The following is a 110,108-nucleotide window of genomic DNA, read 5'->3' as shown; positions in this document are numbered from 1 at the left end:
GTTCCATTGGACAGGTGAGGTCCGAATTCCCAGATGTCAGGGGACTGAGGAATAATTTGGAGGGAGGAAGTGGAAGCAGTGGAGAAAAGGATATAATTTTCAAGAAGTTTGGTTGTGTTTGCAATGAGAGATAAACGGAGAGAGCAGAGTATATAAAATCGAGGAAAACAGTTTTTTAAGTTTTGAACATTTTCACAGGCTGTTTAGAAGGGTCAAGTGGAGGAGGAAAGGTTGAAAATGCAGGAAAGTGGGGATTAGTGATGGAACAAGCCCTGGGGAGCAGGCGGGGGTGGCACTGACAGTCCCGGTGCAGGGATTACCCTCCCGCAGGAGCCTGGTGGCTTCTGTCGTAATAGGAGGAAACAGCGCTGACATTCAGCCGGTTTGCACTGGTACTGCTCAACCAGTTGTTAAAACACTTCTGTACCAGTTAGTAAGTAGTATAAGAGTAACTGCAATAAGCAGTAAAAATAATTAATAAAACAAATTATAATATGAACTCATCAGTTCAAGTAATTAAGAGATTGCGACAGCCATTGGTAAATGGGTTTCCCGCTGCACCTGAGACGCTTTGCAGCGCCATCTGCCGGTGGAGCAGCATCACTGCAGGCTGAGCGGCTGCTTTGAGCCTTATTAAATAAATTCTTTAAAATTACCTGTCTAAATTATCTTTGAATTATGGAGTTGCTATTGCTTCTAAGTAGTTTAGCTTCTACTTTGATTTTATTGCTAGTTCATTGTCACTCTTGTGTCCGTAGTAAACTGCAGTGTTTTAATATTTACAAATTCAAGGATTTTTAATAAAATATTAAAGCCAAACTTGAATAAAGAGATAACAAAGTTTGAACATGTTTCTTAATGTGCCTTTAGAAATATCATAAATGAGAATCTTTTGGTTCCACGGGAGAACAAAGAAGAAATAATTTAATGAGCTGCTGCCTGGAATGTCTTCTGTTACTATGTTAAAAAAAAAAAAGAATATGGAAATTCTTTCCAACGTTTTGTTTTGAAAATTGTCTAACACACAAACTGAAAAAAAGGACAGTAAACACCCAAACATTCATACAAGGTTTCAACAAATCCTATCATTTTGCCACATTTGTTTTACTAGTCTCTATCTTGTTATCCATCTATTTGTCTGTCTACTTATCCTTTTTTTTTTCCTGAACCAGTTGGAAGCAAGTTGCAGACATCATGCTCATTCATCCCTAAGTCATCAGTATATATCTTACACAACCACAATAGAATTATCATGTCTAATGAGTTAATAATTCCTAATATAATCTAATATCATATTCAAGCTTTCCCAATTTAAATGTCTTTTATAGCATTAAAGAAACAAACCAGGAATCAAGTTCTACACATTGCCTTTTGTTGTGATTATGTCCTCCTCTTTGCCCTTTTTAAAAAAAAATATTTATTTATTTATTTATTTGGCTGTGCTGGGTCTTAGTTGCCGCGTGTGGGATCTTCGTTGCGGCATGCAGGATCTTAGTTGTGGCATGTGGGATCTAGTTCCCTGACCAGGGATCGAACCCCAGCCCCCTTTATTGGGAGCGCGGAGTCTTAGCCTCTGGACCACCAGGGAAGTCCCTCCCCTTTTCTTTTTCTTTTTCTTTTTCCCTCTTTCTTTTTCTTCATAGAATTGACTCTTTGAAGAGACTAGGCCAGTCTCTTCTATAGAATGTCCTACATTCTGGATTTGTCTTATTGTTTCTATGTTGTCATTTAACTTGTTCCTCTAGCTCATATTTTTTTAATTAAAAAAATTAGATTCTAGTTACCCAATTTTGGGACTAATTCTTCAAAAGTGCTGCGTTCTTCACATTGCCTCACATTGGAATGCATGTAATAAGAGGTCATGCCACAGCTAACGATGCTAAGTGTAATCACTTGGTTAAGGTGGATACTGTCCGATCTGTCCTATGAAGGTAAAGTGTTCCCCTTTGCAATTAGCAAGTCATCTGCATGGTTCTTTGACACTGTGGGGTTTTTTTTTATTGTTGTTGTTTTGTTTTTTTGTTTTTGGCTGCACTACATACGTTGCAGGATCTTAGTTCCCCAACCAGGGATCAAACCCAGGCCCCTGGCAGTGAGAACATGGAGTCCTAACCACTGGACCACCAGGGAATTCCTGACACTGAATATTCTAAAAAAGCTTCCACCCAATAATTGGCATCCATAGTGATCCTTGCCTAAATGAGTTATTTCATCAGGAATTACAAAATGGTGCTTTTCGACTTCTCCCACTCCCCCATTTATAAGGGGATATTAATCTAGAGAGGAGCTTTCCCTCATCAACTGGAAAAGTAGGGTTCCTTCTAAAAAGCCACAACAAATGCTTAATTATTTCCATTTAATTACCAATTTTCAGAGTAAGGTGGTGGTATATTAATCTACAAGGGTAGAAAGTTATAGTCTTTTTTTTAAAACTATAGATCCAGGGTTTTTAATCCATTTAGTATTTTATAATCAGTTACAGTCATTATTCCTTTTGTGCTCAAACTGTATCAAATGTGTCCAGTAGGAGCCCCTTTTTAAGCTGACTCCTGTGTCCTTTTGGCATGCCCCAAAGTTGTCTTGACCACTTTCTTGCTTCTGGCATGATGATGTCCCAGGCTCAGTTTTTACTTTCCCAAGCTTCAGACATGGAATCGGCCATTTCTCCAAGGAGCACTGGTTCTTTTAACGAAGAATGGTATATAAAAACCACTGTTTAGGTTCTGGGAGAGCTCATTGCTATAGAGGTATCACTGCTTTAAGACACTTTTAGTATTTAGAAAAATCATGAATCCATATTGATATTTCCAATTCAAATTTTACATTGTAGTTTTCTCTCAACTTCTTTAATTTTGTATTTTATATCCTTTATCAGGATAATTGAAAATCTTAATTACTTTATGTATTTATCTATTTGCTTTATCCTAAAATATACATAAAATAATTTCAAAATTGCAATATTTAATACTACTAACAATAAAATTATTGAGTGAAATTTAATATTTACTAGCTGTTCTTTTAGTCTTTAGAATATTTACCATGAAGGATGTACAGAGTACTGTATTCAAAAGTCACCTGAAATAATTATTTTCTCTTAATGGTTACCTCAAAATATGCAAATAAATAGGTTCATATGTTTTAGTTTTCAATTTTAGACTGATTTTTTATATTAAGTTCATTTAAAATATGTAAAATACTTTCAAAGTTCAAAAGAAGAAATAAGATTTTTAAACTGTACTCATGGGACTTCCTGGTGGCGCAGTGGTTAAGAATTCTCCTGACAGTTCAAGGGACATGGGTTCGATTCCTGGTCAGGGAAGATCGCACATGCCATGGAGCAACTAAGCCCGTGCGCCACAACTACTGAGACTGCGCTCTAGAGCTTGCGAGCCACAACTACTGAAGCCCGCACGCCTAGAGCCCGCGCTCAGCAACCAGAGAAGCCACCGCAACGAGAAGCCCGCGCACCGCATGGAAGAGTAGCCCCGACTCGCCGCAACTAGAGAAAGCCCGCGCGCAACTAGAGAAAGCCCGCGCAGCAATGAAGACCCAATGCAGCCAGAAATAAATAAATTTGCATAAATAAAAAACTCAGCAGCAAAGATAGAGTAGCACAACCTCAAAAAAAATTCTCTGTGCAAATTCCCCCCCTCCCAGACTGTCATTCCTGCCAGCCTCAAAGTTATTTATTAGGAGAGTATGTTTCTGCGTGAACAGAATACTCTTTCGTCTATGGGAAAATCTAGAGGTCGGACGTCCCCCTCTGCGGAATGTCCAGGGGTTTTGCAGGGCACTGCTCCAAGCCTGGACTCTGAGAGGGCAAGCAGGGTCTGGAGTCCCAGCCACTAGCAGAGGGCGCGATCAGTGCTCCCCAGAATATAAAGGTCTGATTCTCTAGAGCGCCTAGATACAATGCCTAGGAGGACCCTTAGTCACTTGCCTCGGAGGCATCCGGGCCTGGGACGCCTCCGGAAGAGCCCACAGTTGACAACTGGCTGGCCTCACTGGGGGTGCCTATGGCTCGAATCCCCTCTCCAGCTTTTTTTTTTTCTTCACTCCCTTGCTTTGCTTGTCTAGACTGCCAAAGCCTCGAGTTGCAAACGCACCCGTTCCCTTACCCCACCGTAGTCTAGGTTTCCTTGCCAGGGTCACTGTTCCTCACCTCTCACCTCCCTGCCCTGTTATACAGCAAAGTCCAGGCGACCTCAAACTCGCCTTTGCCCTCTCCTGTCCTCCTAGGGCGGTCCTTTCTGCTCTGGAATAGGCCCCATGAGGAGTTGCAGGGCAGTCTGCGTCAGACAACTGCGTCCCGGGTGCCAAACAGTTGCCTGTACCCTTCTGCGCTCACCGCCTCCCGCAACGCAGTTCAGTGATTTTTAGACTACAATCCCCGCTGGGTGTGATTCTCCATTCATGGGCGGTGCGGGGCGTGCGGGCCACGCCACTGGGATTCCCGTGTCGGGGGTTTGGGGGTGCGGTCACTTTTTTTCCCAGAGGAAGAGGGGAGACCCGGCTTTATGGGGAGGCGCTGGATGGAAACCCAGAAGATAAATTTTAGTCCGGGCACCGTCTCCTTTGGGACCAGTTAAGAGGTAAGCTGTACTCAGTAAGGCAAAGCAAAAATGAATTTGATTTTTTTCTTCGTGTAACTATTTTTAAAGGCTTCCTTGCCTGGACACAGAGCGGTCTGCCTCGAGCGTTGTTCTCCCGGAGAAATAAAGTTATCTCGGGCTCAGTTCTCCCCTGAAGGAGCCAGAATCCGCAGCGGACAGAACTGCCGACGCTCGGACGGTCAGATACGAAATAAAACCACCGCTAAGGCTCCAACTGGGCGCCCGCGTTTCTGTGCTCGTGACGCCCGTAGCCTAGTCACCCTCGGTGGAGTCGGGGGAGGCTTCCCATCCTTTCCAGGAGCCCAAACCTGCAGCCCCGTCTCCCCATTCTTCACGTATAATCTCACTCGCCCTCAGGACTTTTTTGGACTACCGTTCAAAGGACTCATTCCAGGTCCCCTGGCCAGGCCCCTATTTGAAAGCCAGCCAGGAGGTGGAGGAAGGGTGGAAAGGGGGCTCTTGCTGGTGAACTAAACACTTTTTTTTTTTCCGAACCAAGCTTTGAGGAATCTAAATTGAGCTTATGCAGTCCAAATTGACTACAATGGTCGAGGGTACTTATTTCCTGTCTCTGGGGACAATCCCCAGCTCCGAGCTTCCGCCCACACCCTGAACTCCCCGCCCTGCCTCGCCCCAAGTGATGCCCTCACGCTCAGGTAAAGGGGAAAGAGGCCTAGACAGAAGCGGCAGAATCCCAGTCCTTTCAAGTTCACTATTTTGAAACGCCGGGAGACCAGAAAGAGAGTGGCCGGGACGCGCGGCCAGAGGCCACCCGCCCCACCCCCCAACCCCCGCGTCACAGCACTGACTCTCCCGAGGCCCTACAAGAGATTTCTCCTATGGAGATGAAAAATCTCACTGTGCACCTCAAGCAGGGGTCCTCGGAGCTGCCTCCCTCTGGTTGTGCTGGGTGGACTTCCCTTCTATCCTTTCTCCAGCAGGCAAAAACAAACCTATGAGGCTTCCCGGGCTTCCCTGGTGGCGCAGTGGTTGAGAGTCCGCCTGCCGATGCAGGGGACACGGGTTCGTGCCCCGGTCCGGGAAGATCCCACATGCCGCAGAGCGGCTAGGACCGTGAGCCATGGTCGCTGAGCCTGCGCGTCCGGAGCCTGTGCTCTGCAAAGGGAGAGGCCACAACAGTGAGAGGCCCGCATACCGCAAAAACAAAACAAAAACAAAAAACCAAAAAAAACCAAATCGGTGAACAGCATGCAGAACAACCTTTCTAGGAAATGGTGGTGGTGAGGGGTACAGGAAGTGGGGGGAGGAATTCCATCCAAGTGGATGAATTTAGAGGCAATTTGTCATATTAACTCCAGGAATGGAGACACCAGGGAGACTAGAGTATGCCGACCCACTCAGGTCAAAAGGTTGGAGTCTCCTCTTGCCTCTCTCCATATTACAGCAGCTTCAGTGCCCTTGCTAGCCCTGGGTGCTGGTGGCCTCAGCCCCAAGGGCAGTCCTGCTCGGGCTCAGGAGAAGAGGTTTCAGGAACCCACAGACCCGTCACCACTCCTTGGAACCCTATTCTCTGAGTGAGGCTGGCTGCCTGAACTGTCCACTTCCCCCTTCATTAAGTTACACAATGCCTCAGGAATTCCCTGGTGGTCCAGTGGTTAGGACTCCACGCTTTCACTGCCGAGTGACTGGTTCCATCCCTGGTCAGGGAGATCCCACAAGTGGCTCGGCAAAAAAGAAAAAGTTACATACACAGTGCCTTGCCAGTGGAAAAATACCATCTCTCCTCCACTTTCTCCCAACCATTCCCTTCTACCCCTTTTCTGGAAAAAAACTATTTTCAAGCCTTTTGGCTTATGTTTTGTTTGTTATCTCCATGTCTCTTGATAGCATACGTTCGTGCTTCGTTTGATTTTTCAGTTTTATTGATAGAAATTATCTTTGACATGCCAACATCCCTTCCTCCCACACTTCCAACTCCCCCAACCCCCAATAACTATAATTTCTTCCTCTTAGGGTAGGTAGTCCAGCTGACTGGACTGAGAGTCTGAGAATTACAATTGACTGGACTGAGAGTTACAATTATTTACTTATGGGAATTCTACTCATGCCTGAGCCACATGTAAAACTCTCTTAATTGTCCTTTCCATACATACTGGTGTTTGTCAGGGATTTAATAATTGCCTGATGTTTTCATTTTCTTACTTTCCATGGTGTTTTAATTTTATAAATGTATCCCCCCAACTCTCCCCCAGTTAAGTGAATCCCTTCTCAATCCCTTCAAAACCATGATGGTTGCTGCCTAGGTAATTTTCTTGGTTAAGGCTCCCCTCTGCCTTCCTGCTGACTCCCTTTCCCTTCTCATAGGTTGATGCCCTGGTTTCCCAGATCCCACATCTTCCTCTTTTTTGGTATATGCCCTCCTTTTCCTGGAGCACATCCCACTACTTCCCAAAAAGGGGTTCACAGGGAAATTTTAGATGCTCTCATGTCTGATTTTTTTTACTATTTTACAGGGATGGAATTGGGAGTCATGGTCACCCCCCAGCAGGAACAAATGGGTCACAGGAAGATCCCCATCAAGGAGCACAGGTGGCCCCTCTCCTGATGCATAAAGAGTCTGAATTTTTCCTATACTGATTTCCCAAGCAGGCAGCAGAATAATACCACAGCCTAAGTTTTAACCACAGGTGTTCTCTCTTATGGATTTACAACCCAAGTTCACATTACATGGATGTTCTGAATATTAGCATGCCATGAATTCAGGATTAAGAAGGCCATACTCCAAGGAGTCTGGTGAAAGGAAACACAAGAGGGGTCTGGAGGAATCTACTATCGTCCATGCTTTGAAAATTCCAAAAATCATTTCATAAGCAAAATGAATACTTAACACTAAAAAAGAAAATACATGTTCACAAGAAACAAGATACCTTGAAAGAAGAAACAGAAAAAACAAACAACAGAATCCTATAACTTTGAAATTAGAGTAATAAAAATAGGTTATAAAATAGCTTACTCTTACTGTGAATAAAAGACAAAATTTTAAACATTTTCAGTTAATAAGAAATTGTAAAGAATATCCAAGAAAATTTGAAAAGAATTATATACAACATTTTATAAATGAAAATACAGGGACTTCCCTAGTGGCGCAGTGGTTAAGAATCCACCTGCTAATGCAGGGGACATGGGTTTGAGCCCTTTGAGCCCTGGTCCAGGAAGATCCCACATGCCACAGAGCAACTAAGCCCGCGAGCCATGACTACCAAAGGCTGCACGCCTAGAGCCCGTGCTCCTCAACGAAGAGCAGCCACCCCTCTCTGCAACTAGAGAAAGCCTGCACGCAGCAACGAAGACCCAACACAGCCAAAATTAATTAATTAATTAATTTAAAAAACCACAATAATTAAAACTAAAATTTCAATGGGATTTTCCAAAGGCAGACAATTTGACACAAACAGACCATTACTAAAGGAACTCTGAAGAATGTACTTCAGGCAAAAGGAGAGGTCTCAGGAGGAGGGTGTGAGTTTAAATAAAAAATAAACAAGAAATAAGGGTAAGTGCGTGCATAACACTGAATGAAGATAAACTATGGAAAAAATTGAAATGTCTTGTGAGGTTAAAAAGGATAATAAATTGGGAGGGGATAATCAAAGTTAATTGAAATCTGAATTCTTTCTCTTTCCTCCACAATAATACTGAATTTATTTATATCCTGATAAAAAAACATAAACTTCTCACTCATTATGTGGTCTATTTTTGTTTTGTTCTGTACATTTCAGTATAGGGCATAAGAGAATATTTTGTGGATCTTTCTGTATGTTATCTTCCCAACTTATTGCTGGATTGTTCAGTAACTCAGATGCTCTAAACTTATAAATAACGAATGTACAAATTCAATTGTAGAGCAATTTTCCACAATAAGAAGGCCATTCATGGAGTTGGTGGAATCTGCCAATTTAAGACTTTCAGCACTGTGGACAGATCTACATGTCCTAGTGTACAGGGAGCTGGAGTTCTCTCTCAACTGGATACAATGGGATACCAGAGAGGAAAGTTTAAGATAAACCCTAATGGTCATGAAATTGTGATTTTAAACACAGTCATTAATCACAATCTCAAATTCTGAATCTACCTCACTTCCAATACATCATTAACCGTGACGTCACTATAATAGAAGAGCCAATTTGGGCAGAAGAGGAAGTGACTCACAGAGGCAGTAAGTCACCTGAGCCTCTGTTCTGCCAGGCAGCCCATCTACAGTGAACCTACAGTGTAACAGCATTTAGACCAAAGTAAGCACTTCAAGAGAAATAAAAACACATGTCCACACAAAAACATTGTACACAAATGTTTATAACAACATTATATATAATAGCAAAAAAATGGAAACAACTCAAACGTTTGTCAAATAATAAATGAATAAACAAATTGTAGTATGTCTATACAATGGAATATTATTCAGCAAAGAAGGAGGAGGAGAGGAGAAGAAGAGGAAGAGGAAGAAGAAGGGGGGAGGGGAGGAGGAGGAGAAAAAGAAGAGGAAGAAGAAAGGGAAGAAAGGAAGTACTAATAATGCTACAAAAAGGATAAACCTTGAAAACATTATCCTAAGTGAAAGAAGCCAGACCCAAAAGGCCACATATTGTATGATTTAATTTATATGAAATATTCAAAGTAGGAAGTCTGTAGAAATAAAACATATGTTGGTAATTGCCTAAGACTGGGGTCTTGGGGGAAATGGAGAGTGACAGCTAATGAGTATGGTGTTTCTTTCGGGGGTGATAAGTGTTCTAGAATTGATTGTGGTAATGGTGGCACAAGTCTGTGAATATATTAAAACCACCGAATTGTACACTTTGCGTGAATTGTATGGTATGTGATTTATATCTCAAGTTGTTAAAAATGATTGTGTCAAGTAAAATTAGCATGTTTCTTTGCTTTAAAAAAGAAGCTATGAGAGAAAAACACCTAATATAGTTTTTTTGTTGTTGTTGCTTTCTGTTTTTTGTTTTTTTGGCCACGCCATGCGGCATGCGGGATCTTAGTTCCCAGGCCAGGGATTGAACCTGTGACCCCTGCAGTGGAAGCACAGAATTTTAACCACTGGACCGCCAGGGAAGTCCCTCAATACAAGTGTTTATGAAAATGGAGAAATCGAAAATATAGGGAGTAGAGTGATAATATTAATTACCTCAATAAAGTGGGTGTGGGTTTAGTGATGGAAGAGATTTAAAAATATACTTATACAAATCTGATTGTTTCATTTCCTGTGTGAGTATGCATTATTTTTATAGTCAATTTTTAAAAAATAATTAATTTTATTTATTTAGTTTTGGCTGCATTGGGTCTTCGTTGCTGCACGCAGGCTTCCTCTAGCTGTGGCGAGCCAGGGGCTACTCTTTGTTACAGTACGCAGGCTTTTCTTGTTGCGGAGCACGGGCTGTAGAGCGCAGGCTCAGTAGTTGTGGCACTCGGGCTCAGTTGCTCCGCGGCATGTGGGATCTTCCCCGACTAGGGCTTGAACCCGTGTCCGCTGCATTGGTAGGCAGATTCTTAACCACTGTGCCACCAGGGAAGCCCTATAGTCAGTTTTGTAATATAGAAAGTTAAGAAACTTGAGAGCTTGCCCCATAAACTCTGCAGCCAAATAAAAACTGTAACTGGGCCTCCCTGGTGGCGCAGTGGTTGGGAGTCCGCCTGCCGATGCAGGGGACGCGGGTTCGTGCCCCGATCCCGGAGGATCCCACGTGCCGCGGAGCGGCTGGGCCCGCGAGCCATGGCCGCGGGGCCTGTGTGTCCGGAGCCTGTGCTCCGCAACGGGAGAGGCCGCAGCAGTGAGAGGCCCGCGTACAGCAAAAAAAAAAAAAAAAAAAAAAAAAAAAAAAAAAAAAAACTGTAACTAACAAATAATGAAGAGGTGTCTGGAATTTCTTCTTGGAGAATTGGCTTACTTGTGTGCAAGCCAGGAAGAGTACAATGATAAGAATCGAGGCAGGACTACAGTGCTGGAAGAGAAGAAAAACACAAACATGAAGATACATTAGAGGACAGAGAGAAGATGACAAATCCAAGAACTGAACACAAATCATGTTAAAAGCCCTTTCAGTCAGGAATTGGCTGGGGTCAATGTGAGAGGAAAGTTGCAGCCCAGAGCCCAAGAGGACCAGACACCATGGACAAAGGACAGGGGCTTTCTGATGATTCCTTTTTTTCCTCCTTCCATTGCCCCGGCAAGATCATTGCTTAATTTATACCTATTGCATATTAAGAAATCAGCACCATTTGGAGACTTCGGGATAATAGGAGCACAATTTTTCAGCTCTTCTTGTATCAGTGTAGGCTTTTTCAGAAAAACAGCCCTACTCTGGTATTCCAGGAATAAAAAAATTAATACAGGAATAACAGTTTCTACCACAGTTGAAAATCTGGAGGGCAAACATCAGTGAAGTCATGTGGTAGGCGTGACAATGGTCTCCTAAAGAAGCCCATGTCTTAATCCCTGGAACATGTGAAAATGTCACCTGATATGACAAAAGGGACTTTTTGGCTCTTGAGATGGGAGTATTATCCTGGATTATACAGGCAGGTCCAATGTAACACAGGGTTCTTTACAAGTGAAAAAGGCAGGCAGGAGAGTCAGAGTTAGAGAATGAGATTCGACGACAGAATCAGAGGTCACAGTGATTTGATTGTTGACTCAGAAGATGGAGGAAGGGGCCACAAGCTGAGAAATGCGGGCAGCCTCTGGAGACTGGAGAAGGCAAGGAAACAGATTCTCTCCTAGAGGCTGCAGAAGGAACACAGCCTCGCCGACATCTTGATTTTAGCCTCGTGAAAACTATTTCAGACTTTGACATCCAGAACTGCAAGATAACAAATTCATGTTGTTTTTAAGTTTTATTTTTATTTATTTTATTTGTTTATTATTTTTGGCTGCGTTGGGTCTTCGTTGCTGCCCGCGGGCTTTCTCCAGTTGCAGCGAGCGGGGGCTACTCTTCATTGTGGTGCGCCGGCTTCTCACTGCAGTGGCTTCTCTTGTTGTGGAGCACGGGCTCTAGGCATGCGGGCTTCAGTAGCTGTGGCTCACAGGCTCAGTAGTTGTGGCTCGCGGGCTCTAGAGTGCAGACTCAGTAGCTGTGGTGCACGGGCTTAGTTGCTCACGGCATATGGGGTCTTCCCGGACCAGGGCTCAAACCCGTGTCCCCTGCACTGGCAGGCAGATTCCTAACCACTGTGCCACCAGGGAAGCCCCGAAGCTCAGGTTCTTGATGTCTGATCGCAGAAAGAATTCAGTGAGAGACAAAGTGATAGGTAAGAAGTGGATTTATTTAGAGAGAAACACACTCCACAGAGTGTGGGCCATCTCAGAAGGTGAGAAAGGCCTCATGTTGTTTTAAGCCACTAAGTTTGTGGTAATTTGCTATGGCAGATATAGGAAAATAATACCAGTCACCACCAAAATTCTGAGGAGCTGAAGTTGGAAGGTTAGGGAAGCAAATGCTGGAGACCTCAGCTCAAAGCACTGGTGGGTGGTTCTCACAAGCTTTCCGGGAGATTGCTGTAATTCTCTAGAACCTGTGAGAAAACTCCCATCCTGTGTCTCAGTCTGCAAGGCAAAGCAGGTGGGTGTCAAACCTAGTACAGTAGCTGCTGAGAATTTCACATGTGCCTGCTCACTCATGTGCCTGATGGATAGCGAGATCTCCCTCTTCTGGGCCCCATATCTCATGCAAGTCTCTCCCACTGGAAAACTTGAACTTGAGCTATGGGGATTCTGGGACATACATTCCCTGGGTTCTCTTCTGCAGACGTGCTAGAAGTGGGGCTGCTGATTTGGTAGGATACAATTCTGCACATTGGTTAATAATGGCAAGTGCAGGAGGGTGGGCTGGCCCCTGGTGGACAAGCAAAGGTTCTGCAAGCTGATGTAAACCAGTGATGTATTTAAGAGATCCATTTAAATTCAGCAAACACTTTTTTTCTTTTTCTTTTCTTTTTGGCTGCACTGTGTGGCATGTGGGATCTTAGTTCCCTGACCAGGGATCCAGCCCGTGCCCCCTGTGGTGGAAGCGCAGAGTCTTAACCACTGGACCGCCAGGGAAGTCCCCATAAATTCAGTAAACATTTTTGGTAGGTATGATGTGTCAAGGTAACTCATGGTTTTCTTGATTTTCCCCAGTATGACTCAAGAATGATCCTGAAAGACCATTGTTCTAGCCAGATCAGAACCATAGATTTGAATTGGAAAAGTTGTGTTGGATCCTCCAAGTCTTAGGGGTTCATCTGAGGGGCAAAAAAATTTATTCTCTTACAGGTCTTGAGGTCAGAAGTCCAAAATTAGTTTCAGTGGACTAAAGTCAGGGTGTCAGCTGGGCTGGTTCCTGCTGGAGGCTCTAAGGAAAAACTCATTCTCTTACACTTTCCAGCTTCTAGAGTCTGCCTATGTTGCTTGGTTTGTAGCTCCTTCCTCCACCGTTAAAAGTACATCACTTCAATCTCTGCTTCCATCATCACATCACCCTCTCTTCTGACTCTGACTCCTCCTTCCTTCTCTGATAAGGACCGTTGTGATTACGTCTGGGCCCACCCTGCAAGTTCAGGATAACCTCCCTTTTTCAAGATCTTCAGTTTCATCATATCTGCAAAGCCCCTTTTGCCATCTAAGGCAATATTCACAGTTTTCAGGCATTAGGATGTGATTAGGGGCCATTAGTCAGCCTACGGCCAGTAGTAATTTGTAAGTAAAATGATTAAAGGGAAGCAAATTATTGACATCCTATAGTTTGTAGTGCAATGTTATTTACTGTGACTTTGGCATACATTTTCTGCAATTAAAATGCTTTACAGATGTATACTACATATTGATAGCTTTTGCTTTATATGTATTCAAGACTATATGCAATTTTGGGCTATGTTTCCTAGAAATGATTGTGTGGGCCACTGAAGATTTTTAAGTAGGGGAAGGATCAAATGACATTTTGCTCTACAAATATCTCTCTGGTGGCTGGCAGAGTCTTTGGAGGAGAGTAAGACTGGAAGAAAAGAAATGTGTTAGGAAAACTTGGCAGAAATCTCAGGGACAGATAATGACGATCTCAGCTAGGCCAGTGGCCACGCACTGCGACTGGCATCCCAGCCAAGGGCAAATGCCTGAGATGAAGCAGCCACAAAGGGTGGAAGGGAAGGCAGAACAGACCAGGGCAGCGGTCTCTGGTTCTGCTAGAGTAGAAGCCCGAGCTGTCAGAGGTCCCGAGGCGAAAGGGACATGGATCTCTTGGGTTGGGGCACTGTTAGGTAAATCAGGTTTGAGTGCTATTTGTGTACTTGGAATGAGCTGGGGTAGCTGAGGGGCCCAGTGTGAGGGCAGGGACGCGCAATCAGCGGAGAACAAGAGCCGCAACTCAGGCCGGGTGGAGCTGCCACAAGGTGGCGCCAAAGGAGCGGACTCTGGGCGAGGGAAACTGACAATCTGTGACCAATGCAACTGCAGAGGGACTTCGGCAAAGCCACTTTTCCTCCGGGTTTTAGACTGCATTAGGTTTCTCGTGAACTATTTTCTAGCACCGGAGTCCATCATCTTCTCTTCTTCCTCTCGGCTCTTTCTCCAATTTGACTTTTTCCCTCATATTGAGGAAAAATCCTCCTATTGAGATTATTGCAAATTTCCAATAAGGGACAATAAGGACCATGAACTCTGTCCCTTGAGTCTCCTCTGGTTTCTCACTAACCCACAGCGTCCCACGCTTCCCAGACACAACAAGAAGCTCAAAGGACAAAGTCGAACTGCTTCTTCCCTACACCTCTGGGAAGCAAAAGGCATGTCCAAGCTTGGGGAACACATCTGAGCTGGGAGAACCGTGAAACTCCCAAGACAAGTCCCATATCTGTGTGTGTGTGTGGCGGGGATGGAGCGGTGTCTGAGAAGCGTGACAATAGGAAGAGACCAGCGGAAGCTCTCAGGTGGGAGTCAGAGCAGGACCTCCCAGCGAAGTCGAGAAGTGAAAGTGAAAGGGAAAGGAAGAATCTCATCAGCTGGAAAAGAAAGCCAGTCCCAGAAGTGGCCCGGGAGTGTTTGCGGCTTCCCGGCTGTGTAGCTCAGACGCATCGCTGCGTCGCTCATTCCTTAAATCAACCAACGGTTATTTAACGTTCTCTTTCCGCCAGCCACGATGCTGGACTGTGCGGGTACAAAACTCCAGGGACTCGTGCAGAGACACCGATCTGGTGTCGCGGAGTTGGCACCGCGGCCAGCCGCAGGCGGATCCGCGCACCCCGGGCCTCAGTCCCTGCTCGCCTGGGGCAGGGCCTGTCCCAGCCGCCGCTCCCAGCCCGCAGCTCTGTCCTGCTTTGGCAAGGCTCTGCCAAGCGGAAGACTCAACAACGCTGTGAAGCCCCGAGGAAGACAGAAATTGATGAAAAAAACCTCTAAATGCCTGAATCATAGATAGCTCCCGGTGATTTTTAGTGGGAGAATGTTACGAGATCAGGATTCCTGGAGTCAGTATCCACTTTGGCTATGTACTTATCAGAACCCAAAACACTTCAGGATCACTCACTTCAGCAAAAACACATCTCTGGAATGGATGTTATGAAATCATTGGCTCCCCAGGGTAACTGCACACTGGAGGAAGATCAACAGTGTGGTTTAGATGACCTTGGAGAGCTTGCAAGTTTAAGAGGCTTGGTTGTACAACACCCACCTTCTCTAAATATAAATTCAGATGTTAATAGCAATTCATATTCAACCCCAAGATGGTGGAAAATTCTTTTGTTCAGGGAATGCTTCCTAATCCTTGTGTAATAAGACAGAGAGAAAGGGCAGAACCCAAATGCAGCAGCTGAGACAGAAATTCAAGGATCAGTCACATGCTTAATAATCTAGATGTAATGAGATAAGTGCTGAAACACATCAGGAAAACAGCAATGATGCAAGAAATGACAAACAAAAATCAAGGCAGAATTTCAAGAAAATCTTGAGTGCTTATTACATGAGCAATTGTTTTAAGAGGCCAGAACACTGATGGTCTGTGAGGAACTGAAACCGTGCAACTCAGATTGGGACTTGAACCCATGGTCTTTTAGCTGAGATCACACACCTGGTCTCAGGACTTAATGAAGCTCAGGTTCTTGATGTCTCATTGCAGAAAGAATTCAGTGAGAGACAAAGTGATAGATAAGAAGTGGATTTATTTAGAGAGAAACACACGCCACAGACAGAGTGTGGGCCATCTCAGAAGGCGAGAGGCCTTGGGAGAAACAAGTGGAAATGAAACAGGAGGGAAGGGGGCAGGGCACAACCTTTAAAAGAATGACAAAGCCATAGGACATGACAAAAACTGGTTAGAACCAACTAGGTCCAAGATGGCAGACAAGTTGACTTCCAGTAGACCTTGAGACTCAGTATACCCTCATTGTAATACATTAGCAGACTAAATGACACACCCACCAGCGCTATGACAGATCCTGCAAGCCGTGCAGAGTGACAAAAAAAGAGGGGGGCAAAGGTCTTGAATAGATATTTTTCCAAAGATATACAAATGGTCAACAAGTATAGGAAAAGATGCTCCACATCATTAGTCTTAGGGAAATGCAAATCAAAACCATAAGGAGATAGCACTTCACACCCACTAGGATGGCTATAATAAACCAACAAAAGAACAAGTGCAAGAATGGAGAGAAATTAGAATGCTTGTATATTGCTAGTGGGAATGTAAAATGGTGCAGCAGCTGTGGAAGAGAGTTTGGTGGTTCCCCCAAAAACAGAACTACCATATGATCCAGCAATTCCACTCCTAAGTATAGACCCCAAAGAACTGAAAACAGGTGTTCAAACAGAAACTTGTATATAAATCTGGTCACAGCCTACAGATTCTGAGGACAGAATCCTCCTCTGGACTCCTGTCTCCCCCATCCTAAGGCTCCTTCTCTGACCCTCCTACCTACTTACTCAGTTTCAGGAAAAAAAGGTCCCAGTCTTTACCCCTTATGAGGAGAAAACATCCTGTGAGATGCCAGGGTGAACACTCTTAAGGAGCTGTTAGTCTTCGGCCCCAGTGAAGTTTCCAGAACTATCTCAGTCCAGACTAGGGCAGGATCAGGAAGCAATACGGGAAAGGGAAGTGTTGGTGAAACCGTGCACCTCAGATTGGGACTTGAACCCACATGCCAGGCCACGAACCTAGCCTAAACCCAGATTGGGACTTGAACCTGACCAAAACCCACGGTCTTTTTTTTTAAAAATAAATTTATTTATTTGTTTTTTAAAATTTTCGGCTGTGTTGGGTCTTTGTTGCTGTGCATGGACTTTCTCTAGTTGCGGCGAGTGGGGGCTACTCTTCATTGCGGTGTGCCAGCTTCTCATTGTGGTGGCTTCTCTTGTTGCGGAGCATGGGCTCCAGGTGTGCGGGCTTCAGTAGTTGCCACATGCGGGCTCAGTAGTTGTGGTGCATGGGCTTAGTTGCTCCACAGCATGTGGGATCTCCCCGGACCAGGGCTCAGAACCCACGTCCCCTCTATTGGCAGGCGGATTCTTAACCACTGCGCCACCAGGGAAGCCCCCATGGTCTTTTATCTGAGATCAGGTAAAAGGCCTGATCTTATGTTAACACCTGGTTTCAGGACTTAATGAAGCTCAGGTTTTGATGTCTCATGGCAGAAAGTATTCAGTGAGAGATAAAGTGATAGGTAAGAAGTGGATTTATTTAGAGAGAAACGCACTCCACAGAGTGTGGGCCATCTCAGAAGGTGAGAGTGGCACCACGGTATGGGGTTGTCAGTTTTTATAGGAGTGGGTAATTTCATAGGCTAATGAGTGAGAGGAGTATTCCAGCTGTTGTGGGGATTTCCAGAAATCGGGCCACCACCCACTTTTTTGGTCTTTTGATGGTCAGCGTTGGAACTGCCATGGCGCCTGTGAGTATGTCATTTAGCTTGCTGATGTGTTACAATGAGCATATACTGAGGCTCAAGGTCTAATGGAAGTCAACTTGTCTGCCATCCTGGACCTATTTGGTTCTAATCAGTTTATGTCATGTCCTCGGGCTCTATCACTCTTTTAAAGATTGTGCCCTGCCCCCTTCCTTGTTTCATTGGGACTAGTCAGTTGCTCTCCCGAACCCTATCCTGCGGCAGAGACCCTAGGCCTCTGACCTGTAACTTCTGGGTGTGAGTATGTTAACCATATTTTCTAGTTTCTGAAGTTTTTGACCTGTTGGGCCTTGCAGGTTAGGGAGGGACTGCCCCTCCCGGGGTTAGCCTACTCTTAGAGATAGCAATCAACTCTCCCAGGAGCTCACCCTTTGACATGCAAACTAACCAATCTCGAGTCCGCACCCCCCCCCACCCACCTGCTTTATTCCCTCTTAAGCTTGTGAGACATTAACCCTAGGCCCTAACCGCCCCAGCACCAGGTTTCAGACAACAAGGGCTACACCTTGGAGCTCACTAAGATTATTCAAACTAGCAATGCCAAACCTGGTCGGCCCGCTGTTGCCCTGCCCCACCAGTTCCTTCCCACAGAAACCACAATACGGCTTTCCTGCTGTTCTGCTTGCTCTCTATCCGCAACTGACCTCGACCTCAGCGTTCTGCCTGTGGCCCTGCTCAGTGTGGTATGCAACGCTCCCTCCTCACTTCTTGGGAACCAGAGTAGAAGTATCTTTTCAATGGTAATCATCTCCTGATCTGTTGGCGTCACCATACATACCAGAGTAGAAGCAAAATCCCAGGTACCTTTTAAAACAGGGAGGACACCCAATTCTGGTGGCCTGAGCTCTGTTCCTCTGTCCTCACCTGTGTTGGCTACAGTTAACCTGCCGTCCTCACCTAATGCTTAAGCTTGCGAGGCATCTATGTACACATGTTCACCAAATTTTCTCACTTATTCACGTATCTGTTATGCTAACATTTAACTTCATATAAAAATTTATAAAAACCAAGGACAGAATTTATAGGAGGGTGAACTGTATTATGGAAATCTGATTTCCACGCATCCTGGGTGCCTCTCAGGTACACCCCAGACTTACTGAGCAGAGACCTCAAGGGGATAGCAGGGGAAATCTGGCTTCAAACAGATCTCTGTGGCCTGTAAATACCACGAAGCGGCCCGCTCTGCTGAAGCAGCCGTCTGACCCCAGAAAGTCCTGGGATGCAGGGACTGTGGTTCAACAGGCAGCAGCCTCCCTGCTCTGCTTCTAGCCTAAATTTTCTCACTCTGCCCACCTGACAATCAAGCTTCTAATGCAGAAAACTCCTACCCCAAGTACCCAGTCCCAGCGAGCCTGGCTCCCTGCAGATTTCGGCCCCCCAGGCAGTGGCTGCTCAACTAGGCTAAGGCCTTGCCCACCTGAGAGCCAGTCTCCTTCCCACAGCCTGCTGCATATCTAGGTGTAGTCATTTCTAGCCCAGCGGTAACGGGGGCAGAAAATGGGGCAATTCCGCCACTTAGGGTGGGGAAGCCATAAGGAAATGGGGGCTCTCTTTCCTACCTGGACTCTTTCTCTTCCCTATAAAAAGCATCAAGGTAACAGCAAGAAGATAAAGGCAAGTCCCATAGGTGGGAGGAGAATGACTCGCACAGGGAATATGATGGTCTTGGATATGATAGGCCAGGAAAGCAGCTCTTAGAAGGGAAGGTGAAAGGTGCTGATCTTCAGGTTTAACCCTTGAAGATCTGTGGTCTTTGGATTTCAATACTCCAGCCCTCCCTGCTTCACCCTGCGCTCAAGGCTCCATCCTGACTCTGTAGAAATACCTCCTGGAGGTAGGGAGGAGCTGATACCTTGCTCCTTCCTGGGGTCCAAGGTTGATGGGGCAGGGAAGGGGTAGGGGGTGAAGGGGCTCCTGAGACAGAAAAGGGGCAGCAAGATAGAGAAAGGTAGTGACTAGGAGACGGGTGAGAGGAGGGCTGAGGAGACCAGTGGATTGAAGTTACCTTTTTTTTGCATATCGATAAGCAATTGTTTCAGCATCATTTGTTGTAAAGAAATGTCATTTCTTTACCAAATTGCCTTTTTGCCTTTGCCCAAAATAAGTTATCCATATATGTGTTGATCTATTTCTGGACTTTATTCTGCTCCATTGATCTATTTGTCTATCTTTACACCAAGACTATATTGTCTACTATTGCTTTATAAGTCCTGAACTCGTCTTTAATTCCTCCAATTTGTTATTCTTTTTCAGAGTTGTTTTGGCTATTAATATATGACTTTCAGAGTAAAAAAAAAGGGGGGGCTTGAGATTGCTTTAAATCTAGGGAGACATGTTTTGGGAGAACTGACATCTCAATAATATTGAGTCTTCCAATTCATGAACACGCTGTATCTCTCCATTTATTTGGGTCTTGGAACAATATTTTGTAGTTTTCAGTACATAGGCCTTTCATAATTTTTGTCATATTTACCCCTAAGTATTTAATATCTAGATGCTATTGTAAATGGTATTGGTTTTTAATATTAATTTCTAATTGTGTATAGAAATACAATTTCTAGTATATAGAAATACAGTTTTTTTAATATCCTGCATTCTTGCTACACTCACTTATTAGGTGTAGGAGCTTTTTATTTTTAATTTTTATTTATTTATTTTTTGGCTGCATTGCACAGCATTCAGGGATCAAACCCACGTGGACCAGGGATCAAACCCTCGCTCCCTGCAGTGGAAGTGCAGAGTCTTAACCATTGGATCACCAGGGAAGTCCCTGTAGGAGCTTTTCCAGTGATGTCTTAAGACTTCCTGTAGAGATGATCATGTCTTCTGCAAACTAGAACAATTTTACTCCTTCCTTTCCAATCTGGATGCCTTTTGTTTCTTTTTCTTGCCTTGTTGCACTGGCTAGAGCCACTAGTTCAATGAGGAGAAGAGGTGACAGTAGCCAACCTTGTCTTTTTCCTGACTTTAGGGGGAAAGCATTTATTTCTTCACCATTCAATGTGATGCTAGTTGTAGCTTTTTCATAGATGTCCTTCTAAGGTTGAGGAACTTTTCATCTATTCCTCATTTGCTGAGAGATCTTATTAGGAATGTTAGATTCTGTCAAGTGCTTTTTCTACATTTACTGAAATTATATGATTTTTTTTCTCTTTTAGTTCATTAACATAGTGAATTATTGTTCTGTTTCATTCTTCTTTGAAATCGGAAAATATTCCCCGATTTATACAACAGATCCTCAAAAGGCTCAATGGACAGCATCAGGTACTTTGATTATCTTTATAATGAGAGGATATATGCTAAGAACCTTATAGCATTAACGTTACAGAGAGAAAAGTTCATAGAGAGTTACAGAAGTGATGGCATGTCTCTCCATTCTACATACAGTATACTTTCCAGAAGCCCTGGGAATGATTAGATTGAATTCCAAACCCAACTTCCACCCTGCACTGAGATGAATAATGTCCCCCACCAAATTTTTGTCCACCTAGAACATGTGAATGTGACCTTATTTGGAAATAGGGTCTTTGCAGATATAATCAAGTTAAGATGACATCATACTGGATTAGGGTGGGCCCTACTCCAATGACTGATGTCCTTTTAAGAGGGAAGCGTGGACAGAGACGGAGACAAACAGGGAGAATGCCATACAATGTTGGAGGCAGAGACTGGAGTGACGTATCTACAAGCCAAGGATCACCAAGGGTTGCTGATAAACATCAGAAGTTAGGAACAAGCAAGGAAGACTCCTTCTACAGAGCCTTTGGAGAAAGCGCTGTCCTGTGGATGGCTTGACTTCTAGCCTCCAGCACTGTGAGAGAATAAACTTCTGTTGTTGTAAGCCACCCATTTTGTGACACTTTGTTATGGCAGCCCTAGGAAACGAATACACACATCAGGGCTGGAGATATACTGGACTCTGTACATTTGGATCAAATAGGAATTCATAAAATATCCTTTTCAGAGAATATTTTCAAAGTACAGACCAATATCTTGTTCTGAATATATCACGAGACCATTTAAACTTTAGTTCTGTGGAATTGTTTGTCCTTTTTCTTACATCCCTCTGCTAGTCCATCAGGAAATCTATGGGTTCTACCTTCAAACTAGATCTAAAATCTGAACACTGCTCTCCCTCTGTTAAGACCCTGGTCCAAGCCACTATCACCTCTCACATGGGTGACCACAACAGCTTCCTGTTTTCCTTTCTTCCAATCTTGCTCTCCTAGTCAACTGTTAGATCAGAGTGATCCTTTTAAAATGTTAAGCCAGATCATGTCATTTCTTGCTAAAAATCTCCAATGGCCTCCCAATGAACAAGTCAATTTCCTTATGATGGCCTAGAGATCCTTGGCCTCCCATTATCTCCTGGCCACATTTACTACTCTCCACCTGGCTCACTCTGTTCACTCACACCGGCCTCTTGCGAACTATGAATACTCTGCGCAGGCTCCCTCTTCAGGACACTTGCCCTAGCTGTTCCCTCTGCCTGCAAGTTTCTCCCAGATATCTGCATGACTGTTGAAGGAGGTAATCATGAGGACATGACTGCTGGTTGACCCTCGAACTGGAGGCTGGTTGTCCAGCCGGGCAATCAGGGGCTCCTCACCCACTCCCCTGTCCTTGGAGTGTGAGTTCTGCCCACTGTTCCCACAGTGGGAGCTGTTCCAAGGGCATAGCTTTGAGAGAGCAAGGTGTTGTTGAGACCATCTGGACTGAAGGCATGACTGAACCCTATTAAGGCCTCTATATAAGCTTTTTAAGATTATGGTGGGTGAGTGTGGAGGTCTAACTCATCTTGCTGCTGCCCAAGACAAAGCTTCGTATGTAAGTTTCCTTGCTTATTTTAAACCTGCCACCTACCAATCTGGAGTGGTCTGCCGCTTTCTTTGATCTCTCCTTGCTCTCCATGTACAGGGGCTGGTTTCAGATTTTACCTAGGAAGCTCCTGAGGTTTTGAACCAACAATGACTAGATCCCTTACCTTCCTCAAATCTTTTTTTCTTCCTTTTTTTTGGCGACACCATGCGGTCTGCCAGATCTTAGTTCCCCAACCAGAGATGGAACCCGAGCCCTCTGCAGTGGAAGCGCAGAGTCCTAACCACTGGACTGCCAGGGGATTCCCAGACCTTGTTTTTTTGATTCAATTGGGATGACATAAGTTTCTTCTCTCTCCTCTATTTAATTTTATCTAACAGGTCCTAAAAGAACACAGATTTTGAATTATTGAATTGTTTAGAAACATTAAAGAAAACTGACTATTGAATAACAGGGCTTTGATTTCCTCTTTGTTATAGGAAATCCATTTTTGCACATACTGACAACTATTCTATCATAATAAGTAAACATGAAAAAGGACAGAGTTTTGGGAGGAGGAAGAGGGCTATGATCTCTAGTTAGAGGAACCCCAGTGCTATCCCACTGTGGACATGTTCAGTCATGTGCAATCATAAACACACTCAAAACAACTTGGCCAAGAATCAGATTTAGTGCATAAGAACCAACCAGCTCAGAAATGACACTCAAGGAGGGAACCAAGGAAGGTGAGCTGAGGACACAAAGGGTCCAGGCCTGCATGGGGTGCACCTTCAGGCTACATGTTTGTGTTGGCTGCTACAGTTGACCCGTTGAGTACTATCTCCAGAAAAAAACGTCAAAGAATAACTCAGAAACATTTAGTTACTTGCACACTGATAAGTATTTTCCATGCAAACAGTGTACTGGCATGTGAAGGAATCAGTGAAGAGAATGAGTCAGGGACAAAGGCAAAACAAGGATGTGGTAGACTGCTACACTGGTGGTCCTCAAGGAACCAATGAACCTCCAAGTATCCACGCCCCAGTGTAGCCCCTTCCACACTGAACGTGGGCTTGGCCACATGACTTACTCTGGTCAAGGTGACGTTAGCAAGCATAACGAGGACAGAGGCTTGATAAGCACTTGCACTGTGGAGCCTGTCTTCTTGGAATACTCTCTGTGGAAGCCAGGCTCTTTGTAAGGAAGTCCAACCACCCAGAGGCAGCCATGCTGTGAGGACGTCAAGGCCAGTTACAGAGCAAGGCCACATGGAGAAGCAATGAGGTGCATACGTGCAAATGAAGCTTCTTGAGTCTTCCAGACCAGGTACCAGCCTCCAGCTAAATGCAGCTCAGTGATTCCAGTTGATGCCATACGGAACAGAAGAACCACCCAGACAGGCCCTCAATCAGTCTAGCCCACAGAATCAGGGGAAATAACACATCATTGTTGTTTTAAGCTACAACGTTATGCAGTGATTTTTATGCAGCAATGAATAAGTGCAACCAGGATTTACAAGAGAAAGGGAAGAGAGGAAACTGCATTCTGGGAATAGTGAAGTTTGTTTGTCTACTTTTGGGGTAAACTGATTAGCTGGCACCTAGCAAAGAGGTCAGTCTGAAATTCTGACTTCGAGTAAATTGTCCAGGGATATCAAATAAAACAATTTTTGTTGTTTACTGATTCTCAAGAAAACCTTGAAGGTTTACCTACAGAACTTACTTGTGTAATATCTGACAGTGTCCGTTTGTTAGTACCTTTGACTTTATTAGTTCAGGTTGTACAACTTCTCTTATTAGAATTTTATAGAAGAAAACACAGAGATTGGGAAAAGACCCAAAAGGAAGTGGGCCTGGAGAATCTAAACCCTCCCTCCACCAACCCCACCGAAACCTTTTTTTCCCTTCTTTAAAAACAGCATCAGTGGCATCAGCAGTCTGTCTGTCCAGTCCTTTAGTCAACAGTCAGGGCTACCTAAAAATGGACTGCCTTAAGGAGGATCAGGGCCTCGCAGACAACCCCGGAGCCTGAGTTCCAATCGTGGCACTGCACTGAGGAAGCAGGGGTGGAGGGGCACTGGAGGCAGGGTCCTGGAAATGGGAGCTGCTTCATGGGGCCAAGTGGTAATTGGGATCTCCCTGAATGGTGGGAGTATGAGGATGATAAAGACAAAGGAATAAAAGGACAAAGAAGAGGTTAGCTGGTGACAGAGAAATACAGACAGAAACAGAGGAAAATGGAGTTAAGAGCTGAAATACAGAACAGAATCATGCAAAGTTAAAGAGAATTAAAATTTATTTGGAAGATGGGGTGAATCCATCACTGGCGATTGGAACTCTGAGGCTGCACTTTCTCCTCAGGAAGGTGGGCTGGAATGCGGTGGGCTGTTTTTGGCAGGGGTTGTGGTGGTTTGGGATCTGAGTAGATGAGCAGAATTAGTTTTTTTTAAAAACTGTGGCACCTTTCACACCAACCCAGAACCCACCCATGTGTCCCCTGCAGCTCTATGTTACCCACTGTCCCTACCCCCCTGGGGTACCCCCCATTTTCTCAACCACCACTCACCTGCCTGGCTCCCCAGCTGGGCCTCAGGCCGATCTCCCCAGAGCAGATGCCTAGGATCGTTGAGGAACCGTTGGCTGCGCTGGCATGTCAGGCAGGTCTGTACAGTCCAGCGCTGAGCCTTGCAGCCTGGGGTGCATGTGGGGAAAAGAGAGTGCCCAGGTTTAGGAGAAGAAAAGGTCTCCTGCACCCAGTTTTGCCTCCACCGTTTTCCAGTAGGGATTCTACTCCCTCCCCACCTTGATTTGATGGTGTCAGGTCTCTGCATAAAGTCTGTCGTTTTCTTGGTACCCTTTATTTATTTATTTGGTTGTGCCGGGTCTTAGTGGCAGCACGTGAGATCTTTGTTGCCGCGTGCGGGTCGTGCGGGTCATGCGGGATCTTCGTTGCTGCATGCGGGATCTAGCTCCCTGACTAGGGATTGAACCTGGGCTCCCTGAATTGAGAGCGTGGAGTCTTAACCACTAGACCACCAGGGAAGTCCCTCTTGGTACCCTTTAAGATAAAGTCCAAACTCCTTAACAAGGCTCTTCAAGATCTGCCCTGTTTCCCTCTCTGGCCTCCTGTCTTGCCCTTGCCCACCTCAAAGCCAGCCTCCTGGGCTCTCAGTTCCTTGATAGCACCACAAGCTCTCTTGTCTGAGGCCTCACAAATGCCTAGGATTTCCATCTCCCACTCCCTTCCCTTATAATGAACCTCACCATCACTGGTTTAAGTAACTTAGTATTCTACTTCCCTAATTAAAGCATTTTTCTACGCTATTCTAATTGTTTCTGTCTCAGTCTGTCCCATTAGACTATAATTTCAATGAGAATAATGACTCTAGAACAATACTTGACACATCTCAGAAAAATAATTGTTGAATGAATGAATGAATATGGGAATCATGTCCTCCATGATGTCGAATAACATCTATTATCATGCACGGGCGAGGTTGCTTCTCATGGCAACATCATTTCTCTACTGCCCAGACCTAGTTTGTCCAAGTGGAGTTAAGTTGTTAACTCAGAGTTGGAGAAAGCCGACGCCTCCATATCCCACACCTGGCACCCATCTACATCGAGGAAGGGATCATTGCCCGTGCCCTCCCCCAGCCCACAGGTGTTCCTCAAACATCCCACCTCGGCAGGAGGGAGCACTCACGTCTCTGGCGCTGGGTGCAGGTCAGGCCCGGGATGAGGAGGGAACAGCAGCCACGACAGAGGGTCCTCTTCACCGAAGGGTCCCTGGGGGCGGAGGTGGGTGGTGGTCTGGGCGCCCGCTCTCCCTCTCCCCTCCTTCCCCCGTCCAGCCCGCCGCCGGGCTCCGCACCCCTCTCACCGCCGCAATACGAGCCGCTTCGCTATGGTCCTCTCCGTGTGGCAGTAAAACCTCGCCAGTGCCTGGTTCTCGGGGTCCTGAGCGAGGACGCAGTGGGCAGCCTGAGGGAAGGAGCCGTCACTGGGGGCCCTCCGCACTGGGCCGCCTCCCTGTGCGTGCGCCGCACCGCGGACTCACCTGGTACAGGAAGCTGAGCCTCTGGAAGGCCTCGCGGTCCTTCACCTGCCCGGCCATCCGAGCCGCTCTGGGTCCCCACACGCCTCAGTCCACAGGCCCCACCCCGGGGTAGCCCCGCTTCCGGGCGTCCGCGCAAGGCCTCCTGGGAACTGTAGTTCCTGGGGCCGTGCGCGCTCCTGTGCCGTCCTTACTCTGGCGACAGATACCCTGCGGCCTCACAGACCCATCTATTTGCAAACCCACACCACCCCCTGCAATCCAAGCCAGGGGTTCCTTTATGAGTTTTGGCTTCCTTTTAGTCTTCCTCAAGCCCATGATTATATTAGGTAGAGACTGGAGAGGATAGTGGAGCAGGAGAGAATCTTAAACTGCTAAACATCTTCAGGACAGAAGACTCGTCTCTATGCAGATAGGTTGGGGAGATGGTTATGTGCAATATATACCCAGCTAGACCTCCTGCCCTATGCTCCTGAAGCCAAAGGCAGATGCCTGGAAGACCTACAGACTGAAGGAGCAGTTGATACATTCAACAAAACCCACTAGTGCCAGTGCCCGTGAAATTGGAAAGGATCTTGAGGGCAGTGGAGGGAGGGAAGAGGGCTCCTGGCCCTTAGAAAGCACAGCTTACTCCCAATCTTTTCCACTTACCAAAATGCAGTGCTGGACACACAGCAAGTAGGTGATCCTCACTAACTCCTGGTCTTAGGTACTGGAGGAAACCTGTCAACAGCATCCCCAGCTCCTGAAAAAATATCCCCTGTAGTGTTTCACACGCTTTCCTCACATCCCTCCCTTAGACCTCTGCCTCTCCTTTGCTCTGTTTGACATCCTGTGTTTACTTCTGCTTCACAGTTAATAACCACTCATTCCTGAGGTTAAGTAGAGGGATAGAACATGAATAAATCCTGAGATGGGGAGAGGGCAGAATAAGTCAGGAGAGAATGAGGGTTCTCTCCTCTCTCAGACCCCCTCCTCCTCACCCCCATCAGGCTGGACAGGGAACCAGGCCTCCAGTTTGAAGGAAATGGCTGAAATTTCCTCTCAGATTAGTTTCACAAGTGTCTCCAGGCTCAAATGAGGAGTGTTTAAAAGGCAGATGCCCAGGCCCACTCCAGACCTCGATCAATCACTGAAGGTGAGCCCCAGGAACATAATTTTTTTTTTTTTTTTGGCCACACCGTGCAGCTTGTGGGATGTTAGTTCCCCGACCAGGGATCAAACCTGGGCCCCTGACAGTGAGAGCGTGGAATCCTGCCCACTGGACCGCCAGGGAATTCCAAGGAACATGCATTTTTAACACCCGTTTCTTACACATCAACAGAGAGTATCATCAAATTAACACAGGACACATAGATCACTTCAGTGGATCCTTTGTTCCATATTATGTTTTACCAACCAAAGCATCTTGCCGCAAAGAACCACAGTCAAGGCACAAAGGTAAGAGGAGAGTCTGGACAAAGTCCTGTTGAGGTGGTAGGAGGAGCTGAAATGCCCTCAATAAACTGCAGTTTCTTGTCCTAATCTTCTGTGAACCCCTGATTACCCAAGTAGCAGATAATCCAGTCATTTTAGTTTGGTTTGGCATGCATTGCTTTACCTTTTTTGACAACGTATGTACCCTACAGGTTGTTTATTTTGGCCTAACATTAAAATGATTTACATTCTCTGATATGAGAAATGGCAAAAGGTGAAGGATGGCAACAAACAAAATCCGGCTCTTGTGAACACTAGTTCCAGGCCAGATGCACACAGGCCAAAGGAAGTTGCCTGTCTGGCCCTTCCCTATACATACCACCCTCTTCTACCCTGTCCCCAGGGTGAGGAAGACTCCGTTTCCTTTTTCCCTGTCTGGCTTGGACACCTTAGCCAGGTAACAAGGCTGACAACTTGGGAGTAGCTACTTCGTAGCATTCTTTAAGGCCAGGGCTTTGGATAGGAATACTTTTCTCTTTCCTCTAATACCTGACTCTCTCCTTTCCAAGTTCCCTTGGGAAAGCAGTGAAAGGGTAGATGTGTCTTGCAGGATCTCTTGCATCTTGCCTCTCCAGATGAGCAAGGTAACAGCTCTTGGAGATGAGCAACTACAAGGAGGTGGGCGATGAGCCATCTCTGCTGAAGGCTAAGGCAGGGACCTGGGTTCTCTTTCTTCCTACCCACCTCCTCCCCACACTCCTACCCCCCTCCTCCCCACACTCCTACCTCTGGCCAATCCTACTCATAATGGCAACCAAAGAAACCCTTCTCCCCTTCATTGGTCTTTAGGAATCTGTTCATTTAGCCCCCTTTCCTGACCTTCTTTCTAACCTTCTTGATGCCCAATCTCTGCCCTGAAAATAACTCCTCAACTTCTACACCCACGAGAGCAACTGTCATTCATCTTTATTTCAATTTAGAGGTACAAAGACCCCTGTGATCTTCCTAAAAAAACAAGACTATTTTGGGTCAAAGAACCCCCTAAAAGGATGTACAGGGGTTTCTGTTTCCTCCTCTGGTTTGAGCAAGTCAGACCCTCCCACAGACTTGTTGTTTCTGGAAAAGCCTCTCCTTCCTTCCAACCCATCCTTGTGCGATAGAAAACCTGATGGACTTCAGAGGAGACTACCCTCTGGGAACCAGCTCTCCACCCTAACAGTGAGGAGGGAGACACTGCAGTGCTCTCGTCCCAGCCCAGTCCTAACTACTCCTCCCCATAAACCATTCTAGAAACCAAGGTGTTCTCCCAGATGGTTCAGGACTGGAACCAGGCAGACACGAAGACGTTCCAGCAGGTCACAGGAAGGAAGGCCCGTAGCTCTTGACCCTGCCTCACCCTGATTATTCCCATGTCCCCACCTGTCACTCCCAATCTGTTGGGGGCCTGATGGTAAGTGGTGCAGCATTCTTCCGACCAGCCCGGATGCCTGGGTAGAAGAGGGGCCAAAGTTTCTCAGTAAAAGTATCAGTGAAGGTGTAGATATGAGAGCGGTCTGTGACGTTGTAAAAAGACAGTGTACCGGCCTCATAGTCTAGGAATATGCCTACCCGCTTGGGTTTCACCTTGATGTGCAAAGGGGTAAAAGGTGTGGTGGTGGCTGCATACTTGTCCCCGTTCCACAGCCGCACCCGCCAGTAGCCAGTCTCAGGCAGTGGGGTCAGTTCGCCCTTTCGGCTCACAGAGTCCCGGCACACACCCACTGCCCAGTGGGTCTTGTCACCCACCTCCACCTCCCAGTAGTGTCGACCTGAGGTGAAACCCTCAGTAGCCAGGACACAAGGGTAGAAGGTGAAACGCTGTGGTGTATCAGGGAGATCCCGGAGTCTTGTCTCCACGAACTTGACGCTCTTACGATCTTCCGACAGGACTAGGTTAGGATGAGCAGTCTCAGGGTCCAGGGTCACATCCGCTGGCGGGAGAAGCCAGAGTGGGGAGCTAGATGAGGACGGGAATAGCTAAACGCCCCTGCCTCACTCTTCCAGCCTGCCTTTGTAGAGCCTGCTCCCTGAAAGCCCCCAGAACCCTGTGGTTTGCTTAACTTTCTCAATCCTTGGTGTCACCTAAGGGAGGGGAGGGGAGGGAACAATGGCTTCGCTTCTCATCCTGGCCCTAAAATAAACAGGTAATGATCTCTTGACTCTGCAAGGGCTGGTGGTTTAGGCTCCTGCCTGGTCCTCCCTCCATCCCCCCTGACATCAACATCCATCTCACTGTGTGGAGAAGCACAAGGCACAGTCCAGTGGTCAGAAAAAATAAAAATGTTAAGAAGGGTACAGAGCCAGATAGCATTATAGTCTAGCGATACAGTGACCATGTGTCTGTTTTCCTGGAACAGTCTGGCTTATGACTATTTTCCAAGTAAGTATTAATAAGACTCCCTTTCACTCTCGAGGGGACCAGTTTCAGCAAATTATTTAACCTCTCTGGGTGCCTATTTAGAAAAGTATGGGACTAAGAGTAGATGACACCTGAGGCTTCTCACTTTGAGCTGTGACTCAGAGTGAGATTGAAAACCAGGTAAAGGAGCGGGTGTGGATATGGACATGAAAAGTGACAGAAGGGATAACTGAAGTCCAGATAAAGTAGGACCTAAAGACTTTCTTCTCTCTGTCGATTCCCTCTGCTAGTTTCCTTTTGGGAACAACTCACCAATTAGCTGTTTAAGGATTTTCCTTAGTGCAAAATACTGTCGGGGGAAATTGCTGAAGTTCTTTTCCAGCTCTATGGATACTGAAGTCACCTCCATGGTCTTCACCTTCTCACATCTAGGAGGGATGGGAAGATAGGGGAAGAAAGGGCAGGGTCAGGGGAAGCTCCAGCTTAGTGAGTATTCAGAGGTTGTCATCTCTAGGGAGAAACTAAAATTCTCCATCCTCACACTTTCTCCTCCCTCAAGACAAGTTCTTGCTTATTGCTTTCTTTTGCCTATCTATGGAAAGACATATGGTCCCCTAGACAAACCCTTATCTTAATAATCAGTCTTAGAACTTTCTGGAGGTACATGCAAATAGATAACCACCTCCCCCCCGCCCCCAACCAGTTCCTCCTCCCATCTTGTTTGGACACAATTTCACCCATAGGCCCAGGTAGAATCTGGTTCTATTTCATTATCTTTGTATCTAGGAAATCCTGATGCTCAAAGGGGAAAAGGTAAGGGACTAGTACTCCCAGTGATTTGCTCTCTAACTGGCTTCATGGATGCAATAAACCTTCTCCCTTTTTCTACCCAGACACTGCATGACTTTCCCATCCTTATTCCCCCAACTCCTTATTGTAGCCCTACTCCTTAAGCCAAGACCTAACTCACTCAAAGAGATACAAGAATCACTTACTTTTCCAGGGTACTTTTGACATCCTAGAGGAAGGAGAAAAGAAAGCAATATTGGTCCTGGTAGTCAAGGGTCCTAAGGGCAAAAGGTTTCCCTCCTCCCAAAAGTTCTAGATCTATTAATAGGCATAAGGCAAACTATGGGTCACAGTGCAAGGGGACGAGCTCCAGAGGGATCTGAGTACATCTCTCCCAACCTAACCCCCACTTTCAACTCTCAGTCATCATGAAGCTTGGTAACTGATATCACTTCCAAATAGTTTCTTGTGTGCTTGTCTTTGTTCCTCAAGAACACTGGGACTCAATGCCAGGGACAGGGATTGTGTCTGCTCTTTACTCTGTCCCCCAAGTACCAACCACACACCTGTCTCCTTGAGGATCAGTACAGATAGTTCCAGACTGCTGGCATAGGAACGAATCACACTCTCCCATTGTGGTTTGGTATCCCTTGTCTAGTATTGGTTAATAAATATTAGTAACTGTGTGCCAATCCTGATTTGTGAATACTTGGGGTCCAGAAGACAAAGAAGACAAATCTCTGCCCCCCAAGGATTTCCCAGTTTAATGTGGAAGGCAGAACACACATACATGAAAGGACATGAGAGTAAATACCAAGCAATATATAACATGCAGATAAATGTACAACGAAGCCTCACTGATTCAAATGCTGGTAATGTGATCTCTAAGATAAGAAATATGTTTCCTACAGCCTTGCTAACACCATTCATTTGCTTAAGAAAACAGATTATTTCAAACATTTTAGAGGCACCATTTACATATCAAAAGCAGTATATTACTTATACATTATTTCAAGTGTCCTTCAAACTATGCTTCTATTCTTTCTGTGCACTAGGTAAATCAAGTTCCAGGACTTAAAAGTAGCGGTTACTGCATTTACACAATTTTTAATGCATAGTTTTTTCACTAATTCAGACTAGACTGCCCTCCTCTCAAAAGAGTGAATTTTTTCTTTGGTACAAGTTAAGCACATAATTGTTGACAAGACATAAGAACACAGAAATGATCAGAAGGGGATGGGAGAAATCAGAGAAGGCTTTCTGTAGAGAAAGATCCTTTGAGCATGTCTGGAAGAAAGAACTGGATTTAGAGAGGCAGGGCGGAGGAGTGAGCACTGCAGGCTGACAGAACGGCCTGTGCAAAGCTAGACTGCGCTTGGCCTGAGGGGCTATGCAGGGGCAAAGGTCGAACCTTAAGCATCTCGAAGCCCGACTGTAAGCACTTGCCCTCCACCTCAGCAGCCAAGTGGGCCAGGTCCCGGCGCTTGTCTCCAAGGTGAGCAGCATTTTCTCGGAGGCGCTGTAGAATGTCCTGTTCCTCCTCCTCTAGTCGTGAAAGTAACACCTGCTGCTCTTCATCCAGCCGCCGATGAAGCTCTTCAAATTCCTTTAGGATCTGCTGTCGACGACTCTCCACTAGTCTCTGAGAACAGAGGGTGGGTATTATGTTTAACAGGGCCAGTGGGGCATAAAGTGCCTTTCCCCACCCACCATGTGTATGAATTCACACAGACTTCCAGTGTCATTGGAAAGAGCTTAACAGGACACTCATGTTTCTCTCCACTGGAATTTCCTTTTGTAAAGAATGGCTCCATCCCTAACTAATAAGAACCTACTGTAGAGCACAGGGAATTCTACTCAGTGCTCTGTAGTGACCTAAATGGGAAGGAAATCCAAAAAAGAGGGGATAAATATATACGTATAGCTGATTCACTTTGCTGTACAGTAGAAATGAACAAAATATTCTACACTATACTCCAATAAAAATTTAAAAAAAAAGAAAAGAATGGCTCCATCCTCATTGTCACCCCTACTGATGATGGGATGAAGACCACTGGGGAGATAAAAAAATAAACCAACGTTAAAAAATTTATCTTCTTTATTAAATTAGCTTCTAAAAAAGCTACACTTCTATGTTTTAGTAAAAATATTCAAGACATAAGAAACCCAATAATATGACAGGTACTATTACAGATATCAGAGATACCTCTGCTATCGCCTACTCTAAAGTTCTAGTTAATGCAATCTGTTAAGAAAAGGAAAGTACAAACACTGGCAAGTCAGAGATTGTTATCATTTGTACATTGCAAGACATTTACTTGATAAAACCCAGAGAAGCAACTGGAAAAATATCAGAATCAACAAGATTTTAGTAACGGGTTGTTACAAAATATAAATGTAGATTTCAAGGCTGAACCTGTTCAACAGTTTCAAGTCACTTCAGAGACTGACAGTTTACACCCCAGGAACAGGTTATAGAAGTTTGTGAGTAAAGTATTTGCTTGAAATTTGAAACATGCTTTCTTTCAGTTAAACCTCTAACATTTCTGAAATTGGATAATATATGACTCAAACTCCAGCCATAACCCATTCTGAGAGTTATCAGCAGGCATATCCTCCCTTTTGCACCTCAACTGCAACAAGAAGTGATCTCCCCAAAGGATTCCCTAAGCATCACGTGTCTGATGGGTAGGAATCAGCCAAGAGGAAGGCAAAGTTAGAAGCAGAGACTGGGACTCTGGAAGGAGGACGTGGATAGGGCCTGGAAGGCAGGGTTGAGGGTGAATAGAGTGGGGCTGCAAAGCCAGGTGGGCCTTACAAGCCCTGTGTTTCTGGATTTCAAGCTAGTTCCCAGCAGAGGCTGACTAGCTCCAGTTCTAGAGCTGCTTGCTGCTTCCCATTCCACTGCTGCCTCCTCAGGAGCATATTGGAACAAAATCTATTCTCACAACATTTACCACTAAGTAAAACACAGCCTTTTCTCCTGTGTGTCTGTGTGTTTAGGGGTGATGTATGGGTAGAATTTAGGTTCGTAACTGTGGTAAAAAGAAAGCAAAGGGCTCTCGTATAATCTCATAATCCCTTCTCTTTTTTTCCCTCTATTTTGTAGGGCAGTGGTTCTTAATCAGGGTGTTACCTCCCTCTAGGGATGTTTTGGAAACGGGGGGTATTTTTGTTTGCATGATTGGGGGAGCTCCTGGGAAGGATGCTAACACTCCTCCAATGTGTGAAGACAACCCAGTAAGATGAACTGCCCCATTTTCTAATGTTCTGCTGGATATTAAAAAAATGGAGTCCTGGACTTGAATGCCACTTTATATACAAACACAGAGTAATTCTTATATGGTTTTAATATACCTTTATTTTTCAGGAATGGCTGAAAACTCATTAAGACTGTATTTTGTTTTTCTTAGAACTTTACTCTAAGTTATTTATCATTTTGAAAAATTATGGCACCAACAGCTAAACTGCTAGTGGCATTTGAGTCAACATTACTACACAATTCCGTCAGTCTGAATTTGTATTTGTTGCATTGTTGATATAGGTGCAAGGATAAAACTACACTCTAGTGTCTTTCAGAGTAGTTATATCTAAATGTTTACATACCAGATTTTATTATAAATTACTTTTATGTTGTATTATATTATACTATATTTGGGCATGATAGTCTCTTTTAAAAATTATGTGGATAGATCATTTTATCCATAATTTTCATTTCAGCATGATTAATTACAAATTATTTATTTCTAAAAGGGGCATTGGGTCTGGAGGTGGGGATGAGGGAGAGAATTCAAAAGGTCACTGAAGGGCTTCCCTGGTGGTGCAGTGGTTGAGAGTCCGCCTGCCGATGCAGGGGACACGGGTTCGTGCCCCGGTCCGGGAAGATCCCACGTGCCGCGGAGAGGCTGGGCCCGTGAACCATGGCCGCTGAGCATGCACGTCCGGAGCCTGTGCTCCGCAACGGGAGAGGCCACAACAGTGAGAGGCCCGCGTACCGAGAAAAAAAAAAGGTCACTGAAGGAATGCTGGTGGTTGGTGACAGTTTCCGAGACCATTAAAATGATAATATACATTAAAAAAATAAACACACCACAGTTCTGTTCAAGCATTTAGCGGGTTTTTAAAATTTTTATTCCCCTCTCCATCCTTTACCTTTAAGAAGGTGATCAACAGGAAGAGGAAAGCTAATGACTGGGAATAAGATTCATCTTCACATATTTTAAGTACTTCAGGAGCCCTCCAAAAGGACAAATAACTTTTTTTTTTAACGTTCACCTTTGCAATCAAAATTGGTTCAAATTAAAAAAAAATTCAAATGTTTGTTAAAATGTATAAAGGACTAAGGTAATAATACTTGCTTCCTGTTGAAATGTCATTGTTAAAAAAAATTAAGTGTTTCTACTGATTTCAAACCTGTGTTTAATTTCTGGTGATCCCTAAATCTCAACTCCAAAAACTCATTATTTCTTCTGGAAGCCTTTAATGACATCAAGTTTCTCTGCCGTCTTCTTAGGAATATGCAACTGTGCTTTTTGTGCCACGTCGTTTATATTTTCTCTACTTGACTGTAAGCTCAAGGAGGGCAGGGACTGTGCTTTTGCTCATCATTGTTCCCCAGTGTCAAAGACAGGGTTTGGCATATACTGGAAGCTTAGTAAATAGTTACTGATTTCTGCAGAATTAGTATCTCTGATTTTGCACATACTGGCTATATGATCTTGGACTAGACACTTATCCAAGTTCTGTTTCCTACTGTGTAAACTGGGGATAACAATACTTACCTTACAGGGTATCTAAGTTCACTCTTGTCAAATATGACTTCCTGGACTCCCTTCTCCTTGTCTTGTACCTCCTATATGTCCCACTTGGGCCAAGTATAGCTTGTACTCTTAGAACTTAAAACTGGGCAGAACCCTAAGACCTAATACAATCTTCTAAGTTTGGAATGTCATGGACACCTAAGGAATTAATGCACAGGATTCAATAAATACTAGGTATTATTACCACTATAATTAATACGTGTTTCACTGTCCAACAGAAGAAATAAGGCAGATACCAAACTACCATGCTACAAATATGGTAATGCTATGGAAGAGATGTGAAACTGTATGAAAATTAAGAAAGCTAATTTCTAAAGGGTCAGGAAAGGCTACATAGGAAGTGGTTTTCATCTTAGGATGGACAGGATCCTATAGGTAGAGGATGAGGAGGGTAAGAACATTCTAGGAACCATTATCATCCAGCATACCTGAGCTTACTTGAATTAAGAGAATGTGGTCCTAATGTCGCTGGGAGGTTCTTCCGGGCGCTGTTGGGCAGCTCCTTCATCCTTCCTCCCCAGTGCACCTTCCACATTCTCCTTTCCTCAATCCCTCTAAGGATCTCTCAGCAGAGAGCCTCCTTCCCTGCTTTACAAAGAAAAGGAGGCCAAGGGGCATGAACTCCCTCAACTCGCCAGATATAAGATGTTCTGTCCTTTACCTCTTACATCCTTCTCCTCAATTCTTAATCCATGACAATTTAAGTACAATGTTTAATCACAGTCAAGCTTAATAAAATATCATTGTTTTTGAGAGAACAGCATTTTTTTAATAAACCAGAACTGGTGGATTAAATAATGTGTGGTTAATGTTCAGTTAATTGCCTGCAGAGCAGCCCAAATGGGATTGCCTGCCTTTACCTTGAGTTCCCCAGGCTTCTTCTCCTCAGAGGACTTGCAGCGGGTGATCTCCTGCAGCTTCCGCTCCAGGGGCTCCAGGCACTTCTGCAGTTTTTCCTGAGGGGTGAGAAGTGGGAGAATGGCATTTGGGGTTGGCTAGTACATCCTACGTTCAGAGACTAACCCATTTGTTTTAAACCATTTGTTTGCTTCCTATCCATCTGTCTCTTGATCCAGCTCCCTTCCTGGCCTGTCATTTGAGGTGTCAGCTTCCTACAGGTCCCTCCTCCTGCCACCAGCCTGCCTCCATCACCTTCCTTGCTCACCAAACCTTCCTTTCACTGAATCTCACTGTTCCACTGTCACCAACTCTCAGTCCTTCCCCAGCCCTATTAATTTTCTAACTCAAGGAACTGCTTGTTACTGTCAAAGTGACCTCCTGTACCCTGATATCCTTCTTTAAACTTGTTTTCCTATCCAATTCTAACCACTTGCAAATATAATAAAATCTTGATTACTTATTCCACAAACTACCATAAAGTCTTATTTCCAAGATTTTATTAACATTAACATTTATTAATTAAGCAAAGTACTTGATAAAGTGCTAAGACATTAAAATCTCTAGTTCCTTTTACTCAAACATTTACCCTGTGTCCCAGCAGTAAGTTAAACCAGATGCCATATTATCCTTTATTGGGGGAAGATGCAAACAGACTGGTTCAGCTTAGCCTGGTGGGGATCATTCTAAAGTGATGTTACCTGTTCCCAATACCAGTGGGTAAACAAGGGGTGTGCTGAGCAGGGGGACAGAGTGAAGAAACCAGACCATTTTTCAGTTCTTAAGTTTGATCTTCTCCACGTGGTTTCATTCATTTATGAAAAATATGATACATTCCAAGACCACACATACTCAAATGTGTCAAAAGTCAGGCAGAAATTTTGGGGGTACTCCTTACTGCTCTTCTTCATGCCTGAGGATAACTGATCAAACATACTGCATGGCCCCGTGTACGTAGCTCTGAGGGGACTATAGAGTGAGGATCAGATAACGTCTTGCCCTCAGGAACTTACAGTCCTCTACCCAGGGAGTCTCCCATCCTCTGTGCTCCTCGCTCTTGCCCTGCACTGGCATCATGTGTCTGGTTCCCTACCTTGTACTCCTGTGTGGCATCGTCCAGTGGCACGACGGTGTGGGCCCGGTGGGTGTGGGAAATTGCACATATCAAACACACAGCCTCCTGGTCCTCATAGCAGAAGAGGCTGAGGGCTTCATGGTGCTGGGGGCAGAGGCTCTCATCTCGGATCTTCCGCTTGACGGCCTGGAGCTGCTTGGCAATTTCCACCATGCTGCCCAGCTGTCGATTAGGTCGGAGACTGCGGTAGCGGGACGTCTTTCGACATACAGGACAAGGGAAATCCCTCTCTAGGTCCTCCCACCAGCGAGTGATGCAAGCTTTGCAGAAGTTGTGCCCACACTCAATGATGACAGGCTCCTTCAGATACTCCAGGCACACAGAGCAACTTGCCTCCACCTGTAAGTTCTCCAGAGCTGCAGCTGTGGAGGCTGCAGAGGCCCCGGCCTCTAACAGGCTTGTCTCTGCCATTATTTAACTTGAGGTTAGGATGGGAGAAGAGAAAAAAAAAAAGTTAGTTGGAGGTTTAGTTTTTTTTGCATCCCTGGCCTGAAAGTTACCCCCATGTTAAATCCTAACTCCAGATTTAGCCCCATCATAGTATTATACATCTTCTCTTCCACTACATCAACCTCTTTTGTTTCTCCATTTCCAAAACTTGTGACTCCCAGCCATCAATTTTTTTTCTCTTCAGCAAAATGACACACAACACTCAATCTCTTATCTTTTACCACTGTTTTCTCTTGCTAGAAAGAGGCTTCCTTCAACTCTAGCTGAGTACTTTTCCTGATCCAGGTTCATTCCACTTGTATCTTAGAACCAACAGTTTCAGACCAATGTATTCCTAGTGTGACATCTTCTTCTAATAGATGAGAAAAGAGTATGGGAAAGCGAAGAGTGCCAAAGCATTAATTAAGATTTCTTAAATTAAGTATATTTTAAAGTTTAATATTACAGAAGAGTTTTACTACAATAGCCCATTGGAGCCTAAGCTTGATTCTCTGTCACTGTTCTCTCAGTCTTTCAAAGGGTAATAAATAGAATGAGTTAGGCAAGGGTGACAACCTCTTCTTTTCAGAAAGTTTCAAATTATTCTTCCTTTTATCAGGCTAGCCTAGAGGAAGTGTGCCCTTTTCTTGGAATGAAATGATTCATACAACAACTCATTTCTATTTGTGTGCATTTGGACACCTGGAACTGCTGAAAAGTGATAAATTCATGGCAACTAAAGAGTCTTATTACTGAGCCCAGGGCAATAATCTTTTGAAGAGAGAGCTGACAAGTCTATTTTAAGTATTCAGCAGTGACTGGAGTCTTTTGAAATAGTTATCGATAACTAATTCCTTGGATGTACTGTACCTCCAACTAATAGGTTCTGGAGTGGCTGGGAATTAAGAGAGAGAAAAGTATAGAGGCAATCAAAAACTTCTAATGAAGCCTCAAAAGAATTGGAAATGCATCTAAGAGATTTATAAAGCAGAAGGCTGGTCCTCTATTCCATCCTTAAAACATCACCACTTTTATCCATGAAGTAGTTGATTTCCCTATCCCCTTAACCCTCCTCCCTAAGGGACCCAACAGAAGGAAATTTAGTAAGTCTATGTGTTGAGAGAGAAGTGGCCATGTAGTGAGTTGGGTTAACAATGAGTATTCCTGTATATGTTGATGGCACACGTGAAAAGTGTTTAATTTGGAGTAGGAACTGATAACTTATTTGGACCCGAATTTCCTCCCTCAACCAGGAGAGAAGTTCAGTCAGATGATTTTTCTCTACCTACGGGAATCCAACTTTGACGAGTAACCCTTCCCTTTCCCCAATCTTCTAGAAATTAGGTGGTCTCTTCACCTGGGGTGAGTTGAACTGTATGCAGAGTTAGGGAGCAGAATGGATCTAGACTAGCAAAGTAGTGTGGAAGAGAGTTGGGGAAAGGTTAGGGAGGTATGGGGAGACGACTTGGAGCTACAACACTAGTGAAGACTTCGGTGTCTCTGGATTGGTCATTTTTTCCCCTCTATTCCTCATGTCTCAGTAGAAGGGCAAACTTCAAAGCCGTCCTCATTTTGTTTCTACCACTGTCGGGGGTCCCACCTTGCGACCCTTTTCTGAGCGTGGTCCACAACTCGGTCCCACCCCCGTCTCCATCTTCTCCCGCCAGATCTGGCGCAGGGGGACTGGAGTGGGGGGAGAGGAAACGTCGTTGTTGGCAGGGAGGGAGGGATGCGTGTCCAGGTGAGGAGGAGATGTGACGTGAAGGTGGGATGCCCGCCGCTAGTGACGCAGCCGAGAGCCGCGGTGACGGCGTAAGAGTTTCACCCGGGGAGGCGAGCGGCAGCGGGACGGGGGAACGGCGGGGTAGCCAAGCAACGCCGGACGCGCTGACGTCGCCGGGGCGGCAAAACGTCCGCCCGGGCCCGAGGCGGGCGGAGGCAGCTGTGGTTACGTGGGGGGGGCCGGTGACGCAGTCGCAGGGCGCTAGGACGCGGCGTGCGGAGCCGGTCAGTGGGGGCAGGCCCCAAGGCCCCGGCGCGGCGGCGGGACAGCACCTACCTTCCCGGCTTCGGGTCCGGGAGTGCGGGGCGCAGGGCCGCCGGAGCGCTGCCTCCCTCCTTCCTCCTCCCCCCGCCCCCGCCCCACAGCGCGACACACAATACTCGCCGGAAGCGGAAGCCGCGCCGAGAGGCTCGTGTCAGTGGAAGCCCGGGTGTCGGCGGGCGACCGCGGGAGGGCCTAGCGGCGCCTGCGGAACAAGGAGAAGGCGGGGGGCCGGAGGGGAGGATCAGCAGGAGGAGTGAAGGGCGAGAAGAGACCCGGAGGGGCAGGTGGCTGAAATGCGGTCGTCCAGGTGACCCGAGGAAGCCTCTGGAGACAGAGGGCCGCGCATGCGCCTGGCGAAGCGCTGAAGCCCATTGCCAACAGGGCGCCTACGGGCGCCGGGGCAGGCGGGACCGTCCCGCCCAGGGTGTGGGCCCGGGCTCTGACCCGGCTCGGGCTGGTCCCGGTTGGGGCTGGGAGCCGCCGGGGGCGGGGCAAGGGCGGGTTGCGGACATTGAGCTACACTGCTCCTCTCTCCAGGCCAGTCCCGGGAGAAGGTGGCTCGCCGAGTCGGCGGCCAATTACGTGGTGGACCTGCGGGTCTCAGCTGGCACGTCACTTCCGACAAGTTGAGTTTAGCCTTTTAACATTCAAGGATTAGCTCAGTCTTCCCTCCCGTGGGCTTCGGATGCTTGGTCACCTTGTCCTTGCTAGGCGAGCTTTACGGAAATGATCTACCTCCTCCGATGGAGTGGGAACCCCGAAAGAGCTGGTACTGTGACTCTGCTGCTCACCTTTGTGTCCTCAGCTCCTCGCTCGATGCCCGACCGCAGCGAGCGCGCCGTTAGCACCCGTTCTGTGTGCGAGCCAATCCCGTCTTTTTCCAGTTTTGTGGCTTTGGCTTGAGTGCCTCCGCAAGAGCAGATGGTGGTTGTGCGGGGACTCCGGACTCCTGCGTTATAGCCTCCTTACTTTCCTCTCCTGTTGCTGGAAGCTTCGCAGCCCTTTGACTTTGGAGGACGAGGGCGAGATGATGAGGCTGGGGAAGAGTCGGCGGACAGAGGTGTGATGAGACTGGGAGGAGGTGCTGAGTTGAGTTGATGGAGCTGGGGAGGAGTGGATGCTGGGTAAGGGGGTGATGGGACTGGGGAGAAGTTGGGGCTGGGGAAAGGTGTGCTGTGGCTGGGCAGGAGTTAGTGCTAAGAGTAGACACTGCGGGTAGAAAACGCAGCTCGCCCCGCCTTCCCTCTGCCAACACTTGGCATACAGAATGCTAACCGAAAGAAATGAACAAATTTTTGGTGTACCCTTCGAGGTGAAATGGCCCAATGGCCCAACTTGTTCCTGTGTAAGTTGTGATGCTGTTTACAAACACTGTGCAGTATTTAACTTCTCATCCTGGGAGCCAGGAACTATTTATTTGCAGAAAATATCTCATGTGGGAGGTATAAAGTTTTAGGGTCAGGCATGCTAAATAAAGCTGGTCTGCTTTTTCTTCACTGTTCTTTGCTTTTTGTTCACTTTTTTTCAGTAGCAGTGATTTGAAGAGTATTAAACTTGATAAAATTACGTTTATTAACTTTTTTCCCTCATTGTTATTTGACCATTGGGAATTTTAGCAGCAGTACTCTTTCTAGTTCACGGACTGCCTCATTCTAAGGTAGGGTAGTTTGAAAGCCACAAACTGGGCGGTCAGCCTCTTTATCCTTACTTTATAGGGAACGTGGTGAGGTTTGGTTCTGGTTATGATTTGTAACTTTTAAGATGTTGGCTAGCACTTCATTCTGGCTTTCTGTTTGTAGGTGGCCAGGGGTGTGGTAATATTAAGCAAATTTCCAGGAGGAAGTGCATTTCTGAGGAGTATGAAGAATGTGGTGGCCTGGAGACTAATAGATTATTAAGATGACTTTACGCTCAATATGGAAGGAAAGGGGGGAGAATGTCTAGGTAAAACTATAAAATTATGAAGGGCATGTACTATGTCATAGAACAGGGTTTGGCAAACCTTTCCTGTAAGGAGCCAAATAGGACATCTTTTTGGCTTTGTTGCCCATACTCAATTCTGTCTTTGTAGTATGAAAATAGCGTTAGACTATACTAAATGAGTGAGCGTTGCTGAAATTTGAATTTCATATAAATTCTTCACTTGCCTTGAAATTTTATTCTTCTTTTGATTTTACCCCCAATCATTTAAAAATGTAAACACATATCTTAGGTTGTGGGCTGTACAAGCACAGGTAGCAGACCATAGTTTGCTGACCCCTGACATAGAACAGTAATGAAGTACCCAGTATTTTTCAAGAGAGAATGCCTGGCAAAGTGGGTGAACACAATGCTATGATCTCTTATTTCCATCTGTCTATATGATAACACAAAATAATAATAAAGGAAATTTGAAATCTTAACACAAATTTGTTATGACCTGTGAAACTTGGTCGGCTGAGATTTATGAATATACTAAGATACAAGTACATTCTTTAAACAAGGAAAGGTATTCGTTGTCTAAAATTAAACGGGATTGTAGTTCAGGAGAGGTGGAATAACACTGAATTGTGACGTTGATTTATATCAACAAGGGATTTCCAACATAGGAATATGCAAAAATGAGTAATAGTAATATGAAGGATAATTAAAACAATTTAAATATACACTTCAATATTGTTTTTATATCAGTAAAAGATATATCTGATATATCTTTTATATCAGAAGATATCTTGGAACCACTGAGTCATATAGAGGAAAAGGATGTATTAGCAGTGCAGGTAGAAAACTGGTTGAGGTCAGATATGAGATATGGTAGGCTGGGGAGGGAGAGGGTTCAACTGTCCAGACTTCTGAAATTCTTCCTCAGAAAAAGGCAAAGCATCTAATTTTCCCCCATCATTTTTTTAAATTATAAAAAATTTAAACTGCCGAAAGACGGTCGTCAGTCTTTTTATACTTTACACTGTGCTTCTTATGCTTTACACACTGTGGTTTTTATACTTTATACTGGCTGTCTTTTATCTTTCCAATTCAGTAACATTGGAACTACCTTGTTCTTTTTCAAGTCTATATCACTGCTTCATTGTGTAGATATATAATTTATTCAGCCATTTTGTTTAGAGAAGACATTTAGGGTTTTTCCAAGTCTTATTAAATAAAGGCTGTAGTGAACATTCTTGTACATATATCTTTTTCCCTCAGTTTTATTGTGATATAACTAACGTATAACACTGTTAGTTCAGGGTGTACAACGTAATGATTTGATATATTTGCCTATATGTCTTTTTTTTTTAACTTCTCAATAAGGAATGTATCTTTTTTTTGAATTTTATTTAATTAATTTTTTTAAACAGCAGGTTCTTATTAGTTATCCATTTTATACATATTAGTGTATACATGTTAATCCCAATCTCCCAGTTGATCCCACCACCACCACCCCGCCCCCCGCCACTCTCCCTCCTTGGTGTCCATACCTTTGTTCTCTACATCTGTGTCTCTATTTCTGCCCTGCAAACTGGTTCATCTGTACCATTTTTCTAGGTTCCACATATATGCGTTAATATACAGTACTTGTTTTTCTCTTTCTGACTTACTTCAGTCTGTAACAGTCTCTACATCCATCTACTTCACTGCAAATGACCCAATTTCGTTCCTTTTAATGGCTGAGTAATATTCCATTGTATATATGTACCACATCTTCTTTATCCATGTGACTGTAGATGGGCATTTAGGTTGCTTCCATGACCTGGCTATTGTAAATAGTGCTGCAATGAACATTGGGGTGCATGTGTCTTTTTTTTTTTTTTTTTTTCTTTTTGCGGTATGCGGGCCTCTCACTGTTGTGGCCTCTCCCGTTGCGGAGCACAGGCTCCGGATGCGCAGGCCCAGCGGCCATGGCTCACGGGCCCAGCCGCTCCGCGGCATATGGGATCCTCCCAGACCGGGGCACGAACCCGTATCCCCTGCATCGGCAGGCGGACTCTTAACCACTGCGCCACCAGGGAGGCCCGCATGTGTCTTTTTGAGTTATGGTTTTCTCTGAGTATATGCCCAGTAGTGGGATTGCTGGGTCATATGGTAGTTCTATTTTTAGTTTTTTAAGGAACCTCCATACTGTTCTCCACAGTGGCTGTATCAATTTACATTCCCACCAACAGTGCAAGGGGGTTCCCTTTTCTCCACACCCTCTCCAGCATTTGTTGTTTGTAGATTTTCTGATGATGCCAGTTCTCACTGGTGTGAGGTGATACCTCATTGTAGTTTTGACTTGCATTTCTCTAATAATTAGTGATGTTGAGCAGCTTTTCATGTGCTTCTTGGCCATCTGCATGTCTTCTTTGGAGAAATGTCTATTTAGGTCTTCTGCCCATTTTTTGATTGGGTTGTTTGGTTTTTTTTTACATTGAGCTGAATGAGCTGTTTATATATTTTGGAGATTAATCCTTTGTCCGTTGACTCGTTTGCAAATATTTTCTCCCATTCTGAGGGTTGTCTTTTCGTCTTGTTTGTAGTTTCCTTTGCTTTGCAAAAGCTTTTAAGTTTCATTAGGTCCCATTTGTTTATTTTTGTTTTTATTTCCATTACTCTAGGAGGTGGATCAAAAAAGATCTTGCTGTGATTTATGTCAAAGAGTGTTCTTCCGATGTTTTCCTCTAAGAGTTTTACAGTGTCCGGTCTTACATTTAGGTCTCTACTCCATTTTGAGTTTATTTTTGTGTATGGTGTTAGGGAGTATTCTAATTTCATTCTTTTACATGTAGCTGTCCAGTTTTCCCAGAACCACTTATTGAAGAGACTGTCTTTTCTCCATTATATATCCTTGCCTCCTTTGTCATAGGTTAGTTGACTACAGGTGCATGGGTTTATCTCTGGGCTTTCTATCCTGTTCCATTGATCTATATTTCTGTTTTTGTGCCAGTACCATTTTGTCTTTTTTTTCTTTTTCATTTTATTTTTATTTATTTATTATTTTTGGCTTCATTGGGTCTTCATTGCTGCATGCAGGCTTTCTCTAGTTGTGGCGAGCGGGGGCTACTCTTCATTGCGGTGTGTGGGATTCTCATTGCAGTGGCTTCTCTTATTGTGGAGCACAGGCTCTAGGTGTGCGGGCTTCAGTAGTTGTGGCTCACGGGCTCTAGAGCACAGGCTCAGTAGTTGTGGCGCATGGGCTTAGTTGCTCTGCGGTATGTGGGATCTTCCCGGACCAGACCTCGAGCCCCTGTCCCCTGCATTGGCAGGCGGATTCTCAACCACTGTGCCACCAGTGAAGCCCTATCATATTGCCTTGATTACTGTAGCTTTGTTGTATCAGTCAGGGAGTCTGATTCCTCCAGCTCCGTTTTTTCCCCTCAAGACTGCTTTGGCTATTCGGGGTCTTTTCTGTCTCCATACAAATTTTAAGATTTTTTTGTTCTAGTTCTGTAAGAAATGCCACTGGTGATTTGATAGGGATTGCACTGAATCTGTAGATTGCTTTGGGTAGTATAGTCATTTTCACGATATTGATTCTTCCAATCCAAGAACATGGTATATCTCTCTATCTGTTGCTATCATCTTTAATTACTTTCATCAGTGTCTTATAGTTTTCTGCATACAGGTCTTTTGTTTCCCTAGGTAGGTTTATTCCTAGGTATTTTATTCTTTTTGTTGCAATGGTAAATGGGAGTGTTTCCTTAATTTCTCTTTCAGATTTTTCATCATTAGTGTATAGGAATGCAAGAGATTTCTGTGCATTAATTTTGTATCCTGCAACTTTACCAAATTCATTGATTAGCTCTAGTAGTTTTCTGGTGGCATCATTAGGATTATCTATGTATAGTATCATGTCATCTGCAAACAGTGACAGTTTTACTTTTTCTTTTCCAATTTATATTCCTTTTATTTCTTTTTCTTCTCTGATTGCTGTGGCTAGGACTTCCAAAATATGTTGAATAATAGTGGCAAGAGTGGACATCCTCATCTTGTTCCTGATCTTAGAGGAAATGCCTTCAGTTTTTCACCATTGAGAATGATGTTTGCTATGGGTTTATCGTATAGGCCTTTATTACGTTGAGGTAGGTTCCCTGTATGCCCACTTTCTGGAGAGTTTTTATCATAAATGGGTGTTGTGTTGAATTTTGTCAAAAGCATTTTCTGCATCTATTGAGATCATATGGTTTTTATTCTTCAGTTTGTTAATATGGTGTATCACATTGATTAATTTGCATATATTGAAGAATCCTTGCATCCCTGGGATAAATCCCACTTGTTCATGGTGTATGATCCTTTTAATGTGTTGTTGGATTCTGTTTGCTAGTATTTTGTTGAGGATTTTTGCATCTATATTCATCAGTGATATTGGTCTGTAATTTTCTTTTTTTGTAGTATCTTTGTCTGGTTTTGGTATCAGGGTGATGGTGGCCTCTTAGAATGAGTTTGGGAGTCTTCCTTCCTCTGCAGTTTTTTGGAAGAGTTTCAGAAGGATGGGTGTTAGCTCTTCTCTAAATGTTTGATAGAATTCACATATGAAGCCATCTGGTCCTGGACTTTTGTTTGTTGGAAGATTTTTTTTTTTTTTTGCGGTACGCGGGCCTCTCACTGTTGTGGCCTCTCCCGTTGTGGAGCACAGGCTCCAGACGCACAGGCTCAGCGGCCATGGCTCACGGGCCCAGCCACTCCATGGCATGTGGGATCTTCCCGGAACGGGGCACGTACCTGTGTCCCCTGCATTGGCAGGCGGACTCTCAACCACTGTGCCACCAGGGAAGCCCTGTTGGAAGATTTTTAATCACAGTTTCAATTTCATTACTTGTGATTGGTCTGTTCATATTTTCTATTTCTTCCTGGTTCAATCTTGGAAGGTTATACCTTTCTAAGAATTTGTCCATTTCTTCCAGGTTGTCCATTTGATTGGCATACAGTTGCTTGTAGTAGTCTCTTAGGATGCTTTCTATTTCTGCAGTGTCTGTTGCAACTTCTTCGTTTTCATTTCTAATTTTGTTGATTTGAGTCCTCTCCCTCCTTTTCTTGATAAGTCTGGCTAAAGGTTTATCAATTTTGTTTATCTTCTCAAAGAACCAGTTTTATTGATCTTTGCTATTGTTTTCTTTTTTTCTATTTCATTTATTTATGCTCTGATCTTTATGATTTCTTTTCTTCTGCTAATTTGGGTTTTGTTTGTTCTACTTTCTCTAGTTCTTTCAGGTGTAGGAAGCTAAGATTGTTTATTTGAGATTTTTCTTGTTTCTTGAGGTAGGATTGTATTGCTATAAACTTCCCTCTTAGAACTGCTTTTGCTGCATCCCATAGGTTTTGGATCATCATGTTTCGTTGTCATTTGTCTCTAGGTATTTTTTGATTTCCTCTTTGATTTCTTCAGTGATCTGTTGGTTATTTAGTAACATATTGTTTATCCTCCATGTGCTTGTGTTTTTTATGGTTTTTTCCCTGTAATTGATTTCTAATCTCATAGCATTGTGGTCAGAAAAGATGCTTGATATGATTTCAGTTTTCTTAAATTTACTGAGGCTTGATTTGTGACCCAAGATGTGATCTGTCCTGGAGAAAGTTCCGTGTGCACTTGAGAAGAAAGTGTAATCTGCCATTTTTGGATGGAATGTCCCATAAATACCAATTAAATCTGTCTGATCTATTGTGTCATATAAAGCTTGTGTTTCCTTATAATTTTCTGTTTGGATGATCTGTCCATTGGTGCAAATGAGGTGTTAAAGTCCCCCACTATTATTGTGTTACTGTCGATTCCCTCTTTTATAGCTGTTAGCAGTTGCCTATATATTGAGGTGCTCCTGTGTTGGGTACGTGTATATGTGTGTGTGTGTGCGTGCGTGTGTGTGTGTGTGTATATATATATGTAATTGTTATATTTTCTTTTTGGATTGATCCCTTGATCATTATGTAGTGTCCTTCCTTGTCTCTTGCAACATTCTTTATTTTAAAGTCTATTTTTTCTGATATGAGTATTGCTACTCCAGCTTTCTTTTGATTTACATTTGCATGGAATACCTTTTTCCATCCCCTCACTTTCAGTCTGTATGTGTCCCTAGGTCTGAAGTGGGTCTCTTGTAGACAGCATATATATGGGTCTTGTTTTTGTATCCATTCAGCGAGCCTGTGTCTTTTGGTTGGAGCATTTAATCCATTCATGTTTAAGGTAATTATCGATATGTATGTTCCTATTACCATTTTCTTAATTGTTATGGGTTTGTTTTTGTAGGTCCTTTTCTTCTCTTGTGTTTCCCACTTAGAGAAGTTCCTTTAGCATTAGTTGTAGAGCTGGTTTGGTGGCACTGAATTCTCTTAGCTTTTGCTTGTCTGTAAAGCTTTTGATTTCTCTGTTGAATCTGAATGAGATCCTTGCCAGGTAGAGTAATCTTGGTTGTAAGTTCTTCCCTTTTATCACTTTAAATATATCATGCCACTCCCTTCTGGCTTGTAGAGTTTCTGCTGAGAAATCAGCGGTTAACCTTATGGGAGTTTCCTTGTAAGTTATTTGTTGTTTTTCCCTTGTTGCCTTCAATGATTTTTCTTTGTCTTTAATTTTTGTCGATTGATTACTGTATGTCTCAGTGTGTTTCTCCTTGCGTTTATCCTGCCTGGGACTCTGTGCACTTCCTGGACTTGGGTGGCTATTTCCTTTCCCATGTTAGGGAAGTTTTTGACTATAATCTCTTCAAATATTTTCTCTGGTCCTTTCTCTCTCTCTTCTCCTTCTGGGTCTCCTGTAATGCGAATGTTGTTGCATTTAATGTTGTCCCAGAGGTCTCTTAGGCTGTCTTCATTTCTTTTCATTCTTTTTTCTTTATTCTGTTCTGTGGCAGTGAATTCCACCATTCTGTCTTCCAGGTCACTTACCTATTCTTCTGCCTCAATTATTCTGCTATTGATTCCTTCTAGTGTAGTTTTCTTTTCAGTTATTGTATTGTTCATCTCTGTTTGTTTGTTCTTTCTTCTAGGTCTTTGTTAAACATTTCTTGCATATTCTCGATCTTTGCCTCCATTCTTTTCCCGAGGTCCTGGATCATCTTCACTATCTTTATTCTGAATTCTTTTTTGGGAAGGTTACCTATCTCCATTTCACTTAGTTGTTTTGCTGGGGTTTTATCTTGTTCTTTCATGTGGTACAAAGTCCTCTGCCTTTTCATTTTGTCTATCTTTCTGTGAATGTGGTTTTCCTTCCACAGGCTTCAGAATTGTAGTTCTTCTTGCTTCTGCTCTGCGCATATGTCTTTAAATTGTCATACCATCTGTAATGGTAGGACAGATTCCTGGAAACTGAGCTCCTGAGTCAAAAGGCATGGAAATTTAAAATTCTAATTGTCTTCTAGTTTCCTTCCCATAAGGTTGTACCGATTCCTGCCCACACCAGCATATATGAGATAGTCTCTTTTTACAGTGGAGCCAGTGTTGACATTTTCATATTTAAAAGTTTTTGCTAATTTTTTCATTAAAAAATTTTAATGATTGCATAACACATCTTGTTCTGCAGGTGACATACATTTTCCAACCTTTTATTAGCAGATGGGCATTTACTTAGCTTCCTGTTGTTACTTAGTTTCCTTTCTTTTGCCTTAGTTTCCTCTTTATTTTATTTTATTTTGCTGCTGCATAAATAGTGTTAGACTAAAGATTCTCTGAACATTTGTCCTTATGTGCTAGTGGATTCATTACTGTGAAAACGGTTCTGGGGTTGAAGGGTATTATTTACAATCAGCTCTCTGTATCCGTGGGTTCTGTGTCTGTAGGTCCTGCATCTGTGGATACAGAGGGCTGCCATTTTTTAGAAGGGACTTGAGCATCAGTGGATTTTGGTATCTGTGCGGAACAGCTGTAGTACTAATTTTTATGGATATTTCATTACTGCATTTTTTTCTTTTTAATTTTTTTGTTTTGGTTGTGTTGGGTCTTTGTTGCTGTACGTGGGCTTTCTTTAGTTGCGGAGAGCGGGGGCTACTCTTCGTTGTGGTGTGTGGGCTTCTCATTGCGGTGGCTTCTCTTGTTGCAGAGCATGGGCCCTAGGTGTGCGGGCTGCGGTAGTTGTGGTAGTAGTAGGTGGATTCTTAACCACTGCACCACCAGGGAAGCTCCCTTACTGCTTTTTAAGAAGGCTGTTATTCTTTACATTTACCTTGGCAGCAGGGTATGAGCTTTCCCCTTTCCCACATCCCCAGGAGAGAGAGTTATTATCTGCTTTTATTTTTTTCAGGCCAGTAAAAAATGTCTTGGTTATTTGAATTACACTTTTTCTTACTTAGTAATTTTGAATATCTTTTTGTTATTATTGTTTGTTTGTTATTGGGATTTGTTTTCTGTGCATTTCCAATCCTGTCTTTTGCCTGTTTTTCCTGTTGGGTTGTCTGTCTTTTGCTTATCAATTTATACATCCATACATACACACACATGACATACTGTCCTCATTAAGAAATCTAGCCTGACCCTCAGATTCTAATTTACTTTCCTAGGTTTTCTTACAGTGTTTTTTACATTTAAGTCTTTATCTTTGTTTTTAAAAATATGTAAAGGGAAGATCTTTATTTTTCTCTGGAGCAGTGCTGTCCAGTAGAAATAAAATGCAAGATACTTATGTAATTTTAAGTCAAAGCTGCATTAAAAGAAAGTAAAAAGAAATAAGTGAAATTAATCATAATAATATATTTTATTTCACCAACTTAACCCATTATATCAAAAATATTTTTACATGTAATCCACTTTAAAGAATTATTAGTGGGATATTTTATGTTTTCTCAGACTAAGTCTTTGAAATCCAATGTATATTTTGCACTCATATCAAATCTCAGTTCTAGACTAGGTGCATTTTAGGTGCTCAGTGGCCACATGTGGCTAGTGGTTACTGTTGAAGAGCATGCGTTAGATGGCTTAGATGGATGGCTAGTGGTGCTAGCTACATTTATTAAAGAATCATCCTCTTTTCCTTGAGTTAAACTGTCACACTTGTCATATCTGAAATTCTTTCATAGTGAGATCTGTTTCTGGATTTTTGATTCTATATTCTAATCTTCTATTTATCTCTTCTTAACACCAACACCATAGATTTTATTTCATTGATTTTATAGTATTTTCTGAAATCTAGACAGGCAAGTCTCTTTCCTGTTATTTTTATACTTTTTCTTAGATGTTTTTGGACATGTATTCCGTATACAATCTGAAATCATTTTTTACTGTTCCCTCCCATCAAAGAAAAAGAGAAAAACCTATTGTGATTCTAAATGGAAAAACATTAAATGTATAATTTAATTTGGGTATTGTTGGCATTTTTTATGTGTCTTCCCAGCCAAGAATGTGGTTTGCTTTCCATTTATTTAGGTCTTGTTTTATTTCTTCAATAAGATCTTCATTTTTTAAAAAAAATTTATTTAATTTTGGCTGTGCTGGGTCTTTGTTGCTGAGCACGGACTTTCTCTAGTTCCTGCAAGCGGGGGCTACTCTTCGTTGTGGTGCGTGAGTTTCTCACTGTGGTGGCTTCTCTTGTTGCGGAGCTCGGGCTCTAGGCGAGCGGGTTTCAGTAGTTGTGGCACATGGGCTCAGTAGTTGTGGCTCGTGGGCTCTAGAGCGCAGGCTCAGTAGTTGTGGCGCATGGGCTTAGTTACTCCATGGCATGTGGGATCTTCCCAGACCAGGGCTCAAACCTGTGTCCCCTGCATTGGCAGGTTGATTCTCGACCACTGTGCCATCAGGGAAGTCCCAAGATCTTCATTTTTAAAAAACAGATTAATTTAGCATTTTTTTGGCTGTTATGAATGGACATTTTCCCCCAGTTTCTGATAAGCATACCAGGTGCTTCATTGCTTGGATAAAGTAAGAAATAATTGATACTTGACTATTTCTCATATCTAGACCCCCATCACAATCTCTTACTTAAGTAAAATTTTTTTTTTTTTTTTTTTTTTTTTTTTTTTTGCGGTATGCGGGCCTCCCACTGCTGCGGCCTCCCCCGTTGCGGAGCACAGGCTCCGGACGCGCAGGCCCAGCGGCCATGGCCCACGGGCCCAGCCGCCCCGCGGCACACGGGATCCTCCCAGACCGGGGCACGAACCCGCATCCCCTGCATCGGCAGGCGGACTCTCAACCACTTGCGCCACCAGGGAGGCCCAGTAAAATTTTAATTATAGAATTCATTTAAGTATTAACTGGCACTCCGTGTTTTCATAGGTTTCCCCAGACAGTTCTTGTGCATTTGGCCAGAGAAGCTCATTTGAGATCTGCTAATCTGTATGCTAAAGATTCTTAAAATTTGTTTCTGGCTTATATGTCTTTCCTGAAACTCACACATCTGGAGCTCAACATGTATGAACTGAGATTTTTCCCTCTCACTCTTTCACAACTAATGTGTTACTGAGTTCCAGGAATTCTTCTTAACTGCTGCCCTTTTCTCCCTCCCTAGAGTATCAAAGAATTTGTAGATATTTTTTAAAAAACTACTGCAGAGATGAAAGGGTCTCAATTTATAGAGCCTTCAGAAGTAAATTTCCCTGCCCTTTACATCACCTGTGAAGGTGCTCTTTTGGTTTGAATTGCTCAGTCATTCTGTTGCTCTCACCAATACCCCTTTCCATGTGCTAATACAGTTATTAGCGTTGATATCTATCCTTTTCTGTCTGAGAAGATTAAAAAAATCCTAAATCCTAGGGCACATAGAAGGAAAACATGTACTGGGAGGGGGGTATGTATTAGTTTCCTAGGGTTGCTATAACAAGGTATCACAAACTGGTGGCTTAAAAGAACAAAATTTATTCTCTCACAGGTCTGGAGGAAGACTGAAATCAAGGTGTTGGTCACGTTGATTGCTTCTGGAGGCTTTGAGGGAGAATATGTTCCATGCCTCTCTCCTAGCTTCTTGTGGTGGCCGGCAATCCTTTGTGTTTCTTGGCAATCTCTCTCTCCACTGTCACATGGTGTTCTGTGTGTGTGTGTGTGTGTGTCTGTGTGTCTTGTGTCTGTGTCCAAAATTCCTTCTTCTAAAAAGAACATCAGTCATTGGATCAATGGCCACCTTAATCCAGTATGCCCTCATTTTAACTTGATTACATTTACAAAGACCCTATTTCCAAATAAGATTGCATTCTGAGGTTCCTAGTGGACATGAATTTTGGGGGGACACTATTCAACCCAATATAGGGTGTAAATTTTAAATTTCACTGGTGTCTGTAGACACTTCACCAGAGAGAAGTTTCCATGACACTGCAATATCCAGATGTCCTTGATGTACACATTGAGTTGGTCAGTGGACTAGTCAGATTGTAGAACCATGGCTGCTACTTGTTCATATGGAAATATTTGGTTATGGGAAGCTAAGAGAATTAGTACTAAGTAGGAGAAGTTGAAAATAGTAACTGGCATAAAGATGATTTTTCTAACCACTTTTACGTATACTCTCATTGTCAGCTGAGCCTGGGAAATTTGCCACTTTTGATCATCTGACTCTGTGTCATGATACCACCTTGCTTGATTACTTGGTGCCAAGGGGATCATACCAGAGGTCATCCCGGGTATTCTTTGGTCTGTAGGCAAAGCCTTTTTTCAAATCACACAAGTGCAAGATGTGCTTATCTAAGTGGCACTTCAGTAGAGGAATCATGGGATTGTCAAGCTCTCCTCCACTCCCCTTACTTGATATGCATAGAAGAGGCACTTTTACCTCCAGGAAAGATTGCAGAATTTGGTTTTCTTGATTCTCAAGCTGGCTCTATTTTAGGGAGGGGATCAAAAGGAGAAGTGGCTGCTCCTAGTACAGTGAGTATGTATTCTATAAATGTTTGCTGAATTAAGGAATCTTTTTCTCATAGGGGTAGCTGTTGGCATAATACATAGCTAATATTTATCTATATAGTGCTTTGTCTCCTTTGACTTCCACAACATTAGTATGTGGAAGGTTTTATTACTCCAGCTCTCCACACTGCCAAATTATCATCCATCAGAACTAAGTTATTGTTATTTGTAGTTCCCTAAATCTAGTGCCCTATTTCACAGCTTGATGCCTTTGTTTTCCTGGATTCCTCCTAATCTTGCTCCCACCTCCAAGTTGTTAATATTTTTCTTTGCAAAACTTCTGTACTTTTATAGTACTCTTGAACTATTGATGTTTTTACATCTGTCCTCCACTGGACTAGGAACTACTTGAGAGCAGAAATTGTCTTTGTTTTCCCATTGCTTCACAGTGTCTGACACACAGGAAGCCTTAGCTCAAAGAAGGAGATCAAGGCTTGGAATGAATGAGTAATTTGCCTGAGGTCACACAGCTGGTGTATGGCAGAGCCAGAGGAGAATCTAGATCCTTAACCACTCAACAACTATAAAGAAGAAAACACTGCACGGGTGTCAGGAGACCCAAGGACTAACCCTGAGTTGGCAGCTCTTGTGTTATCCTACCTAGGTGAGATTCTTTACCTTTATGGTATCAATATTTCGGTTCTTGTTTGTAATGCTCTTTTTAGGACCATCAACCAAAGGGTCTTTTTGTATGCATTTCTTCCAAGGAAATTGAAAAAGTCTCAATTCCCTATAGATTCCTTTTAAGATAAGTCGCTGAAGAGAACTGTTGGCTATAATGAAGGTATAAAGAATTTCCTTTTCTGGCTCAAGAGTATCCCTCCTATGAGGAGTTCAGACTAGGTGCTCTATAGGGCCCTTTTGGATTTTATATTCCAAGTCTTTCTACCTCACCTGAATGCTCTCCATTGATGACTCCACTACCCTTTATTCTTTCTTTCCCTCATCTTCATGTTGAGATGGAACGTTTCCTCAGGAGCGACCACCTTCTGCTCTCCATGGTCCTGAAAAGATGTCTCTGGGTTTCCTGAAAGTTTCTGTTTCCCAAATGCAAATTTGAGTTTTGATTGGTTCTTGAAGAAAAAGAAGATGGCAGATGATCTGCTAATGACTTACTGGAAAACACAGGAGAATGAAAGGCACTACCCAGGTGGTAGAGTCAGATCTTCTGTTATTTTGCATTTCTCCATCTCTCCCTCTTTCTTTTGGCTGCCTCAGTGAGTCCAACTCTGCTTCTCTTGTTGCTGAGGTCTCAGACCTTATGATTTACTCTAGAGGTGTTGGCATAACTGAGCTCAGATTTAGGATTAAGGAGATTAGGACTGGAGAAGGATTAGGTAGGTTCCAGAGGCTGATGGGTTTATCTGTCAGAGAGACTTCAGGAGCTCTGTATCTCTCACACTCAGGCCTTTGTCCGCTCTGGGAGCAACACAGTGTTGTCACTGATCATGCCCTGATTCACTTCAGTGAATCCCTGAGGAACTAGAATGTCCTCCCTCCCATCCTAAGAATTCCACTGCTTAGGAAGTGACCCAAAAGTGATAGCCTCTAAAGTCCTCTCCCTGTTCCCATAGAGCACCACAGAAAGATTCCAGGTGGAGATCCTGACCCTTAGGATGTGAAACTACTGGAATGAGATTTTTTTTTCTTTCTTTCTTTTTTTTTTTTAAAGGGCATTTTCTTTGCTGTTGATATCCAGTGCTTCACTGCTTTGTTAATTATGTTGTGATTCCTCTCCTGTATCCCTCCCATTTAATTAATTGCCAGTTTCTGACATTTCTGAACATCTTAGCTGTCCCCTCCTTCCTTTTCCACTTTACTGTCCTATTTCAGGCCCTTCCTATACTGTGACAACTGACTCCCTACCTTTATCTGAACATTTGGTCTCACTCCCTTGCCTCACTCCCAGTCTTTCTTCTGTACTGCCTCCTCGGTGATATTTCCGACTCAGAACTCTGTAGTATTCCCCTATTCAGTCATCCTTGATGATGACTTTTATCCTTCACTGATTGGGTAAGACCCAAATCTCTCTGGAATGGCTTACAAGGCTCTTTATGATCTTGTCCAATGGGCTGTCCTAACTTTATAGGTGGGAGATTTGTGAGGAAGAACAGACCACTTGTAGAGAAATAGACACTGCATCTTTGTGCACTTAGGTATATGGGGGATTCTATATGTGATCCCATTCAAATGTAAGGAGAGAAAGTTTAAAACAGCTTTCTACAGTCTTCGTTTTGGCTGGTGAAAGGAGCAAAGTGAAACTTCTTGTTTGTCAAACTGAGCACTTTCTAGGGAAGCCAAGATCTTGCAAACTGCTCATGGAAATTACTCTTTTTCTTTGCAATAGAGGTGGGCCATGGACCTCTGAGGACACTCATTAAGCATGTACTCCTCAAATATTGAAGGAAGAATCCATCAGAAACAAACTTTTATTGAAAGACTGTGTTAGGCATTGTGCTAGGTCCCATGGATACCAGTGAACAAGACAGACATAGTCCCTTCAGGAATCTGAGGTCTTAGCTGGGAAAAGAGACAGCTAATTCCAAAATGTTCCTCCAGAGATATAGCCAGTTCCAAACTAACTGTAGTCTCGATCATAACCCCTTTATTTTTTTTCATAACTCCTTTAGAGTTATTGTTTTCATAGTCTTTTTTCTTTTATCAGTCTTTATAGTGCTTCCTCTTTTTTGCTTTCAAATCATAATTTAACAAAGCCTTTATTGGCCCTGCTGACCTCTGTAGCAACAATCTTCCCTTTGCTGCAGTGAGAGAAGTGGTCTGCATTTATTTTACTTCCCTCAATTCTCATCTTTCCCCATGGCGGCCCAGTGTGCAATGGCTGCAAACAGCAGCCTCCTCGGTAGTGTATGCAGCCTGTTGCCTGAATGGGTTGCCCTAAGGGACCTTGGAGACAGCCCTTTCCAGTGGACATTCATGACTGGCATGCTGTCCCCAATCTAGGCTCCAGACAGGTATGTGTGGCGTCTTTGGAAAGCTCCAGGGCACAGTGGCCAGGGTCCACATTGGCCAAATCATAATGTCCATCCACACCAAGCTGCAGAACAAGGAGCATGTGATTGAGGCCCTCGGCAGGGCCAAGTTCAAGTTCCCTGGCTGCCAGAAGATCTACATCTCCAAGAAGTGGGGATTTACTAAGTTTAACAGGGATGAATTTGAAAACATGGTGGCAGAAAAGTGGCTCATCCCGGATGGCTGTGGGGTCAAATGCATCCCTAATTGTGGCCCCTGGACAAATGGTAGGCCCTGCACTCTTGAGAGTTTTGGCGCTATCCCCTTCTTACTCATGCCCACCAATAAATCCTACTTTCCTGTCAAAAAAACATTCTCATCTTTCTTTGACTTCTGCAGTCCCACGTCTCGCCACTTAATTTACACTGTCTTCCAGTGGTCCTCAGAGGCCTTTCCTTAGTCTTCTCTATGGCACCTGACACCACTCATGGTGCTCCCTCCTTAGTCTCAGAGCGCTGTTGGGTACTGTCCAGTCTGCTCAGTCTCTCCCTTCGTCCCCACCACCTCTTCCCCCCTGCCCCCCCAACTTGCCTCTCCCATGAACCTCTAACAGACTCTTCCTCAGCCCCCTCCTCACATTCCCAAGATAAGCTGAGTCAAACTTTGAAGTGAAAAGAAGTTTTATTTGGACATCATCTGCATTTCTTTTTTTTTTAACATCTTTATTGGAGTATAATTGCTTTACAATGGTGTTAGTTTCTGCTTTATAGCAAAGTGAATCAGCTATACATATACATATATCCCCATATCTCCTCCCTCTTGCATCTCCCTCCCACCCCCCCATCCCACCCCTCTAGGTGGTCACAAAGCACCGAGCTGATCTCCCTGTGCTATGCAGCTGCTTCCCACTAGCTGTTTTACATTTGGTAGTGTATATATGTCCATGCCACTCTCTCACTTCGTCCCAGCTTACCCTTCCCCCTCCCCTTGTCCTCAAGTCCATTCTCTATGTCTGCATCTTTTATTCCTGTCCTGCCCCTAGGTTCTTCAGAGCCATTTTTTTTTTTAAAGATTCCATATATATGGGTTAGCATACAGTATTTGTTTTTCTCATTCTGACTTACTTCGCTCTGTCTAGGTCCATCCACCTCACTACAAATAACTCAATTTCGTTTCTTTTTATGAGCTCCACTCTTGCCAACACCTTGCTTGCAGCCTTGTAGGCACCCTGAAATAGATGACCCAGCTTATGCTGTGCTTGGATTGCTGACCCACAGAAACTGTGAGATGCTGTGAGATCCTCTTGTTTGGGGTAATTTGTTATGCAATAATAGATAATATATTGCTGTTGTATGGAAATGCCAACTGCCCAATAACTGGAGGCCTGGGGGCCCATGGCAAATTATAGACTCCTTTGCCAAGTGTTAAAAACACCACTGATCCAACTGGATGGTGATTTCTTGCAGCCCCACTCGCTGGGAGAAGAAGGAACCCCAGGTTCTAATTAGCTTGTTATTCAGGCTACCCAGCATGAGCTCCCAGTGTTATTTCAGACAGTTCTGCTTCTTGTATCATAAAGATAATAGAATAAGACTAGAGTGAGTTAATGAGGTTAGGACAGTGGGTTATAGACCCCCTTATGTAGGGATGTGTTTTTCTAGGCACTTGAAATCTCACTATGAGGAGAAAGAGTTGTTGAAGGTACTAAATAAACTTAAAGGAGTTTCCAAGAAAATGTCAGTATCTTAACTAAGAAGTAATTTTGTGACCGCAAAGGGCAGGAAACAGGAAGCTGTAGGTAAGCTGTGGTAGAAGTGAAGGCTGATTTCTAACCAAATAAATTTCAAGAGAAAAAGCCAAAAACAATCAGTAAGTTAGGAGACATAGCAACCAAAATCAATGAGTACATCTCTTTGGATCCTGGTTTAAACACCTCAGTTGTTAAGAAAAAAATATAATTAGGGAAGTGTGAACATGCACTGGATGTTTGATGATGTTAAGAATTGTTATTTTTAGAAACGATATTGTAATTATGAAATTTATAAAATTATTTTGAGGGATACATTAAAAATATTACAGATGATATATCTATAATTTTGTTTAGAATATCCAGCATGTACTGGGGGAGAACTAGGTGGGAATATAAATGATGCAAGGTTGATTCCAACTATATGACATATGGAAAAGGCAAAACTACAGAGACAAGAAAACCTAGTGGTAACTGGTGGAGTGGGGTGGGGTGGGGTAGGGAGATAAATAGGCAGAACACAGAGGATTTTTAGGGCAATGAAAATGCTTTGTATGCTATAATAATAATGAATATATGTCATACATTTGTTCAAACCATAGTATGTACAACTCCAAGAGTGAACACTAAGGAAAACTATGGACTTATGATTATGATGTGTCAATGTAGGTTCATCCTTGGTAAAAAATGTACCATTCTGGTGAGTGGTGTTGATAATGGGGGATACTGTGTAAGTGTGGGGCAGAGGGTATATAGAAAATCTCTGTACCTTCCTCTCAATTTTGTTGAAAACCTAAAACTTTTCTAAAACAATAAAATCTTTTAAAAAATTAAAAAAAATACACATACAAAGCAAAAAAACCCAAAAAACAAAATAAAACCTGTTCAGTAGAAGGACTCAATAGCAGAATTGGGTGGGCAGAAGAAAGAATTTGAAGATAGTTCAATAGAGTTTATCTGGTATGAAGAATTGGAAGAAATAAGAATAAAAAAATATGAACAGAGCCTCAGATACTGTGGGACAACATCAGTACCAACATATGCATAATAGGAGTCTCAGCAAAGGAGGAAAGAGAAAAAGCAGAAAAAATAAAGAAATAAAGGCTTAAAACTTCCCAAATTTGATGAGAAACTTGAATCTGTACACTCGAGAGATGTAAGATGATCCACACCAAGACACATTATGGTCAAAAGATTGTGAACAAAAGAAAAGAGAAAAATTTGCAAGCAGTAGGAGAAAAAGCTCATTACATATTAAACACACACCCACACACAATAAGAATAACAGCTAAGTTCTCATCAGAAACAATAGAGGCCAGAAAGCATTGATACATTCAAAATGAAAAGCAAAATAAAGCTAAACAAAAACACAGAAACCAGCAAATAACCTGTTAACAAAGAATCCTATATCTAGCAAAACTATGATTTGAAATTGAAGACAAAGACATTCCCAAAGACACTGAGAGGACTTATTGCTAGCAGATCTGTTTTACAAGAAATACTATAGTTAAGTTCTTTAGGCTGAGAAGAAATGACACCAGACAGTAACCCCAATCCGCATGAAAAAAAGAGTACCAGGAAAGGTAATATGAACATAATTATGAAAAGCATTATAAATGTATTTTTATCTGACTTAAATTATATAAAGCAATAATAAATTTATTGCATTGGGCTTACAGCATCTTTAGATGTAATATATATTCATGTGAATAATTGGACAAAGGATGGAGGAAGGAATGGAACTCTTTCGGAGTAAGGAAATGACAAAAATGGTAATTTGAATCCACAAGAGGAAGAGTACTGGAAATGCTAAATACAGAGTTTAAAATGAAAGGCTCAAGTATGCTTTTTCTCTTTTCTCAACTTCTTTAAAAGAAAATTATATAAATCAATATGATGCTATGTTATAAATATAGATTTGTAATATATATAGATGTAATATATATGACAATAATAACACGAAGGAGAGGAGTCATAACAAAACTATATCAGAGCAAGGTTTCTGTGCTTACTGGAATTAAATTAGTATTTATCCAGAGTATACTGTGGGGCTTCCCTGGTGGCGCAGTGGTTGAGAGTCTGCCTGCAGATGCAGGGGACACGGGTTTGTGCCCCGGTCTGGGAAGATCCCACATGCCGTGGAAGGGCTAGGCCCGTGAGCCATGGCCTCTGCCTGCGCGTCTGGAGCCTGTGCTCCGCAACGGGAGAGGCCACAACAGTGAGAGGCCCGTGTACCACAAAAACAACAACAACAGCAAAGTGTACTGTGATATGTTAAGGTAGATATTGTAATTCCTAAAGAAACCACTATAAAATAAATCAGAATTACACTTAGAAATGAACAAAATAATTTATATGGCTCATAGCAAAATATCTACTTAATAAAAGACAATAAGGAAGGAACAGAGGAACAAAAAGACGTGAGATACATAAAAAAATGAAAAAAGTAAATCCACTCAGATAAAAAATAACATTAAATGTGAATGGATTAAACATACATAGTTTTCTGTGCTACATAATAAGTGATCACAAACCTAGCCCCCAAATCAACACACATTTATTATCTCACAATTTCTGTGGGTCAGGACTTCAAGTATACCTCAGCTGGGTTCTCTGCAAGGCTGTATTAAGGTGTCAGTTGTGTTCTTAACTGGAGGATTGACTGCAAGATCCACTTCCACACTCATTAAGGACGTCAGTAGAATTCAGTTCCCTGTGGTTATAAGACCGAAGGACTTGACTTCTTGCTGGTTGTTGGCTGGAGGTTGCCCTCAGCTCCTAGTAGCCACCCTCAGCTCCTTGTCACATGGGACTCTCAACATGGCTGCTGCTTCAAAGCCAGCACAGGAGAGTGTCTCAAGAAAGTCTACTAGCAAAACAGACTCTGTAGCAATGTGATCATAGGCATGACATCCCATCACTTTTGCCATATTCTCTCCGTTAGAAACAAGTCAAAGGTCCCAGAGACAGTCGAGGGAAGGGTTATAATAAAAGGGCATAAATATTAGAAGATGAGGATCATTAGGGGTCATCTTAGAGTTTGTCTGCCACAGAGAGAACTTCTTTAACCTGATAAAGAGCATGTATGAAAAACCTAACATCCTAATGGTGAAAGAATGAATGCTTTCCCCCAAGATTGAGAACAAGGTATGTCTGCTGCCACCATTTCTATAAGCATTGTACTAGAGGTTATAGCTAGTGCAGTTAGAAAAAAAAAAGACATCTACATCGGAAAGGAAGAAATAATGCTATCTTTATTTGAAAATAATGTGATCCTGCATTTTGAAAACCCTAAGGTACTCTCCCAAACACAAAGATGACTGGAATGAATAAATTAATTCAGCCAGGTAATACAGTACAAGATTGTGGCAGATACATTCTAAGGTAGCCCCTATAGTCCCTGTCTCCTGGTGTTCATTCATTTGTGTGATAACTTACACTTGAGGCTCTTGACCAATAGACTATGGCCAGGGTTATGGGATATCACTTACGTGATTACATTACATAGGATTGTCACTTCTATCTTAGAAAGTGTCTGTCTTCTCTAGTGGCTTTGATGAAGCAAGCAGCCATGTTGGGAGGAACATGGAAAGTAATTGAGGGCTGCTTCTTGGAGCTGGGGTGGCCTCTGATCAGCAATCAGCAACAAGCTGAAGCCCTTCTTCCTATAGCCACATGGAATTGAATTCTGCCAAGAGTTTGGGAGCTTGAAAGCAGATCCTTCTCTTGTCAAGTCTTGAGATGGCCAGTACCTTGATTGCCAGTACCTTGTGAGACCCTAAGCAGAGGACCCACTAATCTGTGCCCAGATTCCTGCCCCACAAAGCCTGCAAGATACTAAATGTTTATGGTTTTAGCCATTGAATTGATGGTAATATTGTTATGCATTAGTAGAAATGTAATATGTATTTTAGTACCTGAAAGAGGGATATTGCTATAACAAAGACCTACAAATGGAATAGCAGGTTTGGAACCAGGCAGTTGGTAGAGGCTAGGAGAATTTTAAGCATGGTGGGGGACTTCCCTGGTGGTGCAGTGGTTAAGACTCTGTGCTCCCAATGCAGGGGGCCCGGGTTTGATCCCTGGTCAGGGAATTAGATCCCACATGCATGCTGCAACTAAGAGTTCATATGCCTTAACTAAGGAGCCTGTGAGTTGTAACTAAGGAGCCCGCCTGCTGCAACTAAGACCTGGCACAACCAAATAAATAAATAAATATTAAAAAAAAAAAGCATGGTGGAGGGAAGTCCCTGGTGGTCCAGTGGTTAGGACTCAGTGCTTTCACAGTAAAGGAAAGGAAAGGAAAAGAAAAGGAAGAAGGAAAGAAAAAGAAAATGAAGGAAGGAAGGAAGAAAGAGGAAGGAAGGAAGGAAGAGAAAAATGGAAGAAAAGAAAAAGGGAGGAAGGAAGGAAGGGAAGACTTCTTGTGAGGGCACTGAAATCACAACTAACTGCTGAACAACCAGCGACAGGAAGACACTGGAACTCACCAAAAAAGATACCCCACATCCAAAGATAAAGGAGAAGCCACAATGAGACGGTAGGAGGGGGGCAATCACAATAAAATCAAATCCCATAACTGCTGGGTAGATGACTCACAAAATGGAGAACACTTATACCAAAGAAGTCCACCCACAGGAGTGAAGGTTCTGAGCTCCACGTCAGGCTTCCCAACCTGGGGGTCTGGTAACGGGAGGACGAATTCCCAGAGAATCAGACTTTGAAGGCTAGCCGGATTTGATCGCAGGACTTCGACAGGACTGGGGGAAACAGACTCCACCCTTGGAGGGCACACACAAAGTGATGTGTGCATCAGGACCTGGGGGAAGGAGCAATAACCCCATAAGAGACTGAAGCAGACCTACCTGCTAGTGTTGGAGGGTCTCCTGCAGAGGTGGGGGGTGGCTGTGGCTCACTGTGGGGACAAGAACACTGGCAGCAGAAGTTCTGGGAAGTACTCCTTGGCATGAGCCCTCCCAGAGTGTGCCATTAGTCCTAGCAAAGAGCCCAGGTAGGCTCCAGTGTTGGGTTGCCTCAGGCCAAACAACCAACAGGGAGGGAACCCAGCCCCACCCATCAGCAGTCAAGCGGATTAAAGTTTTACTGAGCTCTGCCAGCTCACCCAGCTCTACCCACCAACACTCCCTCCCATCAGAAAACCTGTACAAGCCTCTTAGATAGCCTCATCCACCAGAGGGCAGACAGCAGAAACAAGAACTACAATCCTGCAGCCTGTTGAACAAAAACTACATTCACAGAAAGATAGACAAGAGGAAAAGGCAGAGGGCTATGTACCAGATGAGGGAACAAGATAAACCCCCAGAAAAACAACTAAATGAAGTGGAGATAGGCAACCTTCCAGAAAAAGAATTCAGAATAATGATAGTGAAGATGATCCAGGACCTCGGACAAAGAATGGAGGCAAAGATCGAGAAGATGCAAGAAATGTTTAACAAAGACATAGAAAAATTAAAGAACAACAGAGATGAAAAATACAATAACTGAAATGAAAACTGAATAGAAGATCAAACCAACCACAACATTCTCTTCAGCCAAATTCTAAACCACAGTAAGGCCCTAACTCTCTTCCATTCTATGAAGGCCGAGAAGGTGAGGAAGCTGCAGAAGAAAAGTTTGAAGCTAGCAGAGGTTGGTTCATGAGGTTTAAGGAAAGAAGCCGTCTCTGTAACATGAAAATGCGAGGTGAAGCAGCACGTGCTGACGTAGAAGCTGCAGCATGTTATCCAGAAGGTCTAGCTAAGACCATTAATGAAGGCAGCTACACTAAATAGCAAATTTTCAATATAGATGAAACAGCCTTCTATTGGAAGAAGATGCCATCTAGGACTTTGATAGCTAGAGAGGAGAAGTCAATGCCTGGCTTCAAAACTTCAAAGGCTAGGCTGACTCTCTTGTTAGGGGCTAATGCAGCTGGTGACTTAAACTTGAAGCCAGTGCTTACTTACCATTCCTCAAATCCCAGGCCCTTTAAGGTTTATGTTAAATCTACTCTGCCTGTGATCTGTAAATAGAACAACAAAGCCTAGATGAGAGCACATCTGTTTACAGAATGGTGGACTAAATATTTTTATCCCACTATTGAAACTTACTGCTCAGAAAAAGATTCCTTTCAAAATATTACTGCTCATTGACAATGCACTTGGTCACCAGAGCTCTGATGGAGATACACAATGAGACTTTCCCTTCTCTCCTGCTTTCCCTGGTTGCTCATGGACCAATGACATGGTCTTAGGTATGTTGGGTCATGCTAATAAGGGCAACATCCCAGGGACAGCAGAAAACAAAGGTCAAGGAGACCTGGATGCTTGGACATCCTTGTGGTGCAAAGCCACCCTAGCAGCCCTGGAACTGCCTGTCTCACTGTCATGGGAGCCACACACAAGCTTCCATCCTGTGAGACCACTGTTATTTGGGTTTCTGCTGCACATACTGAATTAATACATATCGAGAGAATAGGACTTCCCAGGAGTGTGTGGCCATGGTGGTCTGTTCTGGAGATGAGCAGAGATATATTTAGTGTCACCTCTGTGGGCTCTTGGGACATTACTGTGAGTAAGAGAAAGGGAGAACTGGGCCAGAGGGGGCAGCACAGGGAGATTGGAGATTGTTACCCTCCTCCTCTTTCTAGCCATGGGGTCTGGCCTAGGGAAGTGTTTGGGTCACTGGGTGTTAGATTTGGGAGCCCTTGTTTCTTCACTTCCTGTCCTCCTTGCAGACCAGACCTCCTGCTCATCCTACCTAGGATCAGAATCACTGCTGGTCACCTCCTCATCACCCTGTGTGATGTCAGGGATTGTGGAGGTGGAAATCTAGAGGATTAACCCCTTAGGTAGAAAAGCAGTGCAGGGTCATTCTGCCTCAGATTGCATAAGGAGTCTGTGCTTCCCCCAACTGGTTTGAACAGCTGACTTTTGGATAGTTGACCTCCGGTCCCTCATATCCTGTGCCCTGGTGATCATAACATTCTATCACTTCACTGTATTCTCTTTATTACAAATGAGTCACTAGGTCCAGCTTATAGTCCAAAGGTGGGAATTACACAAGTGCATGAACACCAGGAGATGGGAATCACATCTTAGAAGTGTGCTCACCACAAGGGGGACTCTGGCAACCACCTGAAAGTGTGGCATCTCACAGGGCTGTAGCCAGGAGTGCAGAGATCAGAGCTGAGGTCCAAGGGACTTTGTGTTCATTCCACAGGAATACAGGACAAAATTATGATCCCAGCAAGGTAGCCCAGTCTTCTAGGTAATTTGGGGATTGGAAGAGGCAAAGGCTAGGTAGAAATATAAAGAAGAGGAAATAAAAAGACACCCAGCATTTCTACTAGTTAATGTTCTCACTTATTTTCTTATGGTTCTGAGAATTTGAAAAAGTCTTTTTGTTTAATAGTTACATGGTTTAATAATCAGCATGACCTTAAATAACTTAGGAAATATAATGAACCGAGGGATGAGGAAATCACATGACCCAGGCCTGACCAGTCAGGTTACCATGTTGTACCACATCCACCTAGCAACAGGGATGGGTCCAAGGGTAGTCTTTCCTCTCCAGTACTTTATGTATGGTCAATGTGAGAAGGATGTTTATCTTTCTGCTAAAGTTGTGAAAGTGGGTAATGTGAGGGGGTTAGAGATCATATTGTCTGTCTTCCCCAGGAACAGTGAAAGAGAAGAGAAATTGAGGTCTGATGACAAGTTTGAGTCTCTGGGTCCAATCATGTCTCTAATTGGCCACACCCCTGTCCTTCCCAGGTAAATCAACATGTTAAACCTCTTTTACCAAAGCTAGATTCATTCGAGTTTTGTTAACTTGCAACTGAGTCCTCTTACAAGAAGGCAGACTTTTCTGTGATGCTGGGTATTTAGATAACACTCGTTCACATGTTATTAAGACTTTATTTTTGTAGAGTAGTTTTAAGTTCACAGCAAGGTTGAGGGGGATATACAGAGATTTCCCATATACTCCCTGCGCCCATACATGCATAGCGTGCCCCATTATCAATGTCCCCTCCACAGTGGTGTGTTTGTTACAGCTGATGGGCCTACACTGACACATCATCATCATCCACAGTCCGTAGTTTATATTATGATTCACTCTTGAAACTCTACATTCTGTGGGTTTGGACAAATGTATAGGAACTTGTGTCCATTATTATAGTATCAGACAGAGTGTTTCACTACCCTAAAAATCCTCTATTTTCCACCTACTTATTCCTCCCCTCACTCCCCAACCCCTGGCAACACATCTTTTTACTGTCTCCACAGTTTCGCCTTTTCCAGAATGCCATATGCTTGGAGTCATACAGTATATAGACTTTTCAGATTGGCTTCTTTCACATGGTAGTGTGCATTTAAGGTTCCTCCATGCCTTTACAAGTCTTACTAATTCATTTCTTTTGGACACTGCGTACTATCCCATTGTCTGGATATAGCACAGTTTATTTATCCCTTCACCTACTGATGGACGTCTGAGTTTCTTCCAAGTTTTGGCAGTTATGAATAAAACTGCTATAAACATTCATATGCAGATATTTGTGTAGACATGTTTTTAACTCCTTTAGGGAAATACCGAGGAACACAACCGCTGTATTGTCTGCTGGATTGTCTGGTAAGAGTATTTTTAGTTTTACAAAAAACTGTCACACCGTCTTCCAAAGTAGCTGTACCATTTTGCCTTCCCACCATCAGTGAATGAGAGTTCTTGTTATTCCACATCGTCTCCAGCATTTGGTCTTCTTAGTCTTCTGGATTTTGGCCATTCCAATAGGTGCGTAGTAGTATCTCATTGTTTTAATATGCATTTCCATGATGACATATAATGGGAACATCTTTTCATATGCTTATTTGCCATCTGTATATCTTCTTTGGTAAGGTATCTATTAAGGTCTTTGGTCTTTTTTTTTTTTCTGGCTGCGTTTGGGTGTTCGCTGCTGTGAGCAAGCTTTACTCTAGTTGTGGCGAGCGGGGGCTACTCTTCGTTGCAGTGTGTGGGCTTCTCATTGTGGTGGCTTCTCTTGTTGTGGAGCACGGGCTCTAGGCACGTGGGCTTCAGTAGTTGCAGGACGTGGGCTCAGTAGTTGTGGCTCACGGGCTCTAGAGTGCAGGTTGAGTAGATGTGGCGCACGAGCTTAGTTGCTCTGCGGCATGTGGGATCTTCCCGGCCCAGGGATTGAACCCGTGTTCCCTGCATTGGCAGGCAGATTCTTAACCACTGTGCCACCAGGGAAGTCCCTTAGGCCCATTTTTAAATGAGACTGTTTTCTTATTGTTGAGCTGTAAGTGTTCTTTGCCTATTTTGAATAACAATTCTTTATCAGATGCGTCTTTTGCAAATTTTTCTCCCAGTCTGTATCTTGTCTTCTCATTCTCTTGACATTGCCCTTCTGTGAGCAGATGTTTTTAATTTCAATGCAGTCCAGCTTATCAGTTATTTCTTTTCTGGATTGTGCCTTTGGTGTTTTATCTAAAAAGTCACTGCCATACTCAAGGTAATCTAGCTTTCCTCCTATGTTATTTCTAGGTGTTTAACACCTTTGTATTTTACCTTTAGGTCTGCGGTCCATTTTGATTTAATTTTTGTGAAGGGTGTAAGGTCTACATCTAGATTCGTTTTTTTTTTTTTTTTTGCATATGCATGTCCAGTTGTCCCAGCCCCATTTTTCTTTTTAACATCCTTATTGGCGTATAATTGCTTTACAGTGGTGTGTTAGTTTCTGCGGTATAACAAAGTGAATCAGCTCTATGTATACATATATCCCCATATCTCCTCCCTCTTGCATCTCCCTCCCACCCTCCCTATCCCACCCCTCTCGGTGGTCACAGCACTGAGCTGATCTCCCTGTGCTATACAGCTGCTTCCCACTAGCTATCTGTTTTACATTTGGTAGTGTATATATGTCAGTGCCACTCTCTGACTTTGCCCCAGCTTACCCTTCCCCCTCCCTGTGTCCTCAAGTCCATTCCCTATGTCTGCTGCTTTATTCCTGCCTTGCCCCTAGGTTCTTCAGAACCTTTTTTTTTTCTTTAGATACCATATATATGTGTTAGCATACGGTATTTGCTTTTCTCTTTCTGACTTACTTCACTCTGTATGACAGACTCTAGGTCCATCCACCTCACTACAAATACCTCAATTTTGTTTCTTTTTATGGCTGAGTAATATACCATTGTATATATGTGCCACATCTTCTTTATCCATTCATCTGTCGATGGACACTTAGGTTGCTTCCATGTCTTGGCTATTGTAAATAGTGCTGCAGTGTACGTTGTGGTACATGTCTCTTTTTGAATTATCGTTTTCTCAGGGTATATACCCAGGAGTGGGATTGCTGGGTCATATGGTTGTTCTATTTTTAGGTTTTTAAGGAACCTCCGTACTGTTCTCCTTAGTGGCTGTATCAATTTACATTCCCACCAACAGTGCAAGAGGGTTCCCTTTCCTCCACACCCTATCCAGCATGTTTTTTTTTTTTTTTTTTTTTGCGGTACGCGGGCCTCTCACTGCTGTGGCCTCTCCTGTTGCGGAGCACAGGCTCCGGATGCGCAGGCTCAGCGGCCCTGGCTCATGGGCCTAGCCGCTCCGCAGCATGTGGGATCTACCCGGACCTGGGCACGAACCCGTGTCCCCTGCATCGGCAGGCGGACTCTCAACCACTGTGCCACCAGGGAAGCCCAATGTTCCCTGTTTTTAAACTAACTCTTAAACTTCTAGGACTAGACAGTACTATTTCTCTCCACTCTCAAATATACCTCTTTTAGATTCATTCTCCCAGTATTCTTTAAATTAAAAAATTTTTTAATTGTGGTAAAAACACATAATATTTACCATCTTTCCCATTTTTAAGTGTATAGTTCATTAATGTTAAGCATATTTAACTTGCTGTTCAACCAATTTCCAGAACTCTTCTATTCTTCAAAGCTGAAACTCTCTACCCATTGAACAACAGCTCCTCATTTCCCCTCCTCCCATCCACTAATCTACTTTCTGTTCCTGTGGATTTGACTACTTCAGAGACCTCCCATAAATGCAATCATACAGTACTTGTCCCTTCGTGACTGGCTCACTTGACTTAGCATAATGTCCTCAAGGTTCATCCATGTTGTAGCATGTGTCAGAATTTCCTTCCTTTTTTAGGCTGGATAATATTCCATTGTCTGCATATGCCACATTTTGTTTATCCATTCATCCACTGGTGGACCTTTGGTTTGCTTCTACCTCCTGGCTATAGCGAATAATGCTGCTATGAACATGAGTGTGCAAATATCTCTTTGAGATTCTGCTTTTCCTTATTTGGAAAGTGGGAATGCTGGATCATATGGTAATTATATTTTTAATTTTTTGAGGAAATGCCACACTGTTTTCCATAGCCTCCCAATTTTCTTTTACCTCACTGTTAAATGTGAAATATCTTTTTACCAACTCTGAGACCTATTGACTATGATTCTGCTTTAGTGTAGGTAACATTGTTAGACTATCATGTGGAATGCTCTCTGGTTTCGACTTGCTTAGATTCCCTCTCTGATGTCCCTGCCTGGTGTGGGTGACGTGCACAAGAGCAAGGAACTCTGAGAAGCCACGGCCACAATCAAAACCTAAGGAAACATTATAGAGAAAGAAAGAAGTTTTTCTAGGCTCAGAACCCCTTCCTTTACCATGGAATCCTTTGAGTCCTTGCTCTAAAGAAAGAAGTTTATCTGAAAATTCTTGTGTCTGCTTTTTGATTGCAGGACTGATAGGGTTTTCAATCCAGTACTTCTTTTGGGGATATCTAGAGAAAATGAAGTCACAGTTAGAACTCCTGAGAGAAAGGCATGATTTCCCATCGTCAGTACATGCGTGTGCACAAGCACCAACAATGGACCAAAGGGACAGAGAGTAAAAGCTGCTTTTCCAAGTGGTCGGTTCCAACATCAGAGTCAAAGAGTAGATATATAGAGTTCTGAAGAAAGGACCAGGATCCAAGGGTTCTCTACCCACCAATATATCATTTATAGACAATATTAAAAAAGAGAGAGAGCCATTTTCTACCTTTGAAAATCTTTGAAACATGCCAGTAATACTACAACCTCTAAAGAAATTACCTGAGGATATAAACTAGACAAATTAAAATTAAGCTTTAAATATACATGTTTTAAAGCTTTAAATTTAAAATTAAGGAAGTGCTGGGCAGAGATATATAAGCTAAATATGAAATGAAAGAAATCTGAGGTCTTGATCTTATTATCAAACAGGATTGGATTCAAAGCAAAAAAATATTAAGTGAGACAACAGAGGGTGTTTTATCTTACTAAGAAAATTATAATCCACAATTAACATATAACTCTCCTTGAAGATCATACAGAAAAAAAGTATCAAAATATAAAAAGCAAAAACTATAAGAATACAAGTAAAATGGGCAAAAACTCATTGCTAATAGGAATCTTTGAGTGATTTCTTCTAGTCCATAACATAACAAGAAGTCAAAAAATAAGTGTCAATACAAAATACCTAAATAACAAAACTTCATGGAGATATAGCAAATTCTATTCGAAGAACACAGAGAATGTACCTCCTTTTCAAATGTTTGGAACTGTCCAAAAGTTTACAACGTACAATACAGAAAGCCTCAATAAAGTTCAAAATGGTAGAAATGGCAACAAACTTGTCTGGTCACAAGATTTTTTTTTTTTAATTTTTTAAAATAAATTTATTTATTTTATTTATTTATTAATGGCTGTGTTGGGTCTTCGTTTCTGTGCAAGGGCTTTTCTCTAGTTGTAGCGAGTGGGGGCCATCCTTCATCGCGGTGCGCGGGCCTTTCACTATCGCGACCTCTCTCGTTGTGGAGCACAAGCTCCAGACGCGCAGGCTCAGTAGTTGTGGCTCACGGGCCCAGTCGCTCCGCGGCATGTGGGATCCTCCCAGACCAGGGCTCGAACCCGTGTCCCCTGCATTGGCAGGCAGACTCCCAACCACTGCGCCACCAGGGAAGCCCTGGTCACAAGATTTAAAAACTATGAAACCTAAAACTATTAGAAAAAACCCTGCACACCACTGACAGGAAAACATAATAAAAAAAAAAAAAAAGAGGGAGGAGAGTCCTTGAAGGGGATCTTATCCTGGAGGAGAATGTTGGACAGAGTTCTCACCTCCGTGTCCTGGAGCTGGCTTGTGTAGTGCTCGTTCCCTTCACCCGCTGCCTATAGGACGGTCCCTGCCTTGTGCTGGTTGGCAGCCAAACCATCAGCACTTATGGTGTCTTGATCTTTGGAGTCGATGCTACTCAGCAAGCCCCTGGCTGAGCCCTCCCTGCTTTGTCTACCACAGAACCTCCAGAGCACAGGGGACACACCATCGCAGCCCTGACGGAGAGGTCACCCTGAGATCTTGGGCCCTGGGCTTTTACCCTCCGAGGTCACCCTGACCTGGCAGCGTGATGAGGAGGACCAGACCCAGGCCATGGAGCTTGTAGAGACCAGGCCTTCAGAGGACAGAACGTTCCAGAAGTGGGCGGCCCTGGTGTTGCCTTCTGGAGACGAGCAGAGACACACGTGCCACGTGCAGCACCAGGGGCTGCCTGAACCCCTCTTCCTGAGGTCCGGTGTGGAGGGATCTGAGGGGGAACCTTCTTCTCAGGGAAGTAGGAGCCCTTCTGGGGACTTTCAGCAGGGTCAGGGCTCAGATGTGAAGTCAGGGCCCCTCACTCTCCTTTCCTCCTCAAAGCCGTCTTCCCAGCCCAACATCCCCGTCAAGGGAGCATTTGCTGGCCAGGTTCTCCTTGCAGCTGCTGTCAGTGGGGTTGTGTTTGCAGGAGTTGAGATGGTTGGAACTTTGCCTGCAACAACTGTGCCCCAGAACAACAAAAACTCAGGTTAGGAAGGGATTCTGGGTTTCATTGTTCTCACCCAAGGGTCTCTCACCTCAGGGGTTGAATTGCAACTCCTGTCCTCGTGACTTCTGGAGCCAACGTGCAGACCTCCTGTTGTGCAGCAAAGCCTGGAGGGACCCTGGCTGGTGGGAGGCCAGCTGAGAAAGTGCAGTGAGCTGGGAGGCTGGGGACCTGCTGGATCCCCTGAGCCCCAGTTCCAGGTCTGGCCAGTGTACGTGGCGGCCTTTGGACTCCAGGACCTTGATCTAAGTTTAGCTCCGGTTCTCCTCTATGAGGGTTCCAGGAGCAGGGACACATGAGGCCGAGAAAGTACCAGATTGCCTGGAGAATGGGTCTCTTTCTAGTGGGACAAAAATTCTCAGGTCCTTCTCCTGCAGGATCCTAAATTGTTTTACAAAGATGAAGTAGTAGTAAGCCCAGTCCTACAATGAACTGGCAAATCTGAAGGGAGAGTGTAATCTGCATGTGTGTCTGTCTGTGTGTGTGCACATGTGTATAGAAATGTGTGTGGATGTTTGTGTATATGTGTGTGGGTGAGTGTACATAAGCATGTGTGGGCCTATGTATGTGTATGTGTGTTTTTGTGGTGTGCGGGTGTGCATTGCCCTGATGCGTCCTCATCCTGGCCCCCACCCTGGCCTTCTCCAGGTGCCCCTCCCACCTCAGGGGCTCTAAGGGACAGGACAGCTCTCCATCTGCAGATGAGTAAGAAGAGGCTGAGGTGATGAGTGTTGGGGAGAAGTGGTCCTCATCCTCTCGAAAGAAAGAAACAGGAGCTGCATGCGGGAACTCTCTTCCTTCCCAGGATTTTGCTTTAATAAATGTGTCAGATAGTATTTTAAGGGACTTACATGACTGGAGTCATTTAAATCTCATAAGAGTCCTCTGAGATAAGGATAGCTATCAACCCCATTTTACAGACAAGGAAACTGAGGCCTCTGAGAGCTTGGCTGGCTCTCAGTTGGCTGAACCATGACTCTAAGGAAGCGATCTGACCGCTGCGCCCAGGTCTGTAGTCACTCTGCTGTGTTGACTCCCATACACTGTTCAGCAGCCTCACTAAGGCTCACCTCCTCTGGGGGCTCTGACAGCTTCCCTGTCCTCTCTGGGCTCTGAGACTGGCTGGGAGTCTATTGCGTTTCTCACACTCCCTATAGGTGTGTCTATGGGGTCTGAAGTGACAGGAGAGTTGGTTCTACATTGGCTGTTGGAGTGTGTTTGCCAGAGGTGGGGGGAAGTGAGAGTCACATCTGGTTTGGAGGGCCTCAGTGGTGTTTGCATCTGGGTGTGAGCTGGGCTTACCAGATGCTGAAGGGTGATGACCAGCAGGGTCCATGCAGAGTTTACTCATCACTGTGTTATTTCACAGCCTGAAACCACGGCCCGTCGTGGGCCTGAGAGTCAGAGGGGTGTTCACGCATCTCCTTCCCATCCCTGCTGCCCTGACTGCTCTTCTTCCAGCTGACTTCCTGGGAACATCTGCTGTCCAAGGTGACACATGAGGAGGGGTCTGGCCACACCCCTGCTCACCAGCACTTCCTCCCATCCTGCCTGCTGCTCCCTTCTGGGGCCTCCTGGATGAAGTGAGCAACTAGGATAGACAGAGAAGCTGACATTATGCTGGTAAAGAGAAAGCAGGGTGTCTGTCACCAAGGAAAGGAAAGCGTTGCCTTAGGGAAGAAGACTGAGTAGTTTCTTGTGGCCTGTTACACTGGCAGCCTCAGACTTCTGCTGGATGTTGACAGGAGGCTGCCCTTAATTTCCTGCCATGTAGGATTTGCCAGTGCAGTCCTCAGAGCTTGCAAGCAGTGAAGACAGTAGAAAGTCAGCCAGCAAGATGGGGTCTTGCTCTTCTATGATCTAATCTTAGGAGTGCCATCCCCAGTTGTCATATTGTATTGGTCAGAAGAAAGTCACAGGTCCCACCCACACTCCGGGGCAGAGAGCCACAAGGTGTGAAGCCCAGGAGGCAGGGATCCTTGGGTAGCATCTCAGAGTCTGTCTGCACTGGGACATTCCAGGTCAGAGAAGCAGGAGCACGAGGTAGTGAGGACTCTGTCCTGGACGTGTTCACACACGGATTGCACAGTCACTGAATAGTCATTGTCACTGTGGGTCCACCTGATGCAGGATGATCTGCAGAACTGACTTGTGTTTATCACGGCACCGACTTAGATACAAGAATCAATGTTTTCATCGGAAAGGTTTCTCTCCAGGTCCGTGGGAACCTGAGAGGGTCCCCTCTGAATATTTGCCCCCTTAGTTTTCAAACCTCCTACACCTCTAGGAAAGTGCTGTCACTAAAGTCACCCACATTTTCTTCCTGTGTCATCCTGCCAGCAAACCCTGGGCTCCCACTCTTCCTCCCATCTTACTTTCATACAGGATCCCAGAGTCACTCCTTGTGATTCTAGTTTGTTGGTTTCCTCCCCTTCATCCAGATTATTTCTTAGCGATTTTCTCTCGTGTTGATTACTCAGTTTTATTAGGAAATTGTGTTCTCTAACTAACCCTTTCCACCATTTTGGACCAAATGGGCCAAGGTCGTGTCTCCAATCCTCAGCTCACGTCCCACACAGGGACAGGATAAGAGTGGGGCTCCTGGGAAGTCATGGACTGGCACAGACCCTCATGGGGTGAGACATTTAGGTTACCAAGGCATAGACCTTAGCTTTCTTTATGTCCCCGGCAGGGGGCACCACACGCGGCACACAGTATGCTCTCAATCAGCTCCCTCCCTCCTGGAAGCTGTTTCCCCAACAACTAATGATAGACTGTTGCATTTACCAGGTCATTTCACTCCATCGTGAGTTCCTTGATGTGTCACTCACTGAGGCCCAGCACAGAGCCTGACATCTAGAAACGGCCTAATAAATGATTACTAAATGAGTGTGGGGTTTTCTTTGGTCATTCAACATTTATTTCAACTTACTTATACGTGCATAAAGTTCAAAAAATTCATATGACATAATGGACATATAGTGAAAAGTAAATTTCCTCCTCCATGCCATCCAAAACCCTTCCAAATTCCCTCCCTGGACACAGTAACTGATACCAGTTTCGACAGTGTTATAGAGAGCGATTTCATTTTATCAGGTGGCATTTATCACATATTCTATCTGCAATTGTGTTATCAATTAGCAATATATACTAAGATTATTCTATTTTTAAACTACAAATCTGGCTCAGCTTAAGATATTGATAATAACAATTCTCCACTGCTGATTAAAAAAAATTTCAGTATAGCAAAAATCATCTCTCTTCCATAGTAATAGAGTTTGTTTCCGGACTGTCACCCAGATTAAAAATACATTCGGGACTTCCCTGGTGGCGAGTGGTTAAGAATCCGCCTGCCAATGCAGGGGACATGGGTTGGATCCCTGGTCGGCGAAGATCCCACATGCCGCGGAGCAAATAAGCCTATGCGCCACAACTACTGAAGCCTGTGTGCCACAACTACTGAAGCCTGCATGCCTAGAGCCCGTGCTCGCAAGAGAAGCCACCGCAATGAGAAGCCCCCGCACTGCAACTAAGCGGAAGTAGAGAAAGCCCAGAAACGAAGACTCAATGCAGCCAAAATAAATAAATAAGTTAATTAATTAAAGTGAAAAAAAAACCAACCATGCAATCTCCACTACTTGTATCCTTTTGATTAAGTTCTTGCCAATATGATGAAGCAGGTGTGAACTTTAAAATTTTGATGTTAAAGGGAAGAAACCTTTCTTCCTTCCCTGCTTTCCCTGGTTGCTCATGGACCATGAACATGGTCTTAGGTAACTTGAGTCATGCCAACAACGGCAACATCCCAGGGACAGCAGAGAGGGAAGGTCAAGGAGACCTGGACGCCTGGACATCCTCGTGGTGCAGAGCCACCCTAGCAGCCCTGGAACTGCCTGCCTCACTGTCATGGGAGCCACACACAAGCTTCCATCCTGTGAGACCACTGTTATTTGGGTTCTGCTGCACGTACTGAATTAATACATATCGAGAGAATAGGACTTCCCAGGAGTGTGTGGCTGTGGTGGTCTGTTCTAAGATGAGCAGAGATATATTTACAGTGTCACCACTTGGGCTCCTGGGACATTATTGTAAATGGAGAAAGGGAGAGCTGGGCCAGGGTTGGGGGCACAGCACAGGGAGACTGGAGACTGTTACCCTCCTCATCTTTCTAGCCACGGGGTCTGATAGGGGAGCGTTTGGGTCACCAGGTGTGAGATTTAGGAGGCTTCGTTCCTTCACTTCCCTTCTTGTGCTTTTCACAGACAGTTCTCTTGACATTCCAGCCAGGATGAGAATCACTGCTGGTGGTCTCTTCCTCGTCCTCCTCCTGTCTGATGGCCGTGACTGTGGAGGCTGAGATCTAGAGGAGAAACTCCTCAGGTAGGGAGAGAATGCAGCATCAGTTGTCATTGGGTTCCATCGGGAATCTCTGCTTCCCCAGCCAGGCCTGGACAGCCAGCCCTGAGACAGCTGACCCTGGGTCCCTCCTATCTTTTTCCCTGGTGATCCCCAAATATACATTCATCATTTCCCCTATTCCTTTTGTTACCAGTGAGTCACTAGGTCCATCTTATGTTCCAAAAGTATTAGACAGGGACATAGATACCAGAGGAGGGAGCATCAGGGACCAACTTAGAGTCTGCCAACCACAGGGTGACTTTGGGACCATGTGACTACATGGCCTGTCACACGGCTGAGGCTAGCAATGCAGAGACCAGAATAAAGAGTTCAAGTCAAAGGTTTTGGGGCTCACTTCACAAGAATCCAGATCAAAATTATATTCCCGAAAAACTGGCCCAATCTTCCAGGTAATTTGGGATTTTTAAAAGAGAGAACTTTGTAGGTAGAAACATAAACGTAGGAAATGAAAAGCAAGATGGCAGCGCTGAGAGCGCTGTCTCACTGTCATTGACAAGGATCCTTCCAGTTTCCGCAAGAACCACAGTGGTGAGTTAGCTGGTACGTGATGTGACCACCACCCCTGCATCCTTTAAGTCTTTGAGGATGACGTTAACTTCTTTCATTATCCCAAGACACAATATCGTTTTTAATGTTGTGTCGTTGCTGAGCTTGGGAGGCTATTTCAGGGGCTTCCACTAAGCCTTTCTTACTAAAAGCTTTTACTTCACAGATTAAACAAATATATATGAGCTCTCTGGGTGACATTTGTAATTACAGCTCAAAAGCTTGAGAAAACCAAAGGTAAGATTTTTCCAGATTTGGCTAATGCCCTAAGGATAAAAACAACTTTTCCCTCTGGGTTATTACCCACATTTATATTTTGGCCTAAACAATTATTCTCTAATTAACTGTACTTATGGAAGCTTTTTATACTTTACTTATTATGTTTATTTGTTTTCATTGGAAGAGGCAGCCTTAAAACAAGTTCTATCGCGTTACTGGGAATGGAGTCTCCATGACCTATTTTTTCACTCCTGCTATTTATCTGGCAGCATGGTAGGTGCTAGAATATAAGTCCACCCAAACCAATGATACTTTATCTCTTCTGTGAGCCAGTGCTGGTTTGTGAAATGTTTGCTCTCAGCTCACAATTAGAAACATACAGACATTGAAAGTGAGTGTAAGCAAGTAAATTTCTACCTTTATCTTGACCCAGACTGGTAATTGCCAAGAAAAAGATGAGCATTTATATCATGTGATTGGACCTGCTAAGACAGTTGGATCATTAGTTCCTCATGGACCAGAGATTGAGTAACTTGGTGTCTAAACTAGTATTGATACTTTTTAAAGACTTTTGTGGGGATCACATGTAAACTGATAAGTGATATGGATACTTTCCCCAGAAAGATGTGCATGTACAAAGAAATATGAAACCTAGTATAAAATGTCAGTGTTTATGTATGGATCCCATGAAGACTTATAGATCTTGTTTATTTAAGCTTAGAAAGAGACAAAGGAAGGGAGAGGACATTTTGAGTAATCCTTTCATTATTGAAAAATGCACTCTGCTTATCTGAGTATAAACTGGAGTAGACAGAAGCTGGACCCCATAACGGAACATCACAGAAGAAGTTGAAAGATGTCATTTATTACTTATTCATCCATCCAACCTGACTGCTTACAATGTACCAGGTCAAGTTCTCGTCTAGATCACTGCTGCAAAAATTGTAATTTGTCATTCTTTTTCCTTCCTCACCTTCAACCTCCACCCCTAGAATCTGTACCCTCTTCCCAAGTTAGGGGAATTTCAAACTTGAAGATCTTGGTAGGCTGTAGAGACCACCTCCCTCTATAAGAGAGAAAAACCTGCTTCTAAGCATTCTGGCAGGTTGAAACAGCCTGAGGCTCCACCAGGCAGGTGACCCCATGCTGGACTCTGACTCAGGACGTGCTGCCACAGACAGGCTGGAACTGTGCCGAACGCTTTGGCACATGTGGCCGAGGCGGCAGTAGTTGTCAGGAGCAGCAGAGACAACAGGCTGAGCCGCAGGGCGCGCTGTCCAGCATCAGGGCTGACAGTGCTGTGAACAGTGGCATCTGGGCCCACCTGCACGGGCAGGGCTCCCTCTGTGGGACCTGACCCGTGTGGGATTGTGTATTCTGTTCCTGGCTGTGTAGTCTCAGGGCTGTTTTGTGGCTTTTTCCTGAAATAAAACTACAATCAATCTCTTTCTCTCTCTCTCTCTCTCTCTCTCTCTCTCTCTCTCTCTCTCTCTCTCTCTCTCTCTCGTTCCATTTAGAACAAATTGAAACCCTTTTTTGCCCATAAAGAATTGCATGAGAATACCATGTAGTGAAACTCTGAGAGAGCAGGGATTCAGAGACTCTTCCCTGCTGCTTTATTGAGATATGATTGATCTACAATATTGAGTCAGTTTATGGTGTACAACTTGTTGACTTCATACACTTAATATTGCAAAATAATTACCACCGTAGCATTAGCTTACAACTGTATCATGCCACATAATCACCTTTTTTTTTGTGTGCGTGTGGAGAAAATTTAGGTCTACCCTCTTAGAACTCAAAAGCTTTTCTTTATGCTGAGCGGATAACTGCTTCTTAAATTTTCCACCTGGCTATACTGCATGGTAGAGAAAACATGTATCTCCCAGAAAATGTCCTGACTTTCTTTCCCAGGGAAAAACATTTCCATGAGGATTTAAAACCCCTCCCCACCCTGATTACTCTCTGATCACTGACCTCAGTGGATCCCAATCTGCCTGAGCCTCAGAACTGCTTGTAGGGATTGTTACAAACTACTCAGGACTCTTCCCCAACCCACCATCTCAGAATGTGGGCATGAGGTCCAGGAATCCCTTATGAACAAGCCCTACAGGTGAGGCTGATGCACAGCCACGTGGGAATCCTGGTCTACATTGTTGCTACTAAATGTGTGATCTGAAGACCAGCAACATCAGCACCAAACTTGTTTAAAATGAAGATTCTCACGCTCCCTTCCACCTGAGGCGTGCAGGTGATGCACAGGAAGATCGGGACCCCCCTGGTCTCTTTGCCGTCTAGACTCCGTGTTCAGAAACGTGCGGTCTGCTCGGGTGTGTGGTCTGATCAGATCGCATAGCGCTGGGGGGTGAAGGGTTCAGTCCTTGTCCTTCATCTTCTGTAGCCAATTCTCCCCTGGTGACCTCACCTGTTCTCAAAGCTTTAAACCTCATTTATAGGATGTCACCTCCTCCAAGTATTTCTCCAGCCATCTCACCTGAACCCCAGACTCAGTTCGCCCTTTCCTAAAGCAAATCCCAATGCTGCCGCCTCCTCAAATATGCTGCTTCCAGAGTCTCCCCATTTCTGCGGAAGGTGCCCCACATGTCTTCTTGCAAATCTCACAATTTGCGGTCTTCCTTCAATCTGCTTTCTTATATCCCAAATTTCATCTGTTAAGAATTGCTGTAAAATGCCATTTTCACAATATATCCAGAATCCAATCAGTTACTATTACTTTCCCTGCTCACACCCCAGACAAGCACCAGCATCTCCAGCCTGGACACTGCACCATTTCCTACAGTTTCCTCTATGGAATCTCTTGCCCTTCACCTCCTGATTCTGCCCAGCAGCCAGATGTTTCTAAAGAGTAGTTACAGGAGGTCAATCTTCTGTTCAAACCATCTTGTAAACTCCGCATCTTCCTCAGACAAAATCAAAACCCTTCTAATATTGTCTAGGTCTATATGATCTGTCCAGACACTGGATTTCATCTCCATTCCTCTGTCCTCCAGCTACGATGGCCTCCTCACTCTTCCTTGAACACGCAGACACTCTCCTGCCCTAGCGCACTGGCACTGGAGGCTCCCCGGCCTGGAGAGAACTTGCCCCAGACATCCTCGTGGACATTCCTTCATGTCTTTCACATCTTTACTCAAAGGTCACCTTCTCAATGAGGCCCACACTGACCGCCCTAGTAGAACAGACATCATCCCTGTCCCCACACACTTACACGCTGGGTCACCTTCCTCAAAGCACTTACCAACTTTTAATGTGAACACTTCCCTCACTTACTAGTGTCCTAGCGCACACTCTGCCCGTTCCCCTAGAACATATACTGCACATGGCGGACAGGTTTTGTCTGTTGTTAGTTCCCTGAGGTTTCCTAGATGCAGGAAGTGTGTCATGTATCTGGCACACAAAAATGTCAATTGAATGAATGATCAGTGTAGAGCACCTCCCTATCCTAGAGACAGTGTCTTTATTAACATGACCTCAGGCCACATGCTGCCTTGTGGCAGCTACACCACCACATCCATTCGCGATGACATCAATGCCGCCTGTACTTTTCTCACAAGGGCTGATCTCCCCTCCCTCCCACACCAATCAGTCTGCACACCACACACCATGCTCCTTCTCTCTTCACAAAAGAATATCCTGCACTTATGCGTCCTCTATTCCAACGTACCCTGACTCTATTAGACTCTGCTTTCTAAATCCATCAGTTTGGACTGGAGTCAGCACTAGGCTTAGAAGATCTAAGGGCAGAAGAGGGGCCAGGCTGCAGAGAAGAGAGAAATCCAGCAAGAATTAAGTCACGATGAGAGACTATTGGGTCCCTTCTGTTTGCTAATTCCAGAATCTGGTTCCTTTTAAAAGATGGGGAAAAGTTGGAAAGAAGAATCCAGCAAACATCTCTAGATGGAGGGCAAGAGCTGGATGAGGCTGAAAATTGCTCTCTTGATACTACTGAGAATCCTGTGTGCAGGGCCCCCTTGGACTTGTGGGGACATCGACAGGCAAAATGACTCCTGCTGCTGTCAGAGACGGGGACACCCAGAGAAGAATGAGACCAGAACTCTGCACATGAAAAACAGCAGTCATTATTCCAACAACAACAACAACTAAATAAGCAAAATATAAACACACACTATAAAGACAGGGACTGAGGGTGTGGCCAATGCCTGAGCCAAGGCTACATGGTTAGAGGAAGCCCTTGCTGCGCACAGTCCTGGAGACAGTACAAGGCCCAGGTGATTTCTGAGCCTCTGAGATCACAGGTCCTGGTGGGACAAGGTTCTAGTGAAGTGACGAGGACAAAGGAACAGAGCAGATGACCTGGCAGAGCAGTGACCACATCAAAGCCACGATGCAGTGAGCACAGAGTGGGCACAGGCCACGTCCACGCTCAGCTCCTCACCGCCTCCTCCTGTCCCACCTGCAGCAGACAGAGCACAGCAAGCACAGGGATTCCGGAAGGTTCGCAGCACTTCCATTTATTTTCTCTCTCAAACTTTAAGAATCCTTTCCTTTATTATCCCATCAACGCCTCATGGCAGGAATTAGAAAAAACAAAATTCATATACAGATTTTATTTCCAACAGGCAAGTAAGACATTATCACTCAGTGCACCACGAAGTTAAGACAGGGATGGAGGTGGCCCAGCCCTGCCTCTGCTGGAACAGGCAAGTGGATCAGGGAGGAGAACACAGGTCAGGGTGGGGAGGGGTCGTGGTGGGCAGGGGTGGGCCAGTCTCCCCACCTCCTCACATTATGCTCCGAGGAACACAGACACATTCAGATGCAGCTGCAGAAAGAGGAGTCACGGGATCTGAAGCCACAAAATGGGACCCTGCACCACTCAGTCCCCACGAGGCTGCTCACACTGTGAAAGAAAATAACCATGAACAAAGTCAGGTCAGTCATGTAAGTGCTGACCTTCCCAACAGCCCCCCACATGCTCAAATGTCCCATTCAAAGATCCCCACCACCCGGGGCATCCCTTCGGCCCCAACACTCTCCCAATCTAGGCCCTCCAGGGTCTCACCTTTAGGATCCGTGAGAGACACATCAGAGCCCTGGGCACCGTCACTGCCTGGGGGAGAACAGCACCAGGACGTGGTCAGAACCCACAGGAGAGAAACTAGAGAAGGAGCTTTAGGAGGGTGAGCCCCCCATGGCCTCCTGTCTGCACCCTCACAAGGGTCTCAGGAATCACACCCCCTCCACACTTACTTGCAGCCTGAGCGTAGCTCCCTCCTTTTTCACCTGTAAGAAGAAAACACGTGAGAGGCCAGGGAGAAGACTGAGTTGAGATCCTAGAGGAACCCCCTAGTCCTGGACCACAGAGAACTTTCCAGAACTTTTGACCAAAACCCATGATAGGATCAGGAACACGAAGAAAGGAGATGTGGGGGGACTGGATCAACTTCTGCCCTCCTGGGGGTCTCTCCTCAGCAGGGACCTTCCCTCTCTGACCTTCAAGTGCTGGTAATCTGGTCCCCAACTGGAATTATGAAGGTGAAAAAAATCTGTCTTTCATTTCCACATGTGCTTTACAAAAGGGTAAGTGCCAGTCTCCAGACTGGCAAGCAATGTTTCTGAATGGTACTGCCCAGTAAAAACGCAGGCAAGCTTCTACCTGGGCTTGAAACTCCCCAGTGAGACAAGAAAACTCAGATCCCTCCCTCCCTTCCCTACCTGAGTGCTTCTTCCTCCAGATCACAGCTCCAGCCACCACGGCTCCAGTGACCACCAAGAGAACCAGGCCAACAATGAGGCCCATGATGGGGACGGTGGGCTGAGGAGGGTCTGTGGAGGAAAGGGAAGGGGCCCTGACCTCAGGCTTGAATCCCAACCTTGCTGAACGTGTCCAGAAGGGCTCCTGCTTTATCTGAGAGGAAGCTCCACCCTCCATGTCCCTCCTTACCCCATCTCAGGGTGAGGGGCTTCTGAAGCCCCTCGTGCTGCACATGGCACGTGTATCTCTGCTCCTCTCCAGAAGGCACCACCAGGGCCACCCACTTCTGGAAGGTTCCATCCCCTGAAGGCCTGGTCTCCACAAGCTCCATGTCCTGGGTCTGATCCTCCCCATTACGCTGCCAGGTCAGTGAGATCTCCTCAGGGTAGAAGCCCAGGGCCCAGCACCTCAGGGTGACCTCACGGTCAGAGATGGGGTGATGGGTCACGTGTGTCTTCGGAGGGTCTGAGGAGGAAGAATCAGAAAATTCACACGTAGTGTTACCTTCACGGGCCACTGAAGCAGCATCATGTGACCATCCTGAGAATGAGCAGCACAACGGGTCTGAAAAGCAGCAGCCAAAACACCAGGCACCGGCCTGGACTCCGGGGTCGGGGAAAATCTCCCAGTCCTTGGAAAGTTCGAGAATAAGGATGAGAGCCAAGGTAGGAGGCTCCATGTAAAGGGGGGAATACAGAGCAATGGTCCTGACTTTGGTGGAGGCTGAATGACTCAGAAAAGCTGGAGTCAGGCCTCCTAAGATGTTCTCAGGCTGAGAACAGGCCTTGAGAGAGAAAGTCATGGTTCACAAGATGGTGGTCAGGGTCAAAGGTAGCAGCTGGTCAGTTATTTCAGGGATGGTTTCCTGCTTCTTCCCCAAAGAGCCTGGATTCCTTCACTGTCTTTCAGAGAAGTGAGGCCACCGGCGAGTCACTCACTGTCTTGTACAGAATATGGAAACCTGGGCGGATTCCTCCCTCTCCCGACAAGAAGTTGGGGCGGTGTTTCCACAGGGACCCCATTTCCTCCCCTTGTGGGAAGCCAGCTCCAGCCCGAGGGGAGACCAGGGAGGCCCCGCGGCCCGTGGTACCTGCGCGCTGCAGCGTGTCCTTCCCGGTCTCCAGGTATCTGAGGAGCCACTCCACGCAGGTGCCCTCCAGGTAGTTCCTGTCTTGCTCCGCGTCACCGGCCCGCTCCCACTTGCGCTTGGTGTTCTGAGCCGCCGCGTCGGCCGCGGTCCAGGAGCGCAGGTCCTCGTTCAGGGCGATGTAATCGGCGCCGTCGTAGGCGTACTGTCTGTACCCGCGGAGGAGGCGACCGTCCGGCCCCACGTCGCAGCCGTACATCTCCTGGATGGTGTGAGACCCTGACCCCGCCCCGACCAGCCGCAGCGATTAAACCCAAACGGAAAATGAAACCGGGTAAAGTCCCCGCGGGCTCTTCCCGGGTCGGGGACCGGGGGCGTCCCGCAATGTTGGGGTGACCCTCGGACCCGGGGACTCGGGGCGACGCCGGCCCGTCCCTGGGGATGGGGGTCGTGACCCGGACCCGGGCCCGCGTCGCTCACCGGCCTCGCTCTGGTTGTAGTAGCCGCGCAGGGTGTTCAGGTCCTCTCGGTAAAGCTGTGCGGTGTCCTTGGAGATCCGCGTCTGCCCATCCCAATACTCCGGCCCCTCCTGCTCCACCCACTGCGCCCGCGGCTCCATCCTCGGATTCGGGGCGTCGCTGTCGAACCGCACGAACTGCGAGTCGTCCACGTAGCCGACGGCGATGAAGAGGGGCTCCCCGAGGCCGGGCCGGGACACCCCGGTGTAGAAATACCTCAGGGAGTGGGGGCCTGGAGGCAGGGAGGGGTGAGACCTGGTCCGACCCTCCTACCGGCGCGGGTCCACGGGTCCGAGGTGACGGGGCCGGGAAGGGGGAGGGGGCGAGGGGCTCGTGAGACGGAAAAGGTGTGGAGGTCGGAGAAGGGCCGGGACCTCGGGGGAGAGAAGAGGGGGCGTGAAGCAAGGGAGGGACAGGCGAGGACCGGGGTGAGGGGGCGGGTCTGGGCTGGGGGCGGCGGCGTGGGTCCTTCCCTGGGAGTCCTGCCCCCCGACCCCCGGGGTCCCCTCGATCCTACCCGCAGAGGCCGTTCCCTACCGACCCCGCACTCACCCGCCCAGGTCTCGGTCAGGACCAGGGCCCCCGAGAGTAGCAGGAGGAGGGTTCGCGGTGCCATGACCCGCATCCTCGGGGTGTGGAAGAAAAGTGAGTGCGGCGGGTCGGTGGAGACTTTATAACCGGGAACCGCGGGGACGCTGATTGGCTTCTCCAGAAACCGGACACGCAATGGGAGTGAGAAGTGGGTCGCGTCACGAGTGTCCAGGCAGCAGGGCCCGACACAGGTTGTGAGAGAGAAAGCGAAACTCGGGGAGACGGGGATTCCCCACCACGGAGCGTCCCGGCCCCAGAGACCGCCTGACACCCTGAGAGCCTGAGAGCCTACACGTCCTGGGACCAGGGACTTTGCTTGATCCTTCCCCTCCTGCACCCAGAGCTCTTTGTCACACTGTCTCCCTGAGTCCTTGCCCAGGGACTGTGTAGTCAGCGATTTTCACAACATTGTGGTCAGAATATTTATACAGTCTCACGAACTAGTGACGACCCCAAAGATAGTTTTGTTTATGTGGATACTTCTATCGATACGTTCCAAAGTAGAAATAATAGAGTTCAAAAATTTTAATTAATTGATTTAGAATAATATTAATAACCTATGATTTAATATGAAAAATAACTACTTCCCAAAATAAACACGGTAGTGGGAAATGTGGAGCTTTTCAGATTTCTATATTTTTGCAAGTCTCTCTCTTTCTTATCTGTCTCATTAGAAGACCCCTGGATGTTCATGTTTGCTTCTTCATTGAATCCGTTATTTTGATTGAAGTCTATGAAAATAAAAAGGCTCACATATATGTAGGAGTAGTATTTTTAATAACCTTTTCCGACAGTCATGGATGTTAGCCTTTGATACAAAACAAAAACTACACAAGAGGTAGTTTCTCAAAGGTTATTTTCAAAGTGGACCTGAAACAATATTATTAACTGTTTCCTATTCTGTTACGTTAAAATCCATAACCCTATTTTGCACATTGAATGTCTCTTGTACTAACGTAAGATTTAAAAAAAGTAATACGTTGTTTCACTAAGTTATATAGATCTTCCAGTGTCATTCATTCTTTCAAGTAAACATTGTATTCCATGAAAAAGAGGGTAGCTCAGGTCACACAAATTATTTTCCTTGGGACATAGTACTTTGGAATATAGCAGAAGGGCTTGATGGGTACTTCCCATGTCATCTTAGAAGATACTTTTAGAATGTGGATTTAAGGGAGTTCCCTGGCCGTCCAGTGGTTAGGACTCAGAGCTGTCACTGCCATGGCCTGGGTTCAAGGGTTCAATCCCTGTTCAGGGAACTAAGATCCCACATGCTGTGGGGCATGGCCAAAAAAAAAAAAAAAAGTGGATTTAAGGATGATTTAGGAAACAAAAGAAGTTTTATGTATTTTTTTAAGTTTTTTTATGAGGTATAGTTGATTTACAATGTTGTGTTAATTTCTGCTGTACAGCAAAGTGATTCAGTTATACATGTGTATATACATTCTTTTTCATTTTCTTTTCCATTATAGCTTATTAAGGAAAGATAAAAACTTCTAATGCATCAACCAGAATGTTTTAAAGGAAACCTGCTTTTCTTTTTCTGCAAGTAAGTTGTGGTGAAATTCATTATATTTCAGTTTGCTACAGTAGTCTCCATCACTGCTAAGTTATACCTCAAATCAAATGTGAACATAGTGGAAAGTCAAATAATATCTTAGTAATGCTATGAAAGTAGGTTTCACCTCATGGATCTCATGAAAGGGTCTCAGTGACTTCAAGCGTTCCACAGATCACACTCTGAGAACTGCTGTTCGAATAAACCTGGGAAACTCTCCTAACTGACCCTTGCCTTTGCCTCCTCTTCGTTTTGGAGAATCCCTCTCCCTGAGCTGGACTCCCTGCTTCCCCACACTTAGCTGAGGGCCCTGCCCCTGGGGAACTCTAGGAGAGAAGTGACCCCTTGGAAATTGATCCCAGAGAGTGTCCTCAGTCTGGGAAGGGAGGTAGGGGGACAGGTCTTTCCCCTTTGAACCTGGAAACCGTTTGTGCCTGAAGGCACCATACCCACTCATAACCTAGTTTGGTTTTGTTACACACCAGCTAAGTATGTATTCATATCCCAGACAGAAATCTGACATCGTCTCTAAAAGAAATAATATTGGCCCTTTCATGGGTCCAGTATATCTGACTTGAGGCCCAGAAAGCATGAAGAGCAGTCCTGTCCAATAGAATGTTCTGTGGTGAAGGAATTTTTCTATATCTGTACTGTCAAAATCAGGTAGCCACTAGCTACAGGTCGCCATTTAGCCCCTCAAAAGTGGCTACTGTGCCGAGCACCTTAATGTTATTTAGTTTAAATAGCCGTATGTGGCTAGTAGCTAGCCTACTGGGCATTGCATATCTATAATGTTCTTAATTTCCAGTCTCTTTCCCCCAAAAGATACTGTGTGACTCATAGGTTGATGCATATTAAAATGACCTTCATATGGAAATCATGGGTTTGTCTATGTGGGTCTTAGATATATCCTTAAAATGCAGCATGCGCAGAAAGTTTCATTAACATGTATTTTAACAACTAGAGTGTTCAGACATTAAGGACACCGTGGTTTATCATCTTAAGGTCGTATGTGTTCAAAACTGCCCATCGCTGGAGCTAATTCTTGTCTTTATGACCTTGAGCTCTTGTTGTTCTTTTCATTAACCTGGTAAATATAAGCAGACACTGAAGTCTTCACTTAGCCCAAGAGAAAGTATTCACTGAACACAACATATATCAAATACCTTGTAGGACCTGTACATACTTGTAAAATTATAAAGCAGGAGATGTAAACCTTAGAATCCACCACCTTAGAATTCTTACCTGACTGCTCCTGCTATTCGTTCCCCCAAACTTCAATCAAATCTGTTTCCCTTCATCCTTGGATCCCTCTCTCCTAGAGAAAAAAATACATGAATTTTTGCATTTGGGGAATGAAGAGTTGTATTATCCAAAGATGAAAAACCACTAAAAAATCATAAATTTTCTCTATGTCAACCAGACATTCACAAAGATACTAACGCATGCCCTTATCAAACTCAAAGACAAAAAAATTGACAAACAGGTAGCAATGATTTTCATCCAAAGACCACCTGGAGAAAATCTGTGGACAAACAAGTTGGATTTATTACTGGATGCAGCGAGGGTGATGACACACCATCAGGGACCATGGTGTCTTAGTGTGAGGTGTTAGAACATACACAGGATGTTGGCTCTGGTTGGGTGATTTTGAGGGGGGTGTATGGAGGAGGGGCTCACTCTAGATTGGGTGTTGTCAGGAAGTGGGGGCAATTCTATGACTGGGCTTCTCAGTGAATCTTCCCTGTAAGGAGGAAAGACTAGAGTGAGGATGCAGCTGTAATTGGAAAGAAGCCGTGGTTGCTGGTATCAGCACAGGGAGAGGTGTGATACATGGTGAGGTGCATAGTGCTGCCTTGTTTGGTCTGTGCTTGGACAAAATGATGTTGTCTTGTTTTGTCTCACTGTATCATGGTCTCAGGTGTCCTTGTCTGATGTTGATGTTCTGTGAGGTGACATATGTCCAACAGGAGAAGAACACGGCTGCGTGGTGAGCACCAGCCCACCTTCTGGCACCACTGAGGCCTAAGGTAAATGTCAGACCGGCTGCTGATGTTGGAGGCTGCTTTGTCCTTCCTGAATTCAGTGTTTTAAAATAACTAAATCCCAAACAAAACATAATTAAAGTGTATTAGAAAACAATTTGGAAAAAAAGAAATGCAAATGTCAAACAAATATATAACAAATAAATGTAAAGAAAAATGCAAAGGTGGAATAAGAAATGGGAATAAATTAAAATCTATCATCTTGGCAAAGATAATAGTATGAGGAGAGTTTTGACAGGAATTTAGGGCGAATATATTGTCAGCAAGTTTGATGGGATTGAAAACTGGTACAAAACTTTTAAAGGTCACTATGCAAAACGTGTCAACTTCAGTATATTTACATTAAAAAATTTTTTTTGTTTTGTATTGGTGTATAGGTAATTTACAATGTTGCGGGGTGTTTTGTTTTTTTAGGTGTACAGCAACTTGACTCACTTATGCATAGACGTATATATGTCCTTTTTTGGGTTCTCTTCCCATATAGGTTATTACAGAGTGTTGAGTAGGGTTCCTTGTGCTATACAGTGGGTCCTTGTTGATTATTTTATAAATAGTAGTGTGTATATGTTCATCTCAACCTGCTCATTTTCCCCTGCCCACCACCTTTCCCTTTTGGTAACCGTAAGTTTCTTTTCTAAGTCTGTGAGTCTATTTTTCTTTTGTAAAGAAGTTCATTTGTATCCATTTTTAGATTCCACCTGTAAGTGATATCATAGGATGCTTGTCTTTTCTTGTTTCACTTCCTTTCTTGTGGCTAGAAATGGCATTATTTCATCCTTTTTATGACTGAGTAATATTCCATTGTGTATATGTATCTTATCTTCACTATGCATTCATCTGTCCTTATACACTTAGGTTGCTTCCGTGTCTTGGCTATTGTACATAGCGCTGCCATGATCGTTGGGGTTCACGTGCCTTTTTTTTTTTTTTTCCTTTTTGCGTTATGTGGGCCTCTCACTGTTGTGGCCTCTCCCGTTGCGGAGCACAGGCTCCGGATGCGCAGGCCCAGCGGCCATGGCTCACGGGCCCAGCCGCTCCGCGGCATATGGGATCCTCCCAGACCGGGGCACGAACCCGTATCCCCTGCATCGGCAGGCGGACTCTCAACCACTGCGCCACCAGGGAGGCCCTCACGTGTCTTTTAAAGTACAGTTTTCTCCGGATCTAGGCCCAGGATTGGGATTGCTGGGTCACATGGTACTTGTATGTTTACTTTTTTAATGAACGTCCATACTGTTCTCCCTAGTGAATGTTCCGATTTACATTCCCACCAACAGTGTAGGAGGGTTGCCTTCAATATGTTTACATTTTGACATAGAAATTCTCTTTCAGAAATTTATCCTGCGAAGATAATCACACATGTCTTCAAAAATACATATTCAAGGGTGTTTCGTGAACTGTGGTTTATAAAAGCAAAAAATGGAAACAATCTAAATGCTACAGTCGTTGTAATGATGGTAACTATGAATAGAGGAACACTTAATAAGAATTAAAGCAATAATGCCATGTGATTTACATAGTGGGTCAAATTTATTCTCAAAGCAAACCCATGAGGGGTTTTCCCTGGTGGCCCTGAGGCTAAGACTCCGAGCTCCCAATGCACGGGGCCCGAGTTCAATCCCTGGTCAGGGACCTAGATCCCGCATGCCACAGTGAAGACCCTGCGCAGCCAATAAATAAATAAATTAATTAATTTAAAAAAAAAGCAAACCCATGAGGCACCCAACATGTGATCCCTTTGTACAGACACAGAGAGAGAGACTCAGAGAGAGGAGACACAGAAGGGGAGGCTCAGAGAGGTTAAGGAGCGTATATTTCAAAGCCACCTTGAATCAGGATCTGGAGACACTGGAGAAAAAATGAACAACAGTTAGGACCTGGGTGATGTGTGACAGGCACTGTGGTGAGGCAGATGGACAGAAATGACAAAGATAAATGTAAATCACTACTGAGCTAAGTGCTGTGAGGAAGAAGTTCATGATATCACGAAAGTAGATAACCAAGAGACCTGACAGCTCCCCTACCACTATTATCAATAATATTTGAAAGATGTAAAAGATATAGGGTATATAAAACAAAACCAGAATTCTATACAATTATATAAAATCATAGAACCAAAAAGCCTCTTTGAAATGAAAAATAATGTCATAGAAATGTATAATTCAGTAGATGAATTGAAAAATTTCAGTCATACTCACATACTCACAGTAAGCAATAGGAATAGACAAGTAATGGCAAGGAGGAGAGAAGACCTGTAAGAATATGCCTCTATCAATCAAGAGATTCCAGCGAGTAAGTAATACAAGTGTCAAAAATAAGGGAGAGTAGGAAATAATAAAAAATTATTTTCAAGAAAATCTCTCAGAGCTTACAGACAAAAATTTACATCTGGAATGGCCTAAGCAAACTCTTACTGCAGTAGATGAAAACAGACCGACTCTAAGAAGCATCACAGTGAAATTGCAGAAAGGATGGAAAAGAAGCGAGACCTTGAAAACTTCAAGAGGCAAAAAACATGGGCCTGGAGGCTAGAAGACAGTGAAGCAATGCCTTCCGAATTCTAAGGAAAAAAATCAGTATTTCCAACACAGAGTTCTAGATTGAGTCAAGATGAGAGTAAGTCCTAGGGTAGCCTAAGACATTCCAGAGTTACCATGTTTTCCTTTCCATGTTCCCTTCCTCAGGATACTGTTAGACAAAGTGCGGGGGAAATGATGGAGAAAACCAACTACAGGGAAACATGGGATCCAGGCAACAGGGAAGCCTTGTAAAATGATACAGTAGGAGAGAGAGGCAGAGGGCTGCCCAGAATGAGGCGAAGGAGATCCGGGATGTCAGCCCTGCCCCAGGTGTGCAGGGAACCAGTCTCCGTGTGGCAGCACAGAGGGCTGTGGGAGAGTCTGTGCAGAGGTGAAGTTGGTGGAATATCCAATGTGCTTGAATGTATTCAGAAAGACTTAGATTCTGCACAGAGTTTTAGAATGATTTAAAATGAGTACAATATGGGGCTTCCCTGGTGGCGAAGTGGTTAAGAATCTGCCTGCCAGTGCAGGGGACAAGGGTTTGAGCCCTGGTCCAGGAAGATCCCACGTGCTGTGGAGCAACTAAGCCCGTGTGGCACAACTACTGACCCTGTGCTCTAGAGCCCGTGAACCACACCTACTGAGCCCACCTGGTGCAACTACTGAAGCCCGCGCACCTAGAGCCCATGCTCTGCAACAAGAGAAGCCACCGCAATGAGAAGCCCGCGCACCGCAACGAAGGGTAGACCTGCTCGCTGCAACTAGAGAAAGCCCACACGCAGCAACGAAGCCCCAACGCAGGCCAATAAACTACAAAAAAAAAAAAAAAATGAGTACAACAGTAGTAAGATATTATTTATTCCAGCAAAATCTTAAATATCCATTCAAAAAAAGTAATCATAGTCTACTAAATGCTCACTTGTGACTGGCATTTACATCATCATCATAATGCAAATATTGCACACCGAGCTAATAAAAATAACAAAACTGATAGATTTATAATTATAAATTATAACTATTTTGGGAAGACGGGTGTGTGAAAGAAAAACCAATTAGCTAAAGATGATACATACAACTGAAAGCAAAGGAGTATTAAAAGCATGCTTTTTAGAGACAGAAGAAACAATTAGAGAATCAGCCTAAGAACTAAAAGAGCTTCTCTCTGAGATTCAAGAGACGGGGGACATGGTAGATTGGGGACATCGGTCTAGATATCAAATCTTGTAGAAGCATTTTACTTTTAAAAACTATGTGCATATATCCAGTAGCTAAAAATAAAAAGACAACCTAGTAGATGAGAGAATGGCCTTTGGCTTTAGGAATTGTTGTGTTAAGAAGAGTCATAGAAATGGAGCAGTAGTTGGAAGGAAACTGTACACAGAGTGGTGGATGTTCATGGGAGAATTTTGTTTTGATTTATTTAGTTTTGTTTGATTAATTTTAATGGGAGGAATTGCAGCATGTTTGTAGGCAGGGATGAAGGAGCAGTAGAGAGTGGGAAACTGATGACACAGGGGAGGATGGAGTCGGATCCTGTACCCACGCTGAGGGGCAGCCTTAGACAGGAGGGGACCATCCATCATCACTGGTGGGAAGGTGAGATACAGGTGCAGATGTGGGAATAGTGCAGGAGGAGGATGTAATTGTCACCTGAGTCCTTTATGTTTCCTGATTGAAAAAGAAAAGCTCACCATTAAGAACAGGGAGTGGGGGATGGGTGGAGGGGTCTGAGGGGAAAGGAGGAAATGAGAAATAGCCCTCTCAGGGGTGTGAGAGTGAGCTGACTGGGAAATGGCATCTGGAGAGTTCAGGGTGGGGGCCACTGAGGTCTGGGCTGATCAGCTTAGAGAAATTTCCAGCTCTTGGGCAACAACAGGACGATGTATAAGAAACTATAGAGGGCTTCCATGGTGGCGCAGTGGTTGGGAGTCCGCCTGCCGATGCAGGGGACACGGGTTCGAGCCCCGGTCCCGGAGGATCCCACATGCCGCGGAGCGGCTGGGCCCGCGAGCCATGGCCGCGGAGCCTGTGTGTCCGGAGCCTGTGCTCCGCAACGGGGGAGGCCACAGCAGTGAGAGGCCTGCGTACAGCAAAAAAAAAAAAAAAAAAAAAAAAAAAAAGAAACTATAGAAAAATGCAACAAAATATCTCCAAATGTGAGGATTACATTCTTTTTACTTTGTCATTTATCACTTTCAACACTTTATTACTTCTTTTACAGTGAACATACATTATATCCTATATTATACATTACACATATACATCATAATAAGAATTAAAAAGCTTTGTTTAAATTTTTAAAAGGAAGGCAAGTGGGCAGAAAAAGTGAAGAGCTGTGGGCACAGAGCTGGATGTGCTGGGCTCCGTGCCTGAGCTCTGGGCAGTGAACTCACACAGTCTTTTCTCCTTTTCTCAGGACCGTGTTTTCTTTGGAGGCCAAGCAGGATTTTTCCCTTCTTTTTTCAGTGCGGTCACTTATTAGGACCTTGTCACCTCTTTGATGATTTTAAGATGGTTTTTATATTTTACATGGCATTTTCAGCGAGCAGAATTCTCCCTACAATCCAGCCCATCTTTTCCAGTAATGGAATTTCTGTGGCAGAATAGCTCAGTTAAAAGACTTTGGGTGCCAAAGTAGAGAATGTGTGTCCTAATGCAGGATCTGAAGAGGATCTGTCAGGTGTTTTACAAGTGCAAGGGATTTGAATGTAATTTTTGAAAGCATATTTACCTACATAGAAGGGTACTCAAGGGTACACAAAATAAATAATTCATGTTCTCCCTCTCATCCCCCATTTGCCCAAGTCCTCTACTTGGAAACCATTGCAGTTGGCAACTTCTCTTTTTTCTTCTCCCCAAATATATCTATGCATTAATGAATACTGTTATGCCAGTAAAAGAGCTCAGACCACAGACTGGGAGAAATTATTTGTAAATTCACATATCTGATGAAGGACTTGTTTTAGAATATACATAGAACACTTAAACTCAATAATATGAAAACAATTTAAAAACGAAGGAAAGGGCTTCCCTGGTGGCACAGTGGTTGAGAGTCCGCCTGCCGATGCAGGGGACACGGGTTCGTGCCCCGGTCCGGGAGGATCCCACATGCCGCGGAGCGGCTGGGCCCGTGAACCATGGCCGCTGAGCATGCACGTCCGGAGCCTGTGCTCCGCGATGGGAGAGGCCACAACGGTGAGAGGCCAGCATACCGCAAAAAAAAAAAAAACAAAAAAAAAAACAACGAAGGAAAGTCTGAACAGACACCTCTTCAAGAAGATCTATCAATGGAACTGCATATGAAAAGATGCTCAACATCATATATTATTAGGAAATGTAAATTTTAAAAAATGATGTATCATCACGCCTATTAGAATAGCTAGAATCCAAGAACGGGTGATACCAAGTGCTGTCCAGGATGTGGAGCAACAGAAACCCTCACTCACTGGGGCAGGAATACGAAGCAGCACAGCCCCTAGAAATGATGGTCAGCAGTTTCTTATAAAGCTACACATAGACCGTCCATCCAGTCTACTGAGCACTCTAGTCCTCATGCAACTGATTTGAAAACTTATATATGCACAAACCCCTGCACACCAATGTTTATAGAAGAATGCCCCTCAAGTGTGGGCTGCACATAGTAACTTCCTTCTAAAGACTACAGTATGGAAAGTAGGGAAGTAAAAATAAAAGTTCACAAGGAGAAACCTGGGAAATGTACCTTAGCTGGGTGATAAGGTGAACTTATTACTGATAATCAAGTGGAGAGTATACACCCTTGCTGTGTGGAGAATGTCACTTCATCTCTGTGGTCTTCTTCCCCAAAGTTCTTTGCCCCAGTCAACCAACTTGAATAGATGGACATTCTACAGTATCCCTGAGCAGTACTCAAAAACATCAAGGTCATCAAACACAAGGGACCTCTGCGAGACTGTCACAGCCACAGGAGCCTGAAGGAGACATGATTGGGACTTAACACAATGTGTCTTTGATAGGATCGTAGATCAGGAAAGGGAAAAACTAATGAAGTCCAAATAAATTCTGGAGTTTAGTACTAATGTATCAGTATTGCTTCATTAGCTGTGACAAATGTATGATGGTGATATATTACCACAGAGAGACTGAGCGTGGGATTTACAGGAACTCTCTAATAACTTTGCTACATTTTTTGTGAATCTCAAACTACACTAAAATGAAAAAAAATTAATATCTGCCGGAAACGAACAGAGAGCGAAATAATTATCAACTTTGAGTTTTCCAGAGTGTTTTCATCAATGAGCTGGAGAGACGGGTTGTGGAGAGGAAAGATGGAGACCTCAGACACAAGGCAGGGCTCTCCTCCCCTCTAACCCCCGCCCCATCCCCGAGCCCGACCCCAGAGCTTCTCAGGCAGCATCTTCATCCCCCCATTGCTGACCAGCCTCCAGGGCAGCCATCTCTGTCGGACTCAGACCACAGCCCATCCTCTCCCTTCCCTGTGCTGAATAGGAGAGGGCGGAGTGGTGGCGCCCCCGTGTGGCCACAGTTGCTGATGACAGGAGACCTGAGCTCCCCTTTGACCCCTTACAAAAGACCTGCCCAGGGTTTCCTTGGGCTCCTAGCAGTGGGTCAGTGCTGCGCACACAAGTTGGAGTTCATCCAATGTCAAGTTCAAAGTCTGAACTGTTACCCAGAATACATGCTGACATGGACCTTTATCTCCCCATCAAACCACCAAGGACTTTGGCCTCAGGGAGGATCAGATTTCAAGGCCATTAACAGCTGGTTCCCAGGTCCAGGGTGGACCCCACAAACACACTGGGTGTCCTCAGTCTCCAGGGGTGGGACCTTGAACCCCAAGTCCTTGTCACTTCTTCCAGCTGCTGACAGGGTTATAGACTCTTTCTCCAAGGAATCAACTCTGGAACCTCCATCCCTAGAATGGGGTAGAAGAGGGGGAGGGGGGAGGGAGAGGGGGAGGAGATCCCCTAAAGTATCTGCCTATGAAGATGGGGATGCTCCTGGGATGCTCCTGGAGAAGGGAGGAGAGGAAGGAAACAGTGACATTAGGGGAGGGGGGCCAACAGGAGTGGAGGGGGAGGAACGCGAGAGCAGAGGGGCAGGGCGGGTCACTCAGTGGACACGTGTGTGGGGAGGGTGGGGCCTGTGTGGGGAGAGGCACAGGGGCTTCTGGCCCGGGCGCTGGTAGAGGCTCTGTTTTTCACCTGGATGATAAGTACACAGGTGTCAGCTCTATATTTTGCTGGTAAACTATGCTTATGTTTTAGGTGTTTTCCTGTCCTTACAGGTATGGTATAAGTCAGATACACCTGGAAGAAAGAGAAAAGAGAAAAGGAGAGAGGGGAGGGGGTTAAAGGAATTCCTCTCTTCCAGAGAAATAACCTCACCCCCAGTCCTCACTCCACCCCACACAGACATGGTGCTGGGGGGCAGCAGGGAGACTCAAGGAAGGGAGAGTCCATCCCAGCTCACAGCCCGGGGCTGCCTGGACATCGTCTCCCTGTGAGCTAAGACGGCGGGGACCACTGTGCCAAAAAGACTGGCTAAAGACTTTTGGAAAAAGACCTGCCCAGCTGGTGGCCATGGAGGTGGACAGCAGAGGACAGGACGTGGACTGGAGCCTGGAGACCGCAGTGGGACAAGGAGATCAGCCTTGCGTCTGGGCCCGGGGGTCCTCCTAACATTTCCCTGAGACACGAAAATGACCTCCCCGCTTCCCAGACCTACAGGACCCAGGCGTCCCAACACCGTACCCAGGAGCTTGGCCCCTCCTGCCCAGGCGTCAAATCCGCCACTGTTTGAAGCCTCAAGGGTCCTCTCCACTCCTCCCCAGTTCCGAGGGCCCAGGACAGCCCAGTGTCCTGCCTCTTCTTCCCCTTCGTGGACCTAATAATAGACAGGGACCTGCTGTCTGGATCCCTCCAGCCACTTCCAAACCTGAAATTAAAAGCCCTGTGGTTCTGGACTCAGATCTCATTTGTGGCCCTGATGTTGACCCAGGACTTCGGGGTCAGGGTTCAGGGGAGGCCCCCCAGGGCCCCACAGGCTGCAGCTGAGCCAGGCCTCCAGCTGAACAGAATCGGTGGATTCTGGACATAAAACTGGGACCTAGAGGAGAGACATCAGCCACACAGAGGAGTGAAAAGCTGCCTTTGTCTCTCCCCCCTTCCATCCACAACCAGTAAACATCCATGACACACCACAGGTGACTCTGCCCAACACACCAGGACTCCGGAGAATCCCACACAGTGTGCATGGAAAGGTGGGTGGACTGCGACACAGAGATGAGGCTGAACCTAGGGAAGAGCAGAGGCGGAGCCTGCGATCCTGTTCTCCACCTGCGGCCACTGAGCTGGAAGCCCCAGAACACCCAGTAGCAGCCGCAACAGGACACAGGAATCCAGCCTTCCAGCCTCAGCAGTGCCCAGGGCCCCAGGTAATTAAGCAGCAGCAGAAGTGGGTCCTGGGACCCCAGCCACCAGCCCCTGAGACGCCCATGACTTTGGCCCCTCCAGCCACCCACTGGCAGCAGAAGAGCCAAGAACCTTACAGCACAGGACATGGCAGAGGTGCCTGCACCACCCCAGCTACCCACGCCCCCCTCGTCCCCCGTGGTTCAGGGGATCCCGGACACGAGGGAAGAGCCCACTATCCCAGGTCACCAGGCAGCGATGCCAGTAGCACAGGCAGCAACAAGGCACCAAAATCCCTGGAGGCACAAGAAGCAATAAGAGGGCACGGGACCACACCCCTGATGGGGGGTGGAAAGTGCCAACTCTCCCAAGCAGGTAACACAGGTAGGAGAACCCCAAACCTGTGCTGTAGCGCCACCTCCAGGAAGAGAAGAGAAAAGCCTCTGCTCTCTAATTTGTTGAATGGTTAGAATCAAGCAGAAAAGTGCTCCCCACTTCACCAGTGCTGGCAGAGGAACAGCACAGCAAGCACACGCAGAACCACAGTAACACTGCATCACAAAAAGTAAAGGACAGTTCTCCAGAAACCAGACTTAAGGCCATGGAATACTGTGACATAACTGATAGAGAATTCAAACAGCTCACGAGGAAACGCAGCAAGCTACAAGAAAAATCAGAAAGGCAGTATAACGAGCTCAGGAATACTATGAATGAACAGAAGGAATACTTTACCAAAGAGACTGAAACTCTAAGCAAAACTATATAATTTCAGTGTACTTATGTGGTGCACTTTCTTTAAATTGATACCTAAATATTTTATCCTGATGCTATTATAAATTGAATTTAAACATATTCATTTTCCAAGTCCCGCGCTCCTGTGTGCTTCTGCCCAGCCACCCGCCCCGGACCCGGCGCCACGGTGCCCAAGTGCCCGAAGTGCGACAAGGAGGTGTACTTGGCTGAGCGGGTGACCTCCTGGGGAAGGACTGGCATGGCCTTGCCTGAAGTGTGAGAAATGTGGAAAGATGCTGACCTCGGGGAGAGGGGACACACTGAGCATGAAGGCAAGCTCTATTGCAACCAACCCTGCTACAGGGCCATGTTTGGACCCAAAGGCTTTGGGCGCGGTAGAGCGGAGAGTCACACTTTCAAGTAAGCCCAGGTTTTGGAGACCCCATCCCCGGCTGCCCTGGGGGCCGCGGCCCTCTTGGCCGATGGCAGGCCTTCTCCACAGGCACCTGGGGCTGTCCTGTAGACCCCCATGCCCTCAATAAACCCGTACACTTGGAAGAAAACAAAAGAAAACACATTCATTCATTTTCCTAATTTTATATTTCTGGCACAGAAGTCTAGGCAAGTTGTGAAAGCAAAGGAACAGTCCTTGAAGAAAATAAATAGTGCTACTCCAGGGAACACACGAATGGTAAGAATGCAAAACCATCTTACTGCTGATATGGAGAAAGTTTTAGTGCTCTGAATAGAAGATTAAACCAACCACAACATTCTCTTCAGCCAAATTCTAAACCACAGTAAGGCCCTAACTCTCTTCCATTCTATGAAGGCCGAGAAGGTGAGGAAGCTGCAGAAGAAAAGTTTGAAACTAGCAGAGGTTGGTTCATGAGGTTTAAGGAAAGAAGCCGTCTCTGTAACATGAAAATGCGAGGTGAAGCAGCACGTGCTGACGGAGAAGCTGCAGCAAGTTATCCAGAAGGTCTAGCTAAGACCATTAATGAAGGCGGCTACACTAAATAACAAATTTTCAATATAGATGAAACAGCCTTCTATTGGAAGAAGATGCCATCTAGGACTTTGATAGCTAGAGAGGAGAAGTCAATGCCTGGCTTCAAAACTTCAAAGGCGAGGCTGACTCTCTTGTTAGGGGCTAATGCAGCTGGTGACTTAAACTTGAAGCCAGTGCTTATTTACCACTCCTCAAATCCCAGGCCCTTTAAGGTTTATGCTAAATCTACTCTGCCTGTGATCTGTAAATAGAACAACAAAGCCTAGATGAGAGCACATCTGTTTACACAATGGTGGACTAAATATTTTCATCCCACTATTGAAACTTACTGCTCAGAAAAAGATTCCTTTCAAAATATTACTGCTCATTGACAATGCACTTGGTCACCAGAGCTCTGATGGAGATACACAATGAGACTTTCCCTTCTCTCCTGCTTTCCCTGGTTGCTCATGGACCAATGACATGGTCTTAGGTATGTTGGGTCATGCTAATAAGGGCAACATCCCAGGGACAGCAGAAAACAAAGGTCAAGGAGACGTGGATGCTTGGACATCCTCGTGGTGCAAAGCCACCCTAGCAGCCCTGGAACTGCCTGTCTCATTGTCATGGGAGCCACACACAAGCTTCCATCCCGTGAGACCACTGTTATTTGGGTTTCTGCTGCACATACTGAATTAATACATATCGAGAGAATAGGACTTCCCAGGAGTGTGTGGCCATGGTGGTCTGTTCTGGAGATGAGCAGAGATATATTTAGTGTCACCTTTGTGGGCTCTTGGGACATTACTGTGAGTTAGAGAAAGGGAGAACTGGGCCAGAGGGGGCAGCACAGGGAGACTGGAGATTGTTACCCTCTTCATCTTTCTAGCCATGGGGTCTGGCCTAGGGAAGTGTTTGGGTCACTGGGTGTTAGATTTGGGAGCCCTTGTTTCTTCACTTCCTGTCCTCCTTGCAGACCAGACCTCCTGCTCATCCTACCTAGGATCAGAATCACTGCTGGTCACCTCCTCATCACCCTGTGTGATGACAGGGATTGTGGAGGTGGAAATCTAGAGGATTAACCCCTCAGGTAGAAAAGGAGTGCAGGGTCATTCTGCCTCAGATTGCATAAGGAGTCTGTGCTTCTCCCAACTGGTTTGAACAGCTGACTTTTGGATAGTTGACCTCCGGTCCCTCATATCCTGTGCCCTGGTGATCATAACATTCTATCACTTCACTGTATTCTCTTTATTACAAATGAGTCACTAGGTCCAGCTTATAGTCCAAAGGTGGGAATTACACAAGTGCATGAACACCAGGAGATGGGAATCACATCTTAGAAGTGTGCTCACCACAAGGGGGACTCTGGCAACCACCTGAAAGTGTGGCATCTCACAGGGCTGTAGCCAGGAGTGCAGAGATCAGAGCTGAGGTCCAAGGGACTTTGTGTTCATTCCACAGGAATACAGGACAAAATTATGATCCCAGCAAGGTAGCCCAGTCTTCTAGGTAATTTGGGGATTGGAAGAGGCAAAAGGCTAGGTAGAAATATAAAGAAGAGGAAATAAAAAGACACCCAGCAGTTCTACTAGTTAATGTTCTCACTTATTTTCTTATGGTTCTGAGAATTTGAAAGTCTTTTTGTTTAATAGTTACATGGTTTAATAATCAGCATGACCTTAAATAACTTAGGAAATATAATGAACCGATGGATGAGGAAATCACATGACCCAGGCCTGACCAGTCAGATTACCATGTTGTACCACATCCACCTAGCAACAGGGATTGGTTCAAGGGTAGTCTTTCCTCTCCAGTACTTTATGTATGGTCAATGTGAGAAGGATGTTTATCTTTCTGCTAAAGTTGTGAAAGTGGGTAATGTGAGGGGGTTAGAGATCATATTGTCTGTCTTCCCCAGGAACAGTGAAAGAGAAGAGAAATTGAGGTCTGATGACAAGTTTGAGTCTCCGGGTCCAATCATGTCTCTAATTGGCCTCACCCCTGGCCTTCCCAGGTAAATCAACATGTTAAACCTCTTTTACCAAGCTAGATTCATTCGAGTTTTGTTAACTTGCAACTGAAAGAGTCCTCTTACAAGAAGGCAGACTTTTCTGTGATGCTGGGTATTTAGATAACACTCATTCACATGTTATTAAGACTTTATTTTTGTAGAGTAGTTTTAAGTTCACAGCAAGGTTGAGGGGGATATACAGAGATTTCTCATATACTCCCTGCCCCCATACATGCATAGCGTGCCCCATTATCAATGTCCCCTCCACAGTGGTGTGTTTGTTACAGCTGATGGGCCTACACTGACACATCATCATCATCCACAGTCCGTAGTTTATACTATGATTCACTCTTGGAACTCTACATTCTGTGGGTTTGGACAAATGTATAGGAACTTGTGTCCATTATTATAGTATCAGACCGAGTGTTTCACTACCCTAAAAATCCTCTATTTTCCGCCTACTTATTCCTCCCCTCACTCCCCAACCCCTGGCAACACATCTTTTTACTGTCTCCACAGTTTTGCCTTTTCCAGAATGCCATATGCTTGGAATCATATAGTATATAGACTTTTCAGATTGGCTTCTTTCACATGGTAGTGTGCATTTAAGGTTCCTCCATGTCTTTTCAAGTCTTACTAATTCATTTCTTTTGGACACTGCATAATATCCCATTGTCTGGATGTAGCACAGTTTATTTATCCCTTCACCTACTGATGGACATCTGAGTTTCCTCCAAGTTTTGGAAATTATGAATAAAACTGCTATAAACATTCATATGCAGATTTTTGTGTAGACATGTTTTTAACTCCTTTAGGTAAATACCGAGGAACACAACCGCTGTATTGTCTGCTGGATTGTCTGGTAAGAGTATTTTTAGTTTTACAAAAAACTGTCACACCGTCTTCCAAAGTAGCTGTACCATTTTGCCTTCCCACCGTCAGTGAATGAGAGTTCTTGTTATTCCACATCGTCTCCAGCATTTGGTCTTCTTAGTCTTCTGGATTTTGGCCACTCCAATAGGTGCGTAGTAGTATCTCATTGTTTTAATATGCATTTCCATGATGACATATAATGGGAACATCTTTTCATATGCTTATTTGCCATCTGTATATCTTCTTTGGTAAGGTATCTATTAAGGTCTTTGGTCCTTTTTTTTTTTTCTGGCTGCGTTTGGGTGTTCGCTGCTGTGAGCAAGCTTTACTCTAGTTGTGGCGAGCGGGGGCTACTCTTCGTTGCAGTGTGTGGGCTTCTCATTGTGGTGGCTTCTCTTGTGGAGCACGGGCTCTAGGCACGTGGGCTTCAGTAGTTGCAGGACGTGGGTTCAGTAGTTGTGGCTCACGGGCTCTAGAGTGCAGGCTGAGTAGATGTGGCGCACGGGCTTAGTTGCTCTGCGGCATGTGGGATCTTCCCGGCCCAGGGATTGAACCCGTGTTCCCTGCATTGGCAGGCAGATTCTTAACCACTGTGCCACCAGGGAAGTCCCTTAGGCCCATTTTTAAATGAGACTGTTTTCTTATTGTTGAGCTGTAAGTGTTCTTTGCCTATTTTGAATAACAATTCTTTATCAGATGCGTCTTTTGCAAATTTTTCTCCCAGTCTGTATCTTGTCTTCTCATTCTCTTGACATTGCCCTTCTGTGAGCAGATGTTTTTAATTTCAATGCAGTCCAGCTTATCAGTTATTTCTTTTCTGGATTGTGCCTTTGGTGTTTTATCTAAAAAGTCACTGCCATACTCAAGGTAATCTAGCTTTCCTCCTATGTTACTTCTAGGTGCTTTACACCTTTGTATTTTACCTTTAGGTCTGCGGTCCATTTTGATTTAATTTTTGTGAAGTGTGTAAAGTCTACATCTAGATTCGTTTTTTTTTTTTTTTTGCATATGCATGTCCAGTTGTCCCAGCCCCATTTTTCTTTTTAACATCCTTATTGGCGTATAATTGCTTTACAGTGGTGTGTTAGTTTCTGCGGTATAACAAAGTGAATCAGCTCTATGTATACATATATCCCCATATCTCCTCCCTCTTGCATCTCCCTCCCACCCTCCCTATCCCACCCCTCTAGGTGGTCACAGCACTGAGCTGATCTCCCTGTGCTATACAGCTGCTTCCCACTAGCTATCTGTTTTACATTTGGTAGTGTATATATGTCAATGCCACTCTCTGACTTTGCCCCAGCTTACCCTTCCCCCTCCCTGTGTCCTCAAGTCCATTCCCTATGTCTGCTTCTTTATTCCTGCCTTGCCCCTAGGTTCTTCAGAACCTTTTTTTTTCTTTAGATACCATATATATGTGTTAGCATACGGTATTTGCTTTTCTCTTTCTGACTTACTTCACTCTGTATGACAGACTCTAGGTCCATCCACCTCACTACAAATAACTCAATTTTGTTTCTTTTTATGGCTGAGTAATATACCATTGTATATATGTGCCACATCTTCTTTATCCATTCATCTGTCGATGGACACTTAGGTTGCTTCCATGTCTTGGCTATTGTAAATAGTGCTGCAGTGTACGTTGTGGTACATGTCTCTTTTTGAATTATCGTTTTCTCAGGGTATATACCCAGGAGTGGGATTGCTGGGTCATATGGTTATTCTATTTTTAGGTTTTTAAGGAACCTCCGTACTGTTCTCCTTAGTGGCTGTATCAATTTACATTCCCACCAACAGTGCAAGAGGGTTCCATTTCCTCCACACCCTATCCAGCATTTTTTTTTTTTTTTTTTTTGCGGTACGCGGGCCTCTCACTGCTGTGGCCTCTCCTGTTGCGGAGCACAGGCTCCGGACGCGCAGGCTCAGTGGCCATGGCTCACGGGCCTAGCCGCTCCGCAGCATGTGGGATCTACCCAGACCTGGGCACGAACCCGTGTCCCCTGCATCGGCAGGCGGACTCTCAACCACTGTGCCACCAGGGAAGCCCAATGTTCCCTGTTTTTAAACTAACTCTTAAACTTCTAGGACTAGACAGTACTATTTCTCTCCACTCTCAAATATACCTCTTTTAGATTCATTCTCCCAGTATTCTTTAAATTAAAAAATTTTTTAATTGTGGTAAAAACACATAATATTTACCATCTTTCCCATTTTTAAGTGTATAGTTCATTAATGTTAAGCATATTTAACTTGCTGTTCAACCAATTTCCAGAACTCTTCTATTCTTCAAAGCTGAAACTCTCTACCCATTGAACAACAGCTCCTCATTTCCCCTCCTCCCATCCACTAATCTACTTTCTGTTCCTGTGGATTTGACTACTTCAGAGACCTCCCATAAATGCAATCATACAGTACTTGTCCCTTCGTGACTGGCTCACTTGACTTAGCATAATGTCCTCAAGGTTCATCCATGTTGTAGCATGTGTCAGAATTTCCTTCCTTTTTTAGGCTGGATAATATTCCATTGTCTGCATATGCCACATTTTGTTTATCCATTCATCCACTGGTGGACCTTTGGTTTGCTTCTACCTCCTGGCTATAGCGAATAATGCTGCTATGAACATGAGTGTGCAAATATCTCTTTGAGATCCTGCTTTTCCTTCTTTGGAAAGTGGGAATGCTGGATCATATGGTAATTATATTTTTAATTTTTTGAGGAAATGCCACACTGTTTTCCATAGCCTCCCAATTTTCTTTTACCTCACTGTTAAATGTGAAATATCTTTTTACCAACTCTGAGACCTATTGACTATGATTCTGCTTTAGTGTAGGTAACATTGTTAGACTATCATGTGGAATGCTCTCTGGTTTGGACTTGCTTAGATTCCCTCTCTGATGTCCCTGCGTGGTGTGAGTGACGTGCACAAGAGCAAGGAACTCTGAGAAGCCACGGCCACAATCAAAACCTAAGGAAACATTATAGAGAAAGAAAGAAGTTTTTCTAGGCTCAGAACCCCTTCCTTTACCATGGAATCCTTTGAGTCCTTGCTCTAAAGAAAGAAGTTTATCTGAAAATTCTTGTGTCTGCTTTTTGATTGCAGGACTGATAGGGTTTTCAATCCAGTACTTCTTTTGGGGATATCTAGAGAAAATGAAGTCACAGTTAGAACTCCTGAGAGAAAGGCATGATTTCCCATCGTCAGTACGTGCATGTGCACAAGCACCAACAATGGACCAAAGGGGCAGAGAGTAAAAGCTGCTTTTCCAAGTGGTCGGTTCCAACATCAGAGTCAAAGAGTAGATATATAGAGTTCTGAAGAAAGGACCAGGATCCAAGGGTTCTCTACCCACCAATATATCATTTATAGACAATATTAAAAAAGAGAGAGAGCCATTTTCTACCTTTGAAAATCTTTGAAACATGCCAGTAATACTACAACCTCTAAAGAAATTACCTGAGGATATAAACTAGACAAATTAAAATTAAGCTTTAAATATACATGTTTTAAAGCTTTAAATATACATGTTTTAAAGCTTTAAATTTAAAATTAAGGAAGTGCTGGGCAGAGATATATAAGCTAAATATGAAATGAAAGAAATCTGAGGTCTTGATCTTATTATCAAACAGGATTGGATTCAAAGCAAAAAAATATTAAGTGAGACAACAGAGGGTGTTTTATCTTACTAAGAAAATTATAATCCACAATTAAGATATAGCTCTCCTTAAAGGTCATACAGAAAAAAGTATCAAAATATAAAAAGCAAAAACTATAAGAATACAAGTAAAATGGGCAAAAACTCATTGCTAATAGGAATCTTTGAGTGATTTCTTCTAGTCCATAACATATCAAGAAGTCAAAAAATAAGTGTCAGTACAAAATACCTAAATAACAAAACTACTAAGGAAAACTTCATGGAGATATAGCAAATCCTATTCCAAGAACACAGAGAAAGTACCTTCTTTTCAAATGTTTGGAACTGTCCAAAAGTTTACAACGTACAATACAGAAAGCCTCAATAAAGTTCAAAATGGTAGAAATGGCAACAAACTTGTCTGGTCACAAGATTTAAAAACTGTGAAACCTAAAACTATTAGAAAAAACCCTGCACACCACTGACAGGAAAACATAATAAAAAAAAAAAAAGAGGGAGGAGAGTCCTTGAAGGGGATCTTATCCTGGAGGAGAATGTTGGACAGAGTTCTCACCTCCGTGTCCTGGAGCTGGCTTGTGTAGTGCTCGTTCCCTTCACCCGCTGCCTATAGGACGGTCCCTGCCTTGTGCTGGTTGGCAGCCAAACCATCAGGAGTTATGGTGTCTTGATCTTTGGAGTCGATGCTACTCAGCAAGCCCCTGGCTGAGCCCTCCCTGCTTTGTCTACCACAGAACCTCCAGAGCACAGGGGACACACCATCGCAGCCCTGACGGAGAGGTCACCCTGAGATCTTGGGCCCTGGGCTTGTACCCTCAGAGGTCACCCTGACCTGGCAGCATGATGAGGAGGACCAGACCCAGGCCATGGAGCTTGTAGAGACCAGGCCTTCAGAGGACAGAACGTTCCAGATGTGGGCGGCCCTGGTGTTGCCTTCTGGAGACGAGCAGAGACACACGTGCCACGTGCAGCACCAGGGGCTGCCTGAACCCCTCTTCCTGAGGTCCGGTGTGGAGGGATCTGAGGGGGAACCTTCTTGTCAGGGAAGTAGGAGCCCTTCTGGGGACTTTCAGCAGGGTCAGGGCTCAGATGTGAAGTCAGGGCCCCTCACTCTCCTTTCCTCCTCAAAGCCATCTTCCCAGCCCAACATCCCCGTCAAGGGAGCATTTGCTGGCCAGGTTCTCCTTGCAGCTGCTGTCAGTGGGGTTGTGTTTGCAGGAGTTTAGATGGTTGGAACTTTGCCTGCAACAACTGTGCCCCAGAACAACAAAAACTCAGGTTAGGAAGGGATCCTGGGTTTCATTGTTCTCACCCAAGGGTCTCTCACCTCAGGGGTTGAATTGCAACCCCCGTCTTCGTGACTTCTGGAGCCAACGTACAGACCTCCTGTTGTGTAGCAAAGCCTGGAGGGACCCTGGCTGGTGGGAGGCCAGCTGAGAAAGTGCAGTGAGCTGGGAGGCTGGGGACCTGCTGGATCCCCTGAGCCCCAGTTCCAGGTCTGGCCAGTGTACGTGGCTGCCTTTGGACTCCAGGACCTTGATCTCAGTTCAGCTCCTGTTCTCCTCTATGAGGGTTCCAGGAGCAGGGCCACATGAGGCCCAGAAAGTACCAGATTGCCTGGGGAATGGGTCTCTTTCTAGTGGGACAAAAATTCTCAGGTCCGTCTCCTGCAGGATCCTAAATTGTTTTACAAAGATGAAGTAGTATTAAGCCCAGTCCTACAATGAACTGGCAAATCTGAAGGGAGAGTGTAACCTGCATGTGTGTCTGTCTGTGAGTGTTCACATGTGTATAGAAATGTGTGTGGATGTTTGTGTATATGTGTGTGGGTGAGTGTACATAAGCATGTGTGGGCCTTTGTATGTGTATGTGTGTTTTTGTGGTGTGTGGGTGTGCATTGCCCTGATGCGTCCTCATCCTGGCCCCCACCCTGGCCTTCTCCAGGTGCCCCTCCCACCTCAGGGGCTCTAAGGGACAGGACAGCTCTCCAGCTGCACATGAGTAAGAAGAGGCTGAGGTGATGAGTGTTGGGGAGAAGTGGTCCTCATCCTCTCGGAAGAAAGAAACAGGAGCTGCATGCGGGAACTCTCTTCTTTCCCAGGATTTTGCTTTAATAAATGTCAGTATTTTAAGGGAGTTACATGAATCGAGTCATTTAAATCTCATAAGAGTCCTCTGAGATAGGGACAGCTATGAACCCCATTTTACAGACAAGGAAACTGAGGCCTCTGAGAGCTTGGCTGGCTCTTAGTTGGCTGAACCATGACTGTAAGGAAGCGGTCTGACCGCTGCGCCCAGGTCTGTACTCACTCTGCTATGTTGACTCCCATACACTGTTCAGCAGCCTCACTAAGGCTCACCTCCTCTGGGGGCTCTGACAGCTTCCCTGTCCCCTCTGGGCTCTGAGACTGGCTGGGAGTCTATTGCGTTTCTCACACTCCCTATAGGTGTGTCCATGGGGTCTGAAGTGACTGGAGAGTTGGTTCTACATTGGCTGCTGGAGTGTGTTTGCCGGAGGTGGGGTGAAGTGAGGGTCACATCTGGTCTGGAGGGCCTCAGTGGTGTTTGCATCTGGGTGTGAGCTGGGCTTACCAGATGCTGAAGGGTGATGACCAGCAGGGTCCATGCAGAGTTTACTCATCACTGTGTTATTTCACAGCCTGAAACCACGGCCCCTTGTGGGCCTGAGAGTCACAGGGGTGTTCACACATCTCCTTCCCATCCCTGCTGCCCTGACTGCTCTTCTTCCAGCTGACTTCCTGGGAACATCTGTTGTCCAAGGTGACACATGAGGAGGGGTCTGGCCACACCCCTGCTCACCAGCACTTCCTCCCACCCTGCCTGCTGCTCCCTTCTGGGGCCTCCTGGATGAAGTGAGCAACTAGGATAGACAGAGAAGCTGACATTATGCTGGTAAAGAGAAAGCAGGATGTCTGTCACCAAGGAAAGGAAAGCGTTGCCTTAGGGAAGAAGACTGAGTAGTTTCCTGTGGGCTGTTACACTGGCGGCCTCAGACTTCTGCTGGATGTTGACGGGAGGCTGCCCTTAATTTCCTGCCATGTAGGATTTGCCAGCGCAGTCCTCAGAGCTTGCAAGCAGTGAAGACAGTAGAAAGTCAGCCGGCAAGATGGGGTCTTGCTGTTCTATGATCTAATCTCAGGAGTGACATCCCCGTTGTCATATTGTATTGGTCAGAAGCAAGTCACAGGTCCCACCCACACTCCGGGGCAGAGAGCCACAAGGTGTGAAGCCCAGGAGGCAGGGATCCTTGGGTAGCATCTCAGAGTCTGTCTGCACTGGGACATTCCAGGTCAGAGAAGCAGGAGCACGAGGTAGTGAGGACTCTGCCCTGGACGTGTTCACACACGGATTGCACAGTCACTGAACAGTCTGTGTCACTGTGGGTCCGCCTCATGCAGGATGATCTGCAGAACTGACTTGTGTTTATCACGGCACCGACCTGGATACAAGTATCAATGTTTTCATCAGAAAGGTTTCTCTCCAGGTCCGTGGGAACCTGAGAGGGCCCCCTCTGAATATT

General features: G+C 44.8%; 3 protein-coding genes and 3 pseudogenes across 5 annotated transcripts; 3 read left to right on the top strand and 3 right to left on the bottom strand.

The window, feature by feature from the left end:
- Positions 1-24,570: 24,570 nt before the first annotated feature.
- Positions 24,571-26,470, bottom strand: RPP21 (ribonuclease P/MRP subunit p21). Its single transcript, XM_060109674.1, has 5 exons — positions 26,358-26,470; positions 26,181-26,281; positions 26,004-26,086; positions 24,864-24,989; positions 24,571-24,715 (listed from the first exon to the last, which is right to left on the bottom strand). Exons 1-5 carry the CDS (start codon positions 26,412-26,414, stop codon positions 24,618-24,620), a joined length of 465 nt encoding a protein of 154 aa, XP_059965657.1. The 5' UTR covers positions 26,415-26,470; the 3' UTR covers positions 24,571-24,617.
- A 2,087-nt stretch (positions 26,471-28,557) lies between these two features.
- Positions 28,558-40,817, bottom strand: TRIM39 (tripartite motif containing 39). 3 transcript variants are annotated; one of them, XM_060109672.1, is made up of 8 exons: positions 40,558-40,817; positions 39,839-39,921; positions 37,768-38,227; positions 36,638-36,733; positions 32,369-32,599; positions 31,164-31,186; positions 30,481-30,596; positions 28,558-29,740 (listed from the first exon to the last, which is right to left on the bottom strand). In XM_060109672.1, the coding sequence occupies exons 3-8, from the start codon at positions 38,218-38,220 to the stop codon at positions 29,193-29,195; spliced, it is 1,467 nt and encodes a 488-aa protein (XP_059965655.1). In that variant the 5' UTR covers positions 38,221-38,227; positions 39,839-39,921; positions 40,558-40,817; the 3' UTR covers positions 28,558-29,192. The 3 variants fall into 3 exon arrangements, with proteins under 3 accessions (XP_059965655.1, XP_059965654.1, XP_059965656.1); XM_060109671.1 differs by lacking the exon at positions 39,839-39,921 and having other exon boundaries at positions 40,298-40,817; XM_060109673.1 differs by lacking the exons at positions 39,839-39,921; positions 40,558-40,817 and adding an exon at positions 39,596-39,821.
- Positions 40,818-56,808: 15,991 nt separating this feature from the next.
- LOC132498061 (small nucleolar RNA SNORA70) lies at positions 56,809-56,966 on the top strand (annotated as a pseudogene).
- Positions 56,967-57,086: 120 nt separating this feature from the next.
- On the top strand, positions 57,087-75,984 carry LOC132497859 (popy class I histocompatibility antigen, alpha chain E-like; annotated as a pseudogene).
- Positions 75,985-82,812: 6,828 nt separating this feature from the next.
- LOC132497462 (BOLA class I histocompatibility antigen, alpha chain BL3-7-like) lies at positions 82,813-85,869 on the bottom strand. The gene is given in 8 exon segments (XM_060110637.1): positions 82,813-82,859; positions 82,862-82,933; positions 83,074-83,106; positions 83,539-83,649; positions 83,768-84,043; positions 84,669-84,944; positions 85,146-85,415; positions 85,736-85,869. Coding segments are annotated over 8 exon segments (1,158 nt in total). The 5' UTR covers positions 85,809-85,869.
- Positions 85,870-97,481: 11,612 nt separating this feature from the next.
- On the top strand, positions 97,482-99,468 carry LOC132497858 (cysteine-rich protein 1-like; annotated as a pseudogene).
- Positions 99,469-110,108: the final 10,640 nt, after the last annotated feature.

The sequence above is a fragment of the Mesoplodon densirostris genome, chromosome 10 (genome assembly GCF_025265405.1).
Source record: "Mesoplodon densirostris isolate mMesDen1 chromosome 10, mMesDen1 primary haplotype, whole genome shotgun sequence".
Classification (NCBI taxonomy): domain Eukaryota; kingdom Metazoa; phylum Chordata; class Mammalia; order Artiodactyla; family Ziphiidae; genus Mesoplodon; species Mesoplodon densirostris.
Note: the sequence above shows the minus strand (reverse complement) of the source record. Positions and strands in the feature narration are given on the sequence as shown.

Coding starts and splice junctions, on each gene's coding strand:
- TRIM39 (XM_060109671.1), bottom strand. CDS start 38,220: ATGGCAGAGACAAGCCTGTTAGAGGCCGGGGCCTCTGCAGCCTCCACA. Junction 36,734..37,767: donor ATGCCACACAGGAGTACAAG/GTAGGGAACCAG, acceptor CTCACCCCTCAG/GAAAAACTGCAGAAGTGCCT. Junction 29,741..30,480: donor AATCCTTAAACAGCTAATTG/GTGAGTTGTTCC, acceptor TTCTCCCGCCAG/CGGATGTGACCCTGGACCCT.
- RPP21 (XM_060109674.1), bottom strand. CDS start 26,414: ATGGCCGGGCAGGTGAAGGACCGCGAGGCCTTCCAGAGGCTCAGCTTC. Junction 26,087..26,180: donor AAGCGGCTCGTATTGCGGCG/GTGAGAGGGGTG, acceptor CTCCGCCCCCAG/GGACCCTTCGGTGAAGAGGA. Junction 24,990..26,003: donor CTGCACCCAGCGCCAGAGAC/GTGAGTGCTCCC, acceptor CATGCACCCCAG/GCTGCAAGGCTCAGCGCTGG.